This window comes from Bombina bombina, chromosome 7 (genome assembly GCF_027579735.1).
Source record: "Bombina bombina isolate aBomBom1 chromosome 7, aBomBom1.pri, whole genome shotgun sequence".
Lineage (NCBI taxonomy): Eukaryota > Metazoa > Chordata > Amphibia > Anura > Bombinatoridae > Bombina > Bombina bombina.
The window spans coordinates 207,038,389-207,182,567 of record NC_069505.1 but is presented as its reverse complement, the minus strand read 5'-3'; the positions used below and the strand labels follow the sequence as shown (position 1 = coordinate 207,182,567).

Here is a 144,179-nt window from a genome sequence, read left to right as displayed (position 1 = left end):
GTAGTTTTTGGTATATAATGGAATATTGTTAGGTCCTCTCTATTTAGAGTTGATTTTAATATGCAGCAATTCATGTCATTTATGACATTTGTATTTGTGTATTTGATTTGTTCATTTAATTTGAAATATATGTCTTTATATGATTATATGGATACCATTGATTAATTTATCTTGCAAACTTAATATGATGTTTTGCAAACATGTTAAAGTGTTCAATGGTGTTCTATATTTCATATACACATGTATATATATATATGTTTCTTGAAGGTGCATACATTTATAAGTATATTTATATTATTTATATTGTTTGTGTATGTACCAGATTTTGCTACCCCTTCACAAGTATTTTGAATTTTGTTTTTATCTGATCTGCTTCATTGACTGTGGACACACACCTCACAAATCAAATGCACAAGCTGATAACCAATGATTGCATTATTTAACTAAATGAATGTTCTCATTGGTGTGCTGCCCCTTTAAATGAAGCAGCTGTTTATACTTGTCCCCAGCATCTATGATTAAGCGCAAGTATGCGTGAAACATGTTAGACTGCTGTCTCCTTCCCTGTTTGTTTGTGACTTTGTTCACCTTCATGTGTATTTTTTAACATTGGAAATAAATATACCGTTTTACTGATGCTCAGTAGCCTTCCACCTCTTTTTTTTGTGCATTTTTTGCGGTAGTCCGCCGCTATCCTTTGGTTGGCTCCACACCATTCCCCTTGTTCATACATGGTTTGACCCGCACTGCTTCCTGTACCCGGCGGATCATCACTGCAGCAGCACCTTCCTCCTCACTAGTGACCTCAGACAATCTACCTCCCTTACAAAGTTCAGAAAGGACCTCAAAACCTGGCTCTTCGACTGAATGCCCATCTCCTCCCCCCCCCTTTCTCCTATCCCCTATCCCCTTTCCCTTAGCGCCTTGAGAACCTCACGGGGGATTCGTTTGCACTCTATAAGTACCTGATAGATAGATAGATAGATAGATAGAGAATACATGCACTTTTTTATTTCACTTGATTATTTCGGTTGGTGGGGTTTAATTTATTATATAGAGGTTGTTTCCTCATTTTTACCTTTAATTATTAAGTTATTTTTTAATTCCTTACTACTTAGACTAGGAAAGAGTGCTTAACCCCTTAATGATCCCTCTCTGCATATCTCAAAACAGAATGCACCTGTCATGGTTGATTATATATTTCCTACCTGTTCTATGTTAAATTTTGCAAATATTATGTATAAATATTGTTTTTGTATTTTATTGTACCCAATCGTATAAATGCAATGTTTTATGGACCCAGGACATAATTGAAAATGAGAGAAATCTCAATGTATCCTTCCTGGTAAAATATTTTATAAATAAATAAATAATGACCACAGCACTTTTCCATTTTCTCTCCGTTTGGGACCAAGGCTATTTTTACATTTTTGCTGTGTTTGTGTTTAGCTGTAATTTTTCTCTTACTCATTTACTGTACCCACACATATTATATACCGTTTTTCTCGCCATTAAATGGACTTTCAAAAAATACCATTATTTTCATCATATCTTATAATTTACTATAAAAAAAATATGAAATATGAGGAAAAATTGGAATAAAACACACTTTTTCTAACTTTGACCCCCAAAATCTGTTACACATCTACAACCACCAAAAAACACCCATGCTAAATAGTTTCTAAATTTTGTCCTGAGTTTAGAAATACCCAATGTGTACATGTTCTTTGCTTGTTTTGCAAGTTATAGGGCCATAAATACAAGTAGCACTTTGCTATTTCCAAACCACTTTTTTTCAAAATTAGCGCTAGTTACATTGGAACACTAATATCTTTCAGTAATCCCTGAATATCCATTGACATGTATATATTTTTTTTTAGAAGACATCCCAAAGTATTGATCTAGGCCCATTTTGGTATTTTTCATGCCACCATTTCACCTCCAAATGCGATCAAATTTAAAAAAACGCTACATTTTTCACAATTTTAGGTTTCTCATTGAAATTATTTACAAACAGCTTGTGCAATTATGGCACAAATGGTTGTAAATGCTTCTCTGGGATCCCCTTTGTTCAGAAATAGCAGAGATATATGACTTTGGCGTTGCTTTTTGGTAATTAGAAGGCCGCTAAATGCTGCTGTGCATCACACGTGTATTATGGCTAGCAGTGAAGGGGTTAATTAGGTAGTTTGTAGGGAGCTTGCAGGGTTAATTTTAGCTTTAGTGTAGAGATCAGCCTTCCACCTGACACATCCCACCCCCTGATCACAAACAGCTCCCTTCCCTCCCCCACCCCACAATTGTCCCCGCCATCTTAAGTACTGGCAGAAAGTCTGCCAGTACTAAAAACATAATTTATGTAAGAACTTACCTGATAAATTCATTTCTTTCATATTAGCAAGAGTCCATGAGCTAGTGACGTATGGGATATACATTCCTACCAGGAGGGGCAAAGTTTCCCAAACCTCAAAATGTCTACAAATACACCCCTCACCACACCCACAAATCAGTTTAACGAATAGCCAAGAAGTGGGGTGATAAGAAAAAGTGCGAAAGCATAAAAAATAAGGAATTGGAATAATTGTGCTTTATACAAAAAAATCATAACCACCACAAAAAGGGTGGGCCTCATGGACTCTTGCTAATATGAAAGAAATGAATTTATCAGGTAAGTTCTTACATAAATTATGTTTTCTTTCATGTAATTAGCAAGAGTCCATGAGCTAGTGACGTATGGGATAATGACTACCCAAGATGTGGATCTTTCCACGCAAGAGTCACTAGAGAGGGAGGGATAAAATAAAGACAGCCAATTCCGCTGAAAAATAATCCACACCCAAAATAATTTAAATTTTATAATGAAAAAAAAACTGAAAATATAAGCAGAAGATTCAAACTGAAACAGCTGCCTGAAGAACTTTTCTACCAAAAACAGCTTCAGAAGAAGAAAACACATCAAAATGGTAGAATTTAGTAAAAGTATGCAAAGAAGACCAAGTTGCTACTTTGCAAATCTGATCAACCGAAGCTTCATTCCTAAACGCCCAGGAAGTAGAAACTGACCTAGTAGAATGAGCTGTAATCCTTTGAGGCGGAGTTTTACCCGACTCGACATAAGCATGATGAATTAAAGATTTCAACCAAGATGCCAAAGAAATGGCAGAGGCCTTCTGACCTTTCCTAGAACCGGAAAAGATAACAAATAGACTAGAAGTCTTTCGGAAAGTCTTAGTAGCTTCAACATAATATTTCAAAGCTCTAACTACATCCAAAGAATGCAAAGATTTCTCCTTAGAATTCTTAGGATTAGGACATAATGAAGGAACCACAATTTCTCTACTAATGTTGTTGGAATTCACAACCTTAGGTAAAAATTCAAAAGAAGTTCGCAACACCGCCTTATCCTGGTGAAAAATCAGAAAAGGAGATTCACAAGAAAGAGACGATAATTCAGAAACTCTTCTGGCAGAAGAGATGGCCAAAAGGAACAAAACTTTCCAAGAAAGTAATTTAATGTCCAATGAATGCATAGGTTCAAACGGAGGAGCTTGAAGAGCCCCCAGAACCAAATTCAAACTCCAAGGAGGAGAAATTGACTTAATGACAGGTTTTATATGAACCAAAGCTTGTACAAAACAATGAATATCAGGAAGATTAGCAATCTTTCTGTGAAAAAGAACAGAAAGAGCAGAGATTTGTCCTTTCAAGGAGCTTGCTGACAAACCTTTATCCAAACCATCCTGAAGAAACTGTAAAATTCTCGGAATTCTAAAAGAATGCCAGGAAAAATGATGAGAAAGACACCAAGAAATATAAGTCTTCCAGACTCTATAATATATCTCTCTAGATACAGATTTACGAGCCTGTAACATAGTATTAATCACAGAGTCAGAGAAACCTCTTTGACTAAGAATCAAGCGTTCAATCTCCATACCTTTAAATTTAAGGATTTGAGATCCTGATGGAAAAAAGGACCTTGCGACAGAAGGTCTGGTCTTAATGGAAGAGTCCACGGTTGGCAAGAAGCCATCCAGACAAGATCCGCATACCAAAACCTGTGAGGCCATGCTGGAGCTACCAGCAGAACAAACGAGCATTCCTTCAGAATCTTGGAGATCACTCTTGGAAGAAGAACTAGAGGCGGAAAGATATAGGCAGGATGATACTTCCAAGGAAGTGACAATGCATCCACTGCTTCCGCTTGAGGATCCCTGGATCTGGACAGATACCTGGGAAGTTTCTTGTTTAGATGAGAGGCCATCAGATCTATTTCTGGAAGTCCCCACATTTGAACAATCTGAAGAAATACCTCAGGGTGAAGAGACCATTCGCCCGGATGCAACGTTTGGCGACTGAGATAATCCGCTTCCCAATTGTCTATACCTGGGATATGAACCGCAGAGACTAGACAGGAGCTGGATTCCGCCCAAACCAGAATTCGAGATACTTCTTTCATAGCTAGAGGACTGTGAGTCCCTCCTTGATGATTGATGTATGCCACAGATGTGACATTGTCTGTCTGAAAACAAATGAACGATTCTCTCTTTAGAAGACTAAAGAGCTCTGAAAATTGCACGGAGTTCCAAAATATTGATCGGTAATCTCACCTCCTGAGATTCCCAAACCCCTTGTGCCGTCAGAGACCCCCACACAGCTCCCCAACCTGTAAGACTTGCATCTGTTGAAATTACAGTCCAGGTCGGAAGAACAAAAGAAGCCCCCTGAACTAAACGATGGTGATCTGTCCACCACGTTAGAGAGCGTCGTACAATCGGTTTTAAAGATATTAATTGAGATATCTTCTTGTAATCCCTGCACCATTGGTTCAGCATACAGAGCTGAAGAGGTCGCATGTGAAAACGAGCAAAGGGGATCGCGTCCGATGCAGCAGTCATAAGACCTAGAATTTCCATGCATAAGGCTACCGAAGGGAATGATTGTGACTGAAGGTTTCGACAAGCTGATATCAATTTTAGACGTCTCTTGTCTGTCAAAGATAGAGTCATGGACACTGAATCTATCTGGAAACCCAAAAAGGTTACCCTTGTCTGAGGAATCAATGAACTTTTTAGTAAATTGATCCTCCAACCATGATCTTGCAGAAACAACACAAGTCGATTCGTATGAATCGGAATATGCAGATATGCATCCTGTAAATCTATTGTAGACATATAATGCCCTTGCTGAACAAAAGGCAGGATAGTCCTTACAGTTACCATTTTGAATGTTGGTATCCTTACATAACGATTCAATATTTTTAGATCCAGAACTGGTCTGAAGGAATTCTCCTTCTTTGGTACAATGAAGAGATTTGAATAAAACCCCAGCCCCTGTTCCAGAACTGGAACTGGCATAATTACTCCAGCCAACTCTAGATCTGAAACACATTTCAGAAATGCTTGAGCCTTCGCTGGATTTACTGGGACACGGGAAAGAAAAAATCTCTTTGCAGGCGGTCTTATCTTGAAACCAATTCTGTACCCTTCTGAAACAATGTTCTGAATCCAAAGATTGTGAACGGAATTGATCCAAATTTCTTTGAAAAAAACGTAATCTACCCCCTACCAGCTGAGCTGGAATGAGGGCCGCACCTTCATGTGGACTTAGGAGCTGGCTTTGATTTTCTAAAAGGCTTGGATTTATTCCAGACTGGAGATGGTTTCCAAACTGATACCGCTCCTGAGGATGAAGGATCAGGCTTTTGTTCCTTGTTGTGACGAAAGGAACGAAAACGATTATTTGACCTGAATTTACCTTTAGACTTTTTATCCTGAGGTAAAAAAGTTCCTTTCCCTCCAGTAACAGTTGAGATAATAGAATCCAACTGAGAACCAAATAATTTATTACCCTGGAAAGAAAGGGAAAGCAAAGTAGACTTAGAAGACATATAAGCATTCCAAGTTTTAAGTCATAAAGCTCTTCTAGCTAAAATAGCTAGAGACATATACCTGACATCAACTCTAATGATATCAAAGATGGCATCACAAATAAAATTATTAGCATGTTGAAGCAGAATAATAATGCTATGAGAATTATGATCTGTAACTTGTTGCGCTAAAGCTTCCAACCAAAAAGTTGAAGCTGCAGCAACATCCGCTAAAGATATAGCAGGTCTAAGAAGATTACCTGAACACAAATAAGCTTTTCTTAGAAAGGATTCAATTTTCCTATCTAAAGGATCCTTAAAGGAAGTACCATCTGCCGTAGGAATAGTAGTACGCTTAGCAAGAGTAGAGACAGCCCCATCAACCTTAGGGATTTTGTCCCAAAACTCTAATCTGTCAGATGGCACAGGATATAATTGCTTAAAACGTTTAGAAGAAGTAAATGAATTACCCAAATTATTCCATTCCCTGGAAATTACTTCAGAAATAGCACCAGGAACAGGAAAAACTTCTGGAATAACTACAGGAGATTTAAAAACCTTATCTAAACGTTTAGATTTAGTATCAAGAGGACCAGAATCCTCAATTTCTAATGCAATTAGAACTTCTTTAAGTAAAGAACGAATAAATTCCATTTTAAATAAATATGAAGATTTATCAGCATCAACCTCTGAGACAGAATCCTCTGAACCAGAAGAACCACTATCAGAATCAGAATGATGATGTTCATTTAAAAATTCATCTGAACAATGAGAAGTTTTAAAAGACTTTTTATGTTTACTAGAAGGAGGAATAACAGACATAGCCTTCTTAATGGATTTAGAAACAAAATCTCTTATGTTATCAGGAACACTCTGAGTATTAGATGTTGACGGAACAGCAACAGGTAATGGAACTTTACTAAAGGAAATATTATCTGCATTAACAAGTTTGTCATGACATTCAATACAAACAACAGCTGGAGGAACAGCTACCAAAAGTTTACAGCAGATACACTTAGCTTTGGTAGCTCCAGCACCAGGCAGCGATTTTCCAGAAGTATCTTCTGACTCAGTTGCAACGTGGGACATCTTGCAATATGTAATAGAAAAAACAACATATAAAGCAAAATTAATCAAATTCCTTAAATGACAGTTTCAGGAATGGGAAAAAATGCCAGTGAACAAGCTTCTAGCAACCAGAAGCAATAAATAATGAGACTTAAATAATGTGGAGACAAAAGTGACGCCCATATTTTTTTAGTGCCAAATAAGAAGGCCACATTATTTGGCGCCTAAATGCTTTTGGCGCCAAAAATGACGCCACATCCGGAACGCCGACACTTTTGGCGCAAAAGAACGTCAAAAATGACGCAACTTCCGGCGACACGTATGACGCCGGAAACAGAAAAAAAAATTTGCGCCAAAAAAGTCCGCGCCAAGAATGACGCAATAAAATGAAGCATTTTCAGCCCCCGCGAGCCTAACAGCCCACAGGGAAAAAGTCAAATTTTAAGGTAAGAAAAAAATGATTGATTCAAATGCATTATCCCAAATATGAAACTGACTGCCTGAAAAAAAGGAATGTTGAACATCCTGAGTCAAGGCAAATAAATGTTTGAATACATATATTTAGAACTTTATAAAAAAGTGCCCAACCATAGCTTAGAGTGTCAAAGAAAATAAGACTTACTTACCCCAGGACACTCATCTACATGTTGTAGAAAGCCAAACCAGTACTGAAACGAAAATCAGCAGAGGTAATGGTATATATATAAGAGTATATTGTCGATCTGAAAAGGGAGGTAAGAGATGAATCTCTACGACCGATAACAGAGAACCTATGAAATAGACCCCGTAGAAGGAGATCATTGAATTCAAATAGGCAATACTCTCCTCACATCCCTCTGACATTCACTGCACGCTGAGAGGAAAACCGGGCTCCAACCTGCTGCGGAGCGCATATCAACGTAGAATCTAGCACAAACTTACTTCACCACCTCTATAGGAGGCAAAGTTTGTAAAACTGATTTGTGGGTGTGGTGAGGGGTGTATTTGTAGGCATTTTGAGGTTTGGGAAACTTTGCCCCTCCTGGTAGGAATGTATATCCCATACGTCACTAGCTCATGGACTTTTGCTAATTACATGAAAGAAATAAAAGGTTTTGTTTTTTTTTTTTGTTTTTTTAAATGAGCATATTTACATATGCTACTGTGTAGGATCCCCCCTTAGCCCCCAACCTCCCTGATCTCCTCAAAACAGCTCTCTAACCCTCCCCCTCTGCCTTATTGGGGTCCATCTTGGGTACTGGCAGCTGTCTGCCAGTACCCAGTTTGCAAAAATAAATGTTTTTTTTTAGTTTTTTTTGCGTTTTTTCTGTAGTGTAGCTTCCCCCCCCCCACAGAACAACCCCCACCCCCTGTCTGATGTATATTTTTATACATATATCCCCCCACTATTTCAACCTTTCACAAATATTTTTCTGTAGTGTAGCGGTTCCCACCCGCTCCCTCCCCGTGCACATGCGCGCGTCTGGCCATCCCTGCCCATGATCCCGCCCCCCTCCAGATCACCGGGGCCATCGATGGCCGTCACCCGCCTCCCATACCGGCTCCCACCCACCAACGAATATAGCCACCGATCTCCGGTGCAGAGAGGGCCACAGAGTGGCTCTCTCTGCACCGGATGAAAAGGTTATTGCAGGATGCCTCGATATCGAGGCATCACTGCAATAACCAGAAAGCAGCTGGAAGCGAGCAGGATTGCTTCCAGCTGCTTTCCAGACCGAGGACGTGCAGGGTACGTCCTTGGTCGTTAACGGACTTTTTTTTGAGGATGTACCCTGCACGTCCTTGGTCGTTAAGGGGTTAATAAACCCTTAACCTTTATTCTTAACTTTTATTGACTAAAAGAACGATATCATTATTATAAGGTAATATTTTAAGCGGTTCGTGAATGAACATCCATATATTTTTAAACAAACTTTTAGATTACGTTAATAAAGAGCGATTACTTTACTATCACTTTAATATTTCATGTTGCATTAGCGCACTTAATAAAATATGATCAGGTTTGCGAAACTTGTTGGGTGTACTTTTTTTCCCACTTTTCGCGATCCATTTAAAGGGATAGTAAAGTACAAATTAAACTTTCATGATTCAGATAGGGCATGTAATTTTCAACTTTCTAATTTACTTTTACCATGAAATTTGCTTTGTTCCTCTTGTTATTCTTAGTTGAAAGCTAAACCTAGGTAAGCTCATATGCTAATTTATAAGCCCTTGAAGGCTCATCTGAATGCATTTGACAGTTTTTCACAGCTAGAGGGTGTTAGTTCATGTGTTTCATATAGATAACACTGTGCTCATGCACGTAAAGTTATTTAAGATTCAGCACTAATTGCCTGAAATGCAAGTCTGTTAAAAGATCTGAGATATGGAGGCAGTCAGCAGAAGCTTAGATACAAGGTAATTACAGAGGTAAAAAGTATATTTCTATAACTGTTGGTTTTGCAAAACTGGGGAATGGTAAATAAAGGGATTATCTATCTTTTTAAACAATAACATTTTGGTGTTTACTATCACTTTAAGTCTATGGGGAATACATTAACACAGTTGCAATAATCAGACTTCAGTTCTTTGCACACTTCAGGTTAGAGCGTGAGCCAATACTAGTGGTGTTAATGCGTGAGCAGAAGCACAAACTACCGCTCCACTCGTCATCTAGTCTTTGATCTGCTTTGCTCTTCAAGTTTAAGGGTGATGATGCCCAGTTTGTTTCTAGGTTCCCACTGTTATCTTTATACTTTATGTACAATAACAGAATACTGTCTGTGTGAGATTTTTTTCCCCCTTGAACTTTGTATTGTATATGTACAGGTATATTTGCAAATAAAGCTTGTTAAAGAAAACCTAGTAAAGCTACTGGTTTGAATGTTTCTAGCCCTATGGGGCTGATTTATCATTTGTCTGGCGGACATGATCCGCTGTAGCGATCATGTCCGCCAGACATCGATAAATGCCAACAGCATACGCTGTCTGCATTTATCATTGCAGATTCGCGGCCAATCAACCACTAGCAGGGGGTGTCAATCAACCCGATCGTATCCAATCGGGCGGATTGCTGTCTTAAGACCGCTGCTTCTTAACTCCTGTTTCTGGCGAGCATGAAGGGTATTTGGCCCCATTGAGTCAATGACAAGACAATGACATATATGTGCAACTACTAATTACCAGCTAGCTCCTGGCAGTGCATTGCTGCCCCTAAGCCTACCTATGCATGATCTTTAATAAAGGATACAAAGAACTAAGAAAATGTGATTAAGTAAAAGTTGTTTAAAATTCCATGTTCTATCTGAATCATACATGTTTAAGACTTTATTGTCCCTTTTAACTCCTCTCCCTTTTGTTTAAAAACTGTATTGTCCCACACTCCCAGGAGAGGCAAACAATGTACTTAACATAGGTTTTCTTCAAAGTACTGCAGATCAATAGCTGGTTTAGGCAGTTCGCAGCAATCAGAGGAAAAGCAGAGTTTTAAAATTAGCTTTTTGGTCTCTTAAGGGAACATGTGACGAGCACAGCATTTTAAAAAAGGTAAAGGAGTTTATTTGGCCTAAAAGTATTATTATTAACATGATGTGCAGTAAATGGTATATTTGGTGTTTTTAATTCCATACTGCCCCCTAGAGGTTTATTGCTTGCAATTACAAATTAATATTTTTAAACATAAAATGTAAAAATAGTAAACAAGAATTAATTCAAGGAAGCAATATTATTAAAAATATAACAAAAAAAATTAAAAAGTGCTTAAAATGTTAGAACATAACATAGACAGATGATAGCACGGCAAATCTCCCAGTGAATATACAAGCTCAAGTGTTACAGTACTGTGTCTGCTGTCCATGTTCCCTGATGTTGGACATTCTTTACCTGCATGTCTCTGTCATCTAGCACCATTATCAATGGAAGAAATTAATGGAGATTCGATATGCTGCAGAGGGTTGATGGTCTAATGATCTCAGTGATTTTATAAATTAAAGGGATATGAAATTCATGATTCAGACAGAGCAAGCAATTGTAAGCAACTTTCTAATTTACTCCTATTATCAATCGGCTAGATTATGAGCTGTGCGCTAAGGTAAAAAAAGCAGCTTTAACAGGTCCTAACGCTGCTTTTTTATGCCCACTGCTATTACGAGTCTTGCAGTTATAGGTGTACCACACACTTTTTTGGCCTTACCGCAAACCTACTAACGCAAATTTCGTAAAGCCTTTTTTCTATGGGACTTCCATAGTGCTGGTATTATGAGTTTGTCCTGGGAGGCCAAAAAGTGAGCGTTACAGCCTCTACCGACAAGATTCCTAACCAATTTTAAAGTCAGTAGTTATGGGTTTTACGCTACAAAGCTGTAGCATAAAACTCATAACTAAAGTGCTAAAAAGTACACTAACACCCATAAACTACCTATTAACCCCTAAACCGAGGCCCTCCCGCATCGCAAACACTATAATAAAATTTTGAACCCCTAATCTGCCGCTCCGGACATCGCCGCCACTATAATAACCATATTAACCCCTAAACCGCCGCACTCCCCCCTCGCAAACACTAGTTAAATATTATTAACCCCTAATCTGCTGCCCCCAACATCGCGGCCACCTACATTATACTTATTAACCCCTAATCTTCCGCTCCGGACATCGCCGCCACCTACATTATATTTATTAACCCCTAATCTTCTGCTCCGGACATCGCCACCACCTACATTATATTTATTAACCCCTAATCTGCTGTCCCAACATAGCCGCCACCTACCTACATTTATTAACCCCTAATCTGCCGTCCCCAACATCGCCGCCACTATTTATAAATTTATTAACCCCTTAACCTAAGTCTCACCCTAACCCTAACATCCCCTAACTTAAATATAATTTAAATAAATCTAAATACAAATTACTCTTATTACCTAAATTATTCCTATTTAAAACTAAATACTTACCTATAAAATAAACCCTAAGCTAGCTACAATATAACTAATAAAATGAGAAAAAAGGAGGTCGATCCCAATATCCATAAAGTAAAAATTAGCCTTTATTTTCCAAATTAAAATGCAAACATGATACACACACAGAAAGTATCAGGTTTTACGCGTTTCGGCTAGTGCCGTACTCATAAACCTGATTAGGCACAGGTGAGTGCCCGCTTAAAAAGGTTACAAAAAAGATGGTTATTGGTTGGTGTTCAACACACCCCTATTAACCATTGAAGTACTGAAAGCACACAATGAATTAGTCACTTTAGAAAAAAGTAAGGAGATGGAAATATGCAAAAAAATATAATATTATAATATATGCAATACTATACAATACAATACTGTATGCAGGGGTCTGAGAATAACAGATAAGATAGACAGGTGATAGAAGACCAGTGCATTCAATATTAATACACATATATATAAGAGCTGTGGAATACACGTTGATTATGAGTAAAAGACTAACTTGTTTGTTGCTATGGTTACAAAACAGAGCAAAAAGATTGTTTAGATAATGTGATGGTAATACAAGTATAGTAAAGCATAATAAAGCAACCTTCTGGTGCATATATATATATCTTAAGCTAGACACATTATTGGTTAAAAATAATAAATGCTTTCTAATCTAACATTGTTCTGAACATAAGCAACTGTGTAATAAGAACATAGGAAAAAGTCAAAGTTTACTTATTAAACCTTTCATTTAAACTTATACTAATTATTAGTAAATGAGCATGCCCAAACAATAGAAGGTAGTACTTGACTCTTCTAATATCCCTATGAAGTTATAAACCTATTGTTAAGATTACGGCATATTATTTAGAAGAAATATATAAGTGTAATACTAGTGTATTTATTCTAAGCTAGTCTTTTCGTGAAAGTTTAGACTCACAACATGTGCTTTCCATGGAGATAGACTTGTAAGAGGTGCACTGGACCATGAAGCCAATTATTATTTCCAATGGTTGATGATGTCAAACTCAGAATTAAATCCACGTGGTATCTGAGTGTTCAACTTCATGATCCAGTACACCTCCTGCCTGGCCAAAATTTCATCCTTATTCCCTCCTCTGGGGGGCAATTTGATGGTTTCAATTCCTCGCCATCTGAAAGATCTAGTGTCCTTGTCGTGTACCTCAATAAAGTGTCGTGAGAGTGCCGAGCACGGTTTATCATTTTTGATGTAACCGAGATGCTCTCTAATCCTTGTCCGGACCTCCCTACTTGTCATTCCAACGTACTGTTTCGAATGTTCCTCGCACTCTATGAGGTACACGACATAGACACTGGAGCATTTAATGCATCCCTTTGAAAGATACTTTTCTCCTGTTGAGCATGAGAAAAAGTCTCTGCTCTCAACAACGGTGTCACAAGCCTTACACCTATGGTCACCACATTTGTATGTGCCATTGACTTGTAACCAGGAACTTCTGTTCCCTTTTTCCGATGGTAAGAGACTCGGGGACAGGAGGTTGCCCAAAGACAAATTCTTCGAGTAAACACATCTGAACCCCTTTTCTACTGTTGTTTTTAAGTGTACATCACCCAATAGGATAGGAAAATATTTCCTAATGATGTTACATACAGCAGAATAGTCTGAGGAATATTGGGTGATAAAGGTAAGCGGTCTATCTTGCTCTTTCACTTGATACTGTTGGTTGTTTGAGTTTCTTTCTACTGTGGCTACTTTTTTGGCTACACTGTCCAATAGTTTTGAGGGATAACCCCTATTCTTTAGTCTCTGTTTTATATCTTTGGTTTCTGCCTGAAAGTCTTTCTCATTGCTGCAAACTCTTCTAGCCCTCAGGAACTGACTTTTGGCGATACCACTGAATACATGTGGTGGATGTCCACTTTTATGGTGGAGAATTGTGTTCCCTGATATGGGCTTCCTGTATAATTTGGACTCAATCTTATGTGTCACAGAGTTTCCAATTAGTGTGACATCCAGGAAATTCACCATAGAGTGATGCCACTCATATGTAAACTTTAAGCCGTGACTGGCTTCATTTAGAAACCCAAAGAATGATTTAGCCTTTTCTTCACCCGACGACCAGATAAAGATCAGGTCGTCTATGAAGCGACGATAAAAAACTACCTCTGCTCCGAGGGGGCTATCCCCTCCATAGATGAAAAACCGTTCAAGCCAGCCCATATACAGGTTCGCATATGAGGGGGCAAACTTGGCCCCCATGGCTGTGCCTTGTTTTTGGAGATAAAAAACCCCCTCGAAGCAGAAGTAGTTATGCTCTAGTAAGTACTGGGTAATTCGTAAGATGTATCTTATGTTTTCTGATGACATATCAGCACTAGACTGTAGAAAAAATTCAATGGCCCTCAGGCCCATGTCATGGGGTATGGTGGAGTATAGAGAAACCACGTCAATGGTCAACCAGCTGTAATGTGCATGCCACTCAATGCACTCCAGCATACCCAACACATGTGAGGTGTCACGAATGTAACTTGGCAAGGCCAAAACATATGGCTGCAATACCCCATCCAACCAGTCACACAAGGGTTCTAAAAGAGAACCAATTCCTGATACGATGGGGCGACCCTTTACATTAGACACACTCTTGTGGACCTTGGGCAGGTGGTGGAAGATGGGGATGATCGGGTGCGTAACATATAAGGAATCCGCTGTTTGTTGGTCAAAGATTCCTAGATCAACCCCATCATCCAACATCTGCCCAAGCTCATATTGGAAACGTTTTGTTGGATTTTGATCCACAATAGAATATGTATTGTGGTCATTTAATTGGCGCAATGCCTCATTAACGTAATCCAATCGGTTGAGTACCACCACACTGCCTCCTTTGTCTGATTGCCTAATCACGATGTTGGCATTATTTTGTATTGAGAGGATGGCTTCTTTCTCCATTTTGGAAAGATTGTGTGTGACAGGAGCAGTGGATGCACTGAGTTTCTTCAGGTCATCCACTACTCGTGTATGGAATACCTCAAGTGATTTTCCTCTATTATGTATTGGGTAAAAATTGGAAGCAACTTTCCTCTGTGGGAATTTTTTGTCAATTATTGTGCTAGGTGCTGCAGATTCCCTCTCTAAACTTTCCAATGATGTTAAACTAACCGCTTCTTGAAAAGTAAGAGATGGCAAATTTGTGGGATTAGTGCTATTGCATATACTGGGTCTGGTGTCATCAGTTTTGGCTGTCATCTCAAAATGTTTGTTTAAAGTGATTTTTCTTATAAATCGATTCAGATCGATTATGGTTTGGAAAAGATTAAATTTCCTGTTTGGGCAAAAGCCCAAACCCAATTCTAGAATCTTGAATTCAGCTTTGTTAAGTGTATGTGAGGACAAGTTTATGACACTACTGGAGGTCGCTATTTTATTTGTTTGGGGTCCCTCAGAGTGTACCTGTGTTTGGGTGCATATGCCTGTTTCCCCCCACCTCCCTTGTGTTTTTTGGCCACACGAAAAACCTGTGATGTTGTGGCAACTTGATGTGATGTGCCCAATTCTGTTGGCTGATTCAAATGTGTAGTGTCTTGTTGCTTTGTCTGTGTGATCTTAGGTTTTGCACCTGTAGTGAGTTGGTTATGCTGAACCAGGTGGGTGACCTGTGGTCCAGATTCTACCTCCTCGCCACTCATTTCTAAATTGTCAGTGTACTCTGTGCCAGATCCCTCATCACCAGAAGTGGAAGCCCCCTGTGATGACAAATCATCATCTGTTGTTTCGGGATCAGAGAAAGTTACTCTTTTCTTTGATTTATTATTCTTTCTCTTTTTTTGATGAGGGATATAGGGCTGTATATCACTGTTCACAGTAGTGCATGTATTACTATCTGCTGTGTTGGGGTGGCTATTGTTGGTTTTATTGTTGTTTTTTATTTGGGCATTTTGTTTGTTGTTGTACTTCCTTCTATTACGTTTATTTGTTCTTTGCCAAATGAACACCTGGTTATCAGAGTAATCTTTTTGGTCACGTAAGAATTTAGTGTGTTTTATGGAAATCAAATCCTGTCTTGAAGATTCAACAACATCCCTAAGCATCACATCAAAACATACATATTCATCACTGACTTTAAAATTATTCAATTCAGCTTGTAATTTTGCAATTTCATTGCGCACCATAATCAATTGATCACTTTTGTATTTAATAAGCATACCCATGAGTCTTAAAGAGCATTCTGAGAGTATATTGTTCCACTCTCTAATAAAGTCCTGATCAGTCACTTCAAAATTTGGAAACTTTTTAACTCTTAGACCCCTGGGAATCATGTGTAATGCTAGATATTTGTTAAGGATCCATGTATCTAGTTTGAGTCTTATTTCCTTGAGTCTCAAGATTTCCAAATTGTTGAACAGGTCTCCTAGTTTAACATCCACAGATACAGTTGAAAAGAACTCTTCCAATTCCAGACCCTCCAAGTCCTGATCATTTAAACTAATAAGTGAGTAATACTGTGTGCTATCAATAGTGGTATTCATGTTGTTTTGGCTTTAAGCAAATCGAAGGCAACCATAAACAGCTAAGCTTGGGTAAACACAGTGTCAAGGAAATAACAATAAAAGAAGGATAATACTGTGTTTTAACCCAGGTAAGCTGATTAATTAGTAATGAGCGTGTTCACAGCCTTGTGTATAACAATCTTCAGTGATAATCAGGATATAACCCCTTGTCAAGCTTGTGACAGACGAAATCCTTAGTTAATGCAATGTAAGGACTCACCCGCTGCGACCAAGTAAAACTCCGTCAGACGAGTATCCACTGTGTGCGGAAATGGAGCCGTCCAGGCGCTCCAACTACTCGTCACCTCCCAAAGAACGGTCACTCGATACCGCCACTACTCGTCAGGTGCTGCGTCTGCAAGCACCTCAGCTGCGCGGCTCCTCGTTGAACCGGTTCCGGTCTGCCTCCAGGTGCAGACATCCAATGGGAATCCGTGTGTTGGGTCGAGTGCTGGGTGGTCAGCCAATCATATGCAAGGAAACGACTTGTTTGAGAAAGGTATCACCAAAGCTGCTTTGTTTTCTCCAAAAATAAAAAGAGCACTTTGTCCGCCCTTGGTTGCCTCTAAGATGCTGAAGGATAGAGGGTATCAGAAAAGGATTCCTTGTAATCCTTGGAGGGTAATCAAATGAGAAAAAAGGAGGTCGATCCCAATATCCATAAAGTAAAAATTATTTTCCAAATTAAAATGCAAACATGATACACACACAGAAAGTATCAGGTTTTACTCTTTTCTAAAGTGACTAATTCATTGTGTGCTTTCAGTACTTCAATGGTTAATAGGGGTGTGTTGAACACCAACCAATAACCATCTTTTTTGTAACCTTTTTAAGCGGGCACTCACCTGTGCCTAATCAGGTTTATGAGTACGGCACTAGCCGAAACGCGTAAAACCTGATACTTTCTGTGTGTGTATCATGTTTGCATTTTAATTTGGAAAATAAAGGCTAATTTTTACTTTATGGATATTGGGATCGACCTCCTTTTTTCTCATTTGATTACCCTCCAAGGATTACAAGGAATCCTTTTCTGATACCCTCTATCCTTCAGCATCTTAGAGGCAACCAAGGGCGGACAAAGTGCTCTTTTTATTTTTGGAGAAAACACAGCAGCTTTGGTGATACCTTTCTCAAACAAGTCGTTTCCTTGCATATGATTGGCTGACCACCCAGCACTCGACCCAACACACGGATTCCCATTGGATGTCTGCACCTGGAGGCAGACCGGAACCGGTTCAACGAGGAGCCGCGCAGCTGAGGTGCTTGCAGACGCAGCACCTGACGAGTAGCGGCGGTATCGAGTGACCGTTCTTTGGGAGGTGACGAGTAGTTGGAGCGCCTGGACGGCTCCATTTCCGCACACAGTGGATACTCGTCTGACGGAGTTTTACTTGGTCGCAGCGGGTGAGTCCTTACATTGCATTAACTAAGGATTTCGTCTGTCACAAGCTTGACAAGGGGTTATATCCTGATTATCACTGAAGATTGTTATACACAAGGCTGTGAACACGCTCATTACAAATTAATCAGCTTACCTGGGTTAAAACACAGTATTATCCTTCTTTTAATATAACTAATAGTTACATTGTATCTAGCTTAAGGTTTATGTTTATTTTACAGGCAAGTTTGTATTTATTTTATCTAGGTAGAATAGTTACTAAATAGTTATTAACTATTTAATAACTACCTAGCTAAAATAAATACAAATTGACCTGTAAAATAAAACCTAACCTAAGTTACAATAACACCTAACACTACACTACAATTAAATAAATTCCCCACATTAAATACAATTAAATAAAATTAGCTAAATTACCACACAAAAAAAACACTAAATTGCAGAAAATAAAAAACAAATTACAAGATATTTAAACTAATTACACCTAATCTAAGAGCCCTATAAAAATAAAAAAAGCCCACCAAAAATAAAAAACCTTAGCCTAAACTAAACTACCAATAGCCCTTAAAAGGGCCTTTGGCGGGGCATTGCCCCAATGAAATCAGCTCTTTTACCTGTAAATAAAAAATACAAATACCCCCCAACAGTAAAACCCACCACCCACACAACCAACCTTACAAATAAAAGCCTAACTAAAAAACCTAAGCTCCCCATTGCCCTGAAAAGGGCATTTGGATGGGCATTGCCCTTAAAAGGGCATTTAGCTCTATTGCTGCCCAAAGCCCTAACCTAAAAAATAAACCCACCCAATACACCCTTAAAAAATCCTAACACTAACCCCCGAAGATTCACATCCAAGCGGCAAGATGTCCTCAACGAAGCCGGCAGAAGTGGTCCTCCAGACGGGCAGAAGTCTTCATCCAGACGGCATCTTCTATCTTCATCCATGCGTCGCGGAGCATCCTCTTCCAACGAAGTCTTCTTGCTGAATGAATATCTCTTTAAGTGACGTCATCCAAGATGGCGTCCCTTAGATTCTGATTGGCTGATAGAATTCTATCAGCCAATCGGAATTAAGGTAGAAAAAATCCTATTGGCTGATGCAATCAGCCAATAGGATTAAAGTTCAATCCTATTGGCTGATCCAATCAGCCAATAGGATTGAGCTTGCATTCTATTGGCTGATTGGAACAGCCAATAGAATGCCAGCTCAATCCTATTGGCTGATTGCATCAGCCAATAGGATTTTTTCTACCTTAATTCCAATTGGCTGATAGAATTCTATCAGCCAATCGGAATCTAAGGGATGCCATCTTGGATGACTTCACTTAAAGGTACATTCATTCCGAATAAGCCGTCGTTGGAAGAGGATGTTCCGTGTCGGATGTCTTGAAGATGGAGATAGAAGATGCCGTCTGGATGAAGACTTCTGCCCATCTGGAGGACCATTTCTGCCCGTCTGGAGGACCACTTCTGCCAGCTTCGTTGAGGACATCTTCCCGCTTGGATGAAGACTTCTCCCGGTAAGTGAATCTTCGGGGGTTAGTGTTAGGATTTTTTAAGGGTGTATTGGGTGGGTTTATTTTTTAGGTTAGGGCTTTGGGCTGCAATAGAGATAAATGCCCTTTTAAGGGCAATGCCAATCCAAATATCCTTTTCAGGGCAATGGGGAGCTTAGGTTTTTTTAGTTAGGCTTTTATTTGGGGGGTTGGTTGTGTGGGTGGTGGGTTTTACTGTTGGGGGGGTTGTTTGTATTTTTTCTTACAGGTAAAAGAGCTGATTTCTTTGGGGCAATGCCCCGCAAAAGGCCCTTTTAAGGGCTATTGGTAGTTTAGTTTAGGCTAGGGTTTTTTTTTATTTTGGGGGGGCTTTTTTATTTTGATAGGGCTATTAGATTAGGTGTAATTAGTTTAAAGATCTTGTCATTTGTTTTTTATTTTCTGTAATTTAGTGTAATTTAGCTAATTTTATTTAATTTATTTAATTGTATTTAATGTAGGGAATTTATTTAAGTGTAGTGTAGTGTTAGGTGTTAGTGTAACTTAGGTTAGGTTTTATTTTACAGGTAAATTTGTATTTATTTTAGCTAGGTAGTTAGTAAATAGTTAATAGCTTTTTAGTAACTATTCTACTTAGTTAAAATAAATACAAACTTGCCTGTAAAATAAAAAAAAAACCTAAGCTAGCTATAATGTAACTATTAGTTATATTGTAGCTATCTTACGGCTAGATTTAGAGTTGGGCGGTAGCCGTCAAAACCAGCGTTAGAGGCTCCTAACGCTGGTTTTTACCGCCCTCTGGTATTTGGAGTCAGTCAGGAAAGGGTCTTTACAGCTGCGACTTTTCCATACCGCAGATCCCCCTATGCCATTTGCGTATCCTATCTTTTCAATGGGATCTTTCTAACGCCGGTATTTGGCTGAAGTGAGCGTTAGAAATCTAACGATAAAACTCCAGCCGCAGAAAAAAGTCAGTAGTTAAGAGCTTTCTGGGCTAACGCCGGTTTATAAAGCTCTTAACTACTGTGCTCTAAAGTACACTAACACCCATAAACTACCTATGTACCCCTAACCCGAGGTCCCCCCACATCGCCGCCACTCTATTAAATTTTTTTAACCCCTAATCTGCCACTCCGTACACCGCTGCCAGCTACATTATCCCTATGTACCCCTAATCTGCTGCCCCTAATACCGCCGACACCTATATTATATTTATTAACCCCTAATCTGCCCCCCCAACGTCGCCGCCACCTACCTACACTTATTAACCCCTAATCTGCCCCCCCCCAATGTCGCCGCCACCTACCTACACTTATTAACCCCTAATCTGCCGAGCGGACCGCACCACTACTATAATAAAGTTATTAACCCCTAATCCGCCTCACTCCCACCTCAATAACCCTATAATAAATAGTATTAACCCTTAATCTGCCCTCCCTAACATCGCCGACACCTAACTTCAAGCATTAACCCCTAATCTGCCAACCGGAGCTCACCGCTACTATAATACATTTTTTAACCCCTAAAGCTAAGTCTAACCCTAACACTAACACCCCCCTAAGTTAAATATAATTTAAATCTAACGAAATAAATTAACTCTTATTACATAAATTATTTCTATTTAAAGCTAAATACTTACCTGTAAAATAAACCCTAATATAGCTACAATATAAATTATAATTATATTGTAGCTATTTCAGGATTAATATTTATTTTACAGGCAACTTTGTAATTATTTTAACCAGGTACAATAGCTATTAAATAGTTCATAACTATTTAATAGTTACCTAGTTAAAATAATTACAAAATTACCTGTAAAATAAATCCTAACCTAAGTTACAATTAAACCTAACACTACACTATCAATAAATTAATTAAATAAAATACCTACAATTATCTACAATTAAACCTAACACTACACTATCAATAAATTAATTAAATACAATACCTACAAATAACTACAATGAAATAAACTAACTAAAGTACAAAAAATAAAAAAGAACTAAGTTACAAAAAATAAAAAAATATTTACAAACATTAGAAAAATATTACAACAATTTTAAACTAATTACACCTACTCTAAGCCCCCTAATAAAATAACAAAGCCCCCCAAAATAAAAAAATGCCCTACCCTATTCTAAATTAAAAAAGTTCAAAGCTCTTTTACCTTACCAGCCACTGAAAAGGGCCCTTTGTGGGGCTTGCCCCAAAGAATTCAGCTCTTTTGCCTGTAAAAAAAAAACGTACAATATCCCCCCCCCAACATTACAACCCACCACCCACATACCCCTAATCTAACCCAAACCCCCCCTTAAATAAACCTTACACTAAGCCCCTGAAGATCTCCCTACCTTGTCTTCACCTCACCGGGTTCAGCGATCGGTCCAGAAGAGGGTCCGAAGTCTTGATCCAAGCGGCGGCTGAAGAACTCCATCATCGGGCTGAAGTCGGAAGTCCATCATCGGGATGAAGTCTTCTATCAAGCCGCATCTTCAATCTTCTTTCTTCCGGAGCGGAGCCATCTTCTTCCCAGCCGACGCGGATCCAACCTCTTCAAGCAACGCCTACTCGCCGAATTACGGTTCCTTTAAATGACGTCATCCAAGATGGCGTCCCTCGAATTCCGATTGGCTGATAGGATTTTATCAGCCAATCGGAATTAAGGTAGGAATATTCTGATTGGCTGATGGAATCAGCCAATCAGATTCAAGTTCAATCCGATGGCTGATCCAATCAGCCAATCAGATTGAGCTTGCATTCTATTGGCGAGCTCAATCCTATTGGCTGATTGGATCAGCCAATAGGATGAAAGCTCAATCCTATTGGCTGATTGCAACAGTCAATAGGATTTTTTCCCCTTTAATTCAGATTGGCTGATAGAATTCTATTAGCCAATCGGAATGTAAGAGACGCCATCTTGGATGACGTCATTTAAAGGAAACTTCCTTCTGCAAGAGACGTCGGAAGTAGAGGATGCTCCGCGCCGGATGTCTTGAAGATGGAGCCGCTCCGCGCCGGATGGGTGAAGTTAGAAGATGCCGTCTGGATGAAGACTTCTGCCCGCTTGGATGAAGACTTCTGTTGGCTTCGCTGAGAACTTCTGCCGCTTGGATGAGGATGGATGTCCGGTCTTCGAAAACTGTAAGTGGATCTTCGGGGTTAGTGTTAGGTTTTTTTAAGGGTTTATTGGGTGGATTTTAATTTTAGGTTAGGGACTTTGGGCTGAAAAAGAGCTAAATGCCCTTTTAAGGGCAATGCCCATCCAAATGCCCTTTTCAGGGCAATGGGGAGCTTAGGTTTATTAGATAGGTTTTCATTTGGGGGGTTTGGTTGTGTGGATGGTGGGTTTTACTGTTAGGGGGGTGTTTGTATTTTATTTTACAGGTAAAAGAGCTAATTTCTTTGGGGCAATGCCCAGCAAAAGGCCCTTTTAAGGGCCATTGGTAGTTTATTGTAGGCTAGGGTTTTTTTTATTTTGTGTAACTTAGTGTTTTTTATTTTGTGTAACTTTGTGTTTTTTATTTTGTGTAACTTAGTTATTTTTTTGTAACTTAGTAAGTCTTTATAGTAGATTTAAATAACTTGAGAAGGGTTAGGTTTTTAAAAATGTAATATAGTTAATTTAATTGTTAGTTTAATGTAATTTTAGTATAATAGGGTAGGTTAATTAATTAATAGTTTAATATAGTTTAATGTAATTGCAGGATAATAGTTAGTGTAGGTTAATTAGTAGTTTAACATAGTTTATTTTAATTTTAAAGGTAAGTTTAAATTTATTATAAGATAGGGATGAGTTAATATTTAATGTAAAGTTAGCGGGTTGTTAGGTTTAGGGGTTAATAGCTTAATTTAGTTTATGGCGATGTGGGGGGCTAGCGGTTTAGGGGTTAATAGGTTTAGTAAGTGGTAGTGATGTGGGAGGCCAGGGGTTTAGGGGTTAATACATTTATTTAGTTGCGGAGGGGTCCGGGAGTGGAGGGATAGGGGTTAATACATTTATTTAGTTGCGATGGGCTCAGGGAGCGGCGAGATAGGGGTTAATACATTTATTTAGATGCGGTGGGCTCCGGGAGCAGCGGGATAGGGGTTAATACATGTATTTAGGTGCGGTGGTGTCGGGGAGCGGCGGGATAGGGGTTAATATATTTATTTAGTTAAGGCGGTGTCGGGGAGCAGCAGGATAGGGGTTAATAACATTATGTAGATGGCAGCGATGTCGGGCGGCAGATTAGGGGGGTTTAGACTCAGGGTTTATGTTAGGGTGTTAGGTGTAAACGTAATTTGTTTTCTACCATAGAAATCAATGGGATATCTGGCAGCATTGAACATAAGTTTTCGCTGCTTTCCGACTCCCATTGATTCCTATGGCATCCGGGGCCTCCAGGGTGGCGGATTGAAAACCAGGTACGCTGGGCCGGAATAGTGGCAAGCGTACCTGTTAGAAATTTGATAACTTGCAAAAGTTGTCAGATAGTGCCGAATTTGTATTCAGAACATCTGTAATGACGTAAGCATCGATCTGTGTCTAATTGAGACCGGCGGATCGTATGTTACGTCACAAATTTCAACTTTTGGCGGTCTGTAGGCTTTGATAAATGGGTCGAATCAAGCTCGCCACAATTACGTTGCGGAATTCCAGCATATTTGCGGTTGACGGCTTGATAAATATCCCTCATAGGGTGGAAAACACTTGACTTGTCACTCTATGGAGTTTCGTCTGCCCCTCACTGTCACAGCAGAACCTGCCCGATGTTAAAGAAATAACAATATTGTATGTTGCTCAATAGTGATTTGATTGTTTGAATACCCCTTATACATCTCCCTTAAGCTCCCTACAGCTGCCCATCACCTTTCGGGTTTGCGGGGCTTGGTTATGTCAGTGGCATCCCCAGACCCCACATTCCTGTAGATGTCAAAACCATTGGCCACCTAATAGCAGGCCTTAAAGGGGCATGAAACCCAATTTTTTTTGTGTTACATATGATAAATGTTAATATGTTTCAGATTTTTTTTAAAGCCAGGGTTTATACCACAAGTAGAATTTGCAAAATTAAAAGGAGCATGAAACCCAACATTTTTCTTTCGTCGTTTGGATAGAGCATAAAATGTTAAACAACTTTCCAATTTACTTCTATTCTCAAATGTGCTTTTTACTCTTTGTATATTTTGTTGAAAAAGCAGCAATGTACAACTGGGAGCTAGCTGAATTATCAAATGGGCCAATGACAAGAGGCATATAAGTGCAGCCACCAATCAGCGGCTAGCTCTCAGTAGGGCATTGTTGCACCTGAACCTACCTAAATAGGGCATCAATAGAACAAAGCAATTTAGATAACAGAAGTGAATTAGAAAAGTTGTTTTGTATGCTCTGTCTAAATCATTAGTTGAATTTGACTTTACTGTCCTTTTTTGTTTTACAGTGTAATTTTACTTATCGGCCTCCATGTACTAACAGGCGGGCGGACAGCTTCTCAACTCACGAAGCTGTTCTCCCGCCTTCGTTACACACGGGCATTGGATCTGTTGATCCACTGGCCTGTATGTATCATTACACACTCATCGCAGTGTGTAATGCCCGCCTCTTCATTCGCGCGACTGAAGGGGCTGTCAATCACTGAGAGCTCTCTCTCTCTGTGATTTTCCCTCTGAGGTGGTGTAGGGTGCAAGAAGCCGCGGTCTAATGACCGTGGCTTCTTACATTGCGGGAAGACGGCTTGCCTATGCGAACCTGCCCCGCGAGGGCTCCGGAGCAGCTTTTGCTGCTTTACATGGAGCCCATTGTGGTGTGATCTACAGAACAGACCTCCAAATAGAGTAGCACACTGTCAGTTATGCATGCACTTTTCTTGTGTGCATGTAAAATGACAGTAAAGTGCATACAGAATGCAATTAAAACAAAACAATAAGCTTGTTATTCAATTTGCTTCATTCTCTTGGTATTCTTTATTGAAGAATGTACCTAGATTGTGTCAGGAGGTTGCCCATGTCCTTAGCACTCTATGGCAGCAATGTTTTGCAACATGCTTGAGCTCCAATTAGACTATTTTGTATACTAAAAAAAATACCAAGATAAAGAAGTAACTTGGAATTTTTATTGTAATTGAATGAGCTTTCTAAATCAGGAAAAATAAAGTTTAATTTTGATTTTACTGTCCCTTTTAGACATTGCAGAAAAAAGCACTGAACAGACAACCAGCTGAATCTTGTAAACACAGCCCGAGAGAAGAGATTTTACGGGTTCAGCGTCGGTGAATAATGAAAACATTCGTGTGTTCAGTTATTCACAGAGAAAAGAGGAAGAACGACAGTGACATATGTGACTATAGAGCGGAGCACAAACCGAGTCTGCGCCGTAAATGTGACGTCACAAGGAACTTCCGCGAGCTTTACGTATTGTCCTAAGCAGGCAGCCGTAGTCTCCAGCTGGAGGCCTCTGTGGTGGAAACATGTCGCGCGGCTCCATAGAAATCCCCCTTCGTGACACCGATGAGGTCTGATGGGAACGAGGGAGTAATCTGTGTATTGTTTGTGATCGGCTGTGTGTGTGATCTGTATATAATGAGCAAGTGATATGAAAGCCCGACCGTTCCGTGAGCGAACCCCGATGATCTGACTTGTAAACAGTTTCCCACTGTTGTTTGAACGTGATGATATACTCTTATATTGCCTGACTTGTGAACAGCCCCCTTCTCACCGCTCTATTGCGCCCCCCCATACTAGTAAACATATGTACAGACCCCCCTCCCCTCCATAGTAGTAAACCTATGTACAGATCCCCTTCCCCTCCATAGTAGTAAACCTATGTACAGTTTCCCCTGTACTGCCTGGCATGTGTATAACCCCCCCCCCCCCCATATTAGTAAACCTATGTACAGATTCCCTGTACTGCTGCGCCTGAACTCTGAGCAAATCCCAAAGTGACTAATTTGTGAGCCTAACCACCTATTAAATTGTGACACCATATTATTATATGTATATATAGAGAGAGAGATTTATGTATAAACAGTTAAGCATTGCATTGAAAATAAAAGTTTTAAAAGCAAAAGAAAAATCTGTTTGCAATTTAGGGCTAAATAAAATCATACTACTACGTTGGTCAAGCAATCACTGTGTAGAATGTAGCAGAGTTGGCCTTTTAAAGTTTGGGTTCTGCACTTCATTGTGTAAATTACATAGGTGGGGGGGATACAGAAAAAGGGGCAAACAATAATAAAAATACATTACAGAGTAATTCACTACATGTAACATTTTACAGGGCATGTAATTTGGACTTTTATGCTCTTTTTTTTTTTTTTTTTTTTTTTTAAATGTTTAGAAGTAACTTACTCTCTGAATTTTAAATGACCAGTAGATTTTTTATTTATTTATTTTTTTACAAATTTCAAAATGTTCTTCAATTTGACAGCCCTCTGCTTATACTACAGTTATGTGAATGTTTATTGTAACATTTAAAATAGCATGGAAATTATACAAAGTTTTTTATAAGGTATGAAAATAAAAAAAAACAATAGGCATAAGTAAAACAAATCTAGAAAAATAAATAAAAATAACTAGTTTAATGTGATGTTCTGGATACTGTTGCTTTGGCTGAGTTTGAGACATTTGCAAATCTTTTTCTATAGGTCATTGAGCTTGACTTTGACCAGCTACCAGAAGGGGATGAAGTTATAAGTATCTTGAAACAGGAACATACCCAGCTGCACATATGGATTGCTTTGGCGGTGAGTAGACCTGTTAAAGGGACATATTAGTCAATATTTACTATAAAATAGCTTTCACTTAAATGGCAATTTAATACTGTAAAGGCTCATAATCAATAAATACTGTGAATTTAAAATTAGCAGTAGATTTTTCTTTCTGACAAATTAAAAAAAGTTCCTATTATTTACCCACCCCTGTATCATGTGACAGCCATCTGCGAATAACAGATGTATACGCAGCATATACACTATATAATTGCACATACTCAGTAGGAGCATATAAAAAGACTGCACAGTTTGATATTGGAAGTAAATAGGACATTTTTCTCCTGTGTGTATGTGTGTGTTTTTTTGTTGTTTTGTTTTTTTTCTATGTCCTATCTGAAATCATGAGTCTCTTTAAAGGGACACTGAACCCAAATTTTTTTGTTCGCAATTCAGATAGAGCAGGCGATTTTAAGCAACTTTCTAATTGATTCCTATTGTCAAATTTTCTTCATTCTCTTGCTATCTTTATTTGAAATGCAAGAATGTAAGTTTAGATGCCGGCCCATTTTTGGTGAACAACCTGGGTTGTCCTTGCTGATTGGTGGATAAATTCATCCACCAATAAAAAAGTGCTGTCCAGAGTCCTCAACCAAACAAAAAGCTTAGAGGCCTTCTTTTTCAAATAAAGATAGCAAGAGAACGAAGAAAAATTGATAAAAGGAGTAAATTAGAAAGTTACTTAAAATTACATGCTCTATCTGAATCAAGAAAGAGAAAACATTTGGGCTCAGTGTCCCTTTAAACAAATAACAAAAGGAAGTGCATGTTTATGTGAAGCAGACTCCTACTGCTCACTGGCTGAAAAAAATGCACACAGAAAAAATAAATGGGTTTATTCAGCACAGGAACTTTTTTTATTATTATTTTTATTTAAAGCAATGCTTTATAACATATTTTAACATGTTCACTTTTAGGTAGTACATTTGAGTATTATATCCCTTTTTGAATCAAAATAATGCATTTGCAACACTAGAAAGGTCTTTGCTGCATCTTTAATTTTCTAGTCCGGAGCCTGTAGTTTGTGACTAGTGATTTAGAAGCACAAGCTATCATACTGAAACAATAAGAAGTGGTGTTTTTTTCCATATTACCCAATATTTCTAGTGTTCATTACTTTTTTTTTATTGCTTTAATCTTGTTTGTGCATCTCCTACATTTTTACATTTTCTTTTCACTGGCTGATAGGGACAGCTCAGAGAGAAAAACATGTTGTTTTTTTCAGCACATTTACATTCTATTTTTATTATTATTATTATTATTATTATTATTATTATTAAACAAAAAAAAAGTTCTCAAACATTCAATTTTAAACAGAACAGAGAAGATCTTTTAATAATAAACAATAGTATTATTGTATGAAATATTTCTGTGAAGCTTAAAGGGATACTAACCCCACATTTTTTTCTTTCATGATTCAGATAGAGCAGGCAATTTTAAGCAACTTTCTAATTTACTCCTATTATCAATTTTTCTTTGTTCTCATGTTATCTTGATTTGAAAAAGCAGTAATAAAAGGTTAGGAGCCGGCCCATTTTTTAGTTCAGCACCTTGGTAGAGCTGCTGATTGGTTTGCTACATTTAGGGCTAGATTTATGAAGCCCCTACGGCAGCAAGTTCTCACTAGAACTTGCTCGCCGTGATTTATCAAGCAGCAGTCACAAGACCGCTGCTTCCCTAAGCTGTTCGCCACCTCTAAACTGGCGAAATTCAATCTCCTCGCTCGTGTGCAATGCCAAATACCTGCGGGTAATTTCGCCCCGCCACAGGCGAGCTGAGGCGTACGGGGGCGCGTATACGCGCCCCAGTACGCCTCAGCTATAATAAATCTAGCCCTTAGCCACAAATTAGCAAGTGCTACCCATGTGCTGAACATAAAATGGTCAAGTTTAATGGTCTTTTAAATCTGTGAGTGCAGGTGTTCTCCATTATCATGGCATCCTGCTTACTTCTTTTGCATAGCTCCTCTGACTCATTGAGCTCTTTCCTTGTTCTGTCACTATAATCCATTACAACCTTAGACATGAAGGTCTCTAAAGTGTCAGGGGAGCTATGAACACAGAGTTGGTGGGTTGCCATAGTTACAGTGAATGCAGGTGCTTGCTGATAACCATTGCACAACTTTTCTTTGAATGCAGCACTATATCTAGAATTTGTTTAGTGTTTAATGTCCCTTTTTAATAAAGTGTAAAATTGTTCATCACTACTTTTTATAGTAGAAGTAAATACAAATCATCCTGTTTCCTTATGTTATCTTTCTAGTTGGAGTATTACAAGCAGGGGAAAACGGAAGATTTTGTGAAGCTTCTAGAGGCTGCACGTATCGATGGAAATTTAGATTACCGGGACCACGAAAAAGACCAGATGACATGTCTGGATACGCTGGCTGCATATTATGTGCAGCAAGCACGCAAAGAGAAAAACAAAGACAACAAGAAAGAGCTTATTACGCAAGCTACTCTCCTGTACACCATGGCCGACAAAATCATTATGTACGATCAGGTAAGCTGTGCTGTGTATCCTTATACCAGGGCTTGACAAACCCAGGAGCCATTGGTTCCTATAATTTTACCCCTGGCTCCTAACTTTTTGGATTATTCTCTCAATTTATAGGTATATACAAATCCAACTGTCTGACTCCTAAATATTCTTACTGGCTCCTAATTTTTAATCAGATTTTTCAAGCACTGCCTTATACTTTGTTTTCCTACCAGCAATATTTGCTTTTATATTGTCTGGATTTTTTTTTTTAGGCAAGAAACTAAAACATTTATGCTTTATTTCTTCATTCAATACGAGTGTGAGAGATTAATTGCAGTATTCAGTAAAAGATGCTTTGCCAAGTGTCTCTCGATAGATCATTGTATAGCCCATCTGTACGTATCGCCACAGAAAAACCTGAACTATCAGTGATTTTCTCTAGAGTAGAGGATTCTGGGTAAAGATATGCAAATGAGCAACACAATACCCAACCTTTTTTGCTTCAAGTATTTCTTCAAATGTGCCATTATCAGTAGTTAAAAGCATAGTGTACCATTTTTGTCTTTACCGTAATGTGTTCTTGACTTGTTGCACCCACTGCATTATGTTAAATATATTGAGAATTGCCCCTTTGTTTATTATTGCATTTTAAATAACTGGTTTTGCTCATTGAAGCTACCACCCATAATGAAAATTTCAGTGGTCATGTATTGGCTTTGTGTATATTCACATACAGTGTTCTCCACAGAAAATTTTGCCAGCCGGGTGGCATTGGGAAGTTGCCGGGTGGAGGCAGTGTAATATTTTCTGCTATGCAAAGCACAAATTGCATAATTTAACGTAAATGTATTTAATGATTTGTGCAATACAAATTGAACATTTTTAATATTGGCTCATTTTAGCTGGGTGGTCAGTAAAATCAGCCAGGTGGTGTACCCGCTAAAAATGGTCCTGTGGAGAACACTGTACATAGATAATATATGTATGTCTGTTTTTGCTGTGGGCTCAGCCAAATTTATGGTCTAAATTACAAGTGGAGCACTAAGTTATCATTATAAGTGGCTGGTTAATGCTACCACAAGCTTGTGGTAGCAATTAGCGTTTATAAAATTAACTAGAGATCATATCTCTGGATCATTTTACAAATCTGCCCCAAAAAGCAAGAGTTAGGTTTTTCCTTTTTTTTTTTTTTTTTTTTTTTTTACAAAAAGTAGCATTTTTAATTATTTTTTTACAAAAAGAAAACTGCACTTAAAATGGCACTGAAAAGTGCCTTTACATTGCTGTCGCATATTAACACACAAATCTATATGTATATAATCTGTGTTTGTACTCTTAAATTCAGATTTGGTTAGTTTGTGTCTGATCTCCCTCTGTATGTTCTCCTGTCATTAAACAGCTAGTTTGTTTCTCTGTGTTTAGAACCACTTGCTAGGAAGAGCCTGCTTCTGTCTGCTGGAAGGTGACAAGATGGACCAGGCAGATGCACAGTTCCACTTTGTGCTCAACCAGTCTCCAAATAATATACCTGCTCTGCTTGGTAAGATTTCAGTTTTTATAATGGGAATGGGGACGGGGTTTGGCTCTGCATTGCTGGTGTCTTGTTGTTTTTTTATTATTATAACTGTGCAATAATTATTTGTGATTCCCATCATTACTGTTTGTGTTTCCTTAGGTAAAGCTTGCATCTCTTTTAACAAGAAGGACTACAGAGGTGCTCTGGCGTACTATAAGAAAGCACTTCGTACAAACCCAGGCTGTCCTGGTAGGTCACTTGATCAGGTGGCAATTTCATAACTGTTTAAAATCTATTTAGGTTAAAGTATGAATTAAATAACTCAGATTGCTCTATACTTTAAAAGCTTGTGTTTAGCAAGTTTCATATTGAAACCTGATACAGCACTGTTACTGCACAATATGCTATAAGAGCACTGTTACTGCACAATATGCCATAAGAGCACTGTTACTGCACAATAGGCTATTGGAGCCCTGCTACTGCACAATAGGCTATTGGAGCCCTGCTACTGCACAATAGGCTATTGGAGCCCTGCTACTGCACAATAGGCTATTGGAGCCCTGCTGCTGCACAATAGGCTATTGGAGCCCTGCTGCTGCACAATAGGCTATTGGATCACTCCTGCTTCTCCAGATATGCCTCTATTTTGGGTAACTTTCTGCCTTGCTGCCCAAGACTCTCACCCCTATTTTTTGAAAGTTTCAAGCTCTCTTTAAAGAATCTACTGTTCAGCGATGTATACAATATACACTAACATTTTCTTACCTCACTTCCTCTCCTCCATTTGTCATCCCCTTGAACCCCCTTAGCTTATAAGCCTACAAGCCCAGCTGTTTTGTAGTTCACTTCATAAGAACTGATTTACAACAGTGCATCTCTTAGCAGGGCTCTCTGCCTATTTGTCTTCTATAAATGCTACTTTGCATATCATACCTATGTTTATAGAATTTGTTGGCGCTCTACGAATAACTGATAATAGGCTGTTACTGCCCCTTTCTCATTGAGGAAAGTGAATTTTACTTTATTTAGTGTCTTATCTATCTTTTTAATCTTTAGTGTTTTTAAGACTACAGTTTGTCATATATTCTAAACTGCTATACAAGCCCAGAGGCAAAACTTATTTTCACTGTCTGCGATGAGATTTTTTTTTTTTAAATTAGGCAATTACTCTTAAGCACCAGCTTAATTGCAATGTGTTGGTTAACTGGAGAATAAAGCAATTTGTAAAGTTTTATAATATAGTGTAGTAGTTGAAACTTGTATTGCAAATTAGCTGTAGACAAAAAAAGAAATTGTAAAATGAATCTCCGATAATTTAACATTTTTAATGTTAAGACATACCCCAGTGTTATATAAATATTATTTTCCCTTCCTTACTCTGATTTTAACGGTTGGTCTCCTACTGTCTTGTAGCTGGTGTCAGGTTAGGCATGGGGCACTGCTTTGTAAAACTAAACAAGCTGGACAAAGCTCGCGTGGCCTTTGGACGGGCACTAGATCTGAATCCACAGTGTGTAGGTGCCTTGGTTGGTTTGGCTGTTCTGGAACTGAATAACAAAGAGGTCAGTAATCACATCTCTGTAGCTCGTGAATGTCTGTGCTTTTCACAATTTTACAAGATTGTATTTATATTTATTTTTTTTTGTTCTCTCCCGCAGGCTGACTCCATAAAAAAAGGTGTCCAGTTACTCTCTAAAGCCTACACAATAGATCCTAGTAACCCTATGGTTCTGAATCACTTGGCCAACCACTTTTTCTTCAAGAAGGTGAGCTGTCCATAAACATGTTTTGTTGTATTATTCTTTATAAGTAAAACCATTCTACACTGTATTGAAAGGCCCCCAAAATAAGCACCCCCCAAATGATTTTGTTTTCATTAACACAAAACCGTATTGTATAGGCTCTTCTTTATTACTGACATATTTCATGACTTTTCCAATACATGTTAACACCTCTACCAGTCCCTTCACTGGCTTTCTCTAACCTCTAGAATAAAACACACAAAATCCTGACTCTAACTTTTAAAACTCTCAATAACACTTCACCCCCCCTATATCTCAGACCTTGTCTCCAGATACTCGCCCTCCCTTCTCTCTGCTCACGACCTCCTTCTCTCCTCCACTCTTGTTACCTCCTCACATTCCTGTCTACAAGACTTCTCCAGACTGGCTCCTATTATGTGGAACTCTGACTTGTTCCACAAGGACTCTCCCAAGTTTTCAAACTTTCAAGCGCTCCTTAAAGACTCTACTGTTCAGGGATACATATAATATACACTAACATTTTCTTATCTTTGTTCCTCTTCTCCTTTAGTAATTCCCTTGAACCCCCCCTTAGCATGTAAGCCTAAGAGCTTTGCTGCTTTGTAGATCACCTTCATAAGAGATGATTTACACCAGTAAAAATCATGACAGGGCCCTTTGTCTCCCATAATTGTTACATTGCATATTAGACCCATCTTTTAAGTGCTGCAGAATCTGGCGCTCTACAAATAACTGGTACTAATAATAATAATTAAATTAAATAATTTATGCAAATCTTTTTTTAATATTTTTAAACAATATTTTAAAATATTGCATTTAGTGTCCCTTTTAAAGGGATTTGTACTTAATGCAGACACTTTTGTAAACTTTAGTGGCACTGGCCAATATACAATGTATTTTGGATACAGAGTGAGATGATGTAGAGGCATTGTTTTAATCCCCCACTAGTCCTGAATTAGTAAAAAGATTGAATTTTTTCCTATCTTTAACATTGAGTAGACTAGTAAGTTTTCTCTTTGGGCTAGTCACTTTAACCTCTGACTAGTAAATTCTAGTGATATTTTTAGGGCTGCAACTAACGATTATTTTCATAATCGATTAATCGGACGATTATTTTTTTGATTAATCGACTAATCGGATAAAAAGAGAATCAATAATAGTTTTCTATGTTTTAAATAAAATCCACATAATGAGTGTTACAAATATAAACTACAGAGTAAAACTTCACATTAACACAACTGTTCCTTCAATTTTTAAGCAGTAGAGCACAGTTTTATAATTAAACAAACAAAACCACAAACTGTTTGAAAAGAGGTAGAACTAGAAAGAGTTAGACTATCACTGTTAATAACATTCTGTTATTCACTCTTTTAGAAACTTTGCATTGAAATGCAAAAATCTCAACATGTCCACATGCTCCTGGCTAAGGCTGGTTCTCTGTTTGCAGCTATATTTCCTGCAGCAGAGAACAGGCTGTTGAGGTGTATAAATAGGGTTTTGCCAATTTCACCAAAGTGGGATATTTATCTTTGTTAGCTCTTCACCAATGCTAAGCGTTTTCTACCTTGGCAAAGGGCCTCTCAATAAAGTAACCATTGATTTAATTCTAACATAAAAATATCTTGAATATCTATATTCAATGGTAAATAACCAGCTATAAGGTTAGGGGAAATATTTAGTCCGCTCTAAAAATAACGAATATATACTTATAAAGGTTGAAAAACCAACTAATCGATTATGAGATTCGTTGACAACTATTTTCATAATCGATTATGACGAATAGTTGTTGCAGCTCTAGATATTTTCCATCTCTTTTATATAAACCTATTCTGTGTATGTATGTATATGTGTGTATGTGTGTGTGTATATATATATATATGTGTATATATGTGTGTATATATATATATATATATATATATGTGTGTGTGTGTGTGTGTGTGTATATATATATATATATATATATATATATATATATATATATATATATATTTTATTTTTTTTTTCTTTCAAGATTCAGAGCATACAATTTTAAACAACTTTACTTTTATTATGAATTGTGCTTTGTTCTTTTGGTATCCTTTGTTAAAAGAGCAGCATAATACTACTGGGAGGTAGTTGAACACATCGAGTAAGCCAAAGACATGACACACATGTGAAGCCCCGAGTCAACAGCTAGCTCCCAATAGTGCTCTGGTGCTCCTGAACCTATCTAGGTATGCTTTTCAACAATGGATACCATAAGAATGAAGCAATTGGATAATAGAAGTAAACTAGAAAGTTGTTTTAAAATGACATGCTTTACTTTGACTGATCGTTACTAACTGTTACATATAGTGCTGCTATAAAGGTAGTGATAACTGTATGCATATACTACACTCTCTTGCAGGATTACAGTAAAGTACAGCACTTGGCCCTGCACGCATTCCACAATACAGAAGTAGAAGCCATGCAGGCAGAAAGCTGCTACCAGCTTGCCAGATCGTTCCATGTGCAGGTAAGTAAGCCGTGCACAGTGCTGGTATATATGTTCCATAAAGAAATATGTCAACAAAAGGAATTGAGCTAGTATTTCCTGTTTTAGGTCTTTGCTCCAAATCTGAAAAAAATCACAAATTCCAACTGATCCCAATTTATGATCAGCTCTGTAATTGTCCCTGCAGATGTGAAATGAGCAGTGATTTTCTTTTTAAACTTATTTCTTGTTTTGACAAATTCAATTCTACATCCAAAAAATAGAAAAAGGGTCAGAAAAGGAGATTGTCTCTTGCCCATTTTCCTCTCTCGTCATAGGATGGATCCCTTTAATTCCACAGACTTCTCATGATCTTACAGAATTGCTTAAAGCTATTTTAGCCCACACGGTTTATAATTTAATAACTAAAAAGCACTTTATATTAATTTCTACTATATTTGGGGCAAAAGCCTCCAGATAGATGCTCTTAACTCTATCAGTGGCTTATTTTGTAAAAGGAAAAATCATTTCCTTCAAACCTGTTGGAAGTCATTATTAGGTAAGGAAATTTCCGAGTGACCCTCTCTCATGGGAACACTTTTCATAGCCGTTTTCAAATTCCATCATCTAATAAATGCTACTCTGTTCTTGTGCAGTAATAGCATACTATGTAACGGTATATAGCAGTAATAGCATACTATGTAACGGTATATAGCAGTAATAGCATACTATGTAACGGTATATAGCAGTTAGACATGTGCAGTAATAGCATACAATGTAACGGTATATAGCAGTTAGACATGTGCAGTAATAGCATACTATGTAACGGTATATAGCAGTTAGACATGTGCAGTAATAGCATACTATGTAACGGTATATAGCAGTTAGACATGTGCAGTAATAGCATACTATGTAACGTATATAGCAGTTAGACATGTGCAGTAATAGTTCAGTTGGACATGTGCAGTGATAGCATACAATGTAACGGTATATAGCAGTTAGACGTGCAGTAATAGCATACAATGTAACGGTATATAGAAGTTAGACATGTGCAGTAATGGCATACTATGTAACGGTATATAGCAGTTAGACATGCAGAACTTTTATTTATTTTGCAAATAAATAACAAAGTTGTCTGTTTTTTTTCCTCTCAACAAATCAAATTAACAAATACAACATTTATTAATTTGCTTATTTCTTTTATCTTTTACATAGAAAAACTAAATGAACCAATTTATTCATCTGGTAACCAGCAATTAGTAAATGCTGGAAAGAATTGTATCCTTGTTATTCATTTGCAAGACAATTAAAGTTTTGCACATCTAATAGAAGTATAGCAGCATTGCCAAGTTTGAACAAACTTTTTGTTTAACTTAAAATTTTATTTTTAGTGATAGTAAATTCTAGTTTTTTTTAAACAATTGGATTTTCTAATCACTTTAAAGGGACAGTCTAGGCCAAAATAAACTTTCATGATTCAGATAGAGCATGTAATTTTAAACAATTTTCCAATTTACTTTTATCACCAATTTTGCTTGGTTCTCTTGGTATTCTTAGTTGAAAGCTTAACCTAGGAGGTTCATATGCTAATTTCTTAGACCTTGAAGCCCACCTCTTTCAGATTGCATTTTAACAGTTTTTCACCACTAGAGGGTGTTAGTTCACGTATTTCATATAGATAACACTGTGCTCGTGCACGAGAAATTATCTGGGAGCAGGCACTGATTGGCTAGACTGCAAGACTGTCAAAAGAACTGAAAAAAGGGGCAGTTTGCAGAGGCTTAGATACAAGATAATCACAGAGGTTAAAAGTATATTATTATAATTGTTGGTTATGCAAAACTGAGAAATGGGTAATAAAGGGATTATCTATCTTTTAAAACAATAAAAATTCTGGTGTAGACTGTCCCTTTAAGTGTATTTTAAACTTTTGTTAGTTGTGAGAGCTTCAGACATATTACTAGGGAACTCCCCACTTTCTGAAACTGTCAGACATGTTTCACATAGAATTTTTTTTGTTGTTAAATTTGTGCTTTTAATTTTTGTCTAATCAGAATCTTTAAAATCACAATTCTAAATACACTGTTATATACAAAGTATCAAACACAAAATAGAAAGTGTGAAGCTTAAATATAATACAACTTTAAAGGGACACTGAACCCAGATTTTTTCTATCATGATTCAGATAGAGCATGCAATTTTAATCAACTTTCTAATTTACTCCTATTATCAAATTCGTTTCATTCTCTTGGTATCTTTATTTGAAATGCAAGAATGTAAGTTTAGATGCAGGCCCATTTTTGGTGAACACACTGTTGTTCTTGCTGATTGGTGGGTAAATTCACCTACCAATAAACAAGTGCTTTCCATGGTGCTGAACCAAAAAAATAGCTTAGATGCCTTCTTTTTCAAATAAAGAAAGCAAGAGAACGAAGAAAAATGGATAATAGAAGTAAATTAGAAAGTTGTTTAAAATTGCATGCTCTATCTAAATCACGAAATACATTTTTTGGGTTCAGTGTCCCTTTAAGTATAAGAAATTAAAGTGAATGTAAATTTTGATGCTAAAGTGCCAGGTTTTTAAAAGTTCGATTAAAAACAGGGGCACTTTAATTAATCAAAATTTACATTTCACTCCTGTTGTGAAAAAAAAACTTGCCTTTTAAACTTGACAGCAGCTCCAGCTTCCTCTGGTCGTCACAAGCCATTTCTGATGTCAGAAATGATGGATAGGTCATCCTCCAATCACGGCTTCCCCCCCGGGGGAATCGGTGTCTGATTCAATGCCGTGATTGGAGCAAGCCGTATTCCTCATTTTAGACCCAGGAAGAGGCTTTGCGACGGATGGAACACAGCTCTGAGTGGTGTCTTTATCAAGACAGTAAGCAATTTGTCTATGTAAAAGCACCAACTTGAATTTCCTATTAATTACAATATACTTTTACAAGCTTCAACAAACATTTTTTACCACAAATATTTATTTTTAAATGTTCAAATCGCTGTTTCCCACCCATTATAGAAATGCCTGAGACTAATATGCATGTTCTAATGTATAAACTGACATAACTTGAGCAATAGTTTTTATCATTAGAAAATATTTAATTGCTGGGAAGAAAGAATTGGACAATGGTGTTCAAAAGGGGCGAGTTACTGGTAAACATAAGAAACTGACCTACTGAGAATTTATCTATATAATATATATATTTTTTTATATAAGTTTATAGTGGATAGATATATGCTACACTGATGGTTACTCTGCATTGCTGCTGTATTGTCACTGTATCGTTCACATTGTCACATCATCAAAACTGGCATCAGTGTCAGCAACTATACATTTATCAGTTTTGAGTGCTGATAAAATTGCCCTTTATTAAACTTTTCAAGTTACTTCTATTTAATTTGCTTCATTCTCTTTTTATCCTTTGCTGAAAGATTTATCTAGGTAATCTCAGGAGCAGCAAACACCGATTGTCATTGGCTCAGCCATTTGTTCAGTTAGAAACTAGTAGTGCATTGCTGCTCCTTCATAAAAAGATACCAAGAAAATGAAACAAATTTGATACTAGAAGTAAACTGGAAAGTCGTTTAAAATTGCATGTTCTAATCGTGAAAGACAAGTTTTGGGTTTCATGTTCCTTTAACACACTGACATTATGCACTGTATTGTAAAAGGAGCCCACAATACACACTATGAACATTTCAGTGAGAATAGGGAAAAATGAGACTGGTTAACCTGGCAACAAGGCAAAAATATTGCTGGTATATAGGTCAATGGAAAACTACGTCCCTTTAATTTTCAAGCATGTACACCTTCACTGAAATACATTTTTTTTTCCAACCTGAAAGTCAATTAAATATTTTTCTAATGAACTAAAATGATAGTTAGGTTTTCTGCTTTCTTTTTTAGCTGTCACTTGAATGTCTTGTTTAAAATGCATCATTGATGCTGAATAACAGTTTGAAGCTAATCAATTATTTCCAGTTAAAAAAAAACTCTGTGTACACAAATATCTTTTCTTTATCTCCAGTCAACGTTTACACTACACTGAAAAATGGGCAGGAATTTACTTACTGCTGACTGAAGCATAAAAACAAATTTAAATAAACCATTACTAGAGAGAGTAGAGATTTACAAATGAAATAATGGATTACGTTTAAAAGAAACCTGCTAAAAATGATAAGGAAAGCGCATTATCTGGCTTCAGTCGGACGGAGACTGTGGAGCCATGTTGGTATTAATAAATGTATTTTGCTAAGACATCCTGCACTGTGTATTTATACCTAAATATATCTAGATTAATTGATGCAATATGGGATGCACCAAAGGGTCTCTGTCACTCATTGAAGCTTGGCCCCATGAACAAACACCCGTTGGTCGTATTCACTATAACAGCCAGGCACCATGGATTCTGGATCCTGTAAAAATAATCTCCAGGTAGCTAAATGTTAGGGATTGTGACTGACGCATTCCTGCAACACCCCTACCTGCATAAACCCCCACCTAATGAGCCTTGTATATATATATACACGTCGCTAATAAATGTGCATTATATACCCCACTAGCCAGGTTGTGTCCTTGCACATGGGAAACATGGAGTAAGACTTAGGCTTTCATACTGGCAGCCATAGCTCTTCTAGCAAGTGTTCTCTGACCTCAACCCGAAGGCTCCCATACACCACGTGCGACACAGTTGCCTGTCGCAGAGACCTTCTACCTAAACCTTCTACCTAAGTGACAGTGAAGTGACACAGAGTTCAACAAATATACATTTTTTGAAAAAGGGTATTCATAATAATTTTCATAAAATGTGATATTATATATATATATATATATATATATATGTGTGTGTGTGTGTGTTGTGTAGGTGCAAACCAGGGAGCATGCGACTTACAATCCACATAGTTGGGATGCTCTCTCAGAATGTTCTTGTAGAGCCTCTCAGATTCATGGTATTCACAGAGAGACTCATAGAGCCGTGCAAGGTTATAAGTGGTAGTAACTGAGATGGCGTTGTAGTAATGCTCGTCATGTTCACCTTCAGCCTTGGCTCGGTCTAATGAGGCCAAGAAATATTTCTGTGGTAAAAAATAAATATATATTAATTTTTTTAGCAATCTCACTTATATCATAACAGACATCACATTTTTATAAGCTACAGTGTATCTTTTCACTGTTGATAGCAACTATATATTTTAAGTAAACTGTTTATTCCTCTATCGTTAACAACTAATGCTTATCGCTGGGGCTAGTTTTGCAGCTTCTGAAGCCTGCAAACTGTGTATAAGATAACAAATGATCTGGTAAGCTTCTCTCTTTATACGTTTCATATGAAAACACTGAGTTGGGGGTTAATTCTATATTACATACAGGTCAACTCAAATACTTAGCCACTGCATGGGCAGAAGCTTTTCTTACCCAGAGCTGGCATTCAAGGGGAACATGTTATGTTTATACAATGGACAATATTACATATAAAACACATTCTTTGCTATAATTAAGGTGTAAATAAATAGGAAGATTTCTTTACGTTTCAGTTCAAGATGGTGGTTGTTAAAATGCAGAATAGCCTAAATTGTGTACGTTAAAGGAACATTAAACACTAAATACATTTAATGCACGTCCTTTTATTATGGGCGCACATGTGCAGACACATCAGCAAGGAATGCAGTGAAAGATAGTTTTCAACATGGCGGCATCCATGACTACCAGAAGCAGGGGAATAACACTTTCTTATAAAATGCATTTGCTTTATTGTTCATTGAAACACTTTGGGATTGTAATATGTTGTAAAAACTAAATTTGCAATATACTTTCATTGCTTCTTTTGCACTCTTTAAATATTGAAAAAAAATCTCATATAGGCATATAAATCTCAGGCTAATGTGTGCTGTGAATAGATCATTCAATTGCACCTTTGCCTCTCCAAGATTTCCCAAGCGAAAATGAAGTGATCCAACATTATTAAGGATCTCGGGAGGGACATCTGCCTGGACTTTCTCCTGAAGGATACGCGTGGCTGTGCCATAGGCAGAGAGGGCATTCTGCAACAAAGAAAAGAAACCATGAAAAAAAACTAATGCTGACCAAATACCTATTACCATTATTGTTAGAAAATGTGTTTAACCTAAACATATATATAAAAAATTGAACAGCTAAATCACTTTTTTTTACCAAAAGAGCAGCACCAGAACACTGTCATTATGGATGGTAGTAAATTGTAGAATCATTTCTGGTTGATTTATGGAATAATCCTCTAATAAAACTGGCAAGAACAAGACTGTAAGAGAATGTATGATATGCATAAAGATATACTAAGAATTAAACTTACACCTCGGGAGGACATACTGACAAGACTTGATGAGCCTTTTGGTTCTTATTTGCTGCTAAAGTCAACATTTATAACAGGCACAAATCCGGAATTCAAAAATCCAAATTTTATATTCATATTTTAAAGAAAAACTAAATGTATGCTTACCTGATAAATGTATTTCTTTCCAGATATGACGAGTCCACGGCTTGAGTAATTACTGTTGGGAATATCACTCCTGGCCAGCAGGAGGAGGCAAAGAGCACCACAGTTAAACTGCTAAGTATCACTCCCTTACCCACAACCCCCAGTCATTCGACCAAAGTGAGATGGAGAAAAAGGAGCAACACAAGGTGAAGAGGTGCCTGAGGTTATAGTCAAAAGAACAACGGTCTTAAAATAAAGGGTGGGGTCGTGGACTCCATATCTGAAAAGTAATACATTTATCAGGTAAGCATAAATTTTGTTTTTCTTTCCTAAGATATAGTGAGTCACGGCTTGAGTAATTACTGTTGTTGAGAACCAATACCCAAGCTAGAGGACACGGACAAATAGGGAGGGACAAGACAGGCAGTCCTAAACAGAAGGCACCACCGCTTGAAGAACCTTTCTCCCAAAAGAAGCGTCAGCCGAGGCAAAAGTATCAAATTTGTAAAATTTTGAAAAAATATGTAGAGAAGACCAAGTTGCAGCCTTGCAAATTTGTTCCACAGAAAGTTCATTTTTGAAAGCCCAAGAAGAGGAAACAGTTATTGTGGAATGAGACGTAATTCTCTCAGAAGGCTGCTGTCCAGCAGTCTCATAAGCCAAACAAATTATACTTTGTAACCAAAAAGAAAGTAGTAGCAGTAGCTTTCTGACCTTTACGTTTCCCAGAGAAACAGACAGACAAAGAGGGCAGAGGACTGGCGAAAATCCTTAGTCGTCTGTAAGTAGAATTTAAGAGCACGTACAAGATTCAAATTGGGTAACAAACGTTCTTTGGAAGAAGGAAACAGCCAGTTGGGCTGAGAAACGCGTTGCGATCTATCTCAACATTTGTTTTTATATTTTGGGTGAAGTCTATACACCCATCTGTTTTTATTATTCATTTTAATAAATACGCTGTAGTTTATGGAAGCCTGAGCCTATCCTTTCCACCTCATTGCTTGGATATCCTGGATCCCATCATCCTGTTGCAGGATCATTGTAGCTGGGTCACTGTGATTCCCCAGCCTGTGTTAATTAGCACATTGGTGCTGCTTCGTTTGTGAGTATTATTTTATCACAAGATTTGCTATTTTATCAATCTCGCAGTGTTGCACTAAGAGGCGCCCTCTTTCTTTGTGATCCTTTCACAGATTCCGTTTTTTTTGCTGTTTATCTATGACAGGAGCTGCTCACCATTGTTCAACTGATTTCCATTAGCCACATTTGGATTGCCATATACAGATGAGTCACCTTAACTACTGAAAGTACAAGGACAATCCTGATAATTGGACTTTGTCTTACAACACCTTATAAAGACTCAGCTAAGTTCTTTATACACTTTGGAGTGATCTATGACTGATGATCTTAGTCGCCTGTTTGACCTGTAATCAATATACATAAACATACAATACACTCTGTGACCACCGGTTATTCAACTGTATTGTACCACACTTACAGATTGTTATACTTGATAGATCCACACATCCTGTACTCTATATATGCCTAACACACAAATCGCCATATTATAGCGCCCCCTACAGTTGGACACCTAGGTGTTAACAGTTATTGCAAGATAACAACTTAATGTCTATGGAATGCAATGGCTCAAACAGAGCCAGCTGTAAAACTTTAGGAACAAGGTTAAGGCTCCGAGGAGGAACAACAGACTTAAAGGGACAGTCCACACCAGAATTGCTATTGTTTTAAAAGATAGATAATCCCTTTATTACCCATTTCCCGGTTTTGCATAACCAACAGTTATAATAATATACTTTTAACCTCTGTGATTATCTTGTATCTAAGCCTCTGCAAACTGCCCCTTTTTTCAGTTCTTTTGACAGACTTGCAGTCTAGCCAATCAGTGCCTGCTCCCAGATTACTTCACGTGCACGAGCACAGTGTTATCTATATGAAATATGTAAACTAACACCCTCTAGTGGTGAAAAACTTAAAATGCAATCTGAAAGAGGTGGGCTTCAAGGTCTAAGAAATTAGCATATGAACCTCCTAGGTTAAGCTTTCAACTAAGAATACCAAGAGAACAAAGCAAAATTGGTGATAAAAGTAAATTGGAAAACTGTTTAAAATTACATGCTTTATCTGAATCATGAAAGTTTATTTTGGCCTAGACTGTCCCTTTAAAGACAGGCCTGATTTTGACAAAAAATTGCACATCTGGCACATGCGCCAAACGTTTATGTAGTAAAACTGATAAAGCAGAAATTTGACCCTTAAGGATACTGACTGACAATCCCTTTTCCAGGCCTTCCTGAAGAAAAGATAAAATTCTATGAATTTTAATTCTACTCCAATAGTAGCCCTTGGATTCACACCAATAAAGATATTTACGCCAAATCTTATGGTAAATCTTTCTAGTAACAGGCTTGCAAGCCTGAATCATGGTCTCAATGACCGACTCCGAAAAACCACACAGACGGAATTAAGCGTTCAATCTCCAAGCAGTCAGCTTCAGAGAAATGAGATTTGGATGAAGGAAGGGACCCTGAATCAGGAGGTCCTTCATCAGAGGTAGTGTCTAAGATGGGAGAGATGAAATCTCCACTAGGTCTGCAAACCAGATCCTGCAAGGCCATGCAGGGGCTATTAGAATCACAGACGCCCTCTCCTGTTTGATACGAGCAATGACTCGTGGAAGGAGAGCAAACGGAGGAAACAGGTATTTCAACCTGAAAACCCAAGGAACCGACAGAGCATCTATCAGAACGGACTGCGGATCTCGACCTTGAACCGTACCTTGGAAGCTTGGCGTTCTGACGGAACGCCATCAGATCTAACTCCGGCATTCCCGATTTGAGGACTAAGCTGGAAAACACCTCCGGATGGAGTTCCCACTCCCCGGGATGAAAAGTCTGTCTGCTCAGAAAATCCGCTTCCCAGTTGTCTACTCCTGGAATGTAGATGGCAGATAGACAGCAATTGTGGGTCTCTGCCCACTGAAGAATCCAAGTAACCTCCTTCATGGTGATTGATGTAAGCCACAGAGGTTAGTTGTCTGACTGGAACCTGATAAACTGGGCTGAGGACAACTGAAGCCAAGCCAATAGAGCATTGTAAAACGCCCTCCATTCCAAGATGTTGATGGAAGAGCAGACTCCTCCCGAGTCCAAAGGCCCTGAGCTTTTAGCGAGTTCCAGACTGCTCCCCAGCCCAGCAGGCTGACGTCCGTGGACACAATCACCCAGGAAGGTCTCAGAAAGCATGTGCCCTGAGAAAGATGTTCCTGAGAAATCCACCACGGAGAGAGTCCCTTGACAACTGACCTAACTATTCTCTGAGATAGATCCACATGGTCGCCATTCCATTGTCTGAGCATGCACAAATGGACAGCTCTCAAATGAAATCAAGCAAAAGGAATGATGTCCTTGGAAGCCACCATCAGACCGATAATAATAAAAAAACTGTGTGAGATTTTGCTTGTTGAAAAGATGGCGCCTGAACCAATATGTCGTCCAGGTAGGGTGCCACAGCAATTCCACGAGAATGGATCACTGCCAAAAGAGCCCCAGAACCTTTGAAAAAATTCTGGGAGTCGTGGCTAGACCAAATAGAAGGGCCACTTACTGGAAATGTTTGTCCAGAAAGGCAAATCTCAGGAATCTGTGATGGTCCCTGTAAATAGGAACATGAAGATACGCATCCTTTAGATCTATGGTTGTCATGAATGACCCTCTTGAACTAAAGGAAGAATGGAGCGTATAGTCTCCATCTTGAAAGATGGAACTTTGAGAAACTTGTTTAGACACTTCAAGTCTAAAATGGGACGGAACGTTCCCTCTTTTTTGGGAACCACAAATAGGTTGGAGTAGAAACCGAGACCCTGTTAATGCACTGGAACTATCACTCCCAGGGAGGAAAGATGTTGTATACATTTCAAGAACACCTCTCTTTATCTGGTCTGCAGATAATCTTGAGAGATGAAATCTGCATTGGGAGGAAAAAAGTGTTGAATTCTAATTTGTAACCCTGGGATACTATGTCCACAGTTCAGGGATCTGGGACATCTCGTATCCAGGTTTGAGAGAACTGAGAAAGTCTGCCCCCCACCTGATTCGATCCCGGATTGGGGGGAAACCCTTCATGCTGATTTGGAATCAACTGCAGGTTTCTTTGATTGTTTCCCCTGGTTACAAGACTGATTGGGTTTCCAAGAAGCATTGGATTGTTACTGCTTGGAAGAAGAAGGGGAAGGCTTTCCTCTGAAGTTACGAAAGGACCGAAAATTACTCCGACGTCCTTTAGGCCTATTCTTCTTATCTTGAGGTAGAAGAGACCCTTTTCCACCCGTAAAATCAGATATCATTTCTGCCAAACCGTGTCCAAACAAGGTTTTGCCCTTGTAAGGAATAGCCAGAAGCTTGACTTTAGAGGAAACGTCCACAGACCAGGATTTCAACCATAACGCCCTGCGGGCTAGGACAGCAAAACTAGAAGTTTTAGCTCCTAGTCTAACAACTGTAAAATGGCATCTGCAATAAAGGAATTGGCCAATTTAAGAGCTTTAATCCTATCTTGAATTTCATCCAAGGAAGTCTACTTGAAGAGAATCAGACAAGGCGTCAAACCAATAAGATTCAAGGAATAGAAGGAGATGTGAGAAGCACACGAGCAGCAGCAGATTAAAACTTTTATTGGCAATTCCAAAAAAAAGGACAAAAAACAACAAAGTAAGGGGTATATTCCCCAGGTAAAAAGCAGAGACAAAAGAAAACTTAGCTGGAGCTGATAACGGCTTACCGCGTTTCGCTTAGGCCGAAACGCGTAAGCCGTTTGTTATCAGCTTCCAGCTAAGTTTTCTTTTTTTTGGAATTGCCAATAAAAGTTTTAATCTGCTGCTGCTCGTGTGCTTCTCACATCTCCTTCTATTCCTTGAATCTTATTGGTTTGACGCCTTGTCTGATTCTCTTCAAGTAGACTTCCTTGGATGAAATTCAAGATAGGATTAAAGCTCTTAAATTGGCCAATTCCTTTATTGCAGATGCCATTTTACAGGTTGTTAGACTAGGAGCTAAAACTTCTAGTTTTGCTGTCCTAGCCCGCAGGGCGTTATGGTTGAAATCCTGGTCTGTGGACGTTTCCTCTAAAGTCAAGCTTCTGGCTATTCCTTACAAGGGCAAAACCTTGTTTGGACACGGTTTGGCAGAAATGATATCTGATTTTACGGGTGGAAAAGGGTCTCTTCTACCTCAAGATAAGAAGAATAGGCCTAAAGGACGTCGGAGTAATTTTCTTTCCTTTCGTAACTTCAGAGGAAAGCCTTCCCCTTCTTCCAAGCAGGAACAATCCAAGTCTTCTTGGAAACCCAATCAGTCTTGGAACAAGGGGGAAACAATCAAAGAAACCTGCAGTTGATTCCAAATCAGCATGAAGGGTTTGCCCCCGATCCGGGATCGAATCAGGTGGGGGGCAGACTTTCTCAGTTCTCTCAAACCTGGATACGAGATGTCCCAGATCCCTGAACTGTGGACATAGTATCCCAGGGTTACAAATTAGAATTCAACACTTTTTTCCTCCCAGATGCAGATTTCATCTCTCAAGATTATCTGCAGACCAGATAAAGAGAGAGGTGTTCTTGAAATGTATACAACATCTTTCCTCCCTGGGAGTGATAGTTCCAGTGCATTAACAGGGTCTCGGTTTCTACTCCAACCTATTTGTGGTTCCCAAAAAAGAGGGAACGTTCCGTCCCATTTTAGACTTGAAGTGTCTAAACAAGTTTCTCAAAGTTCCATCTTTCAAGATGGAGACTATACGCTCCATTCTTCCTTTAGTTCAAGAGGGTCAGTTCATGACAACCATAGACCTAAAGGATGCGTATCTTCATGTTCCTATTTACAGGGACCATCACAGATTCCTGAGATTTGCCTTTCTGGACAAACATTTCCAGTAAGTGGCCCTTCTATTTGGTCTAGCCACGACTCCCAGAATTTTTTCAAAGGTTCTGGGGGCTCTTTTGGCAGTGATCCATTCTCGTGGAATTGCTGTGGCACCCTACCTGGACGACATATTGGTTCAGGCCGCCATCTTTTCAACAAGCAAAATCTCACACAGTTTTTTTATTATTATCGGTCTGATGGTGGCTTCCAAGGACATCATTCCTTTTGCTTGATTTCATTTGAGAGCTGTCCATTTGTGCATGCTCAGACAATGGAATGGCGACCATGTGGATCTATCTCAGAGAATAGTTAGGTCAGTTGTCAAGGGGACTCTCTCCCGTGGTGGATTTCTCAGGAACATCTTTCTCAGGGCACATGCTTTCTGAGACCTTCCTGGGTGATTGTGTCCACGGACGTCAGCCTGCTGGGCTGGGGAGCAGTCTGGAACTCGCTAAAAGCTCAGGGCCTTTGGACTCGGGAGGAGTCTGCTCTTCCATCAACATCTTGGAATGGAGGGCGTTTTACAATGCTCTATTGGCTTGGCTTCAGTTGTCCTCAGCCCAGTTTATCAGGTTCCAGTCAGACAACATAACCTCTGTGGCTTACATCAATCACCATGAAGGAGGTTACTTGGATTCTTCAGTGGGCAGAGACCCACAATTGCTGTCTATCTGCCATCTACATTCCAGGAGTAGACAACTGGGAAGCGGATTTTCTGAGCAGACAGACTTTTCATCCCGGGGAGTGGGAACTCCATCCGGAGGTGTTTTCCAGCTTAGTCCTCAAATCGGGAATGCCGGAGTTAGATCTGATGGCGTTCCGTCAGAACGCCAAGCTTCCAAGGTACGGTTCAAGGTCGAGATCCGCAGTCCGTTCTGATAGATGCTCTGTCGGTTCCTTGGGTTTTCAGGTTGAAATACCTGTTTCCTCCGTTTGCTCTCCTTCCACGAGTCATTGCTCGTATCAAACAGGAGAGGGCGTCTGTGATTCTAATAGCCCCTGCATGGCCTTGCAGGATCTGGTTTGCAGACCTAGTGGAGATTTCATCTCTCCCATCTTAGACACTACCTCTGATGAAGGACCTCCTGATTCAGGGTCCCTTCCTTCATCCAAATCTCATTTCTCTGAAGCTGACTGCTTGGAGATTGAACGCTTAATTCCGTCTGTGTGGTTTTTCGGAGTCGGTCATTGAGACCATGATTCAGGCTTGCAAGCCTGTTACTAGAAAGATTTACCATAAGATTTGGCGTAAATATCTTTATTGGTGTGAATCCAAGGGCTACTATTGGAGTAGAATTAAAATTCATAGAATTTTATCTTTTCTTCAGGAAGGCCTGGAAAAGGGATTGTCAGTCAGTATCCTTAAGGGTCAAATTTCTGCTTTATCAGTTTTACTACATAAACGTTTGGCGCATGTGCCAGATGTGCAATTTTTTGTCAAAATCAGGCCTGTCTTTAAAGGGACAGTCTAGGCCAAAATAACTTTCATGATTCAGATAAAGCATGTAATTTTAAACAGTTTTCCAATTTACTTTTATCACCAATTTTGCTTTGTTCTCTTGGTATTCTTAGTTGAAAGCTTAACCTAGGAGGTTCATATGCTAATTTCTTAGACCTTGAAGCCCACCTCTTTCAGATTGCATTTTAAGTTTTTCACCACTAGAGGGTGTTAGTTTACATATTTCATATAGATAACACTGTGCTCGTGCACGTGAAGTAATCTGGGAGCAGGCACTGATTGGCTAGACTGCAAGTCTGTCAAAAGAACTGAAAAAAGGGGCAGTTTGCAGAGGCTTAGATACAAGATAATCACAGAGGTTAAAAGTATATTATTATAACTGTTGGTTATGCAAAACCGGGAAATGGGTAATAAAGGGATTATCTATCTTTTAAAAACAATAGCAATTCTGGTGTGGACTGTCCCTTTAAGTCTGTTGTTCCTCCTCGGAGCCTAAACCCTTGTTCCTAAAGTTTTACAGCTGGCTCTGTTTGAGCCATTGCATTCCATAGACATTAAGTTGTTATCTTGCAATAACTGTTAACACCTAGGTGTCCAACTGTAGGGGGCGCTATAATATGGCGATTTGTGTGTTAGGCATATATAGAGTACAGGATGTGTGGATCTATCAAGTATAAACAATCTGTAAGTGTGGTACAATACAGTTGAATACCCGGTGTGGTCACAGAGTGTATTGTATGTTTATGTATATTGATTATACAGGTCAAACAGGCGACTATGATCATCAGTCATAGATCACTCCCAAAGTGTATAAAGAACTTAGCTGAGTCTTTATAAGGTGTTGTAAGACAAAGTCCAATTATCCAGGAATGTCCTTGTACTTTCAGTAGTTAAGGTGACTCATCTGTATATGGCAATCCAAATGTGGCTCTAATGGAAATCAGTTGAACAATGGTGAGCAGCTCCTGTCATAGATAAACAGCAAAAAAAACGGAATCTGTGAAAGGATCACAAAGAAAGAGGGCGCCTCTTAGTGCAACACTGCGAGATTGATAAAATAGCAAATCTTGTGATAAAATAATACTCACAAACGAAGCAGCACCAATGTGCTAATTAACACAGGCTGGGGGAATCACAGTGACCCAGCTACAATGATCCTGCAACAGGATGATGGGATCCAGGATATCCAAGCAATGAGGTGGAAAGGATAGGCTCAGGGCTTCCATAAACTACAGCGTATTTATTAAAATGAATAATAAAAACAGATGGGTGTATAGACTTCACCCAAAATATAAAAACAAATGTTGAGATAGATCGCAAACGCGTTTCTCAGCCCAACTGGCTGTTTTCCTTCTTCCAAAGAAACGTTTGTTACCCCAATTTGAATCTTGTACGTGCTCTTAAATTCTACTTACAGACGACTAAGGATTTTCGCCAGTCCTCTGCCCTCTTTGTCTGTCTGTTTTCTCTGGGAAACGTAAAGGTACAGAAAGCTACTGCTACTACTTTCTTTTTGGTTACAAAGTATAATTTGTTTGGCTTATGAGAATGCTGGACAGCTGCTTCCTGAGTGAATTACGGCTCATATCCCCAAGAATGTTTCCTCTTCTTGGGCTTTCAAAAATGAAGTTCTGTGGAACAATTTGCAAGGCTGCAAGCTTGGTCTTCTCTACATAATTTTTTCAAAATTTTACAAATTTGATACTTTTGCCTCGGCTGACGCTTCTTTTGGGGAGAAAGGTTCTTCAAGCGGTGGTGCCTTTGTTTTGGACTGCCTGTCTTGTCCCTCCCCTATTTGTCCGTGTCCTCTAGCTTGGGTATTGGTTCTCAACAACAGTAATTACTCAAGCCGTGGACTCACTATATCTTAGGAAAGAAAAAACAAAATTTATGCTTACCTGATAAATGTAATACCTTTTAAGATATGGAGTCCACGACCCCACCCTTTATTTTAAGACCGTTGTTCTTTTGACTATAACCTCAGGCACCTCTTCACCTTGTGTTGCTCCTTTTTCTCCATCTCACTTTGGTCGAATGACTGGGGGTTGTGGGTAGGGTGTGATACTTAGCAGTTTAACTGTGGTGCTCTTTGCCTCCTCCTGCTGGGCCAGGAGTGATATTCCCAACAGTAATTACTCAAGCCGTGGACTCGTCATATCTGGAAAGAAATACATTTATCAGGTAAGCATACATTTAGTTTTTCTTTAAAATATGAATATAAATTTGGATTTTTGAATTCCGGATTTGTGCCTGTTATAAATGTTGACTTTAGCAGCAAATAAGAACCAAAAGGCTCATCAAGTCTTGTCAGTATGTCCTCCCGAGGTGTAAGTTTAATTCTTAGTATATCTTTATGCATATCATACATTCTCTTACAGTCTTGTTCTTGCCAGTTTTATTAGAGGATTATTCCATAAATCAACCAGAAAATGATTCTACAATTTACTACCATCCATAATGACAGTGTTCTGGTGCTGACTCTCTTTGGTAAAAAAAAGTGATTTAGCTGTTCAATTTTTTTTATATATGTTTAGGTTAAACACATTTTCTAACAATAATGGTAATAGGTATTTGGTCAGCATTAGTTTTTTTTTCATGGTTTCTTTTCTTTGTTGCAGAATGCCCCCTCTCTGCCTATGGCAAGCCCACGCGTATCCTTCAGGAGAAAGTCCAGGCAGATTCCCCTCCCGAGATCCCTTAATAATGTTGGATCACTTCATTTTTCGCTTGGGAAATCTTTGGAGAGGCAAAGGTGCAATTGAATGATCTATTCACAGCACACATTAGCTGAGATTTATATGCCTATATGAGATTTTTTTTCAATATTTAAAGAGTGCAAAAGAAGCAATGAAAGTATATTGCAAATTTTAGTTTTTACAAATATTACAATCCCAAAGTGTTTCAATGAACAATAAAGCAAATGCATTTTATAAGAAAGTGTTATTCCCCTGCTTCTGGTAGTCATGGATGCCGCCATGTTGAAAACTATCTTCACTGCATTCCTTGCTGATGTGTCTGCACATGTGCGCCCATAATAAAAGGGACGTGCATTAAATGTATTTAGATGTTTACTGTTCCTTTAACGTACACAATTTTAGGCTATTCTGCATTTTAACAACCACCATCTTGACTGAAACGTAAAGAAATCTTCCTATTTTTTACACCCTTAATTATAGCAAAGAATGTGTTTTATATGTAATATTGTCCATTGTATAAAACATAACATGTTCCCCTTGAATGCCAGCATCTGGGTAAGAAAAGCTTCTGCCCATGCAGTGGCTAAGTATTTGAGTTGACCTGTATGTAATATAGAATTAACACCCCAACTCAGTGTTTTCATATGAAACGTATAAAGAGAGAAGCTTACCAGATCATTTGTTATCTAATACAAGTTTGCAGGCTTCAGAAGCTGCAAAACTAGCCCCAGCGAATAAGCATTAGTTGTTAACGATAGAGGACATAAAACAGTTTACTTAAAATATATAGTTGCTATCACAGTGAAAAGATACACTGTAGCTTATAAAAATGTGATGTCTGTTATGATATAAGTGAGATTGCTAAAAAAAATTAATATATATTTATTTTTTAACCACAGAAATATTTCTTGGCCTCATTAGACCGAGCAAGGCTGAAGGTGAACATGACGAGCATTACTACAACGCCATCTCAGTTACTACCACTTATAACCTTGCACGGCTCTATGAGTCTCTCTGTGAATACCATGAATCTGAGAGGCTCTACAAGAAAATTCTGAGAGAGCATCCCAACTATGTGGATTGTAAGTCGCTTATGCTCCCTGGTTTGCTCTACACAACACACACACCACACACATATATATATATATATATATATATATATATATCACCATTTTATGAAATATTATTATGAATACCCTTTTTCAAAAATGTATATTTGTTGAACTCTGTGTCACTTCACTGTCACTTAGGTAGAAGGTTTAGGTAGAAGGTCTCTGCGACAGGCAAACTGTGTCGCACGTGGTGTATGGAGCCTTCGGGTTGAGGTCAGAGAACACTTGCTAGAAGAGCTATGGCTGCCAGTATGAAAGCCTAAGTCTTACTCATGTTTCCCATGTTTGCAAGGACACAACTGGCTAGTGGGGTATATAATGCACATTTATTAGCGAGTGTATATATATATACAAGGCTCATTAGGGTGGGGGTTTATGCAGGTAGGGGTGTTGCAGGAATGCGTCAGTCACAATCCCTAACATTTAGCTACCTGGAGATTATTTTTACAGGATCCAGAATCCATGGTGCCTGGCTGTTATAGTGAATACGACCAACGGGTGTTTGTTCATGGGGCCAAGCTTCAATGAAGTGACAGAGACCCTTTGGTGCATCCCATATTGCATCAAATTTAATCTAGATATATTTAGGTATATTACACAGTGCAGGATGTCTTAGCAAAATACATTTATTAATACCAACATGGCTCCACAGTCTCCGGTCCGACTGAAGCCAGATAATTGCGCTTTCCTTATCATTTTTAGCAGGTTTCTTTTAAACGTAATCCATTATTTCATTTGTAAATCTCTACTCTCTCTAGTAATGGTTTATTTAAATTTGTTTATATGCTTCAGTCCAGCAGTAAATTCCTGCCATTTTTCAGTGTAGTGTAAACGTTGACTGGAGATAAAGAAAAGATATTTGTGTACACAGAGTTTTTTTTAACTGGAAATAATTGATTAGCTTCAAACTGTTATTCAGCATCAATGATGCATTTTAAACAAGACATTCAAGTGACAGCTAAAAAAGAAAGCAGAAAACCTAACTATCTTTTTAGGTTCATTAGAAAAATATTTAATTGACTTTCAGGTTGGAAAAAAAAAATGTATTTCAGTGAAGGTGTACATGCTTGAAAAATTAAAGGGACGTAGTTTTCCCATTGACCTATATACCAGCAATATTTTTGCCTTGTTGCCAGGTTAACCAGTCTCATTTTTCCATATTCTCACTGAAATGTTCATAGGTGTGTATTGTGGGCTCCTTTTACAATACAGTGCAATAATGTCAGTGTGTTAAAGGAACATGAAACCCAAAACTTGTCTTTCACGATTAGAACATGCAATTTTTAAACGACTTTCCAGTTTACTTCTAGTATCAAATTTGTTTCATTTTCTTGGTATCTTTTTATGAAGGAGCAGCAATGCACTACTAGTTTCTAACTGAACAAATGGCTGAGCCAATGACAATCGGTGTTTGCTGCTCCTGAGATTACCTAGATAAATCTTTCAGCAAAGGATAAAAAGAGAATGAAGCAAATTAAATAGAAGTAACTTGAAAAGTTTAATAAAGGGCAATTTTATCAGCACTCAAACTGATAAATGTATAGTTGCTGACACTGATGCCAGTTTTGATGATGTGACAATGTGAACGATACAGTGACAATACAGCAGCAATGCAGAGTAACATCAGTGTAGCATATATCTATCCACTATAAACTTATATAAAATAAATATATATATTTATATAGATAAATTCTCAGTAGGTCAGTTTCTTATGTTTACCAGTAACTCGCCCCTTTTGAACACCATTGTCCAATTCTTTCTTCCCAGCAATTAAATATTTTCTAATGATAAAATACTATTGCTCAAGTTATGTCAGTTTATACATTAGAACATGCATATTAGTCTCAGGCATTTCTATAATGGGTGGGAAACAGCGATTTGAACATTTAAAAATAAATATTTGTGGTAAAAAATGTTTGTTGAAGTTGTAAAAGTATATTGTAATTAATAGGAAAATTCAAGTTGGTGCTTTTACATAGACAAATTGCTTACTGTCTTGATAAAGGACACCACTCAGAGCTGTGTTGTTGGAAATATCTTCACTAAAACTAAATAAATGTAAAATATATTTCTCTTTTTTTTTTTTTTTTTTAAATACCGTCTAACATGCAACAAAGAAAAAAATGTTCTTTTAAGTGAGTTCTTGGCAAAGATGCCCCTTATTCACCCAAGTGTATTTGTTACAAGAATATTTATTCTTTTTAGGTTATTTGCGTCTAGGAGCCATGGCAAGAGACAAAGGAAATTTCTATGAAGCCTACTGATTGGTTTAAGGAAGCTCTACAGATTAATCAGGTAAAAGATTATCGCTGTCTTTTAATAATAAATATAATATTTTTTTTTCTTTCATGATTCAGATAATAAAGCATGCAGTTTTTAGCAACTTTCTCATTTACTCCTATCCATTTTTCTTCATTCTCTTGCTATCTTTAAAGGAATTTAAAGTTTAGGAGCCAGCCCATTTTATGTTCAGCACCCTGGATAGCACTTGCTTATTGGTGGCTACATTTAGCAAACTAATAAGTAAGCATAACCCAGGTTCTCTTTTTAAATAAGGATAGCAAGAGAACGAAGAAAAATTAATAGGAGTAAATTAGGAAAGTTGCTTAAAATTGCATGCTCTACCTGACTCATTAAGGCCACCTTATCTGAATGCATTTTGACAGTTTTTCACAGCTAGAGGGCATTGGTTCATGTGTGCCACAGATAACATTGTGCTAACACACAAGGAGTTACCTAGGTGCCAACACTGATTGGCTAAAATACAAGTCTTTCAAATTAACTAAAATAAGGGGGCAGTCTGCAGAGGATTAGATACAAGGTAATCACAGAGGTAAAAAGTATATTAATATAACAGTGTTGGTTATGCAAAACTGGGGAATAGCTGATTAAGGGATTATCTATCTTTGTAAACAATGCAAATTCTGGAGTGGACTGTCCCTTCAAGTAAAGTTCCCAGACAGAGGATTTATAATTTGCTGGTTAGAAGCTACACAAATTGTCATTAGTGTAGGTGCAGATACTTATTTCCACATGTAGGAAAATGTTTTTTTTTGGGGGGGGGGGGTTGGGTTACAGTCCCTACCCATATTCCGTTAAATTCTCTCTCTATTCTTCAGGGAGTTGCCATCCAATGCCAAAAAGTAGGGCATAGTATCTCTGAAAGTGTATTCCGTTAAACTTATCTCTCTACCCTTCGGTAGTAATGTTATCAGGGATGACGGGAGTGACTGGCGATGGTAAAGGGTTGTGGGGATTAAAGAATGAGACTCAAAGCTTGATAGACCTCATCAATAATAGGATATGCGTCAACCAGTGCAGGTCCCCTAGCTGTCTCTCTTGAAGTATATAGTGTTCCAATTGTACCCATTACTTTTCTGATACATTTCTACACCAGTCTACCACTCTCTGGAGAACCACCACCATTTCTATACTTCAGTATACAGCGGACCCCCAGGTGTCCGCTCAGTTTGGGGTTATATAGAGTAGGTTTAGCCACTCTAGGATGTGTCCCATTCCATATATATTTATTTAATAGGTTTTGGATATTGGGGTTATAGTAGGGAAATGTGTTTGCTTAGAACAATAAATGCAATTTATTATTTATTTATTTTTTAAATATCAATTTGGTATTGTGCTTAGGGTTGCATACACCTGCATATTTGCTTAAAAGTAAAGAACTTCACACTATGGGGGCATCTTCATGGAAGAATGGGAAATTACAGCTGTCTGTAATTGACACAACTTAGGTATCTGATGCCACCCACTTAGTGACTGCACTATTTGTCTTTTGCAACGAAGCAGTCACCAAACCTATTTCAATTTTTTTTTATTTTTTTTTTAACTTGTTAAAGAATCCTTTGCAGAAGTATTCTCTTGTTTCCAAGTCCCAGGAAAAGGAGGGAGAGATTCCATTAGATGTTATGTCCTTATTTGTAATAGGAAATCATTCTCATTTGTAAAAGAGAATGATCACTTAAACACATTGCAGAATAAAATATGTGAAAAGGTTAAAACATAACTATTATTAAATACTAAAAATGGGACAAAAACTTAAAATTAAAGGGAATTATAATTTGAAGCATTTAACTTCTTGTGCGTGGTTAAATCATACTATTATGCCTTTGAATTAGATATGCACAAGAATATAGATGATACTCGCAAGTTAAATCTCAATATGTGAGAAGGGATAAGATGTACCCTATTATTTGTGACAAAATACCCCTAGTTCCACTATTATGTGATTATCCATGCAGTACAAGAAATGACTCATCAAGGTAAAGGCATAAATGGGCAACTGAAATACATCCCCAGGGTGAAACGCGTAAGAGGGGTAGCAGAGCTTGTGGGAGCTCTTTTAAATCAAGGGGAATTATCATCATTGAGTACCTCATCTTGCTATATTTACTAGCTTTATTAATATAATTTTTGGAAGTTGCAATCAGCGGCTGCCTCAGTATGAATATAAACTTGTGATTAGCCTATTTGGGTTAACAAATAAAAGTTAACATAACTGCCACAAACTGTATTTATTATCACCTAGTATAATCACACCCTATCTGCTTCACACAGCTTAATATTAGTGTATCACTCTCTGTAACGATCAGTGGTCTGGCTTCATATTGTAAGAGAGCACGATCAGTACTCCCTTATGTGACGGCAGATGCCTTCTGCCAGCACTGACCGCAACAGTCGCCTCTATGTTAGTTGTACGTACTACGTCAACACAGTGCATTGAGCAAAGTACTGTGTGACAGTACCTACGTCCAAATGGAGCAAGGAGATAAAATTGTATGTCCCTGAACTACAAATCCAATGCAAATTTTGCTAAGAAAAAGACACAATGTTTTTTAAAAATATATAATTTTTAAATATTTTGCAATGTTGTAATTAATTTCTGATTATACTAATAACTACTCAAAAAATGTTTTGTGCCCTTTGGGCAGTGATTGTGATTATGCAGGAGCAATGCCTATATTAATCTAAAATGTTATAATCTGGTCTTTTTTCATTGCTGAGTTATAGGATCATCCTGATGCCTGGTCCTTGATTGGGAACCTGCACTTGGCAAAACAGGAATGGGGACCAGGGCAAAAGAAATTTGAGCGCATTTTTAAAGCAGCCATCCACGCAGAATGACACCTACTCCATGTTGGCACTTGGCAATGTGTGGCTGCAGACTCTGCACCAGCCCACCAGGGACAGGGAGAAGGTAAACACCTTGTGAAAACAATTACATCTTTTTATGTATCTGTTTTTGTTCCACTTGTTCATAAAATACAAAGTGTGTGTGTATATGTATATATGTATGTGTGTGTGTGTGTGTGTATATATATATATATATATATATATATATATATATGTGTGTGTGTATATATATATATATATATATATGTGTGTGTGTATATATATATATATATATATATATATATACACACACACACACACACACACACATATATATATATATATATATATATATATATATATATATATATATATATAATGTGTGTGTGTATATATATATATATATATATATATATATATATATATATATATATATATATATATATATATATATATAATGTGTGTGTGTATATTAAGGACTATGTAGGTCCGAAACGTCGCTTTTTTAAGGTTGTGTTATCCAAATAAAGAGAATTTTTCACCTTTAAAGAAAAAGTTTGTCTGTGGTGCTGTCACACTTTGTGCATGGACTGTATACACTGGGGTTTTTGCTTTATTTATTTATATATATATATATATATATATATATATATATATATATTTATATATATATATATATATATATATATATATATATATATATATATATATATATATATATATATATATATATATATATATTAATTTGCATGAAGAGAGAGGCACTCTACCAGCTCATCAGCTAGTTCTCTGGCAATTTACCACCCTGAAGCAGCCTTTAGACCAGTGTGCTTTTCACAGAGGAAGACTTTCCTGAAGTATATTAGTCTGGTCCAGCCCCGAAATACCAAGCAATTCTCCTCTGAACAAGGAACATATGACAACCCCTAGACGATCGTTTAAGCCTTCTATGGGCCTCGTCAGTGAGGTGCAGCCACATTCCTCTAAACCACGTCTGGTTTCCCCCATCACCCTTAGGGAGACCTCCTCAAAGTCGTATTAATTTCCATACGAAAAGAGAAGCGCTCTACCAGGAATGAACAACAGCTCATCAGCTAGATCTATGGCGATTTGCCACCCAGGAGCAGCCTCTTTAAAAGAGAGAGACACACTCTGACTCTACATTTATCTTTTGGTACTTTAGGAGTTGGTATTTAAAATACGACACTTTTTTTTTCCCACCAATAGAACTGTGGAAGGTGAACATATCGCCCCGTGTACACAACTCACCCCTTAAGGACAGATTGCCTAAACAATCATTTCCTATTAGTATCAATATGCTAAAAATCTTTTTTAATTTCTGTTGTTTCAGAAGTATTAAATAGCAAATGTTTTTTGTTACCAGATTTCTGGAAGGTTGTAATTCCCATTGTTTGTTTTTTCCTACAGGAAAAGCGTCACCAGGACAGAGCACTGGCGATTTATAAGCAGGTCCTGAGAAATGACGCAAAGAATCTCTTTGCAGCAAATGGCATAGGTAATTATTTCACAAAACTCTTGTGAGCCAAATGCAGCTGTAAGCTCTTGAAAATTATTAAGTATGTGAGAAATAAATACGTGTTCTGCTTATTAGTTAAAGGGACACTCAAGTCAAAAATAAACTCTCATGATTCAGATAGAGCAGCAATTTTAAACAACTTTCCAATTTACTTCCATTAACAAAATGTGCACCGTCTTTTTATATTTACATTTATTTTAGGTACCAGCTCCTACTGAGCATGTGCAAGAATACACAGAATATACGTTTGCTATTGCATTGTCTTTTTAGCATGCATTCTTTTATTATGCAAATCTATTGTATTTACTGGTCTTTTAATGCATCTCTCTTTACTAGAGAGCTCAGATTTGTGTGAGAATCTAAAATGAGATGCATCGCTGCGCTGTTAGCATTGCATGACTGCAGGGTTTTTTTTTCTTCTATGAGGTACGACGAGTCCACGGATTCATCCTTTACTTGTGGGATATTATCCTCCTGCTAACAGGAAGTGGCAAAGAGCACCACAGCAGAGCTGTCTATATAGCTCCTCCCTTAGCTCCACCCCCCAGTCATTCTCTTTGCCTACTCTAAGTACTAGGAAGGGTAAAGTGAAAGAGGTGATAAAATATTCGTTTTTAATTTCTTCAAGCAAGAGTTTTTTGTTTTAAATGGTACCGGTGTGTACTATTTACTCTCAGGCAGCAGATGGATTAAGACTTCTGCCTGGAGGATGATGATCTTAGCATTTGTAACTAAGATCCAGTGCTGTTCAGGAAAACTTCAGTGTGAGGAACGTTTTCATGCTATATAGCAGTGAGGTATGTTCAGTCATTTTTTCTGGAGAGACACTGTATTTCAGAAAGGCTGACAGTATCCCCATGAGGGTTAAGGGTAAGCAGTTAATCCTAAGAGCTATAGAAAGGCATTACTAAGCTTGCATAAGGGGCTAATTACAAAAATGGTTGACACAGAGTTTTGAATGTTTGTGGGCAAACATTTTATGAACTGGGAGTGCTGTTAACGTTTTGTGGGCAACTTTGTTGAGGGTACACTTGGCTTATTTTTTTAGGTCTCAGAACCCACATGGCTAGTTTAAAACCGCTCTGGTGCGGTTCTTTGAGGCTGTAGAGACATCGAGTGAGATGGGCGAGGCCTATTTTCGCGCCTCAGATGCGCAGTTGTTTTCACTCAGCAAGCTCCAACTCCTGAGGGCCCTTGTGAATGTTTTGGGCCAAATCGAAGCTTTAACCCCATATGTACTATCCCTGAGGGCAGGTAGGCGCCACAGCAGGGCTGTGGCAAGGTGCTGAGGGTGTTTTTTTCCGGATTTAGGCCTGATTTCAATCCGGTTTGTACATTAAGGGGCTAAATGTTAAATTTCCTTGTGGGGCAAACTTAACTACACATATTGAGTCTGCTTGCAAAAATTTGAAAAATTTGGTGCATTTTAAAGCAGTTTTGCAGAACGTGTATGCTTTTTTTCTCTTAAAGGCGCAGTACCATTTTTTTAAGATTGTTATTTTTTTTTCACTAAATAAAGTGTTTCCATGCTTGTTTGTAGTCATTACTAGCCTGTTCAACATGTCTGACATTGAATAAAGTCATTGTTCAATATGTTTAGAAGCCATTGTGGAACCCCCACTTAGAATGTGTCCCTCATGCACTGAAAGGTCAATAAATTGCAAAGAACATATTTTGGCTACTAAAAGTATGTCGCAGGATGATTCTCAGTCAGAAGGGAATCGGGTTATGCCATCTAATTCTCCCCAAGTGTCACAACCATTAATGCCCGCACAAGTGATGCCAAGTACTTCTAGTGCGTCTAATTCTTTCACCCTGCAATATATGGCCGCAGTTATGAATACTACCCTCACAGAGGTTTTATCTAAGCTGCCTGGGTTGCAGGGAAAGCGCAGTAGGTCTCGTGTGAGAACAAATGCTGAGCCCTCTGATGCTTTATTAGCCATGTCCGAGGTACCCTCACAATGTTCTGAGTTGGGGGTGAGGGATTTGCTGTCTGAGGGAGAGATTTCTGATTCAGGAAAGATGTTCCCTCAGACAGACTCGGATATGACGGCTAATACATTTAAACTAGAACACCTCCGTTTATTGCTCAGGGAGGTTTTAGCGACTCTGGATGATTGTGACCCTATTGTAGTTCCAGAGAAATTGTGTAAAATGGACAGATTTCTAGAGGTTCCTACCTACACTGATGTTTTTCCGGTCCCTAAGAGGATTTCGGACATTGTTACTAAGGAGTAGGATAGACCAGGTATTCCGTTCGCTCCCCCTCCTACTTTTAAGAAAATGTTTCCCATATCAGACACCATGCGGGACTCGTGGCAGACGGTCCCTAAGGTGGAGGGAGCTATTTCTACCCTGGCTAAGCGTAAAACTATACCTATTGAGGACCTATTTGTGCTTTCAAAGATCCTATGGATAAAAAATTAGAGGGTCTCCTAAAGAAAATATTTGTTCATCAAAATCTAAGCTTTTAGCCATCCCTTTCAAGGGTAAGACCCTATTCGGGCCTGAACTGAAAGAGATCATTTCAGACATCACTGGAGGGAAAGGCCATGCCCTTCCTCAGGATAAGATGAATAAGATGAGGACCAAACAAAATGATTTTCGTTCCTTTCGAAACTTCAAAGGTGGTCCCTCTACCTCTTCCCCTGCTGCAAATCAAGAGGGGAATTTTGCTCAATCCAAGTCAGTCTGGAGACCTAACCAGACGTGGAACAAGGGTAAACAGGCCAAGGAGCCTGCTGCTGCCATCAAGACAGCATGAAGGGGGTAGCCCCCGATCCGGGACCGGATCTAGTAGGGGGCAGACTTTCTCTCTTTGCTCAGACTTGGGCAAGAGATGGAAATCGTAACCCAGGGGTATCTTCTAGATTTCAAAGATTATCCTCCAAGGGGGTGATTCCATCTTTCTCAATTGTCTGTAAACCAGACAAAAAGAGAGGCGTTCTTACGCTGTGTAGAAGACCTATATACCATGGGAGTGATCTGCCCAGTTCCGAAAACAGAACAGGGGCAGGGGTTTTACTCCAATCTGTTTGTGGTTCCCAAAAAAGAGGGAACCTTCAGACCAATTTTAGATCTCACGATCCTAAACAAATTCCAAAGTCCCATCTTTCAAGATGGAGACCATTCAGACTATTTTACCAATGATCCAGGAGGGTCAATATATGACCGCCGTGGACTTAAAGGATACGTATCTACACATCCCTATCCACAAAGATCATCACCAGTTCCTCAGGTTCGCCTTTCTGGACAAGCATTACCAGTTTGTGGCTCTTCCCTTCGGGTTGGCCACAGCTCCCAGAATTTTCACAAGAGTTCCATTCCTGGGAACTCTGATAGATTCAGTGGACATGAAAATTTTTCTGACGGAGGTCAGGAAATCAAAGATTTTAACCATCTGCCGAGCTCTTCATTCCATTCCTCGGCCGTCAGTGGCTCAGTGTATGGAGGTAATCGGACTAATGGTAGCGGCAATGGACATAGTTCCGTTTGCTCGCTTGCATCTCAGACCACTGCAACTATGCATGCTCAAACAGTGGAATGGGGATTATCCAGATTTATCTGAGGAGATAAATCTGCATCAAGAGACCAGAGACTCTCTTCTTTGGTGGTTGTCACAGGATCATCTGTCCCAGGGAATGTGTTTCCGTAGGCCAGCATGGGTCATAGTGACGACGGACGCCAGCCTATTGGGCTGGGGTGCAGTCTGGAATTTCCTGAAAGCACAGGGTTTGTGGACTCAGGAGGAGGCTCTCCTCCCGATAAATAAATATTCTAAAACTGAGAGCGATATTCAACGTGCTTCTGGCGTGGCCTCAGCTGGCTTCAGCCAGATTCATAAGATTCTAGTCGGACAATATCGCGACTGTAGCATATATCAATCATCAGGGGGGAACAAAGAGTTCTCTAGCGATGATAGAGGTTACCAAAATAATTTGATGGGCAGACACTCACTCTTGCCATCTATCCGCAATCTATATCCCAGGAGTGAAGAACTGGGAAGCGGATTTTCTAAGTCGCCAGACTTTTCATCCGGGGGAGTGGGAACTCCATCCGGTGGTGTTTGCACAATTGATTCAGCAATGGGGCACACCAGAATTGGATCTGATAACGTCTCGTCAGAACGCCAAACTTCCTTGTTACGGGTCCAGGTCAAGGGATCCTCAGGCAGTACTGATGGATGCTTTAGCAGTACCCTGGTCGTTCAACCTGGCTTATGTGTTTCCACCATTTCCTCTCCTTCCTCGTTTGATTGCCAGAATCAAACGGGAGAGAGCTTCAGTGATTTTGATAGCACCTGCGTGGCCAGGCAGGACTTGGTATGCAGACCTGGTGGACATGTCATCTCTTCCACCATGGACTCTGCCACTGAGACAGGACCTTCTGATTCAAGGTCCGTTCCAGCATCCAAATCTAGTTTCTCTGCGACTGACTGACTGCTTGGAGATTGAACGCTTGATCTTATCCAAGCGGGGGTTCTCTGAGTCGGTCATAGATACCTTGATTCAGGCTCGAAAGCCTATCACTAGGAAAATTTATCATAAGATATGGCGTAAATATCTTTATTGGTGCGAATCCAAAGGCTACTCGTGGAGTAAGATCAGGATTCCTAGGATTTTGTCCTTTCTCCAAGAAGGATTGGAGAAGGGGCTATCAGCTAGTTCCTTTAAAGGGACAGATATCTGCCTTATCAATTCTACTGCACAAGCGTCTGGCAGATGTTCCAGACGTCCAGTCGTTCTGTCAGGCTTTAGTTAGAATCAAGCCTGTGTTTAAACTTGTTGCTCCGCCATGGAGTTTGAATTTAGTTCTTAAAATTCTTCAAGGGGTTCCGTTTGAACCTATGCATTCCATAGATATTAAGCTTCTATCTTGGAAAGTTCTGTTTTTAGTTGCTATATCTTCGGCTCGAAGAGTTTCTGAATTATCTGCATTGCAATGCGACTCGCCTTATCTTGTTTTCCATGCTGATAAGGTGGTTTTGCGTACCAAACCTTCCTAAGGTTGTTACTAATAGGAATATCAATCAGGAAATTGTTGTTCCTTCTCTGTGTCCTAATCCTTCCTCTAAGAAGGAGCGTCTGTTGCACAACTTGGATGTGGTTCGTGCTTTGAAGTTTTACTTGCAAGCAACCAAAGATTTCTGTCAAACATCTTCTTTGTTTGTTGTCTATTCTGGAAAACGTAGAGGTCAAAAGGCTACGGCTACCTCTTTCTTTTTGGCTGAAAAGCATCATCCGTTTGGCATACGAGACTACTGGACAGCAGCCTCCTGAAAGGATTACAGCTCACTCTACTAGAGCGGTGGCTTCCACATGGGCTTTTAAAAATGATGCTTCTGTTGAACAGATTTGTAAGGCTGCGACTTTGTCTTCGCTTCATACCTTTTCCAAATTTTCCAAATTTGATACTTTTGCTTCTTCGGAGGCTATTTTTGGGAGATAAGTTCTTCAAGCAGTGGTGCCTTCTGTTTAACCATCTGTCTTGTTCCTCCCGTTCATCCGTGTCCTGTAGCTTTGGTATTGTATCCCACAAGTAAAAGATGAATCCGTGGACTCGTTGTACCTTATAGAAGAAAAGTAAATTTATGCTTAGCTGATAAATTAATTTCTTCTATGGTACGAGTCCACGGCCCGCCCTGTCATTTTAAGATAGATTATATTTTTTGATTTTGAACTTCAGTCACCTCTGCACCTTGTAGTTTCTCCTTTTTCTTCCTGTACCTTCGGTCGAATGACTGGGGGGTGGAGCTAAGGGAGGAGCTATATAGACAGCTCTGCTGTGGTGCTCATTGCCACTTCCTGTTAGCAGGAGGATAATATCCCACAAGTAAAGGATGAATCCGTGGACTCGTCATACCATAGAAGAAATTAATTTATCAGGTAAGCATAAATTTACTTTTTACATGGGTTAGAGTGCGTTAGTTGTGCTTTTAAACAACAGGCAAATGTTTTCTTTTGTCCTGTTACTAGCTAAATCTATAGATCAAATCCAAAGTGAGGATATGATAGTTTAAGTAAATACCAGATGAGCTTAAAAGGGACGGTCTACTCCAGAATTTTTATTATTTAATAAGATAGATAATCCCTTTATTACCCATTCCCCAGTTTTGCATAAGCAACACATTTATATTAATACACTTATTACCTCTGTGATTACCTTGTATCTAAGCCTCTGCAGACTGCCCCCTAATATAAAGTCTTTTGACAGACTTACATTTTAGCCAGTCTCAGTGCCCTCTCATACGTAACTCCACAGGAAAGAGCACAGTTATTTATATGACACAGATGAACGAATGCCCTATAGCTGTGAAAAACTTTTAAATGCATTCAGATAAGAGACGGCCTTCAAGGGCTAAGAAATTAGCATATGAGCCTACCTATTTTGAGCTTTCAACTAAGAATACCAAGAGATCAAAGCAAATTTAATAATAAAATGAAATTGGAAAGTTGTTTAAAATCACATGTCCTTTCTGAATCATGCTAGTTTAATTTTAACTAGACTCTCTTTAATATTACATTTTCTTTTAAATCTAATTTTAAAGGGACATACAATTCACTGCATCATAGACTATAGTTTGTAAATAATTTAAAATCATATACCTTATATTCTGGCATTGATCTTTAGGGAAAAACAAAACTGAAAGCATCACTTTCTCTGGGGTTTTGCCGGCTCTCAGGCATTACTTGGGTACATGCCTCAGTTTGTCTCAAATTGTGCCTAGTACAGAAATGATATGTGAATAATACACAGGATTATTCATGCAGAGGGCAGTGGAAAATGCTGTAGGCAAGTGTATATCTTTAGCACTTTACAGCGGACACTGTGACATGAGATGACTTGGCTTTGTGTAATATAGACAGGGGGGCACTGTGACGTGATGCTGTCAGTGTGCAGGTTGATCAGTGGAATGGCATTGAAATCCTTTGTCACCAGAATAATAACTTTGTGTAGCTACATAAGTAGAGGGAGGATGTGACAGACTGTTTACTGGTCCCACCCGCTCGCACCCCCCAAGGTATGTTTGTCTCACGCTGCAGTCTCTACTGCGCATGACTGCATCGGACAAACATACCTGGCCTTTTATAATATAGGATTTGTAAATGTGAGAAGACAAATATAAGTGAGAAGTGATAGAATTATTTGAGGACAATTAGAGCTGACTTGGTAGTGTAAGCTGTAATACTTACTGTCACTTTTCTGTTGGTGACCAGTTGGTTTGGCATTCTCAGCAAAGCTGTAAATAAACGTGTGGGTGACACAGCTTTAATATTGTGTTGTGACGTGTGTGGGAGCATCTATGGCCGTGTGGTAAAATTATAAAAATATGCAGCAATCTCCCGTGTTGTGTGTTTTATGTAGGATATATATATATATATATATATATATATATATATATATATATATATATATATATATATATATATATATATATATATATATATATATATATATATATATATATATATATATATATATTCATCATAAAGTTTAGTTTGTGAGGAGGAGTTGGTGTTTTGCTTATTTCTAGAATGGACAATGGAACAGATATAGCACCTTGTTGATATAGTTAGTGAACAAATGAGAAGAAAGCGTCCGTGTGTATGCTTAAATCATTGGCTGTATTTTTATCTAGAGAAGTCCTGGAGTGCAATTTTTATTTAAGCCTTTTGAATTAATAATCTTGTAGTAAAGTGCATAAAGCATTGTATTTTCTAAACCAGATTATTCTTTATATTTTTTTTTTTTATCAATTGCTCAGCTCACGCTGTTTTGCTTTTTTTTGTTTGTTTCCTTTTCATCTTTGCAGTTGTCATTATTAAAAACTTGAATTTGTTTTGTTCATGTAAGGGGCCGTTTTGGCACACAAGGGTTATGTGCGGGAAGCACGTGACGTATTTGCCCAAGTCAGGGAGGCAACAGCAGACATCAGCGACGTATGGCTGAACCTGGCCCATATCTACGTGGAACAGAAGCAGTACATCAGCGCAGTTCAGATGGTAATGACATTTTCTTCTAGAATTTAATTAGAACAGAAGCTTTTCATAAAATTGTAATAGTACATGTGACATTTATTGTGCAGTGATTACATTTACAGATCACGTAACTACTTTTTGTAACTGCTTTCATGGCTGCAAGGCTATCATATTTTACAAAGCAATATTGAGACACTATCTTTCTTCTTTACAGTATGAAAATTGTCTGCGGAAGTTTTACAAACACCAAAACACTGAAGTCCTGCTGTACTTGGCCCGTGCTCTCTTTAAATGTGGCAAATTGCTTGAGTGTAAACAGATCTTACTCAAGGTAACGTTGCAGGTGTAACCATCGTAATTTAGAATTTCTTCCAAAATCTGTGAAAGGTTTTTAAAACCATTTTTTCCTTCAGACATCCTCACCCCCCCCCCCCCCTCCACTTAATACAAATAATGTTTTAGGTGTAACAAATGTATTTGATAATTTTAAGGTAATATAATAAGACACTAAATGCTACTTTAAGAATTGGACTAATTTGAGATCAACACACATCATACATTTCCAGAACCATATGAATATTCATGGTATGTTAAAGGGACACTAAACACAAATTGTAAACTACATATTATAAACCTTCATATATAACAATTTTGCCTTCAAAACTGCAGCTTCATTTTGTTAAAAATGTATTTCTTTCCTAAGACATGGAGAGTCCACAACATCATCCAAATTACTAGTGGGATATTTAAGTCCTGGCCAGCAGGAGGAGGCAAAGAGCACCCCAGCAAAGCTGTTAAGTGTAACTTCCCTTACCCATAATCCCCAGTCATTCTCTTTGCCTCTGTCAATGGAGGCGTGCAAGATATTTAATCCTTTGATGGGTACTTTTCCCTGCAAGCAAGGATTGCGGTCTAGCCGAGTCTGTTAATCTCTTTAGTAAGAGTAGTGGTGGCTTTTAGCAGTTAAAAGGCGGCAAGGTAGTCTTTGCTTTACTTTTAACACTTGCTACCCCTTTGCAGAAAGCCAAGGTTGGTTACTCTGATCTTTCTTTTACTACAGGTCCATGACAGGCAGTGAAGTACCGGTCACACCTTAGTAGCTGTCATTTGCCCTGCAGCTGGATCCAAAGATAAGTGCTTTTGCCTTCTAGGTACTAAAGGACAGCACTTTTGAGATTATCTCTTTAAGTGGACATAATTTGGGATTTAGATATCCTTTTAAGTCTAGGATACATTTTGGGCAACTTTATTGACTCTAGGGGAGCTAGTGGCTTCTTATTCAGTATATTTTCAGGCACTGTGGAGTGAGACTCTGAGAGACTTAAGGGAGCGTTTTCTTACTAACGCTTCCCTTAATACTTGGCCAATTGTCCTTTTTTTTCTTTATTTGTAAGAAGCATTACTAATTATTGATGTGCAAGTGTGTCATTAGTGCATACATTATGCGGCCGTTTAAGTTTAACTTTGCGCTCTTTCTATCTGTGGCACAGTTACTTTCCGACCGATCACGTGACTTACGGTTTCTCCTGTATATACGGAGCGGAGCGTCGTGCTGTGAGTATCCAACATCAATCTTGCTCATCGGAGTATTGTAGAAGTGCTAATCTCTGCTGGAGAGGTTTCTCAGCTTTCTATATCCTATTACTAGTGGGATACTCATTCCGGTAACGGTAGAGGTCTCAGACAGATGCTTTGCTTCTTGTTTGAAGGGGGGGTTGAAAGTTTTACCTTAAGTTCTAAACCTATTGTTTTTGCTAATTTAAGCAAATTTTATTTGCATTCTCCTTATTTGTTGTTTTTTTATTTTTTTTGTGTGCGAGTTAATTTCCATAGCTATGGACCCAGAACAGGATCTGCCCATGTCTATAGACCAATCTTTACTCTATTTAGGGAACCAAATTATTTTGACCATGCACTTTTGTTCTTCATGTTTAGCTAAGACTTTAAAATTTAAGGACAAATTACTCCCTTCTGAGCAAAGTGTCTCTCAGGAAACTGCTGCGTGTGATATGCCTCAGCTTTCTCCTCAGACATCCCAAGCTTTAGTAGTTTATTTTGTGCCTTCTGTTTATCAATAACCCCCTGGTGGTATTTATTTACCTGGAGATTTTGCCGCTTAAATTCTGCAGTTTATGCGGCTTTGTGTGCTTTAACTTCTGCGGTTAAGTGTAAGAGGAAATCTAGACATTTGTCTGCTAGTAAAGCTTCTGACTCCTCTAGGTCTGCTTTAGCCATTTTTAATTTGTCTGATGAGGAAAATACTTCAGTAGCTTCTGAAGGTGAAAGCTCAGACTGACACTTTAGCAGAAAAATTAATTAAGTTAATTTTAGATTTAAGCTCTTACACTTCCGGTTACTACTAAAGGAGGTTCTAGCTACTTTAGATGACTCTGAACCTTCGGTTTCTGTCACAAAGTCTCCTAAACTGGATAGAGTTTATGATTCTCCATCTTCTGAGGAGGTTTTTCCTGTTCCAAGGAAGATGTCTGAAATTATAGCTCAGGAATGAGATAAGCCAGGGGTTCCCTTTTCCCCTTCGCCTGTATTTAAAAAGATGTTTCCTATTGCTGACTCTATTCGTAATTCATGGCGCACTGTGCCTAAAGTAGAAGGAGCCATTTCTACTCTTGCTAAGAGAACTACCATTCCTATAGAGGATAGTTGCTCTTTTAAGGATCCAATGGATAAGAAGCTAGAGGCTTACTTAAAAAAAGATGTACATAAATCAAGGATTACAGTGGCAACCTGTGGCGAGTATTGCCACAGTTGCAGGTGCAGCATCTTATTGGTGTGATGCCTTGTCCGATCTTGGGAATTGTTGTCCCGGTGCCTATCGAAGAATGAGGTTTGGGGTTTTATTCAAACCTTTTCGTGGTCCCAAAGAAGGAGGGAACTTTCCACCCAATTCTGGACCTAAAGTGCTTAAATTTCTCAGTGTCCCTTCCTTCAAGATGGAGATAAGGTCCATCCTTCCTTAAGTCAGGAAGGCTAGTTTATGACCACTATAGATCTGAAGGATGCTTACCTTCATGTTCCAATCCACAGGGAACACTTTCAGTTCCTGAAGTTTGCATTCCTGGACCAGAACTTCCAGTTCATTGCACTACTGTTTGGCCTAGCTACTGCTCCAAGAATCTTTACGAAGGATCAGATCAGAGTACTTGGCCTGGGACGTAATTTTTCTTCTACTAATCAATTTAATATGTTTCACACTCTTATGGACCTAAATAGATTTGTTAGAAATTTGACACACAGGAAATTTTATTCTGATAAGTCAACACTAGTTTCCAATATTCACAAATGGTTTTTAGAGTCCACCTTTTCCCCTTCAGAGTCCACATTTATTGATACTTGTGATGTTGTCACATTGCAACAACTGCAGATGGCATCTAGTAATGTTGACAATAAAGACAGGAATAAAGGTCCGATGTTTAAGAAAAAAATCCACATTTTATCCTATAAATAATCAAGGTAATATCATTGAGACATTCTATAGCAGAGTTGAAAGAGATCTGATATCCCTTAAGGATCAAAATACACCACAAAAATATTATCTTAAAATGAAATTTAAAAGGGCCATTAAAGAACTTAAAGAGAATACCAATATTACTATACGTAAGGCTGACAAAAGTGGCATGACTGTAGTTATGAATCGGGAAGATTACGTAGCTGAAACCTAAGACAGCTAAGCAATATTAAAGAATACTCTGTGTTGAAAGGGGACCCCACTCACGTATTTACACTTGAATTCGGGGAGATCTTGGATGAAGGAGTGGAACAGGGGTTCCTGGATGTAGCTACCTCACAATATTTGCTACCTGACAATCCCAGGATTCCCCTGTTCCACCACTTCCCCAAAGTACACAAGTCTCTGGCTAATGTGAAAGGACGTCCTATTGTGAGTGGGGTAGATTCCCTTCTTTGCAATTTATCGGAATGGACAGACTGTATTTTACAGCCACTGGTCACATCCTTGCCTTCTTATCTAAGGGACACCAAACATGTACTGGGCATAGCCAATGAGGTTAAGTGGACAGAGGAAAGCAAATGGCTTACTGTAGATGCAGTGTCATTATATTCTTGCTTCCCTCACAATAAGGGACTTGAAGCCATTTGCTTTTTTCTAGAGCACTTCACCGATTACTCAGAGGAGTTTAAGGTCTACCTGGTTAAGGTAGTTGGTTTTCTGCTAACTCATAAAAAAAAATTATTTTGAGGGCTCTTACTATCTCTAAATATATGGAACAACGATGGGGGCTAAGTTTGCCCCCTCGTATGCTAATCTTTTCCTGGGTTTCTGGGATTTGTCCCGCATTTTTGGAGATAGTAATCCCTATCGGAGCCATATATCTCTTTATAAGAGATATATAGACGACTTGCTATTTATTCGGACTGGTTCTCAGTCTCAAGCCTCAGAGTTTGTAAATCACCTTAACATCAATGATATGGGTCTTGAATTCACCTATGAGTACAATATTAAGAGCACAAACTATCTAGATCTCACTTTAGAAGGACAACTTGATGGCAATATTAAAACTAAGGAATTTAGAAAACCTATTTCAGGTAATTCAGTTTTACATGGTTACCAGCTGCCATCCTAAACATGTTCCCCAAGCTATAGCAAAGGGTGAATTTATTAGGCTCAAACATAATTGTTCTGATTCCAGCAATTACAATAGACTTACCATGGATTTGGAACACAGACTTAAAGGGACAGTATACTGTAAAATATTTTTTCCCTTAATGTGTTTACAATTGCTTTTTTTTACCAACTGCAGAGTAAAAAATGTATGAAAATTTGCTTTTTAAGGCTTATTTGTGTATATTAAAGCTCTGATTTTGTGTTTTGAAGCCACAACCTAATAAAATGGGTTGAGCTTGTAGGTATAATCCGATCTCATTACTGTATCACATTGTGCAAATATACCTGCTTCTTTATCTTATATCTGTCCTTAAAACATTCACCAGTACTTTGAGAGAACAATGGAAAATCAACATTTTATTACCTTATCTCTACTATATTGCACTGGGAGTGTAATTTCTTCTGCTGGCTGTGTTTACAAAGCTTATCTATAGCTGGTACGCGCGGCCACAAACTTTCAGAATAGGTGGGGATACCACATGCTAAATAAACAATTTCAAATTCCAATAAAAGGGTAAAGGAACTACTTGTAAACGATTTAATACACTCCAGCAGGTAAAGTGGATCATTGGGAACAAATTAAAGGGGAGAAAAATTTTGAGTAAACTGTCCCTTTAAACAGAGGAAATATCCCTGTAAGGCAGTATGGAAAGCCAAACAAGCTGTTTCAGTTAGATCCAGGGAGAATCTATTAGAGAAAATCTTCTAATAAAACTACTAATAAGTTTGAAGTTGTCACTTTTGTGACAAATCACAGTAGTCAATTTCCAACAGTGTGTTTGATTATTCGGAAACAATTTGATATTCTAAAGGCTGATGATAAATTGGTGACAACTGTAGACAAAGGTCTGAGATGCTCTTATAAGAAGAGTCCCACATTGGGATCTATCTCATCCCCTACGATGTTACCTACCATACAAACATCAGCGAGTTCATGGATGAAACATTTAGGCATGTTCAAATGTGGTCATTCCAAGTGTAAACCCTGCGATTTTGTCAAAATCACCACTACATTTTCTAGTTTTGCAACAGGAAAGGTGTACAATCTCAAATCGTATCAATTGTACATCAAAATATGTGGTATATCTCATCGAATGTGCCCAGTGCAGGGTCCAATATGTTGGACTCACTTCGAGAGATGTAAACACGAGGATAAGGGAACATCTATCCTCTAAGACTACAAGGTCCTCTACACCCATAGTGCAACACTTTTCATGGAGGTGATCTTGCCTTTTTCTCGTGGTGTGCAATTGAAAAGATTAGTAAACCTAAAAGAGGGGGTAATATGGATCTTATCCTGGAGAAGAGAGAGGCATACTGGATTTTTGTACTGGGGACTAGAATCCCTATAGGCCTTAACTCTAAATATGACATTATGAATATATGGGTATAGGGATCCTGTGACATCTAGCAAGAATATTAAGATTAATATCAATATACCTACTATAACACATTGAAGGGCTTGTATATTGCAGATGTACATAGTTATTGCAAGACTTAGTGTATTTATATTCCGGGTGTGGACAACTGGGAGGTGGATTTTCTCAGCAGGCAATCCTTCCATCCAGGGGAATGGTCTCTCTATCCCGAGGTGTTTGCAGAGATATGCAGCAAGTGAGGGATGCCCGAGATAGATCTCATGGCGTCCAGTCTCAATACCAAGCTACCCAGGTACGGGTCGAGGGATCCCCAAGCGGATCTAATATATGCACTAGCAGTGCCCTGGAGGTTCAAACTCACATCTTTTTCCTCCATTACCACTTCTTTCTCGAGTGGTGGCCCGCATCAAGCAGGAGCGGGTATCAGTAATCCTGATTGTTCAATCGTGGCCGTTAAGGACGTGGTTTGCGGATCTAGTGGGGATGTCCTCATCTCCTCCGTGGAAGTTACCTTGTCACAGAGACCTGCTTATACAAGGTCCATTTGTTCATCAAAATCTAGATTCCTAAGTGTCTTTTCTTACTGCGTGGAGATTGAACACTTAGTCTTAGCCAAGAGAGGTTTCTGCTAGTTCCCTTAGGGGACAGATTTGGGCCCTATTGGTTTTATTGCACAAGAGACTGGCTGAGCTTCCAGACGTGCAGTCCTTTTTTAAGGCTCTAATTAGGATCAGACCTGTGTTTAGATCTGGGGCTCCTTCTTGGAGCCTAAATCTTGTTCTTCGGGTTTTGCAACAGGTTCCGTTTGAGTCTCTGCATTCCGTTGACATTAAATTGTTATCTTGGAAGGTTCTCTTTTTATTGGCTATTGCCTCTGCGCACAGTTTCTGAGATCTCTGCTTTGCAATGTGACCCCCCTTATCTGATTTTTCATCCAGATAAGGCAGTTTTACGTAGTAAATTAGGTTTTCTTCCAAAGGTTGTGTCAGATCGCAACATCAATCAGGAGATTGTGGTTCCTTCCTTGTGTCCTAATCCTTCTTCATCGAAAGAAACGCTTACTTCACAATTTGGATGTGTTTTGCGCCTTGAAGTTATATCTTCAGGCTACTATGGAGTTTAGACAATCTTCCTCTTTGTTTGTTTATTCGGGGAAGCATAAGGGGCAGAAGGCTACTTAGATTTCTCTATCTTTTTGGTTGAGGAGTGTTATCCACTTAGCTTACGAAACAGCGGGACATCGTCCTCCAGAGAGGATAACAGCTCATTCCACTAGAGCAGTGGCTTCCTCTATGGATCAGATTTGTAAGGTGGCTACCTGGTCCTCCTTGCACACTTTTTAAACATTTTACAAGTTTGATGTTTTTGCTTCGGCTGAAGCAGTTTCGGGAGAAAAGTTTTGCAGGCTGTGGTGCCCTCAGAATAGGATCCGCCTCTTCCTTTTTGTTCCCTCCTGTTATTCATTCAGTGTCCTCTGGAGCTTGGGTATAGTTTTCACAACAGTAAGGAATGAAGCCGTGGACTCTTCCTATCTTAGGAAGGAAAACATAATTTATGCTTACCAGATAAATTTCTTTCCTTCCGGATAGGGAGAGTCCATGGCCCCCGCACGTTTTTACTTGTAAGGAATGAACCCGTGGACTCTCCCTATTCGGAAGGAAAGGAATTTATCTTGTAAGCACAAATTATGTAAGAAGAATAGAGCTAGGGGTCAACAGTCTTCTAATTTTTGTTCCATTCCCAACTTTAAGGGACAGAAGTCCTCACCTTCCTCTTCCAAACCTAACCAATCCAGGTCCACTTGGAAATCCAGTCAGCCCTGGAATAAGGGAAAACAAAACAAGAAGCCTTCTGCTGACTCTAAATCAGCATGAAGGGTCTGAGCTTGGATCAGGTGGGGGGCAGGCTTTCTCTTTTTCGACAGGCTTGGATACGTGATGTCCCAGATCCAATTGGCTGTGGACATTAGTATCCCAGGGTTATAGGATAGGATTCAAGTCTTGCGCTCCAAGGGGCAGATTTCTCCTGTCAAGATTATCCTCAAACTAGGTAAAGAAGAAGGCCTTCTTAAATTTCGTAAAGGACCTATCCTCCCTGGGTGTCATTGTACCAGTCCCTCTAAAGGAACAAGGTCTAGGATTCTATTCAAATCTATTTGTGGTTCCCAAAAAGGGCAGAATTTTCGTCCCATCCTAGATCTCAAGTGTCTCAACAAATTCAAGATGGAAACTATTCGCGCCATTCTTCCATTGGTCCAGGAGGGTCAGTTCATGACGACCATAGACATGAAGGACGCGTATCTACATGTTTCCATTCACAGGGATCATCACCAGTTTCTCAGATTTGCTTTTCTGGACAAGCATTTCCAGTTTGTTGCCCTTCCATTTGGTCTGACCACGGCTCCCATAATATTCACAAAGGTTCTAGGAGCGCTATTGTCAATAATCAGATCCCAGGGAATTGTTGTGGCGCCTTATCTAGACGACATTCTGGTTCAGGCGTCATCTTTTCAACTAGCACAATCTCATACAGAGATATTGTTGTCTTTCCTACGTTCCCACGGGTGGAAGGTGAATCTGGAAAATAGTTCTCTTGTTCCATCTACAACAGTGTGTTTCCTACGGACAATAGATTCCCTGTCCATGAATATTTTCCTGACGGAGGTCAGAAAATCTAAGCTTTGCTCGGTTCCATCTGCGTCCGCTGCAACTTTGCATGCTTCGTCAATGGAACGGAGACATTCCAATTTATCGCAGAGGATAAATCTGTACACCCTGACAAGAGAATCTCTCTTGTGGTGGATGTCTCTGGATCATCTGTCTCAGGGCATTTGCTTCTTGAGACCTTCCTGGGTTATTGTGACAACAGACACCAGCCTGTCAGGCTGGGGAGCTGTTTGGGGCTCTATGAAGGCTCAGGGCCTGTGGTCTTGGGAAGAGTCTTCTCTTCCCATAAACATCTTGGAGTTGAGAGCCTTGATGGCTTGGTCTCAATTATCTTTATCAGATTCCAGTTGGACAACATCACCTCGGTGGCTTACATCAACCAGCAGGGAGGAACTCTGAGTTCCTTGGCCATGAAGGAGGTGACTTGCATTCTGCAGTGGACAGAAGCTCACGATTGTCTTCTATCTGCCATCCACATTCCAGGAGTGGACAATTTGGGAGGCAGATTTTCTGAGCAGACAGACCTTTCATCCCGGGCAGTGGGCTCTCCATCCGGAAGTGTTCTCTCAGATAACCCTCAGGTGGGAGGTTCCAGAGTTGGATCTGATGGCATCCTGCCAAAAGGCCAAGGTTCCAAAGTATGGTTCAAGGTCAAGAGATCCTCAGGCCGTTCTGACAGATGCTCTTGCGGTTCCATGGATGTTTCTCTGGCTTACCTGTTTTCTCTGTTTGCTCTCCTTCCACAAGTCATTGCTCGTATCAAACAGGAGAGCATTGGTAATCCTAATAGCTCCTGCATGGCCTTGCAGGATCTTGTTTCTGGATCTGGTACGGATGTGATCTCTACCTCCCTGGAGGTTAACTCTGAAGAAGGACCTTCTAATTCAGGGTCCTTTCCTCCATCCAAACCTAGATTTTCTGAAGTTTACTGCTTGGAGATTAAACGCCTAGTTCTGTCTAGACGTGGTTTTTCTGACGCGGTCATTGAAACTATGCTCGAGGCTCGCAAACCTGTTACTCGCAAGATTTACCATAAGGTATGGCGTAAATATCTTTATTGGTGCGAACCTAAAGGGTTTTCCTGGAGCCGGGTGAGGATTCCCCGGATTTTGTCTTTTCTTCAGGATGGCCTGGAGAAGGGTTTATCGGTCAGTACTCCTAAAGGGTCAGATTTCTGCCCTATCTATCCTTTTGCACAAACGTCTGGCCGACTTATCAGATGTTCAAGCCTTTGTTCAGGCTCTGGTTAGAATCAAGCCTGTGTTTTAAACCTGTTGTTCCCCCGTGGAGCCTTAATCTAGTTCTTAAAGTTTTGCAGCAGGCTCCGTTTGAGCCGATGCATGTTTATATAAAGATGTTATCTTGGAAGGTTTTGTTTCTTGCTATTTCTTCTGCTCGCAAAGTGTCTGAGCTTTCAGCTCTGCAGTGTGATTTCCCTGTACCTTATTTTTCATGCCGATAAGGCGGTCCTTCATACCAAATTGGGTTTTCTCCCTAAGGTGGTGTTGGATCGATTAATTAATCAGGAAATTGTTGTTCCTTTTTTTTCCATAAGGAACGTCTTTTGCATAACTTGGATGTTGTGCGAGCTGTAAAATTTTACTTACAAGCTACTAAAGATTTTCGGCAATCATCTGCCCTGTTTGTTGTTTTCTCTGGAAAACGTAAGGGTCAGAAGACCACTTCAACTACTCTCTCTTTGGTTGAGAAGTTTGATTCGTTTGGCTTATGAGACTGCTGGATAGCAGCCTCCTGAGAGAATTACGGCTTATTCCACTAAGGCTGTCTCCTCTTCTTGGGCTTTAAAAAAATGAAGCTTCTGTGGAACAAATTTGCAAGGAGGCTTACATGATCCTCTCTGCATACTTTTTCCAAATTCTACAAATTCTCTTTTGGGAGAAGGTTTCTTCAAGCGGTGGTGCCTTCTGTTTAGGTCTTCCTGCCTTTTTCTCCCTCCCTGTTCAGTCCGTCTCCTCTAGCTTGGGTTTTGGTTCCCACTAGTAATTGGAATGACATTGTGGACTCTCCATGTCTTAGGAAAGAAAACAAAATTTATGCTTACCTGATAAATTTCTTTCTTTCCGGACATGGAGAGTCCACGACCCCGCCCTCTTAATTATAATTCGGCAGTTTTTTAGAGTAAACTTCAGGCAGCTTTTTCACCTGTGTTTTCTTCTTTTTCCATTTTCCTTCTGCCAAATGAATGAAGATTATGGGTAAGGGAAGTTGCACTTAACCCCTTTGCTGGGGTGCTCTTTGCCTCCTCCTGCTGGCCAGGAGTTATATATCCCAATAAGTAATTGGAATGACGTTGTGGACTCCATGTCCAGAAAGAAAAAAATTTATCAGGTAAGCATAAATTTTGTTTTTATGTTTATTCTTTTCACTGATTTCCCTGTCCCCCAGAACAAAAGAACCCCTGCTAACCAATCACAAACTAATATTCTGATATAGTATAAGCTCTGTTTGCACATTTGCAGACTGAGGTATCCTTTCCTCTTGTATTCCCTTAAAGTGAATGTAAATTTTGATGCTAAAGTGCCTGTTTTTTAAAAAAAAATGTATTCATAAAAATTTACATTTCATTCGTGTTGTGAAAAAATACTTACCTTTTAATCTTGACAGCCGCTCAAGCTTGCTTCCGCCCATCTCAAAGCCTCTTCCTGGGTCTAAACTGAGGACTCCGGCTTCCTCCAATCATGGCGTTGAATCAGACACTGATTCCCCCAGGGGGGGGCGTGATTGGAGGATGACCAATCCATCATTTCTGACGTCAGAAATGGCTTGCGACGGCCGGGGGAAGCTGGAGCGGCTGTCAAGTTTAAAAGGTAAGTATTTTTTAACAGCACAAGTGAAATGTAAAGTTTGATTAATTAAAGTGCCCCTGTTTTTAATCGAATTTTTAAAAGCCGGGCACTTTAGCATAAAAAATTTACATTCACTTTAAGGTGTTTTAGCATGATTTGCCTATCATGATTGTTGATGCAAATCTGATAATCCGCCTTTTAAAAGCATGTGACACCATAGAATCTTCAGAAGGGAGGGAAAAGTAAACAAAAACTTACATAAATTGCCTAAAGTATTAACCCAAGCCTCCCTTGGAGGACGTGAAACAAATAAAAAATTTTGGATGTATTTTACAGCAAAATGCTGCAAAAAATTGTTTCACTTGCAATAATGAAGCATTTTATGTGTTGTTGAAATGTCAAGTTTAATGGTCCTTTTTAAAGTAACTAATGGTTTACTGCTTTTTCTCACAGGCCAGACATGTGGCACCCAATGATACAGTCCTGATGTTTAATGTGGCTTTAGTGCTTCAGAGACTAGCAACCTCTGTCTTGAAAGAGGAAAAGAGTAACCTAAAGGAAGTATTAAATGCTGTGAAGGAGCTAGAACTGGCTCACAGGTAATAACTGTTCAGTAACTCTGTTTATAATGTGCTGTATAGTAGGAGTGTAAATAAAATCTGGCATCAAGGAGAAACCAGCAATGTTGGTTCTTTGCACTCTACATTATTTAAAGGGACATTCAAGTCTGCTTTTCATTTATGCATTAGAAACCATTTACTACACTCCAACAGATCTGAATACAAAACAGTTGTTTCAAAATGATTTAAAGCTTTTCATATAGTTAGAAAAATATGCATTGTTTTGCATTCCTGGTGCACACCCATTGAAAAGCCTCTTGAATGCTGTTACTTTACTTTGTTAAGTTAGAGACAGATAAAAAGGAGTTCCTGCACAAAGCATCCAATTGCAGCTTGTAGGGTTCTGCATTCCAAGTAATTTACTCCCAACTTACAGGAAGAAAATGCAAATTTAAAGGGACAGTCTATACTAAAATTGTTATTGTATAAAAAGATAGCTAACGCCTTTACTACCCATTCCCCAGCTCTGCACAACCAACATTGTTAGATTAATATACTTTATAACATTTAAACCTCTAAATTTCTGTCTGTTTCAAAGCCACTACTGACAGCCTCTTAATCACATGCGCTTTTGTATTTGCTTTTCACAACAGGAGACTGATCATTCATGTGCGCCATTTAGATAACATTGTGTTCACGCCAGAGAAGTTATTTAAGATTTAGCACAACACAGTACTAAAATACAAGTCAATAGATAAGTCAGTCATGTGATCAGGGGGCTGTCAGAAGATGTTTAGATACTAGGTAATCACAGAGGTAAAAAATATATTAATATAACTGTGTTGGTTATGCAAAACTGGGGAATAGGTAATAAAGGGATTATCTATCTTTTAAAACAATAATAATTCTATTGTAGACTGTCCCTTTAAATAATAAAATTGCATTGCCAAAATTAATTATGCTTAAACATTGTATGGGGAATGAAATATTGAGTTAAATGTTCGTTTTAAATATCATTCTCTGGGAAAAAACTTTAAATGAGTTGTAAGCACCATGTCAGAGGGCATATTTAAAAGGGAGGCTCTTGGGACATTTGAATGTGCCTATTTGCTGCTATATATTTCCGTCTCTATTTGTTATGTTTTTCTTTGTAGGTATTTCAGTTATTTGACCAAAGTAGGAGACAAAATGAGGTTTGACTTGGCATTGGCGGCTACAGAAGCACGGTAAGTAAGGCCACATGAGTTTGCTCACTTCTATTCTTCTTTCCTTTGCATTTATTTCTCTTCCCCCCCCCCCTTGTTTTTCTTTTTCCATAATTTTTTGTCTTATCTTTCCAGGCAGTGCTCAGATCTGCTGAGTCAAGCTCAGTACCATGTGGCTCGTGCCCGCAAGCAAGATGAAGAGGAGAGAGAGCTACGGGCCAAACAGGAACATGAGAAGGAACTCTTGCGTCAGAAACTAATGAAGGAACAGGTCTGTGCTTGGTTTCCAGATATTAATTTACAGAACTATTAAATGGACGTATTGCTCCCTAAAATACTGCCTATACTACAATGCACCCTAGACGGCGGCCATCTTTATTTTCTTTCTATAACTGTGAAGCTGTCTGTCTTCCTATACCAGCATTAACTTGACTCTGTTATCATATGCGGCATAGTGGCAGGGCTTTGTATATAAAATGTATATATTTATATCGGTGTATATTGGCATTTATTGGACTTCTAATGAAAAGTATGACATTTGTTGCTTAATTTGTTTCCTCTTCAAATTGGAAAAACATTTTTACTTGGAGACTGTAGTATCCTAAGTCCAGTGAAGAGAAGGGATATGTAGACTGGTCACACAGAGTAAAGTCCTGCTCTCTAAGTACTTGATAATTCCAGGACCTTTTTGCTCGTTAACCAAGGATACCAAGAGAATAAAGTAAACTATAATTTAACAGTTGTGGGTTTTTGTTTTATTAGAGGCTCTATCGGAATCAAGGAAGTTTAATGTTGATTTTTATGTCCCTTTATATTTAAAATACATATTTATTTTTGTTAACCATTCAAACAAGTTTGGCATAGATATGTAGTAACTACAGTTTCCAATACAATGTGTATTGTGCTACCATTTTATCTTTTATTTCAGAACGCAAAAGCTTTCCTAAACCTACCACTGTAAAATAGCAAGCCTGTTTAATATAGATATTGACTTTTTCCTTTTTATTTATTTTTTTCCAGGAAGAGAAGAGACTCAAAGAAATCGAGGAGCAGAAGAAACTTCTGGAACAAAGAGCTCAGTATGTGGAGAAAACAAAGAATATCCTTCAGTTCACCGGGGAGAGTGAAGGACCAAAAGAGAAGAAGCGAGGCGGTGGTGGCGGAAGGGTATTTAAAATAGTCATAATATATTTTGGATTATAAAAATGATTTGCTATGTGCATAATTCACGTTTTACAATTTTCTAAGTAATCAAAGTATCAAAATGTAGTATCTTTCAGGGGGTTCTTGTATCTTTCAGTATGGAAATTAATCACGTTATAAAAGTAATCAATATATCAGTTTCACATAGAGCTGGATCAATGCTGATACAGGGTTTAGGAGTTAAAGAATATTTGGGGAAGATTTAATACAAAAGTTATGAGGGGTGCGTAGCCCCTCTCTCACCTTCCCACAATGCACAGAGACAGGTGAGATCCTGTATTTTAAAGGCAATCTTCCATTTTCTAATGATCTTACTTGTGTCTGTCCAGCTGCAAGGTGATAATCAATCATAACCAAAAGTGAAGTCGGCAGGCAATACTCCAAACCCAGATAGGTCAAATCAAACATACTTTTATTGGAGCATTATTAATACAGGCAGACAGACATGGCAGGTATGGTGGACAGACAATGTGACGTGTTTCGCGCCCTCTAGTATTTTTGATTTTACCTATCTGGGTTTGGAGTAGTGCCTGCCGACTTCACTTTTGCTTATATCTTTTTGCGGACTAATCCACCTCAAAGGAACTTGCTACCCCTGCTGGGATCTGTTTCCGGTTTGTCGTGCTACACTCCAAGGCTGCGGTCTCTTTTACCTAGTGATAATCATAACCATGACCATTATCTCACATCATTGGTTCTATATTAGATAGCTTTTTAAAAATTATCACCCCCCCATTATAGAAATATATCATAAGACCCCTCATATGAAGATGGATGCCACTGTTCATACAAGTGATTTCATAGAATTATTGCTTTCATGTTAAGTGACCTTGTAATAATTACCAGTTGTGGATCATCCATCTGTAATTTGTCTATTATTTTTTTTTGATTACATGTATTTCTATTTTCCACATAAGGATTTCATTTAAAAGGACGTTGTAGTGTAAAATGTGCATACTGTAATTTGTTGTGAGAGTAATTTTAGCACTACCCTGCATAGTTAAAATACTGCTTGTGAGCCGCAGAGAATTGCTGGTCCTGAGCAGACACGGCCAGTAAGCCAATCAGCAGCATCAGACACATAACCCTGCTAATCACCAGCAGTTCTCTGCCGCTCCTGACTGATACTTTAATTATATGTTTAACCTCTTTGGCGGGGGTTAAACAGACTGACTTGCAGGGTCGGTAATGCTAAAATGATGCACTCTAATGAATTAGAGCGTTTAAGCTTTGCGCTAGTGTCCCTTTAAGTTGGATGTAGTCTGGCAAAATGCATGACTAATTGTCCTACAGATTAATTCAATTACTGTTTTGGTGTTTTTTTGGTTTTTTTTAATAAACAGAGAAGCAAAAAAACAGGGGAGTTTGATGAATTTGTTAACGATGGCTCTGATGAAGATTTGCCTGCCAAGAAGAGAAAGCGAAAGAAGGGCCATAGTAGCAGTGAGCAAGAGGGAGGAGAAACGCAAGACGGAGAGAAGAAGAAGAAAAAGAGGAGGCGGTAATGTCTATATTCACTACCATTTTCTTGTATTTTAGAATGTTGGAACTTTTTAGCTAAAATATCATCCATAGAGCTTAAGGGGACATTAAAATATTGTTTGTCTTTGTTGCATCTAAAAGAGGTTGTTTTAAAATGTGAGAGTCGTAATTTAAAAAAAAAAAAAATTGTAAGTTTTTGTGAGACGTTTCACTGGCCACCATTAAATTAGTGTCCGTTATGCTTATCAGCTAGTGAGCAATCGGCCTTTATATGCTAGTTTTGTTCACCTGTTATATATTTCACAGAATTCGTTTAAAGGGGCATTGTACTGTAAAATTAGTTTCCCCGGCTTTTAGTTGTTCGGCCCTTATTGCATTTCCACATAAATTTGATTTTTCTTTCCTATGGCATGGAGAGTCCACAAATTCATTTTAATTACTAGTGGGAATTCAACTCCTGGCCAGCAGGAGGAGGCAAAGAGCACCCCAGCAGAGATGTTAAGTGTCGCTTCCCTTACCCATAATCCCCAGTCATTCACTTTGCCTCTGTCAAGGGAGGATGTGCGAAGATGGTGTCTGAAGTACTTTTCCCTGCAAGCAAGGATTGAGGCTATGCTGTGTCTATGTCAATCTCTTTAGTAAGAGTAATGGTGGCTTTTAGGAGTTGGAAGACGGCGAGGTAGTCTTTAATTAACTTCTAACATCAGTGCTACCCCTTTATAGAAAACCAGGGTTGGTTACTCTGCTTTTTCTTTTTCTACAGGTCCCTGTCAGAGGTCAGCTGAGTCTGACAAACCTGGAATTGATGAGAAGAAAGAAGACTTCTAAATATGAGTCCCTGTATCCTCTGCCCCCAAATAGGGGTGAGGTATTTATTATATTTGCTGAGTAACCCTCCAGTGAGGGTGAGCAATGAGGGAAGGGGATACATCAGCCACCGAAGATATGATTTCTAGTGAAGTTTTTTTTTTATTATTATTATAGTGGGCTTAGATTCTACCTCCCTGGGACGGCCGTTTCTCACTACTAAAATTATTCAGAAGTAACTGCAAGCTATTGTCAAGTAGGCTGGCATTTAATACCTTTTTTTTTTTTTGTAATGCAGCCTTTTCCATTCCTTGTTATGGGGAACTGGAGTCTGTGGCTAAGCTGATATCCCTGGAGGGGATTTTATACTGTACTCCTTGTATGGGGTTAAGCGTATATACCTTACTTACAGAGCATTTATCGCGTGACTAGCCGATGCTCTTTACTTTACGTAGGTGAGGTATTTCATAGATTTAGCGTACTCCTTGTATGGGGTTAGACGTATATATACCTTTTTATAGAGCATTTATCGGTGTGTGACTAGCCGGTGCTCTTTACTTAATTTATGTGGGTGAGGTATTTCATAGACTTAGCGTACTTCTTGTATGGGGTTAGACGTATATACCTTACTTATAGAGCATTTATCTGCGTGTGTCTAGCCGATGCTCTTTAATCAATTCAATAGAGGTGTCTTGTAACGTTTTTCTGCAAACGTAGTTTTAATTAAAACGGCAGACAGTTACGCATCTAAGTATACTTCGGCGCTATTCGTCTCTCCACTGAAGGACGAGCCCAGCTTTCCTTAATTTAACTGTTCAATAGGACGGCAGCGCGATCAGACATAAATATACTCGTTATGTGAGTGTTTTTCTGTAAATACTATCGCTTGGTTAATGAGGCGCCTTTTTGTTTAAGCTGACGGCGCCATCCTTTCCTTATGACTATAGTCATGGCGGCGGTGTGTTTAACGCTTTTTAGCGCCTTTTGCCGCAGCTCCCTGCAGCATTTCCCCTCTCTTGACCGGTCTCTTAGTTGAGACTTAAAAATTTTTTTATTTTTTTTTTACAATATATGAAAAAATCTAATTAGGGGGAAAATGTTTTATCACTGTGAGGGTGTTCTATCCGCACATGCAAGAGTGCAGGGAGAAATAGTTTATAGGTCGGTTAGACTTGGCGATCTTTTTCCTGCACTTTCGTGGTGTTTGCTGCTATCTGCTGGCAGTTCATTGTAAATGTTCAATCACATTTTTAAAGTCTTGTGTCTCATTCTGCATTCAATCTTTCGTATTAGGAGATTATCATGCTCTGTCAGTGAATTGTAAAATACTTAGCTATCTAAGTGCCCTCATCACGTTATTTTTAATTCATCATAACATACATAATATACATATTGATAATTTTCTCTATGTTTTTTAATAAGCCATATCATATATAGATTTCTGTTTCATGTATGGGTTTAGTCTCTAATATATTTATTCTATGTTTTATTTATACACATAAAATTCTATAATCTCCCTCATTTTTGAAGGCGATACTTGTTTGGTCTGTGATATGTATGGTTTCATGTCTCATACTTAGTTTTTAGTGTTTTTTAAGAAAATAATATTTTTATTTCTTGATTTTATTTATAAAAATACAATATTATAATCTCCTTTTTGCTTACGACTCATAGGAGCCTGCGGTAGTAGCCTGCTGGTTAGCTTAGCTGCCTTGCAAGCAGAAGATTTGCCGTTTGAATTCAACTACTTGCACTTTAAAGCGTGTTCGCAAGCTGTTTAAATTAATTTTGTTAACCTATTGTTAATGGATTTTACTTTTATTGGGTCCTGGTCTGGCTGAATCTTTTCCAGGTTTTTCTGCCTCAGGATTAAAGGGTTAGCCCTAGAGGTCTTTTGACTTTTCTTTTTCGTTCCTTTAGCAACTTCAAGGTACAGAAATACTCCCCTTCTTCCAAGCCGGAGCAAGCCAAGACCTCACAGAGGATTAACAATCCTTGGAATAAGGGTATTCAATCCAAGAAGACTTCCTCTTAATCCAAATCAGCAAGGGTACGCCCCAGATCCAGTCTTGGATCAGGTGGGGGCTGGCTTTCTATCTTTCAGAAGGCTTAGATCTCAATGTCACAAATCCTTGGGCAGGGGAGTAGTCTCCCAGGGATACGAAGTAGGAGTCTTCCAAGGCAGATTTCTCCTGTTAAGTGTGTGCACGATCTCTCCTCTCAAGGAGCATTTGCTGCCAGTTCCTCTAACAGAACAAGTACCTCAACAGATCTCTCAAGGTTCCGTCCTTCATAATGGAGACTATCTGTTCTATTCTCCCTTGGGTTCAGGAGGGTCTACGCATTACTAACATTGACCCGAAGGACGCGTACATTAATGTTCTTATTCTCAAGAAACATTTTAAATTCCTGCGGTTTGCCTTTCTGGGCAAATGCTTCCAATATGTATCCTTTCTTTTCGGTCTTGCCACTGCTCCTCAAATCTTTTTAAAGGTTCTAGGGGCTCTTTTGCACTGATCAGATCTCTGGGATTTGCAATGGCTCTTTTCCTGGATGATGATTTGGTTCTGGCACCACCTTTTTCATTTAGCAAGACCCCATTCGGATTCCCTGTTGATTTTCCACTCTCAGGTGGAAGGTGAATCTGGAAACGAATTCCTTGGTACCAGACCAGGGTATGTTTCCTAGGGAACTCCAAGCTTTTGTTACTTGTCTTTCACTTCAGTCCTCTATGTCCATCAGTGGCTCAGTGTTTAAAGGTAATTGGTGTAATAGTGGCTTCCTCAGGCTTTATTACTTTTGCTCACTTCCATCTAAGACCTCTACAGTTATGTGTGCTCAGTCAATAGTTTGGAGACCTCTCAGAGGATAGTTCCAGACTCCCAAACGAGAGACTCTCTGTCCTGGTGGATCTCACAGGACCAGCTTTCCCAGGACACATGCTTCCTGGGACCATCCTGGTAGATTGTGACTGTAGATGTCAACCTTTCGGGCTGGGGAGCAGTTTAGAGCTCAGGAACTTTGGTCTCACAAGGAGAGCCATCTACAATGTTCTGATAGCTTGGCCTCAATTAAGTTTGGTCCGATTGATCACATTCCAGTCTGGCAACATCTCTTTGGTTAAAGCCCTCTGGTGGCTTAGTGGAAGATCGTTGGGATTCAACAAGAAAGCAGAGTTCAATACCCCATTTATTTATGCGTTCATCTACCTCTAGGGAGGATCTTGGAGCTCCTTAGCCATGAAGGAAATGTCTCGCATTCTTCAGTAGGTGGAGTTTCTTAATTGCTTCTTCTCTGCTTTCCACTTCCCAGGGGTGAACGTCTGGGAAGCGGATTTTCTGAGTTGGTAGTCTTTTTTTTTTTTTTTTTTTTATCCAGGGGAGTGGGCCCGCTGTCCGAAAGTATTCCCAATAATAAGTCTCTCGGGTGGGGAGTTCCGGAGTTGGATCTGATGGCGTTTTCCTTTAAACTACAAGCTTCCATGATACGGATCAGATCTAGGGATCCGCAGCAGCACGACGCTCTGGCGATTTTATGGGACTTCGGTCTAATTTACCGGTTTCCCTCGTCTGCCCTTCTTCCTAGGGTGATAGCCTGTATCATACTGGGACAGGCTTTATTGATTCTATTCGCTCCCACTTGGACTCGCAATATTTGTTGTGCAAATCTGGTAAGGATGTCGTCATCTCCCCCGTGGAGATTGCCCTGAGGAAGGACCTTCTACTCCTGGTCTTTCCTCCATCAAAACCTAGATTCTCTGCAACTGACTGCTTGGAGATTGTTCACGTAGCCTTGGTTTCGGACAAGGTTATTGATTACATGCTTCAAGCTCGTAGCCGGTACTCGCAAGTTTTCTATAAGGTATAGCGTAAATATCTTTTTTTTTTTTTTTTTTTTTTTATTGGTGCGATTCAAATGGTTTTATCGAAGTCGGGTGATGGTTCCCTTCATTTTGTCCTTTCTTGGATGACCTGGAGAAGGGCATGTCAGTCAGTACTCTGAAGAGTCAGAGCTCTGCACAGAACTGCCAGATTTCTTTTGTTCAGGCCTTGGTCAGAATCAGGCCTATGTTTAAACCTGTTGCTCTGCCATGGATCCTTAATTTTGTTATTAAAGTTCTGCATAAGACACTGTTTGAGCCTATGCACTCTGTTGACGTGAAGTTGTTATCTGGAAACTTTTAGTTTCTCCTCGCTTTTTCTTCTACTCAGAGTTTCTGAGTTTTCGGCTCTGCAGTAGGATTACCCTTACTTTTTTGTCATAGATAAGGCGGTCTTTTGTACTAAGTTTGGATTTCTTCCCAAGGTTGTTTCAGATTGTAACACCAACCAGAAAATTATTGTTCCTTCGTTTTGTCCTAATCCTCCTCCTCAGACGTAACGCCTGTTGCACAACCTGGAAGTTTTGCATACTCCAACATATCTACAGGCAACAAAGGTTTTTTTTCTACATACTTTTGCCCTGTTCATTGTTTTCTCTGGTAAGCTTAAGGGTCAGAAGGCAACTTCTACTTCTCCCTGGTTGAGAAGTGTTATCCGGTTAGTGAGTCAGCTTGACAACAGCCTCCTGAGAGAATTAAGACTCATTCCTCTGGGGCTGTCTCTTCTTCTTGGGTTTTCCAAAATGAAGCATTTGTGGAGCAAATCTGCAAGGCGACCACTTGGTCCTCCTTGCATACTTTTTTCAAATTCTTTAAATTTAATACTTTTGCCTCGTCTGAGGCTTCCTTTGGGGGAAAGGTTCTTCAAGCGGTGGTGCCTTCTGTTTAGGTCCGTCTGTCTTGTTCTCCCTCCCTTTCATTCTATGTCCTCTAGTTTGGGTATTGGTTCCTGCTAGTAATTAGAAAGAATCTGTGGACTCTCCATGTCATAGGAAGGAAAACAAAATGTATGCTTACCTGATAAATTTCTTTCTTTTCCTTTATATTTAAGACAGCTCATTTTTTTGGTACAAACCTCGGGCATCTCGAGTTATCATCTTTTTCCATTTTCTTTCGGCTGTATGAGTAAGGGAAGTGACACTTAACAGCTCTGCTGGGTGCTCTTTGCCTCCTCCTCCTGGCCAGGAGTTGAATTCCCAATTAGAATGAATTTGTGGACTCTGCATGCCCGGAAAGAAAGACATTTATCAGGTAAGCATAAATTTTCTTTTCTTTCATGTAATTAGCAAGAGTCCATGAGCTAGTGACGTATGGGATATACATTCCTACCAGGAGGGGCAAAGTTTCCCAAACCTCAAAATGCCTATAAATACACCCCTCACCACACCCACAATTCAGTTTTACAAACTTTGCCTCCGATGGAGGTGGTGAAGTAAGTTTGTGCTAGATTCTACGTTGATATGCGCTCCGCAGCAAGTTGGAGCCCGGTTTTCCTCTCAGCGTGCAGTGAATGTCAGAGGGATGTGAGGAGAGTATTGCCTATTTGAATGCAGTGATCTCCTTCTACGGGGTCTATTTCATAGGTTCTCTGTTATCGGTCGTAGAGATTCATCTCTTACCTCCCTTTTCAGATCGACAATATACTCTTATATATACCATTACCTCTGCTGATTCTCGTTTCAGTACTGGTTTGGCTTTCTACAAACATGTAGATGAGTGTCCTGGGGTAAGTAAATCTTATTTTCTGTGACACTCTAAGCTATGGTTGGGCACTTTGTTTATAAAGTTCTAAATATATGTATTCAAACATTTATTTGCCTTGACTCAGAATGTTCAACTTTCCTTATTTTCAGACAGTCAGTTTCATATTTGGGATAATGCATTTGATTTAATCATTTTTTCTTACCTTCAAAAATTTGACTTTTTTCCCTGTGGGCTGTTAGGCTCGCGGGGGCTGAAAATGCTTCATTTTATTGCGTCATTCTTGGCGCGGATTTTTTTGGCGCAAAAATTCTTTTCCGTTTCCGGCGTCATACGTGTCGCCGGAAGTTGCGTCATTTTTTGACGTTATTTTGCGCCAAAAATGTCGGCGTTCCGGATGTGGCGTCATTTTGGCGCCAAAAAGCATTTAGGCGCCAAATAATGTGGGCGTCTTATTGGCGCTAAAAAATATGGGCGTCGCTTTTTGTCTCCACATTATTTAAGTCTCATTTTTCATTGCTTCTGGTTGCTAGAAGCTTGTTTTTTGGCATTTTTTCCCATTCCTGAAACTGTCATTTAAGGAATTTGATCAATTTTGCTTTATATGATGTTGTTTTTTCTCTTACATATTGCAAGATGTCTCACGTTGCATCTGAGTCAGAAGATACTACAGGAAAATCGCTGTCTAGTGCTGGATCTACCAAAGTGTATCTGCTGTAAACTTTTGGTAGCTATTCCTCCAGCTGTTGTTTGTATTGATTGTCATGACAAACTTGTTAAAGCAGATAATATTTCCTTTAGTAAAGTACCATTGCCTGTTGCAGTTCCTTCAACATCTAAGGTGCAGAATGTTCCTGATAACATAAGAGATTTTGTTTCTGAATCCATAAAGAAGGCTATGTCTGTTATTTCTCCTTCTAGTAAACGTAAAAAATCTTTTAAAACTTCTCTCCCTACAGATGAATTTTTAAATGAACATCATCATTCTGATTCTGATAACTCTTCTGGTTCAGAGGATTCTGTCTCAGAGGTTGATGCTGATAAATCTTCATATTTATTTAAAATGGAATTTATTCGTTCTTTACTTAAAGAAGTTCTAATTGCTTTAGAAATAGAGGATTCTGGTCCTCTTGATACTAATTCTAAACGTTTGGATAAGGTATTTAAATCTCCTGTGGTTATTCCAGAAGTTTTTCCTGTTCCTAATGCTATTTCTGCAGTAATTTCCAAAGAATGGGATAAATTGGGTAATTCATTTACTCCCTCTAAACGTTTTAAGCAATTATATCCTGTGCCGTCTGACAGATTAGAATTTTGGGACAAAATCCCTAAAGTTGATGGGGCTATTTCTACCCTTGCTAAACGTACTACTATTCCTACGTCAGATGGTACTTCGTTTAAGGATCCTTTAGATAGGAAAATTGAGTCCTTTCTAAGAAAAGCTTATCTGTGTTCAGGTAATCTTCTTAGACCTGCTATATCTTTGGCTGATGTTGCTGCAGCTTCAACTTTTTGGTTGGAAACCTTAGCGCAACAAGTAACGCATCATGATTCTCATGATATTATTATTATTCTTCAGCATGCTAATAATTTTATCTGTGATGCCATCTTTGATATTATCAGAGTTGATGTCAGGTTTATGTCTCTAGCTATTTTAGCTAGAAGAGCTTTATGGCTTAAGACTTGGAATGCTGATATGGCTTCTAAATCAACTCTACTTTCCATTTCTTTCCAGGGTAACAAATTATTTGGTTCTCAGTTGGATTCTATTATTTCAACTGTTACTGGTGGGAAAGGAACTTTTTTACCACAGGATAAAAAATCTAAGGGTAAAAACAGAGCTAATAATCGTTTTCGTTCCTTTCGTTTCAACAAAGAACAAAAACCTGATCCTTCATCCTCAGGAGCAGTTTCAGTTTGGAAACCATCTCCAATCTAGAATAAATCCAAGCCAGCCAGAAAGGCAAAGCCTGCTTCTAAGTCCACATGAAGGTGCGGCCCTCATTCCAGCTCAGCTGGTAGGGGGCAGGTTACGTTTTTTCAAAGAAATTTGGATCAATTCTGTTCACAATCTTTGGATTCAGAACATTGTTTCAGAAGGGTACAGAATTGGTTTCAAGATGAGACCTCCTGCAAAGAGATTTTTTTCTTTCCCGTGTCCCAGTAAATCCAGTAAAAGCTCAAGCATTTCTGAATTGTGTTTCAGATCTAGAGTTAACTGGAGTAATTATGCCAGTTCCAGTTCAGGAACAGGGGATGGGGTTTTATTCAAATCTCTTCATTGTACCAAAGAAGGAGAATTCCTTCAGACCAGTTCTGGATCTAAAAATATTGAATCGTTATGTAAGGATACCAACGTTCAAGATGGTAACTGTAAGGACTATCTTGCCTTTTGTTCAGCAAGGGAATTATATGTCCACAATAGATTTACAGGATGCATATCTGCATATTCGATTCATCCAGATCATTATCAGTTCCTGAGATTCTCTTTTCTGGACAAGCATTACCAGTTTGTGGCTCTGCCGTTTGGCCTAGCTACAGCTCCAAGAATTTTTACAAAGGTTCTCGGTGCCCTTCTGTCTGTAATCAGAGAACAGGGTATTGTGGTATTTCCTTATTTGGACGATATCTTGGTACTTGCTCAGTCTTTACATTTAGCAGAATCTCATACAAATCGACTTGTGTTGTTTCTTCAAGATCATGGTTGGAGGATCAATTTACCAAAAAGTTCATTGATTCCTCAGACAAGGGTAACCTTTCTGGGTTTCCAGATGGATTCAGTGTCCATGACTCTGTCTTTAACAGACAAGAGACGTCTAAAATTGATTACAGCTTGTCGAAACCTTCAGTCACAATCATTCCCTTCGGTAGCTTTATGCATGGAAATTCTAGGTCTTATGACTGCTGCATCGGACGCGATCCCCTTTGCTCGTTTTCACATGCGACCTCTTCAGCTCTGTATGCTGAATCAATGGTGCAAGGATTACACAAAGATATCTCAATTAATATCTTTAAAACCGATTGTTCGACACTCTCTAACATGTTGGACAGATCACCATCGTTTAATTCAGGGGGCTTCTTTTGTGCTTCCGACCTGGACTGTAATTTCAACAGATGCAAGTCTCACAGGTTGGGGAGCTGTGTGGGGATCTCTGACGGCACAAGGAGTTTGGGAATCTCAGGAGGTGAGATTACCGATCAATATTTTGGAACTCCGTGTAATTTTCAGAGCTCTTCAGTTTTGGCCTCTTCTGAAGAGAGAATCGTTCATTTGTTTTCAGACAGACAATGTCACAACTGTGGCATACATCAATCATCAAGGAGGGACTCACAGTCCTCTGGCTATGAAAGAAGTATCTCGAATTTAGATTTGGGCGGAATCCAGCTCCTGTCTAATCTCTGCGGTTCATATCCCAGGTATAGACAATTGGGAAGCGGATTATCTCAGTCGCCAAACGTTGCATCCGGGCGAATGGTCTCTTCACCCAGAGGTATTTCTTCAGATTGTTCAAATGTGGGAACTGCCAGAAATAGATCTGATGGCGTCCCATCTAAACAAGAAACTTCCCAGGTATCTGTCCAGATCCCGGGATCCTCAGGCGGAGGCAGTGGATGCATTATCACTTCCTTGGAAGTATCATCCTGTCTATATCTTTCCGCCTCTAGTTCTTCTTCCAAGAGTAATCTCCAAGATTCTGAAGGAATGCTCGTTTGTTCTGCTGGTAGCTCCGGCATGGCCTCACAGGTTTTGGTATGCGGATCTTGTCCGGATGGCCTCTTGCCAACCGTGGACTCTTCCGTTAAGACCAGACCTTCTGTCACAAGGTCCTTTTTTCCATCAGGATCTGAAATCCTTAAATTTAAAGGTATGGAGATTGAACGCTTGATTCTTGGTCAAAGAGGTTTCTCTGACTCTGTGATTAATACTATGTTACAGGCTCGTAAATCTGTATCTAGAGAGATATATTATAGAGTCTGGAAGACTTATATTTCTTGGTGTCTTTCTCATCATTTTTCTTGGCATTCTTTTAGAATACCGAGAGTATTACAGTTTCTTCAGGATGGTTTAGATAAGGGTTTGTCTGCAAGTTCCTTGAAAGGACAAATCTCTGCTCTTTCTGTTCTTTTTCACAGAAAGATTGCTATTCTTCCTGATATTCATTGTTTTGTACAAGCTTTGGTTCGTATAAAGCCTGTCATTAAGTCAATTTCTCCTCCTTGGAGTTTGAATTTGGTTCTGGGGGCGCTTCAAGCTCCTCCATTTGAACCTATGCATTCATTGGACATTAAATTACTTTCTTGGAAAGTTTTGTTCCTTTTGGCCATCTCTTCTGCCAGAAGAGGTTCTGAATTATCTGCTCTTTCTTGTGAGTCTCCTTTTCTGATTTTTCATCAGGATAAGGCGGTGTTGCAAACTTCTTTTGAATTTTTACCTAAAGTTGTGAATTCCAACAACATTAGTAGAGAAATTGTGGTTCCTTCATTATGTCCTTATCCTAAGAATTCTAAGGAGAAATCGTTGCATTCTTTGGATGTTGTTAGAGCTTTGAAATATTATGTTGAAGCTACTAAATCTTTCCGAAAGACTTCTAGTCTATTTGTTATCTTTTCCGGTTCTAGAAAAGGCCAGAAAGCTTCTGCCATTTCTTTGGCATCTTGGTTGAAATCTTTAATTCATCTTGCCTATGTTGAGTCGGGTAAAACTCCGCCTCAGAAAATTACAGCTCATTCTACTAGGTCAGTTTCTACTTCCTGGGCGTTTAGGAATGATGCTTCGGTTGATCAGATTTGCAAAGCAGCAACTTGGTCCTCTTTGCATACTTTTACTAAATTCTACCATTTTGATGTATTTTCTTCTTCTGAAGCAGTTTTTGGTAGAAAAGTACTTCAGGCAGCGGTTTCAGTTTGAATCTTCTGCTTATGTTTTTCATTAAACTTTATTTTGGGTGTGGATTATTTTCAGCAGGAATTGGCTGTCTTTATTTTGTCCCTCCCTCTCTAGTGACTCTTGTGTGGAAAGATCCACATCTTGGGTAGTCATTATCCCATACGTCACTAGCTCATGGACTCTTGCTAATTACATGAAAGAAAACATAATTTATGTAAGAACTTACCTGATAAATTCATTTCTTTCATATTAGCAAGAGTCCATGAGGCCCGCCCTTTTTTTGTGGTGGTTATGATTTTGTATAAAGCACAATTATTCCAATTCCTTATTTTATATGCTTTCGCACTTTTTTATCACCCCACTTCTTGGCTATTCGTTAAACTGAATTGTGGGTGTGGTGAGGGGTGTATTTATAGGCATTTTGAGGTTTGGGAAACTTTGCCCCTCCTGGTAGGAATGTATATCCCATACGTCACTAGCTCATGGACTCTTGCTAATATGAAAGAAATGAATTTATCAGGTAAGTTCTTACATAAATTATGTTTTTTCTCTGAGGTTCCCACACAAATTATACCCCCTTATTTTTAGAAGACAATTTCCTAAGTATTTTAATTTCAAACCTACGTTTTATTTTCCCACATTTAGCATTGGTTTACCTTCCCATTAGACCAAGATTTTAGGAATTTATACCTATATTGTTCAATTAAATGTAATAGTTAGACAATTAAATGTATTATTTTATTAGTTCAGAGTAACAAAAGGAACTAGAGGTTACTGCCAGGTTTTTATTATTACCATGAAGATCACTTGATAGCTTTAAGGACACAAAGCCCCAGTATCTCACTATCTCTGCTAAGACCAATTAGGTACATATATGTGGCAGTGTTAGACTATTTCTTATAGTTTGAAAATGTAATTTAAATACTAATTAATTGCATTTTCTTTCATGTAATTGGCAAGAGTCCATGAGTTAGTGACGTATGGGATATACAATCCTACCAGGAGGGGCAAAGTTTCCCAAACCTCAAAATGCCTATAAATACACCCCTCACCACACCCACAATTCAGTTTTACAAACTTTGCCTCCTATGGAGGTGGTGAAGTAAGTTTGTGCTAAGATTTCTACGTTAATATGTGCTTCTCAGCATTTTGAAGCCCGATTCCTCTCAGAGTACAGTGAATGTCAGAGGGATGTGAAGGGAGTATCACCTTTTGAATGCAATGGTTTTCCTCACGGGAGTTCTATTTCTTAGGTTCTCTGTTATCGTTCGTAGAGATTCATTTCCTACCTTCCTTTTCAGATCGACGATATACTCTCATATACCATTACCTCTACTGATAACTGTTTCAGTACTGGTTTGGCTATCTGCTATATGTGGATGGTTGTCTTTGTTAAGCATGTTTTCATTACTTAAGACACACTCAGCTATGGTTTGGCACTTTATGTATTTTATAAAGTTCTAAATATATGTATTGTACTTATATTTCAAGAGAGAGAGAGTGTGGAGTGATATGTAGATTAAACTCAGCTAGCTTCCCCAAATCTGATATGCTCCCAATATCAGATGTGTAGAAAAGTGCAAGGTGGGTGTGGGGAGCGCTCTAAAAGAGCTGTGAGTTAGACTGTGATTAAAAATTATATAAAATTATTCCAAAATTATATTCGCAAATCTTTTTGTTATATTTCAATTTTTCATTAAAAGTTGGTGAAGGCGTGTTCGTTCAAGTGGAACTATTGTGACGTTTCCTATATGTTGTGTTTCCGTGTGTTGAAAGTTATAATTTAAAAGAAATTGTGTGATGTGCGTGACTTTTAAAGCAAATAATGCCTGACTTGCAGTTCTCTTCTATTTCTTAAAGATGAGTGTTGTATGCACTGGTAACAAATGTGATTCCAATGTAAATTCACAACTTTACTTCTAAATGAATGAATAAACACAATCTTTATATATATTAAAAGTAATTTACTAGGAGTTAAAAAAAACAGACAATGTTTAAAAGTCGTATCTGCTGACATATATAATATATACCATGCATGCATATGTGTCTCATTTAGAGCATATGGGGGTACATCCTTGTCTTAAGAATAAGTGCTGAGAGTTCGGATATTATAATCCTATGTGATTCCCTTAAATTGTGGCCACAACTAATTCTGAAGCGGTTAAAATCCAAATTCGGTATAAAGCTGGTTAAAAGTTTGTTCTCCCCCTAACCGGACTTCTGATATTCCTTACCTCCGACTCGACCTGTTTATACAGCACTCTTCCCATAACCCAAGGTAATACAAAGAAAAAGAAACACGGAGGTAAGGAATATCAGAGGTCCGGTTAGGGGGAGAACAAACTTTTAACCAGCTTTATACCGAATTTGGATTTTAACCGCTTCAGAATTAGTTGTGGCCACAACTTAAGGGAATCACATAGGATTATAATATCCGAACTCTCAGCACTTATTCTTAAGACAAGGATGTACCCCCATATGCTCTAAATGAGACACATATGCATGCATGGTATATATTATATATGTCAGCAGATACGACTTTTAAACATTGTCTGTTTTTTTAACTCCTAGTAAATTACTTTTAATATATATAAAGATTGTGTTTATTCATTCATTTAGAAGTAAAGTTGTGAATATACATTGGAATCACATTTGTTACCAGTGCATACAACACTCATCTTTAAGAAATAGAAGAGAACTGCAAGTCAGGCATTATTTGCTTTAAAAGTCACGCACATCACACAATTTCTTTTAAATTATAACTTTCAACACACGGAAACACAACATATAGGAAACGTCACAATAGTTCCACTTGAACGAACACGCCTTCACCAACTTTTAATGAAAAATTGAAATATAATAAAAAGATTTGCGAATATAATTTTGGAATAATTTTATATAATTTTTAATCACAGTCTAACTCACAGCTCTTTTAGAGCGCTCCCCACACCCACCTTGCACTTGTACTTATATTTGCCATGATTCAGGTTTTCAGTATATTTCCTTTTTGCAGACTGTCAGTTTCATACCTGGGAAATGTTTTTTTAGGAAAAATGTATCTTACCTAGGGTCTAGTCTTTTTCAAATTGACTATCTTTTAAATTCGCGGGCAGAATTAGGCTTGCAAGGATGCAAAATGCTAAAGTTTATTGCGTCATTCTTGGCGCAAGTTTTTTTTGGCGCAAAGTTATGTTCGTTGATGCAATTTTGTCATTTCCAGCATCTTAGTTGACACAGAGTCCTTCACTAGGTTGAGTCTTCTGTGACGCGATTGTGTCATTTCCGGACGTTTTTGGCACCAAAAAATATTTTTCTGTTTGTGCCGTGCGTCATACTTGGGCGCCAAATATTTTCATTATTTAAGACCGCATTCCTATATGCCTCTTGCCTTTTCTCTATGTCAGAGGGCTATGCTGTTTGATTTTTTTTCCAAATCCTGAAACTGCCATATAAGGAAATTGATCATTTTGCTTTATATGTTGTTTTTTTCTCTTACATTTGCAAGATGTCTCAATCTGATTCTGTCTCAGAAGTCACTGTTGGAACTCTGCTGCCGGATAACGGTTCTACCAAAGCTAAGTGCATTTGTAGTAAATTTGTGGAGGTTATATCTCCAGCTGTGGTTTGTAATAGCTGTCATGGTAAACTTTTACATGCGGAAAATGTATCCATCAGTAGTAGTTCATTACCTGTTGCTGTTCCCTCAACATCTAATGCACAAGATATACCTGTAAATTTAAAAGAATTTATTTATAATTCTATACAGAAGGCTTTGTCTGCTATTCCGCCTTCTAATAAACGTAAAAGGACTTTTAAAACTTCTTATAAGTTGATGAATTTTCAAATGACCGACATCATACTGAATTATCCTTCTCTGATGAGATCTATCTGGTTCAGAAAATCCTGCCTCAGATATTGACACTGACAAATCTTATTTGTTTAAAATGGAGTATATTCGTTCTTTGTTAAAAGAAGTGTTGATTACATTGGATATGGAGGAAACTAGTCCACTTGATATTAAAACTAGTAAATGTTTAAATTCTGTTTATAAACCTCCTGTGGTTATTCCAGAGGTTTTTCCAGTTACTGCTGCTATTTCTGATATGATTTCTAAGGAATGGAATAGGCCTGGTACTTTTTTTATTCCTTCTTCAAGGTTTAAAAAATTGTACCCTTTGCCAGCAGTTTCTTTAGCGTTTTGGGAAAAGATCCCTAAAGTTGATGGGGCTATCTCTACTCTTGCTAAACGTACTACTATTCCTACGGAAGATAGTACTTTTAAAGATCCTTTAGATAGAAAACTTGAATCTTATCTAAGGAAAGCCCATTTATATGCTGGTCATCTTCTCAGGCCTGCAATTTCTTTGGCTGATGTTGCAGCTGCATCATCTTTTTTTAGTTGGAACATTTAGCGCAACAAGAATTGGATTCTGATTTGTCTAGCATTGTTTGTTTACTCCAACATGCTAATCATTTTATCTGTGATGCTATTTTTTATATAATCAAAATTGATGTTAAATCTATGTCTTTAGCTATTTTAGCTAGAAGAGCTTTGTGGCTTAAATCTTGGAATGCTGACATGACTAAGTCCAGATTGCTGTCTCTTTATTTCCAAGGTGATAAGTTATTTGGTTCTCAGTTTGATTCAATAATTTCAACTGTCACTGTTGGGAAAGTAGTTTTTTGCCTCAGAAGCTTTAGATTTACCCTTAGATCTTTTATCCTAAACGTTTTCGTTCCTTTCGACAAAATAAGGAACAGAAATCTAATCCCTTACCCCAAGGAATCTGTTTCCAATTGGAAGCCTTCCTCAAATTGGAATAAGTTCAAGCCATTTAGGAGATCAAAGCCAGCCCCCAAGTCCGCATGAAGGTGCGACCCTCATTCCAGCTCAGCTGGTGGGGGCTAGATTCAGATTTTTCAAAGAGGTTTGGTTCAATTCGGTCCAAAATCAATGGATTCATAGTATTGTCTCTCAGGGGTACAGAATAGGATTCAGAGTAAGACTGCCTGTGAGAAGATTTTTTTTTTTCTCTCACGCATTCCAGCAAACCCAGTAAAAGCTCATGCTTTCCTGAAGTGTGTTTCAGACCAGGAGTTCTCAGGGGTAATAATGCCAGTATCGTTCAGGAACAGGGTCTGGGGTTTTATTCAAATCTATTTATTGTCCCAAAGAAAGAAAATGCATTCAGACCAGTTTTGGATCTAAAGATTTTGAATTGATATGTAAGAGTACCAACTTTCAAAATGGTGACTATAAGGACTATTCTGCCTTTTGTTTAGCAAGGGCATTATATGTCCACAATAGACTTACAGGATACATATCTTCATATTCCGATTCATCCAGATATCAGTTCCTGAGATTCTCTTTTCTAGACAAGCATTACAATTTGTTGCTCTTCCTTTTGGCCTAACGACAGCTCCAAGAATCTTTTCAAAGGTTCTCGGTGCCCTACTCTCTGTAATCATATTTTGGTACTTGCTCAGTCTTTATGTTCTGCAGAATCTCACACAAATCAACTAGTGTTGTTTCTTCAAAGACATGGTTGGAGGATCAGTTTACCAAAAAGTTTTTTGATTCCTCAGACAAGGGTAACCTTTTTAGGTTTCCAGATAGATTCAGTTTCCATGACTCTGTCCCTAACAGACAAGAGACGATTAAAATTAAAGTTTTAGGTCTCATGACTGCAGCATCGGACGCGATCCCCTTTGCTCGTTTTCATATGAGACCTCTCCAGCTTTGCTTAATCAATGGTGCAGGGAGTATACAAGGTTATCACAATTAATATCCTTAAATCCCAATGTTCGACTCTCTCTGACTTGGTGGTTAGATCACCATCGTATGATTCTAGGGGCCTCTTTTGTTTGTCCAACTTGGACTGTAATCACAACAGATGCAAGTCTTTCAGGTTGGGGGGCTGTTTGGGGATCTCTGACAGCAAAAGGGGTTTGGAAATCTCAAGAGGCGAGATTACCAATAAATATTCTGGAACGTGTGATTCTCAGGGCTCTTCAGTTTTGGCCTCTGTTGAAGAGAGAACCGTTCATTTGTTTTCAGACAGACAGAGCGCTTATGTCAATCATCAGGGTGTGACTCACAGTCCTCAAGCTATGAAAGAAGTATCTTGGATACTTGTTTCGGCGGAATCCAGCTCCTGTCTAATTTTTGCGGTTCATATCCCAGGTATAGACAATTGGGAAGCGGATTACCTCAGTCGTCCAGGGGAGTGGTCTTTCCTCCCAGAGGTGTTTTCTCAAGTTGTTCCGATGTGGGGTCTTCCAGAAATAGTTTTGATGGCATCTCATCTAAACAAGAATCTTCCCAGATACCTGTCCAGTTCCAGGGATCCTCAGGCGGAAGCAGTGGATGCGTTGACACTTCCTTGGTATTATCATCCTGCTTATATTTTGCAGCCTCTAGTTCTTCTGCCAAGAGTTATCTTATTATCGAGTTTGGAAGACTTACATTTAATGGTGTTCTCATAAATTTTCTTGGCATTCTTTTATTTATTTCACAGAAAAAATTGCTAAGCTTCCTGATATGCATTGTTTTGTACAGGCTTTGGTTCGTATCAAGCCTGTCATTAAATCAATCTCTCCTCCTTGGAGTCTTAATTTGGTTTTGAAGGCTTTACAGGCTCCTCTATTTGAGCCTATGCATTCCTTGGACATTAAACTACTTTCTTGGAAAGTGTTTTTCCTTTTGGCCATCTCTTCTGGTAGAAGAGTTTCTGAATTATCTGCTCTCCCTTGTGAGTCTCCTTTCTTTCATGTAATTGGCAAGAGTCCATGAACTAGTGACGTATGGGATATACATTCCTACCAGGAGGGGCAAAATGCCTATAAATACACGCCTCACCACACCCACAATTCAGTTTTACAAACTTTGCCTCCCATGGAGGTGGTGAAGTAAGTTTGTGCTAGATTCTACATTGATATGCACTTCGCAGCAGGCTGAAGCCCGGTTTTCATCTCAGAGTGCAGTGAATGTCAGAGGGATGTGAAGAGAGTATTTTCCTGTAGGGTATCTATTTCATAGGTTCTCTGTTATTGGTCGTAGAGATTTCTTCTCCTACCTCCCTTTTCAGCTCGACGATATACTCTTATATACCATTACCTCTACTGATTCTCGTTTCAGTACTGGTTTGGCTATCTACTATATGTAGATGAGTGTCTTAGGGTAAGTAAGTCTTATTTTATTCATGACACTCTAAGCTATGGTTGGGCACTTTATATGTAAAGTTCTAAATATATGTTTTAAAACGTATCATTGCCATGATTCAGGATAATCAGTGTTCCTTCTTTCAGACTGTCGGTTTCATTTTTTGGGAAAATGCATATGAATAAAATATTTTTGTTACCTTAAAATTTTCAATTGACTTTTTTCTTCTAAATTGCGGACTCTTAGGCTCACGGGTGCAGAAAATGCTACAATTTATTGCGTCTTTTTTGGCACGAGAATATCGTCATTGCCGGCATCATAGTTTACGCCGGAAGTTTTCACGTGGTTGCGTCATTTTTGACGCATGTTTGTTGCAGACGTTTTTTGGTGCCAAAAAATGTGGGCGTCATGCTTGGCGCGAGTTTTTTTTTCACATTATTTCAGTCTCACTTGTTAGTTGCTTCTGGTTGCTAGAGGCTTGTTTTGTTTTGCATTTTTTCCCATTCCTGAAACTGTCATTTAAGGAATTTGATAATTTTGCTTTATATGTTGTTTTTTTCTATTACATATTGCAAGATGTCACTACCTGACCCTGGATCAGAATCTACTTCTGGAAAAATGCTGCCTGATGTTGGTTCTACCAAAGCTAAGTGCATTTGTTATAAACTTTTGGTAACTGTTCCTCCGGCTGTAGTTTGTGTTAGTTGTCATGATAAACTATCTAACGCGGATAATATTTCCATTAGTAATAATCCATTTCCTGTTGTTGTTCCTTCAACATCTAATGTTCAGGATGTTCCTATTAATGTAAGAGAATTTGTTTCTAATTCTATTCGGAAGGCTCTGTCTGTTATTGCTCCTTCTAGTAAACGTAAAAGGTCTTTTAAAACTTCTCATATTTCAGATTCAGCCATCATTCTGACTTATCTATCTCTGATGAGGATCTATCTGGTTCAGAAGATTCTGCCTCAGATATTGACACTGATAAATCTTCATATTTGTTTAAGATGGAGTTTATTCGTTCTTTACTTAAAGAAGTGTTGATTGCATTAGATATGGAGGAGTCTAGTCCTCTTGATATTAAAACTAATAAACGTTTAAATTCAGTTTTTAAACCTTATGTAGTTATTCCAGAAGTTTTTCCAGTTCCTGATGCTATTTCAGAAGTAATTTCTAGGGAATGGAATAGTCTGGGTACTTAATTTACTCCTTCTCCAAGGTTTAAGAAATTGTACCCTTTGCCATCTGATAGATTAGAGTTTTGGGAGAAAATCCCCAAAGTTGATGGGGCTAAATATTTTGAATTGATATGTAAGAGTACCAACTTTCAAAATGGTGACTATAAGGACTATTCTGCCTTTTGTTCAGCAAGGGCATTATATGTCTACAATAGACTTACAGGATGCATATCTTCATATTCCAATTCATCCAGATCACTATCAGTTCCTGAGATTCTCTTTTCTAGACAAGCATTACCAGTTTGTTGCTCTTCCTAGCAACCGCTCCAAGGATCTTTTCAAAGGTTCTCGGTGCCCTTCTCTCTGTAATCGGAGAACAGGGTATTGCGGTATTTCCTTATTTGGACGATATCTTGGTACTTGCTCAGTCTTTACATTCTGCAGAATCTCATACGAATCAACTTGTGTTGTTTCTTCAAAGACATGGTTGGAGGATCAATTTAACAAAGAGTTCCTTGATTCCTCAGACAAGGGTAACCTTTTTGGGTTTCAAAATAGATTCAGTGTCCATGACTTTGTCTCTAACAGAAAAGAGACGTCTGAGACTGAAGGTTTCGACAAGCTGAAACCAATTTCAATCATTCCCTTCGGTAGCTTTGTGCATGGAAATTCTAGGTCTCATGACTGCTGCATCGGACGCGATCCCTTTTGCTCGTTTTCACATGAGACCTCTCCAGCTTTGTATGCTGAACCAATGGTGCAGGGATTATACAAAGATATCACAATTAATATCCTTAAATCCCAATGTTCGATCTTCTCTGACTTGGTGGTTGGATCACCATCGTTTAATTCAAGGGGCCTCTTTTTTTCGTCCAACCTGGACTGTGATCTCAACAGATGCGAGTCTTTCAGGTTGGGGAGCTGTATGGGGATCTCTGACAGCGCAGGGGGTTTGGGAATCTCGGGAGGCGAGATTACCAATCAACATTTTGGAACTCCGTGCGATTTTCAGAGCTCTTCAGTTCTGGCCTCTTCTGAAGAGAGAATCGTTTATTTGTTTTCAGACAGACAATGTCACAACCGTGGCGTATGTCAATCATCAAGGTGGGACTCAGTCCTCAGGCTATGAAAGAAGTATCTCGGATACTTGTATGGGCGGAATCCAGCTCCTGTCTAATCTCTGCGGTTCACATCCCAGGTATAGACAATTGGGAAGCGGATTATCTCAGTCGCCAGACGTTACATCCGGGCGAATGGTCTCTTCACCCAGAGGTATTTCTTCAGATTGTTCAAATCTGGGGACTTCCAGAAATAGATCTGATGGCTTCTCATCTAGACAAGAAACTTCCCAGGTATCTGTCCAGATCCAGGGATCCTCAGACGGAAGCGGTGGACGCGTTGTCACTTCCTTGGAATTATCAGCCTGCTTATATCTTTCCGCCTCTAGTTCTTTTTCCAAAAGTGATTTCCAAAATCCTAATGGAGCGTTCATTTGTACTGCTGGTGGCTCCAGCATGGTCACACAGGTTTTGGTATGCAGATCTCGTTCGGATGGCCAGTTGCCAACCTTGGACACTTCCGTTAAGGCCAGACCTTCTATCTCTTGGCATTCTTTTAGAATTCCTAGAATTTTACAGTTTCTTCAGGATGGTTTGGAAAAAGGTTTGTCTGCAAGTTCCTTGAAAGGACAAATCTCTGCTCTTTCTGTTCTTTTTCACAGAAAGATTGCTAATCATCCTGATATTCATTGTTTTGTACAGGCTTTGGTTCGTATTAAGCCTGTCATTAAGTCAATCTCTCCTCCTTGGAGTCTTAATTTGGTTCTGAGGGCTTTACAGGCTCCTCCGTTTCAACCTATGCATTCTCTGGATATTAAATTACTTTCTTGGAAAGTTTTGTTCCTTTTGGCCATCTCTTCTGCTAGACTAGTTTCTGAGTTATCTGCTCTTTCTTTTTTTTTTTTTACATTTTATTTATAACCAATGAAAGGCACAGTGTTACAAAATATATTCCATCACCCACCTCGCAGGGCGGTATTTTAGACAAGAATTACATTACAGTATATTTCAACATTACAGCATGCAAATTTGCGTATTCTCCAATTAATCTTTAAATATTTGATAAATGAGTACTTGTACCACCTCATTGGGGTTTTTTAATATTATTTAACTAAACAACAACTACTAATACACACATCACACACACACAAACCAATCAACCAACCAAAATATAACAAGCAACCAGTCTCATCCACAGGGCAGTCTAAAGTTCCAGTATTTGTAGACGTTCAGCCAAGTCGTCCACAGGGTAATATTAGTAACAGATTCTCTTAAAGCAAGGGGAATCACAGTAAGATGCTGGGGGGCTTACCATATACCTAGACTATGTGTTTTCAACCTGAGTAACAAACCTGCTCAGAAGTAATAGTGTTCCCAACCCTGGTACAAGAAGCAGTTGGGCTCATGTAATAGCCTCATTCAAACATGCGCACAAGATAGAATGTGAATAGTGCAAGAGCAGGAAAGTTAGAGTATAATATGTTTCCCTTATTCACTCCGTTTAGCAGGGGGGTCATGCCGATTATTGTAAGCATTATGAGTTAAAATGGTTTGTAAGGGCAATCTTATATATATCAACCAAGCTTAAGCCAGCTGCGGTGATGCAGAAGGGTTACATTACTTATTGTTGGATATGATATTAGGGCTCTTAATTATATAGGCGATGTAAGAGAACATTTAAAGCTGGGGTCAATGCAGCTGGTGTATTTACAGGAGTTTAAGGTGTCCTGTGGAGCCCACCTACACTTGCCAGTCAATTCTAATCCAAATACAATTTTGCAGACATTACCCATCATTGATTAAAATAATAGGATGCTTAACTATATAGCTGCTGTAAGAAAACTCTCTGGGGGGTTACAGAGCACGATCTGACTTCACCATTAAAGGGCTGCTCTAGCTTTTTGTACTTCTGATCACAATACTTTTTTGGTAAATAGGATCGGGCTCTAGCAAATAAATTCTATGCTGGGGTACTGAAGGAAACATATACGTTGCGTGGATCAAACAGGCTGCATAAAGGACAAACAACCAAAAAAAAAAAAAAAAAAGAAAACAAAGAAATCAAACTGCACACAGAGCTCTTCTGCATGAACAGGGGGATGGGGAAGGGAAAGTACAGGCTCAGACACAGGAAATGTAGAAATACTATAAGAAAATAAGCAGAGTGATATATAAATAGCCAACAGGGCCAGAGTTGAGAACCGCTATAAAACGTTAGCAATGTGCTGCGGCAAGTTTACAGGCTGATTTCCAAACAGGTATTATAACATGAGTCCACAGCGTGCAAAGTCGAATTTAGCCAGTCCAATGTTATCGTATTGTTCCAACTCATTATTTATTTACACAGGAGTTAGTCCCGGGTGCTACAATTTAATTTGGAGCGGTTCTCTCCTGCTGAACCCCATCGTGTGAGCAAAACTAAAAGAGCAAAAGTCAACCAATACCCGTAGCTAAGAGGATCCTATATTGTCTCTCCCATTTTGCAGATCTCTTACCCATGGTGTTAGGCACACTATCTCTCAGGCTGATACTTAGATATGTAGCGATCTTTATTTTTAGTCCGTGTTTGCGGCCATCAAATCTGACCTCATATGCAGTGGTGGGGGTGAGCGAAGCGGCAGTGGGCTCAACAGGCGTCGCGGCAGAGTATGCGGGGTTATAGGCAGCCTCTTTTCCAAAGCCTGGGCCAAGGTCTGCGACTGGAGCCGAGGTGGCCGTCCAACAAGCCATACGGGAGAGCGGTAAGCTGTGCTCTAGGTATTTAGCCGGTTCTTTGGCGCCAATCTCCCAGATCGCCTGGATGTCAGATTCTGGGGGCACAAACCACCGTGCGCGGGACAAGGGAGGTGGCAGCAGGCTCTCCTCTGGTCCGGATCTTAGTTCTAAGATGGCCTCCACTGGATATATAGCTGGAAGGGCTGTTCTGCTCACCGGTGGGTGTGGGGCTCTGAAGCTGTCATGAACATCCATGAAGGAGTCGGCTCTTGTGATGGGCGCAATGGCTAGCTTCTTCTGTGAACCAGGTTGTTTCTCATTCGATAGTAATGCGCATAGGTCAGTACAGGCATGCACAAGTCTTTCCAGCCTTGGCAGAAATATGATTTGTAGTTCCGTTAAGATGTAAGAGCCAGCATAGCCTTCTTTGACGCTGGAGGACTCCATTGTAACTGGACAAGAACTTTATTAAGAAACGGGAACTTTGTTAGATATATGTACAGTGTGGTGGTATTATTCCCGCCATGCAGCCCAGTGGCTTTATTCTTTGAAATTACGTTCCGGGGTAGAAGAGTTGTTGATCCTTCTATCTGCTAGGTGTTCCCGGACAGCTTGCCTGTCAAGGGATATGCAGATGGCGTAAATAGGTAGCAGCAATATTAGAGTTAGGAGCAGAATTCCTCAGAGCTGATGAAGCCTGCAGCCATCTTGTAGGGCCGCCCACCGGAAGTCCCCGAGTTATCTGCTCTTTCTTGTGAATCTCCTTTTCTGGTTTTTCATCAGGATAAGGCGGTGTTGCGGACTTCATTTAATTTTTTACCTAAAGTTATGAATTCTAACAACATTAGTAGAGAAATTGTTGTCCCTTCATTGTGTCCTAATCCTAAGAATTCTCTGAAGAGATCTTTACATTCTTTGGATGTGGTAAGAGCTTTGAAATATTATGTTGAAGCTACTAAAGATTTCAGAAAGACTTCTAGTCTATTTGTTATCTTTTCTGGTTCTAGGAAAGGTCAGAAGGCTTCTGCCATTTCTTTGGCGTCTTGGTTAAATGTGGAGTCTGGTAAATCCCCGCCTCAAAGGATTACGGCTCATTCTACTAGGTCAGTTTCTACTTCCTAGGCTTTTAGGAATGAAGCTTCTGTTGATCAGATTTGCAAAGCAGCAACTTGGTCTTCTTTGCATACTTTTACTAAATTCTACCATTTTGATGTTTTTTCTTCTTCTGAAGCAGTTTTTGGTAGAAAAGTACTTCAGGCAGCTGTTTCAGTTTGATTCTTCTGCTTATAATTTCAGTTTTTTTCATTATAAGATTAAAACTTTTTTGATCTGGGTTGTGGATTATTTTTTCAGCGGAATTGGCTGTCTTTATTTTATCCCTCCCTCTCTAGTGACTCTTGCATGGAAGTTCCACATCTTGGGTATCTGCTGTCCCATATGTCACTAGCTCATGGACTCTTGCCAATTACATGAAAGAAAACATAATTTATGTAAGAACTTACCTGATAAATTAATTTCTTTCATATTGGCAAGAGTCCATGAGGCCCACCCTTTTTATGGTGGTTATGATTTTTTGTATAAAGCACAATTATTCCAATTCCTTTGTTGATGCTTTTTACTCCTTTCTTTATCACCCCACTTCTTGGCTATTCGTTAAACTGAATTGTGGGTGTGGTGAGGGGTGTATTTATAGGCATTTTGAGGTTTGGGAAACTTTGCCCCTCCTGATAGGAATGTATATCCCATACGTCACTAGCTCATGGACTCATGCCAATATGAAAGAAATGAATTTATCAGGTAAGTTCTTACATAAATTATGTTTTTTTTTCCCTATTCGGCACAATTAAACATTTACACTTCATGTCTCATTTGTTGATTATATTGTGATTTATATTTTACAAATTGAAATTCACCTGAGATATAAAATATATAAATTCAATAATGTGATATACTGAACCAATTGTTTTCTTTTAATTAGACCACAGAGAACTACAGAGGGATCAGATGATGATGATCAGCCTTCACAACCTAGAAAACGCCAGCCGAAAAAGAAAGAGAAGGTATTTTATTTCATTCTCTACTTTATTTTACTATTTATAGATACTGCAGCTATTTTTATCTCTACTTTTTGTACAGAACCTAGAAAGACTTCTTTCTGATTTCTAGTATTTGGGAATAATGCTCATCATATGAAGTATTTAATTGCAGGGAGTAGATGATTCCTATTAAATAATATAATTTTATTTACAAGGTTTGGATTTCGTAATGTTTTTATATTTGCATCTGTATAATGGGCCCAACAGCAATATCTTATGTCATTGGGGCAATATTTACATGTCCTAATACAGCTTATACGTGTAACTAAATGTAGTTTTTATATCGTTTTAAAAAATTTGTATACAAGAACCATCAATACTGTACTGTAACCAGAAAGGGAATAATTTAAATAAGATGCAGGCAGAGAAGATAGTCACTTGCTGGTGAAGTAAAACCTGTGCATTTTAATTTAACCTTTGTGTGTATGTCTGTATATATGTATGTCTGGTGTGTGTGTGTGTGTGTGTGTGTGTGTGTCTGTATATATGTATGTCTGGTGTGTGTGTGTGTGTGTGTGTGTGTCTGTATATATGCATGTCTGGTGTGTGTGTGTGTGTCTGTATATATGTATGTCTGGTGTGTCTGTGTGTGTCTGTATATATGTATGTCTGGTGTGGGTGTGTGTATGTCTGTATATATGTATGTCTGTATATATGTATGTCTGGTGTGGGTGTGTGTATGTCTGTATATATGTATGTCTGTATATATGTATGTCTGGTGTGGGTGTGTGTATGTCTGTATATATGTATGTCTGGTGTGGGTGTGTGTATGTCTGTTTATATGTATGTCTGGTGTGGGTGTGTGTATGTCTGTTTATATGTATGTCTGGTGTGGGTGTGTATATGTCTGTTTATATGTATGTCTGGTGTGGGTGTGTATATGTCTGTTTATATGTATGTCTGGTGTGGGTGTGTGTATGTCTGTATATATGTATGTCTGGTGTGGGTGTGTGTATGTCTGTATATATATGTATGTCTGGTGTGTGTGTGTGTATGTCTGTATATATGTATGTCTGGTGTGTGTGTGTGTGTGTGTGTGTGTGTATGTCTGTATATATGTATGTCTGGTGTGTGTGTGTGTGTGTGTGTGTGTGTGTATGTCTGTATATATGTATGTCTGGTGTGTGTGTGTGTGTGTGTCTGTATATATGTATGTCTGGTGTGTGTGTGTGTGTATGTATATATATGTATATATATATATATATATATAGAGAGAGAGAGAGAGAGAGAGAGAGAGAGAGAGAGAGAGAGAGAGAGAGAGAGAGAGAGAGAGAGAGAGAGAGAGAGAGAGAGAGAGAGAGAGAGAGAGAGAGAGAGATTCTGTAAAGCATCACCATATTCATGTATCTATACATTTTAAGATAACATTATTTTAAAGCAAACATTTTATTTATTTTATTTTTAGCCAGTTAAAGTTGTTGATCGTACTCCTCCTTCAATGAAAGGTAAAATCAAATCTAAAGCCATCATCTCATCTAGCGAAGATTCCTCTGATGAAGATAAACTTAAAATTGCAGTTGATGGGTAAGGCTTCATTTACCTTAAAATGGTTAATAAAACTTATTTTCTTTATTTGATTCAGTTTAATTCAATATATTTCTACCTAGCTGAACAGCATTCATCTCCTCCCAAAGCAAATAACCTGTTCCACTTTGTTTTTACATGTTTTTTTAAAAAAAAAGTTATTTATAAATTGTCTCCTGCTGTTAATACCTGGAATGCCTTTTGTTAAATTTTGCATCAGTAAAAGATTACTAATGAATCAAGAACCTCTATACAAAAGAAATCAGCCTTCTGCTAGCTCTGCCCACAGAATATTGAAGTCACGCATTTTGCATGACCATCCTTTTTTTTTTTTTTTTTTTTCCTTCTACCCTTTAACAAAATGTAATGTTTTATACAATTTCACATTTTAGGATTACTTTTGTATTTTCTCAGTCCTTTGTTTGGATGCTGTATGTCAGAACTGCAATATTATAATTTATCACAATTTTTTTTCTATTTGTCATATGTGTCGAAGTTTTAAAAATAAATGTGAATTTTTGTTTCTTATAAATCTTGTTTTTTCCTTACAGAAACGCCAGGAACAGCAACAGTGATTCAGACGACCAAGTCAGAAATTCAAGGAAGAAAATTATGTCAGATAGTGATTCTGACAACCAGAATAAATCAGGCAGTGAGGGAGGGAGCCCGCAAAGATCCCAACAGTCTGACGAGGATTCTGATAACGCATGGGCAAGGAAGAGACAAAGATCCGTTTCTGGTTCTGACGAGGGTTCAGTGCAGTCCAAGCGAAGCCGCAGTGGTGGATCAGATGTGGATTCTGTCAAAGACTCAGACAGGGGGTCCGACAATGAGGGCTCAGCCAGACACTCTGAAAATGAATCCGACCAAGGAGGGTATAATAATGAGAAATCAGATCGTGGCTCTGATGATAGTGACTAAATGTTTTCATTTCTTCGACCTTACTGTAAATATTTTTCCCTTGTTTAAAAGAAAAGAGAGAGAGATTTTTAACATTCAATGATTGTCCACGTGAATTTGTTACAATATTTTTTTATTTTCAGAGGTACTTATTTTATGCAAATAAATTAACTCTCTTGTTACAGCTTTAATTACCGTACACTAAATACATTGTGTGTATAAAATGTGATGCATTTAAAATAATGCAAGTGACTGCATCAGGAAAAAAATGGATTGGATTGAATTATTGCTCAATGTGAATAAGTCAAAAGTATGATCCTCCCTTTCTTTTCTTTTTTCTTTCTTTTGAGATATATATATATATATATATATATATATATATATATACTCTTGATCAAACTGTACATTTTAATTAATTTAGGAATGTGTAGTTGTACGTTCTGTTTGTTATATGAACAGTTAACTATAATTTGCTTGAAGCTGCGCTTTGTATTGATTGATGAAGACAAGGAATTTGTTCGTTTGTGATATAATTTTTTTTCCCCTTTAAATATCTGTCATTTAGTAAATGATGTATTTCTCTGAACTGGATTGTCAGTAATGAAAATTTAGAAAATGTGTAGTAGTTAAATCAAGCCATGTTTATAAGCTCCAGCCATTGTCAAAGCCTTAGATAGACCTATTTAAAGGGACACTAAACCCCAATTTTTTCTTTAATAATTCAGATAGAGCAGCAATTTTAAGAAACGTTCTAATTTACTCCATTATCATTTTTTTTTCTCCGTTCTCTTGCTATCTTTATTTAAAAAGCAGGAATGTAAAGCTTAGCAGCCGGTCCATTTTTGGTTCAGGACCTGGGTTACGCTTGCTTATTGGTGGCTATGCAGGGTGCTAAACCTAAAATGGGTCGGCTCCTAAACTTTACACCCTTGCTTTTTAAATAAAGATAGCAAGAGAATGGAGAAAAATTGATAATAGGAATAAATTAGAGAGTTGCTTAAAATTGCATGCTCTATCCATTCATTAAAGAAATAAAAAAATGGGTGCAGTATCCCTTTTTAATGAGCATACCAGCCAGCTGATTTTACTGACCACCCAGTTAAAATTTAAGCTAATAAAAAAACTAAAATGACAAATATATTTTTCTTTTATTTCATTTGATGTTAAATTATGTAATTCATGTGTGCTAGTTTGAAATATTATAACTTCCTGTTATTTATAAATATTAAAGTATTACACTGACCCCACCAAGCTTCTTCAGAATGCCACCTGGCTGGCAGAATGTTCTGTGATAAAAACGGTATTGTGCATATGAAAGAGCAATATCATTGTTATATATGTTTTGTTTTATTGATTTAAAAACGTACAGGAAGGGCCTGTTTGTTTGAGAGCTCTGTTTAGTAGTCAGTGAGCAACAAATTTCACGTTTGAGGCTTTTGATGTCAACCAACTGAACATAATTATGTATTTTTCTGCATAGATCTACATATAAATGATAAAATATCTGAACTGCAACAAAAAATGTTCCCTGAGGCTTGAATAAGTTAGTGTCTTAGGTTGAAACTTCTCAAGTCAAACATCATCTTCCTCTGTTTTATATCCTTCCTATTAAATTTCTATCAGGTGCAACAGTAATGTATTAAACGATTTAATAGTAAAATACTGTTGTGTTTTTTTGTTTGTATTTAAGCACTCCAGTAATACTAGTGTATCAGCTACTAATAAATGGATTATGGAATCTCTTTACTTTAAAGGGACATTAAACGCTAATTAAAAGGGAGAATGGTTTAATTAAACCAAGGATATGTCTGATTAATAATCGCCTCCTGGTCAGCAGGAGGAGGCAAAGAGCACCACAGCAGAGATATATATATATATATATATATATATATATATATATATATATATATATATATATATATATATATATATATATCCTCCCTTCCCTCCCACTCCAGTCATTCTCTTTGCCTGTGTTAGTGATAGGAAGAGGTAAAGTGAGGTGTTAGTTTAGATTCTTCATTTAAAAGTTTATTATTTTTGAATGGTACCAGTGTGTGCTATTTTTCTCAGGGCTAGAGCTTCTGGCTTTTCAGCAATGGACTGGGGAGATTTTTATTCTGCTACGCTCCCATATATTTTTGCTGCCCTGCTGGTGGTCTTAGCAGATATTATCTAAGACCCTGTTTGTCCCCACAGATGTGCTGGAGGTGAGGAAAAGGAACATCTTCATTGTGTGGGACAGCTTCATACTGCGTTCAGCATGGAGGTATGTACAGTCATTTATTTCTGTGGAGACTGAAGTATCTCAGAACAGGCTGGCACTTATTCCCTGTACAGGGAAGGGGTAATCGTTTTGCACAGGGTCAACTTATGTGCTTAAGTATTCCCTTTTTTATTTGGATAATCAGTGGCCTAATAAAGGGTTAACCGGTGGCTATGTTTATTATGGGCTTGACGCTGGGAGATTGTGGCATGCGCAGCAAAGTGTTCTATCTTTAACTTTGGCAATGATGGTGTGTTTTTCTTGTGAGGGGGCACATTGATGGTTCAAGGTACTTTTTATAAGATACCGACATGTTTATTTCCCATGCGGTTCTTACTGTAGCCAGGGACTTTAGTTGCACCCACGATGAGAGTTTTGCACGCTCAGACGCGCATTTACTATCCGGATCCTGTCTTGGAGCAGCATGTATCTAGGCTCCGGTGTGGCCTAAGTCACTTGTGTTTACAATCATCACAAGCGGCCTTAGGAGCGCCGTCCACGACTAGTCAGTGTTAGATTGGGACAGGTAGGCGCCACAGCAGAGCTGTGGCGAGGTGCAAGGGGTTAATTTAGGCCTAAATTGATTTAATCGGTCATACACTTACAGTAAAAGCTTTTCAAAGTGTTAGGATGCTTCCAAATTACTGCAGGTTTATTGCAAAGCAGCAAATGCATATACGGTTTTAATTTTTAAAGAGACAGTACACCCGTTTTTCAGCAACTTTTCTAAAAGTGTTTGCTTTTTAAATTTATTTGAAATTTCCACAAAAAAAACGACCAATATTGCTATTGCTGGTTTCTTTGTCATGGCTGGACTTCAGGAAAGTACATGTTCTATGTATTTAGATGCCAATGTGGAACCCCCTATTCCTTTTTGTCCCTCATGTACTGAGAGGGCTTTACAGTTTAAAGAACAAATTTTCTTTAATGCAAGTATATCTAAGGATGCTTCTCAGACTGATGAGACTCTGGTATGCCGCAACTTTCTCCCCAAGCATCACAACCTTTAACGTCCGCCCAAGCGACGCCGTGTTCTTCAACTGCGTCTGCTTCATTCACTCTGCAGGATATGGCTGCAGTTGTCATCCACTCTTACAGAAGTTTTATCTAAGTGGCCAGTGTTACAAGGCAAACGCAGCAGGACAGAGGCGACTTCTGATGCTTTAATGGCTATCTCCGATATACCTTCCCAGGGCTCTGAGTTGGGGGGTAGGGAGGCTCTGTCTAAGGGGGAACTGTCTGACTCGGGAAGTGCATTGCCCCCGACAGATTCCGATGTCATGTCCTTCAGATTTAAACTTGAACACCTCCGCCTCTTGCTGCGAGAGGTCTTGGTGACTCTGGACGACTGTGACTCTATTGTGGTCCCACCAGAGAAATTGAGTAAGATGGACAAATACTTAGAGGTCCCTTCTTATTCCAATGTTTTTCCGGTTGCTAAGAGAATTTCGGAAATTATTGCAAGGGAATGGGAAAGACCGGGTATCCCGTTCTGTCAGGGTGCCAGGAATCGGACTGAGACGAGAATTTCAAAAATAATCACACCTTTATTAATAACACAAAATAATAAAAAGTCCACAAGTCAAATAACAAGCCAGGAGTCAAAACCAGAGCTGGTAGTCAGACGAGCCGAGTCAGGAGCCAAAGCGAATAGTCAGACGAGCCGGAATCAGGAACAAGGAAAAAAGCAGAGTCCGGAACAAGCCAGGGATCAGGAACCAGGAAGGACGTCAGGCAGCCAGGTAATACACAGGAACTCTCACAAACAGGACTGAGACAAGGCAAAGCATACTGAACAGAGGCCCTTTAAATAATAAGGGATGACATCACAATTCTGAGACTGCATCCTGTCTCACATGGATGATGCACACCAGTCTGGCCATAAAAGGAAGTGCAGGAAGGGAGCAGCATCCCCCACAATGCACCATAGTCAGGAAGAGAGGTGAGTAAAATGGCTGCCAGCAGCACATGGCAAACACAACAGGGAAAAAAACCCTGACACGTTCTCCCCTTCCCCTATTTTTAAGAAAATGTACCCTATAGCTTACACCGTTTGGGACTCTTGGCAGACGGTCCCTAAAGTGGAGGCAGCTATTTCTACCCTGGCGAAGCGTACGACTATTCATATTGAGGACAGTTGTGCTTTCAAAGACCCCAAGGATAAGAAGTTGGAGGGTCTTCTCAAAAAAATCTATGTTCATCAAGGGTTTTTATGGCAAACGGCGGCCTGCATTGTAACAGTCACTACTGCGGCTGCTTTTTGGTTTGACGCTCTAGAAGAGTCTCTTAGAACTGAGACCTCTTTAGAGGGAATACAGGACAGAATTAAGACCCTTAAGCTGGCTAATTCTTTTATTACGGATGCTTCCTTCCAGATCACCAAATTAGCGACTAAGAGTTCGGGATTTTCCATTTTAGCACAAAGAGCTTTATGGTCAAAATCTTGGTCTGCGGATGTGTCCTCTAAATCCAAGCTTTTGGCTATTCCTTTCAAGGGAAAGACCCTATTCGGGCCTGATTTGCAAGAAATCATTTCTGATATTACGGGAGGTAAGGGTCATCTCCTCCCTCAAGACAAGACATCTAAGCAAAGGAGACGACAGAGTAATTTTCATTCCTTTGTAATTTCAAAGGAGTCCCCCCCCCTTTCCTCTTCCACTAAACAGGAAGGGAATTATTCTCAAGCCAAGCTCACCTGGAGACCCAACCAGGCTTGGAACAAGGGTAAACAACCCAAGAAGCCCGCTGCTGCTCCAAAGACAGCATGAAGGGGCGGCCCCCAATCCGGATTTGGTAGGGGGCAGACTTTCTCTCTTTGTCCAGGCTTAGATAAGAGACGTTCAGGATCCCTGGGCACTAGACATCGTGTCTCAAGGGTATCAGTTGGAGTTCAAAGATTCCCAAGGGGAAGGTTTCTTCTTTCACGATTATCTGTAGACCAGATAAAGAGAGGCGTTCTTACGTTGTGTAAAAGACCTCTCCACTATAGGAGTAATTTGTCCCGTTCCAATACAGGAACAGGGGCAGGGGTTTTACTCAAATTTTTGTGGTTCCCAAAAAAGAGGGGACGTTCCAACCCATTTTAGATCTCAAGAGTCTAAACAAGTTTATCAGAGTTCCATCCTTCAAGGTGGAGACTATTCGGACAATTCTTCCATTGATCCACGAGGGTCAATATATGACTACCGTGGACTTAAAAGATGCATATCTTCATATTCCTATCCACAGAGATCATCACCAGTTCCTGAGGTTTGCCTTTCTGGACAAACATTTTCAGTTCGTGGCCCTTTCTTTTTGGGCTTGCCACGGCACCCAGGATCTTCACAAAGGTTCTAGGTTCTCTGCTGGCGTTTCTCAGGCCGCGGGGCATTGCAGTGGCGCCTTTTCTGGACTATATTCTGATCCAGGCTTCGTCTTATCAGCTGACAAAGTCCCATACCGACATTGTTCTTTCCTTTCTAAAGACTCACGGGTGGAAGGTGAATCTATAAAAGAGTTCACTAATTCCACAGACAAGGGTTCCTTTCCTGGGAACTCTGATAGACTCTATATCTATGAAAATCTTTTTGACGGAAGTCAGAAAGTTAAAGATTCTGAATACATGCCGAGCCCTTCAGTCCAATCCTCGGCTATCAGTGGCTCAGTGCAATGGAGGTAATTGGATTGAGCATACTCAGATAGTGGAATGGAGATAATGCAAATTTGTCTCCTCAGATAGATCTGGATCAGGAGACAAGGGACTCTCTTCTTTGGTGGTTGTCGCCGGATCATCTGTCCCAAGGGACGTGCTTCTGCAGACCCTCATGTGTGATAGTGACAACGGACGCCAGTCTACTAGGATGGGGTGCAGTCTGGAATTCCCTGAAAGCTCAGGGTGTGTGGACTCGGTTGGAGTCTCTACTTCCAATCAATATTCTGGAGTTGAGAGCAATATTCAATGCGCTTCAGGCTTGTCCTCAGTTGGCTATGGCCAAATTCATCCGATTTCAGTCGGACAACATCACGACTGTGGCTTACATTAATCATCAGGGAGGAACAAGGAGTTCCTTAGCGATGACATAAGTATCCAAGATAATTTGGTGGGCGGAAGCTCACTCTTGTTATCTGTCAGCAATCTACATCCCAGGAGTGGACAACTGGGAAGCGGATTTTTTGAGCAGACAGACATTTCATCCGGGGGAATGGGAACTCCATTCGGAGGTCCTTGCCAACCTGATTCTCAGATGGGGCAGACCGGAGCTGGATCTTATGGCATCTCGTCAGAATGCCAAGCTCCCGAGATGCGGATCCAGGTCCAGGGATCCTCAGGCCGAGCTGATGCCTTGGCAGTGCCTTGGTCGTTCAACCTAGCTTATGTGTTTCCGCCGTTTGCTCTCTTTCCCCGGGTGATTGTTCGAGTCAAACAGGAGAGGGCTTTGGTGATTCTCATCGCTCCTGCGTGGCCTTGCAGGACTTGGTATGCCGATCTGGTGGACATGCCCTCTCTGCCGCCGTGGAAGCTTCCATTGAGGCAGGACCTTCTCATTCAGGGACCCTTCCATCATCTGAATCTAATTTCTCTGCAGCTGACTGCTTGGAGATTGAACGCTTGATTTTATCTAAGCGAGGGTTCTCTGATTCGGTCATTGATACCTTGATCCATGAACGCAAGCCTGTTACCAGAAAGATTTACCATAAGATATGGCGTAAATATCTTTATTGGTACGAATCCAAGGGCTACTCATGGAGTAAGATTAGGATTCCTAGGATTTTATCTTTTCTCCAAGAAGGATTGGAGAAAGGGTTATCAGCAAGTTCCTTAAAGGGACAGATTTCTGCTTTATCTATTTCTCTTGTTAAGTGTATCCCGTCCACGGATCATCCATTACTTGTGGGATATTCTCCTTCCCAATAGGAAGTTGCAAGAGGATCACCCACAACAGAGCTGCTATATAGCTCCTCCCCTCACTGCCATATCCAGTCATTCTCTTGCAACTCTCAACAAAGATGGACGTAGTAAGAGGAGAGTGGTGTATTATAGTTAGTTTTTTAACTTCAATCAAAAGTTTATTTTTAAATGGTACCGGAGTGTACTGTTTCATCTCAGGCAGCATTAGAAGAAGAATCTGCCTGTGATTTCTATGATCTTAGCAGAAGTAACTAAGATCCACTGCCGTTCTCACATATTCTGAGGAGTGAGGTAACTTCAGAGGGGGAATGGCGTGCAGGTTTTCCTGCAATAAGGTATGTGCAGTTAACATATTTCTAGGGATGGAATTTGCTAGAAAAATGCTGCTGATACCGGATTAATGTAAGTTGAGCCTTAAATGCAGTGATAGCGACTGGTATCAGGCTTATTAACAGAGATACATACTCTTATAAAAGTGTAATATAAAACATTTGCTGGCATGTTAATCGTTTTTATATATGTTTGGTGACAAAACTTATTGGGGCCTAGTTTTTTTCCACATGGCTGGCTTGATTTTTGCCTAGTAACAGGCTTTCCACTGTTGCAATATGAGTGGGAAGGGCCTATTTTAGTGCTTTTCTGTGTAGCTAAAAATACTGACAGAGACATTCAGCTTCCCTCTGCATGATACAGGACATCTCTGAAGGGCTCAAAAGGCTTCAAAGTCGTGTTTGAGGAGGGTAACAATCACAGTAGACTGTGACAGTTGTTGTGACAGTGTTTAAAAAACGTTTTTGTCATTTATTATTCTGTTTTTGTTATTAAGGGGTTAATCATCCATTTGCAAGTGGGTGCAATGCTCTGCTGACTTGTTACATACACTGTAAAAATTTTGTTAGTGTAACTGCCTTTTTTCACTGTTATTTCAAATTTTGTCAATTTGTTTCTCTTAAAGGCACAGTAACGGTTTTTTTTATATTGCTTGTTAACTTGCTTTAAAGTGTTTTCCAAGCTTGCTAGCCTCATTGCTAGTCTGTACAAACATGTCTGAAACAGAGGATACTTGTTCATTATGTTTAAAAGCCATGGCGGAGCCCCATAGGAGAATGTGTACTAAATGTATTGATTTCACCTTAAACAGTAAAGATCAGTCTTTATCTATAAAAGAATTGTCACCAGAGGGGTCTGTCGAGGGGGAAGTTATGCCGACTAACTCTCCCCACGTGTCGGACCCTTCGCCTCCCGCTCAAGGGACGCACGCTAATATGGCGCCAAGTACATCAGGGAAGCCCATAGCGATTACTTTGCAGGACATGGCTGCAATCATGAATAATACCCTGTCAGAGGTATGATCCAGATTGCCTGAATTGAGAGGCAAGCGCGATAGCTCTGGGGTTAGATGAGATACAGAGCGCGTAGATGCTGTAAGAGCCATGTCTGATACTGCGTCACAATATGCAGAACCTGAGGACGGAGAGCTTCAGTCTGTGGGTGACGTCTCTGAATCGGGGAAACCTGATTCAGAGATTTCTAATTTTAAATTTAAGCTTGAGAACCTCCGTGTATTGCTTGGGGAGGTATTAGCTGCTCTGAATGACTGTGACACAATTGCAGTGCCAGAGAAATTGTGTAGGCTGGATAAATACTATGCAGTGCCGGTGAGTACTGATGTTTTTCCAATACCTAAAAGGCTTACAGAAATTATTAGTAAGGAGGGGGATAGGCCCGGTGTGCCCTTTTCCCCACCTCCTATATTTAGAAAAATGTTTCCAATAGATGCCACTACACGGGACTTATGGCAGACTGTCCCTAAGGTGGAGGGAGCAGTTTCTACTTTAGCAAAGCGTACCACTATCCCAGTTGAGGACAGTTGTGCTTTTTCAGATCCAATGGATAAAAAATTAGAGGGTTACCTTAAGAAAATGTTTATTCAACAAGGTTTTATTTTACAGCCCCTTGCATGCATTGCGCCTGTCACTGCTGCGGCGGCATTCTGGTTTGAGGCCCTGGAAGAGGCCATCCATACAGCTCCATTGACTGAAATTGTTGACAAGCTTAGAACTCTTAAGCTAGCTAATTCATTTGTTTCTGATGCCATTGTTCATTTGTCTAAACTAACGGCTGAGAATTACGGATTCGCCATCCAGGCGCGTAGGGCGCTATGGCTCATATCCTGGTCAGCTGATGTGACTTCAAAGTCTAAATTACTCAACATTCCTTTCAAGGGGCAGACCTTATTCAGGTCTGGTTTGAAAGAAATTATTGCAGACATTACTGGAGGTAAGGGTCATACCCTTCCTCAGGACAGGGCCAAATCAAAGGCCAAACATTCTAATTTTCGTGCCTTTCGAAATTTCAAGGCAGGTGCAGCATCAACTTCCTCTGCTTCAAAACAAGAGGGAACTTTTGCTCAATCCAAGCAGGCCTGGAAACCTAACCAGTCCTGGAACAAGGGCAAGCAGGCCAGAAAGCCTGCTGCTGCCTCTAAGACAGCATGAAGGAGCGGCCCCCTATCTGACAACGGATCTAGTAGGGGGCAGACTCTCTCTCTTCGCCCAGGCATGGGCAAGAGATGTTCAGGATCCCTGGGCGTTGGAGATCATATCTCAGGGATATCTTCTGGACTTCAAAGCTTCTCCTCCACAAGGGAGATTTCACCTTTCAAGATTATCTGCAAACCAGATAAAGAAAGAGGCATTCCTAAGCTGCGTACAAGATCTCCTTGATCTCCAGTTCCGCGGACGGAACAAGGACATGGGTTTTATTCAAATATGTTTGTGGTTCCCAAAAAAGAGGGAACCTTCAGACCAATTTTGGATTTAAAGATCCTAAACAAATTCCTCAGAGTTCCGTCATTCAAGATGGAAACTATTCGAACCATTTTACCCATGATCCAAGAGGGTCAGTACATGACCACAGTGGACTTAAAGGATGCCTACCTTCACATTCCGATTCACAAGAATCATCATCAGTTCCTGAGGTTTGCCTTTCTAGACAGGCATTACCAATTTGTAGCTCTTCCATTCGGGTTGGCTACAGACCCAAGAATTTTTACAAAGGTTCTGGGCTCACTTCTCGCGGTCCTAAGACCGTGAGGCATAGCGGTGGCTCCTTACCTGGACGATATCCTGATACAGGCGTCAAGCTTTCAAATTGCCAAATCTCATACAGAGATGGTTCTGGCATTCCTGAGGTCGCATGGGTGGAAAGTGAACAAAGAAAAGAGTTCTCGATCTCCTCTCACGAGGGTTTCCTTCCTAGGGACTCTAATAGATTCTGTAGAAATGAAAATTTACCTGACAGAGTCCAGGTTATCAAAACTTCTAAATGCTTGCCGTGTTCCTCACTCCATTCCGTGCCCCACGGTGGCTCAGTGCATGGAAGTAATCGGCTTAATGGTAGCGGCAATGGACATAGTGCCATTCGCGCGCCTGCATCTCAGACCGCTGCAATTTTGCATGCTCAGTCAGTGGAATGGGGATTACACAGATTTGTCCCCTCTACTAAATCTGGATCAGGAAACCAGAGATTCTCTTCTCTGGTGGTTATCTCGGGCCCATCTGTCCAAGGGTATGACCTTTCGCAGACCAGATTGGACAATTGTAACAACAGATGCCAGCCTTCTAGGTTGGGGTGCAGTCTGGAACTCCCTGAAGGCTCAGGGTTCATGGACTCAGGAGGAGAAACTCCTCCCAATAAATGTTCTGGAGTTAAGAGCAATATTCAATGCTCTTCTGGCTTGGCCTCAGCTAGCAACACTGAGGTTCATCAGATTTCAGTCGGACAACATCACGACTGTGGCTTACATCAACCATCAAGGGGGAACCAGGAGTTCCCTAGTGATGTCAGAAGTCTCCAAGATAATTCACTGGGCAGAGACTCACTCTTGCCACCTGTCAGCGATCCATATCACAGGTGTAGAGAACTGGGAGGCGGATTTTCTAAGTCGTCAGACTTTTCATCCGGGGGAATGGAAACTCCATCCGGAGGTGTTTGCTTAATTGGTTCTCCATTGGGGCAAACCAGAATTGGATCTCATGGCATCTCGCCAGAACGCCAAGCTTCCTTGTTACGGATCCAGGTCCAGGGACCCAGAAGCGGCACTGATAGATGCTCTAGCAGCGCCTTGGTTCTTCAACCTGGCTTATGTGTTTCCACCGTTTCCTTTGCTCCCTCGTCTGATTGCCAAAATCAAACAGGAAAGAGCATCGGTGATATTGATAGCGCCTGCGTGGCCACGCAGGACCTGGTATGCAGACCTAGTGGACATGTCATCCTTTCCACCATGGACTCTGCCTCTGAGACAAGACCTTCTAATACAAGGTCCTTTCAATCATCCGAATCTACTTTCTCTGAGACTGACTGCATGGAGATTGAACGCTTGATCCTATCAAAGCGTGGCTTCTCCGAGTTAGTAATTGATACCTTAATACAGGCACAAAAGCCTGTCACCAGGAAAATTTACCACAAGATATGGCGTAAATATCTTCATTGGTGTGAATCCAAGAATTACTCATGGAGTAGGGTTAGGATTCCTAGGATATTGTCCTTCCTCCAAGAGGTTTTGGACAAAGGATTATCAGCTAATTCTTTAAAGGGACAGATTTCTGCTCTGTCTATTCTTTTACACAAGCGTCTGGCAGAAGTTCCAGACGTTCAGGCATTTTGTCAGGCTTTAGTTAGAATTAAGCCTGTGTTTAAACCTGTTGCTCCTCCATGGAGCTTAAACTTGGTTCTTAAAGTTCTTCAAGGGGTTCTGTTTGAACCCCTTCATTCTATTGATATCAAACTTCTTTCATGGAAAGTTCTTTTTCTGATGGCTATTTCCTCGGCTCGAAGAGTCTCGGAGTTATCTGCCTTACATTGTGATTCTCCTTATCTGATCTTTCATTCAGATAAAGTTGTTCTGCGTACAAAACCTGGGTTTTTACCTAAGGTGGTTTCTAACAAGAATATCAATCAAGAGATTGTTGTTCCATCATTATGTCCTAATCCTTCTTCAAAGAAGGAACGTCTTTTGCATAATCTAGACGTAGTCCGTGCCTTGAAGTTTTACTTACAGGCTACTAAAGATTTTCGCCAAACATCTAACCTGTTTGTTGTTTACTCTGGACAGAGGAGAGGTCAGAAGGCCTCTGCAACCTCTCTTTCTTTTTGGCTTCGGAGTATAATCCGTTTAGCCTATGAGACTGCTGGACAGCAGCCTCCTGAAAGGATTACAGCTCATTCTACTAGAGCTGTGGCTTCCACCTGGGCCTTTAAAAATGAGGCCTCTGTTGAACAGATTTGCAAGGCTGCAACTTGGTCTTCCCTTCATACTTTTTACAAATTTGATACTTTTGCTTCTTCGGAGGCTGTTTTTGGGAGAAAGGTTCTACAGGCAGTGGTTCCTTCCGTTTAAGTTCCTGCCTTGTCCCTCCCCTCATCCGTGTACTTTAGCTTTGGTATTGGTATCCCACAAGTAATGGATGATCCGTGGACTGGATACACTTAACAAGAGAAAACATAATTTATGCTTACCTGATAAATTTATTTCTCTTGTAGTGTATCCAGTCCACGGCCCGCCCTGTCCTTTTCAGGCAGGTCTAAATTTTAATTAAACTACAGTCACCACTGCACCCTATGGTTTCTCCTTTCTCGGCTTGTTTCGGTCGAATGACTGGATATGGCAGTGAGGGGAGGAGCTATATAGCAGCTCTGCTGTGGGTTATCCTCTTGCAACTTCCTATTGGGAAGGAGAATATCCCACAAGTAATGGATGATCCGTGGACTGGATACACTACAAGAGAAATAAATTTATCAGGTAAGCATAAATTATGTTTTTGCTACACAAACGTCTGGCAGATATTGCGGATGTTCAATCTTTTTGTCAGGCTCTGACTAGAATCAGGCCTTTGTTTAGACCTATTGCTCCTCCTTGGCGTTTGAATTTAGTTCTTAAGATTCTTCAAGGGGTTCCGTTTGAACCTATGCATTCCATAGATATTAAAGTGTTATCTTGGAAACTTTTATTTTTGGTTGCTATTTCTTCTGCTCGCAGAGTTTCTGAGCTTTCGACATTACAATGTGATTCACCTTACCTTATTTTTCATTCTGATAAGGTGGTGTTGCGTACCAAACCTGGTTTTCTTCCTAAGGTTGTTTCCAACAAAAATATTAATCGGTAAATTATTGTTCCTTCATTGTGTCCTAATCCTTCTAAGAATGAGCGTCTGTTACATAACTTGGGCGTGGTCCGTGCCCTGAAGTTTTACTTGCACGCGACTAAAGAGCTTCGTCAATCATCTTTATTTCTCTTACATGGTGTATCCAGTCCACGGATTCATCCTTACTTGTGGGATATTCTCAATCCCTACAGGAAGTGGCAAAGAGAGCACACAGCAAAGCTGTCCATATAGCTCCCCTCAGGCTCCGCCCCCCCCAGTCATTCTCTTTGCCGCTCTAACAAGTAGCATCTCCACGGGAGGGTAAAGAGTATGTGGTGTTAGATTTGTAGTTTTTTATTTCTTCAATCAAGAGTTTGTTATTTTAAAATAGTGCCGGTTTGTACTATTTACTCTGAGGCAGAAAGTGATGAAGATTTCTGCTGAGAGGAAAAAGATTTTAGCATGTTGTAACTAAAATCCATCGCTGTTCCCACGCAGGACTGTTGAGTACCGGAGAACTTCAGTTGGGGGGAACAGTTTGCAGGCTTAAACTGCTTAAGGTATGCTCAGTCATTTTTTTCTAACAAGACCTGGTAATGCTAAAAGACTGATAGAAATCCCCATGTGGGAAGGTAAGCCATTTTCTGAGACGCAGTATAGAAGGATGGCTTCTGTTAAGGGCTTAAATACTGGTAGACACTGTGATGGGCTAAATCGATTACTTTATTAGTGTAATCTTACATTTATCAAGTGTTTTTAGACGTTGGAACACTTTTGGGGGTTTTTATTACGCCTGGCATATTGTAGGACACCTAATCTGACTCAGGAAGGCCCCATAACTCTGGAATGAAGAGGGAGGGGGCCTCATTTTCGCGCCTCAGTTGCGCAGTTGTTTTGCAAGGCAGCTTCACGTGTAAAGTCCTGAGAGTACAGGAGGACTTCAGGGAGGCTTATTTTCTTCTGCAAATAACCCAAAAGGAAGGTAGGGCCACAGCAAAGACTGTGGCACCGTGCTGTAGTGTGTTAAACTGGTAGTTTACTTAAATTTGCTCCGGTTTGGGCAATAAGGGGTTAATTGATTTGAAAATTAGTGTGCAATCATTTCAAAGCATTGGGATCATGTGGTGAAAATTTCATAAAGATTGGATGTTTTTTGGTGATTTGGTAAATGAGTGTGTGCTTTTTATTATTTAAAGACACAGTAAAGTTTTTTCAAAAAGTGACTTTTACTGTATTGTAGTGCTGTCTAAGTCTGTCAAACATGTCTGAGCCTTCAGATAGACCTTGTTCTTTATATTTAAAAGCCATGGCGGTACCCCCATTGCATTTGTGTTTTAAAGTGTGCTAAAACATCTAAGCATTTTAAAGACCATGCAGTGACACTTAAAAATGTAGCCCAAGATGATTCTTTAACGGAAGGTAATGAGGATAGTCCTTCCTCTCCCCATGTGTCGACACCAGTTACGCCCGCGCAAGCGATGCCTAGTACCTCTAGCGCATTGGCCCCTATTACTTTACAACAATTAGCAGCAGTAATGGATAATTCCCTTGCAGCATTTTTATCCAAACTGCCAGTTTTTCCAAGAAAGCGCGATAGCTCAGTTTTAAATATAGAGGATGAGCAATCAGAAACTTTGGATGATTTATCTGTAGTACCCTCACAACACTCAGAGGTAGCAGTGAGGGACGGTCTGCCTGAGGGAGAAATTTCTGACACAGGAAAAGTTTCTCAGCGGGCAGTCAGATTCCTTAGCGTTTAAATTTAAGCTGGAACACCTCCGCGTCCTGCTTAAGGAGGTTTTAGCTACGCTGGATGATTGTGACCCCATGGTGGTCCCAGAAAAACTGTAAAATGGACAGGTTTTTAGAGGTCCCTGTATACACTGAGGCATTTCCGATCCCAAAGAGGGTGGCGGATATTGTGACTAGGGAGTGGGAGAGACCAGGTGTACCCTTTGTTCCCCCCCCCTATCTTTAAGAAAATGTTCCCCATAAACGACCCCAGGCGGGACGCGTGGCAGACGGTCCCTAAGGTAGAGGGAGCTGTTTCAACACTTGCTAAGCGTACAACTATACCAATAGAGGACAGTTGTGCTTTCAAAGATCCTATGGATAAAAAATTGGAAGGATTGCTGAAGAAAGGATGCATATCTACATATCCCTATCCACAAAGATCACCATCAGTTCCTAAGGTTCACCTTTCTGGACAAACATTACCAGTTCGTGGCTCTTCCGTTCAGGTTGGCCACCGCTCCCAGAATTTTCACAAAGGTGCTAGGGTCCCTTCTAGCGGTACTAAGACCGCGGGGCATTGCAGTAGCACCTTACCTAGACGACATCTTAATACAGGCGTCTTTTCACAGAGCCAAGGCTCATACGGACATTGTTCTGGCCTTTCTAAGGTCTCACGGGTGGAAGGTGAACGTAGAAAAAAGTTCTGTCCCCGCTCACAAGGGTTCCCTTCCTGGGAACACTAATAGACTTGGTAGAAATGAAAATCTTTCTGACAGAGGTCAGGAAGTCAAAACTTTTGAATACTTGCCGAGTTCTTCATTCCATTCTTCGGCCTTCTGTGGCTCAGTGCATGGAAGTAATCGGTCTAATGGTTGCGGCAATGGACGTAGTCCCTTTTGCCCGAATTCATCTCAGACCACTGCAACTGTGCATGCTCAAGCAGTGGAATGGGGATTATGCAGATTTGTCTCCTCAAATACAAATGGACCAGAAAACCAGAGACTCTCTTCTCTGGTGGTTGTCTCAGGATCACCTGTCTCAGGTAATGAGTTTCTGCAGGCCCGAGTGGATCATTGTTACGACCGATGCCAGTCTGTTAGGCTGGGGTGCGGTTTGGGACTCCCTGAAAGCTCAGGGTCTATGGTCTCGGGAAGAATCTCTTCTCCCGATAAACATTTTGGAGCTGAGAGCGATATTCAATACGCTCCAGGCGTGGCCTCAACTAGCGGAGGCCAAATTCATCAGAATTCAGTCGGACAACATCACGACTGTAGCGTACATCAATCATCAGGGAGTAACAAAGAGTTCCCTAGCGATGAAGGAAGTATCCAAGATCATCGAATGGGCGGAGGATCACTCCTGCCATCTATCTGCAATCCACATCCCAGGGATAGACAACTGGGAGGCGGATTTTCTAAGTCGTCAAACTAAACCTCCGGGTGGAGTGGGAACTCCACCCGGAGGTTTTTGCTCAGTTGACCCAGCTATGGGGCACTCCAGAATTGGATTTGATGGTGTCCCGTCAGAACGCCAAACTTCCCCTTTACGGATCCAGATCCAGGGATCCCAAGGCGGCATTGATAGATGCATTAATAGCGCCTTGGTCATTCAGTCTAGCTTATGTCTTTCCACCGTTTCCTCTTCTTCCTCGGCTAGTAGCCAGAATCAAACAGGAGAAGGCTTCTGTAATTTTGATAGCACCTGCGTGGCCACGCAGGACTTGGTATGCAGACCTAGTGGACATGTCATCGGTCCCACCATGGAAACTGCCATCGAGGCAGGATCTTCTAATTCAAGGTCCTTTCAAGCATCCAAATCTAGTTTCTCTGCAACTGACTGCTTGGAGATTGAACGCTTAATCCTAGCTAAGTGGGGTTTCTCTGAATCAGTTCTAGATACTCTGATACAGGCCAGAAAGCCTGTCACCAGGAAAATTTACCATAAGATATGGCGGAAATATCTTTGTTGGTGTGAATCCAAGGGTTACTCGTGGAGTAAGGTTAGGATTCCAAGGATATTGTCTTTTCTCCAAGAAGGTTTGGAGAAAGGTCTGTCAGCTACTTCCTTAAAGGGACAGATATCTGCTCTGTCTATCCTGTTACACAAGCGTCTGGCAGCTGTACCAGACGTTCAGGCGTTTGCACAAGCCCTAGTAAGAATCAAGCCTGTTTACAGACCTGTGGCTCCTCCATGGAGTCTAAATTTAGTTCTTTCAGTTCTTCAAGGGGTTCCGTTTGAACCTTTGCATTCCATATATATTAAGTTATTATCTTGGAAAGTTTTGTTTTTAGTAGCTATTTCTTCTGCTCGAAGAGTTTCTGAATTGTCTGCTTTGCAGTGTAATTCACCCTATCTGGTGTTCCATGCAGATAAGGTTGTTTTGCGTACCAAACCTGTTTTCCTTCCAAAGGTGGTTTCTAATAAGAATTTTAACCAGGAAATCATTGTTCCTTCTCTGTGCCCTAATCCAGTTTCTAAGACGGGACGACTGTTGCACAATCTTGATGTGGTTCGTGCTTTAAAATTCTATTTAAAAGCAACTAAAGATTTCAGACAAACATCATCCTTGTTTGTTGTGTATTCTGGTAAGAGGAGAGGTCAGAAAGCGACTGCTACCTCTCTTTCCTTCTGGCTGAAAAGCATCATCCGGTTGGCTTATGAGACTGCTGGAAAGCAGCCTCCTGAACGAATTACAGCTCATTCCACCAGAGCTGTGGCTTCCACATGGGCTTTCAAGAATGAGGCTTCTGTTGAACAGATTTGTAAGGCAGTGACTTGGTCTTCACTGCATACATTTGCCAAATTTTACAAATTCGATTCTTTTGCTTCTTCGGAGGCTATTTTTGGGAGAGAGGTTTTGCAAGCAGTGGTGCCTTCCGTTTAGGTTACCTGACTTGTTCCCTCCCTTCATCCGTGTCCTAAAGCTTTGGTATTGGTATCCCACAAGTAAGGATGAATCCGTGGACTGGATACACCATGTAAGAGAAAACAGAATTTATGCTTACCTGATAAATTACTTTCTCTTACGGTGTATCCAGTCCACGGCCCGCCCTGGCAATTAAGTCAGGTTCAAATTTATTTTAGTAAACTACAGTCACCACTGCACCCTATAGTTTCTCCTTTTTCTCCTAACCATCGGTCGAATGACGGGGGGCGGAGCCTGAGGGGAGCTATATGGACAGCTTTGCTGTGTGCTCTCTTTGCCACTTCCTGTAGGGATTGAGAATATCCCACAAGTAAGGATGAATCCTTGGACTGGATACACCGTAAGAAAAAGTAATTTATCAGGTAAGCATAAATTCTGTTTTTTTGTTGTCTTTTCCGGGAAACGTTGGGGTCAGAAAGCTACGGCTACCTCTCTTTCTTTCTGGTTGAAGAGTATCATCTGTTTTGCAGATGAGACTGCTGGACAGCAGCCTCCTGAACGAATTACGGCGCATTCTACTAGGACTGTGGCTTTCTCATGGGCATTTAAAAATGATGCTTCTGTTGAACAGATTTGCAAGGCTGCAACTTGGTCGTTTCTTCACACTTTTTACAAATTTTACAAATTTGATACTTTTGCCTCATCCAATGCTGTTTTTGGGAGAAAGGTTCTTCAAGCAGTGGTGCCTTCCGGTTAGGTTCCTGTCTTGTCCCTCCCTTTCATCCGTGTCCTATAGCTTTGGTATTGTATCCCATAAGTAAGGATGAAATCCTTAAATTTATTTCTTTTACGATATGACAAGTCAACGGCCCACCCTGTCATTTTCTAAGACAGGTCTTTATTTTTGTTAAACTTCAGTTACCTCTGCACCTTGGCTTTTCCTTTCTCTTCCTAACTTCGGTCGAATGACTGGAGTGGGAGGGAAGGGAGGAGCTATATATACAGCTCTGCTGTGGTGCTCTTTGCCTCCTCCTGCTGACCAGGAGGCGATATCCCATAAGTAAGGATGAAATCCGTGGACTCGTCATATCGTAAAATAAATAAATTTATCAGGTAAGCATAAATTTCCTTTTTTTTTAAATTTCAGTTGTTTAAAAATTAAAGTCTAAACTTTTAGTGCCCAAAAGCAATGGGTGCCGCCATTTTGTAACCTAGTGTGCCTTGCTTGCTGAGGCCGATTAAGGACAGTTCATTATTGTGTGCAACCAATGACTTGTGGGCTATAGCAGCAGTAAAGGGACAGTAAGCACTGTGCAATTCAAAATAAATTTTTGTTTTGCTATAGAATAACATATCAGCCAAGTCTAAACACTTTTAAAACACGTTAACCACTTTTTTTTACTGCAATTGTTTTTTTTTAATAGCCAAACTCCACACCATTTGCCTTATTTGGAGGAGCCAATCTGGGCTTTTGTCTGCAAACAACAAGGCTAACCACTGTTATATAGTTAGTATAAAGCTCATTGTTTTACAGTTATCTGATAAAGCCAATTATGGATATATATATATATGTAGCAGGGTTAGCCATTAGATGTCAGCAGGGTACAAGTCAAAATGACACTTTCATGATTCAGATAGTGCAGCAATTTTAAACAACATTACAATTTACTTCCAGCAACAAAATGTGCACAGTCTTTTTATATTTACACTTTTTGAGTCATCAGCTCCTCCTACTGAGCATGTGCAATAACTCACAGAATTTTTGTATATGCATTTGTGATTGGCTAATGGCTGTCACATGATGCAGTGGCAATGGAAATCAATAATAGTTTCCTATATTTTAAATAAAATCCACATACTGAGTGTTACAAATATTAACTTCAGACTAAAACTTTACATTAACACATCTGTTTGTCCAATTTTTAAGCAGCAGAGCACATTTTTATAATTAAGCAAAACAAAACGACAAACTGTTTGAAAAGAGGTAGAACTAGAGTCTATCACTGTTTATATCATTCTGTTATTTACTCTTTCAGAAACTGCAACATGACCATATGCTCCTCGCTGAGGCTGGCTCTCTTTTTTGAAAGCTATTATGCCTGCAGCAGAGAAGAGGCGCTCAGATGGTGTTGAGGTGCCTGAGATGCATAATTAGGGTTTAACCAATTTCACCAAAGTGGGATATTTTAGCTTTGTTAGCTCTCCACCAGTGCTAAATGTTTTCCTCCTTGGCAAGGGGCCTCTCAACAAAGTAAGCATGGACTTCATTCTAACAAAAAAAATCTTGAATATCTATATGCAATGGTAAATAACCAGCTATAAGGTTAGGGAAAAATATCTAGTTTGCTCTTAAAAATAAGATATATACTTATAGAGGTTGAATCTGGTACATATCATAATTTATTTTAAAAAAAAAAAAAGGAAATTTATGCTTACCTGATAAATTTATTTCTTTTACGATATGACGAGTCCACGGATTTCATCCTTACTTATGGGATTACGCCTCCAGGTCGGCAAGAAGTAGCAAAGAGCACCACAGCAGAGCTGTATATATATAGCTCCTCCCACTCCAGTCATTCGACCGAAGTTAGGAAGAGAAAGGAAAAGCCAAAGGTGCAGAGGTGACTGAAGTTTAACAAAAAGAAATACCTGTCTTAGAAATGACAGGGTAGGCCGTGGACTCGTCATATCGTAAAAGAAATAAATTTATCAGGTAAGCATAAATTTCCTTTTCTTCTACAAGATATGACGAGTCCTCGGATTTCATCCTTACTTATGGGATTCAATACCAAAGCTATAGGACACGGATGAAAGGGAGGGACAAGACATGAACCTAAACGGAAGGCACCACTGCTTGCAGAAACTTTCTCCCAAAAACAGCCTCAGATGAAGCAAAAGTATCAAATTTGGAAAAAGTATGAAGAGACGACCAAGTTGCAGCCTTGCAAATCTGTTCAACAGAAGCATCATTTTTAAATTCCCATGAGGAAGCCACAGCCCTAGTAGAATGAGCCGTAATTCTTTCAGGAGGCTGCTGTCCAGCATTCTCATATGCCAGACGGATGATACTCTTCAGCCAAAAAGAAAGAGAGGTAGCCGTAGCTTTCTGGCCCCTACGCTTTCCAGAAAAAACAACAAATAATGAAGATGATTGACGAAGCTCTTTAGTCGCCTGCAAGTAAAACTTCAGGGCACGGTCCACGTCCAAGTTATGCAACAGACGCTCCTTCTTAGAAGAAGGATTAGGACATAATGAAGGAACAACAATTTCCTGATTAATATTCTTATTAGAAACAACCTTGGGAAGGAAACCAGGTTTGGTACGTAAAACCACCTTATCAGAATGGAAAATAAGGTAAGGCGAGTCACATTGTAACGCTGAAAGCTCGGAAACTCGCAGAGCAGAAGAAAAAGCAACCAAAAATAAAACCTTCCAAGATAACAACTTAATATCTATGGAATGCATGGGTTCAAACGGAACCCCTTGAAGAACATTAAGAACTAAATTCAAACTCCAGGGTGGAGCAATTGGTCTAAACACAGGCTTGATTCTGGTCAGAGCCTGACAAAAAGACTGAACGTCTGGAACATCTTCCAAACGCTTGTGTAGTAAAATCGACAAAGCAGAAATTTGTCCCTTTAAGGAACTTGCTGATAACCCCTTCTCCAATCTTTCTTGGAGAACGGATAAAATCCTTGGAATCCTAACTCTACTCCATGAGTAACCCTTGGATTCGCACCAATAAAGATATTTATGCCTGAATCAAAGTATCAATGACCGAATCAGAGAACCCCTGCTTAGATAAAATCAAGCGTTCAATCTCCAAGCAGTTAGCTGCAGAGAAACTAGATTCGGATGTTGGAAGGGTCCCTAAATGAGAAGACCCTGCCTCAATGGAAGCTTCCACGGTGGCAGAGAGGACATGTCCACTAGATCGGCACACCAAGTCCTGCGAGGCCACGCTGACGCGATTAGAATTACCAAAGCCCTCTCCTGTTTGATCCGTGCCATCACCCGGGGAAGGAGAGGAAACGGTGGAAACACATAACCTAGGTTGAAAGACCTAGGCATCTATCAGTTCGGCCTGAGGATCCCTTGACCTGGATCCGTATCTTGGGAGCTTGGCATTCTGACGAGACACCATCAGATCCAAATCCGGTCTGCCCCATCTGAGAATCAGAGTGGCAAAGACCTCCGGATGGAGTTCCCACTCCCCCAGATGAAACGTCTGTCTGCTTAAAAAGTCCGCTTCCCAGTTGTCCACTCCTGGGATGTAGATTGCTGACAGATAACAAGAGTGGGCCTCTGCCCATCGAATTATCTTGGATACCTCTGTCATCGCTAAGGAACTCCTTGTTCCTCCCTGATGATTGATGTAAGCCACAGTCATGATGTTGTCCGACTGAAAACGGATGAATTTGGCCGAAGCCAACTGAAGCCAAGCCTGAAGCGCATTGAAAATTGCTCTCAATTCCAGAATATTGATTGGAAGTAGAGACTTCGACTGAGTCCACACACCCTGAGCCTTCAGGGAATTCCAGACTGCACCCCAACCTAGTAGACTGGCGTCCGTTGTCACTATCACCCATGAGGGTCTGTGGAAGCACGTCCCTTGGGACAGATGATCCAGCGACAACCACCAAAGAAGAGAGAGTCTCTTGTCTCCTGATCCAGATCTATCTGAGGAGACAAATTTGCATAATCTCCATTCCACTGCCTGAGCATGCTCAGTTGTAGCGGTCTGAGATGAAAACGAGCAAACGGAATGATGTCCATTGCCGCCACCATCAAGCCAATTACCTCCATGCACTGAGCCACTGATGGCCGAGGATTGGACTGAAGGGCTCGGCATGTATTCAGAATCTTTAACTTTCTGACCTCCGTCAAGAAATTTTTCATGGATATGGAATCTATTAGAGTTCCCAAGAAGGGAACCCTTGTCTGTGGAATTAGTTAACTCTGTTCTAGATTCACCTTCCACCCGTGAGTCCTCAGAAAGGACAGAACCATGTCTGTATGAGATTTTGTCAGATGGTAGGACGACGCCTGGATCAGAATATTGTCCAGATAAGGCGCCACTGCAATACCCCGCGGTTTGAGAACCACCAGAAGGGACCATAGAACCTTCGTAAAGATCCTAGGTGCAGTGGCCAACCAGAAGGGAAGAGCCACGAACTGAAAATGTTTGTCCAGGAAGGCAAACCTTAGGAACTGATGATGATCCTTGTGGATAGAAATATGAAGATATGCATCCTTCAAGTCTACGGTAGTCATATATTGACCCTCCTGGATCAATGGTAGAATTGTTCGAATAGTCTCCATCTTGAAGGATGGGACTCTGAGAAACTTGTTTAGACTCTTGAGATCTAAAATGGGTCTGAACGTTCCCTCATTTTTGGGAACCACGAAAAGATTTGAGTAAAACCCCTGCCCCTTTTCCAGAATTGGAACGGGACGGATTACTCCCATAGTGGAGAGGTCTTTTACACCACGTAAGAATGCCTCTCTTTCTTCTACAAGATATGACGAGTCCACAGATTTCATCCTTACTTGTGGGATTTATCCTGCTAACAGGAAGTGGCAAAGAGCACGACAGCTGAGCTGTATATATAGCTCCTCCCTTCCCTCCACCTCCAGTCATTCTCTTTGCCTGTGTTCGTAATAGGAAGAGGTAAAGTGAGGTGTTAGTTTTAGATTCTTCAATAAAGATATGTAAAGAAAGGATGATTCTCAGTCTGAAGAGAATCAGGATATGCCGCCTAATTCTCCCCAAGTGTCACAACCTTTTAATGCCCACCCAAGTGACGCCGGGTTGGTCAGAAAGTAAAAAATCCTAAATACTTTTCGAGCCCTTCAGTCCAATCCTCGGCCGTCAGTGGCTCAGTGTATGGAGGTAATTGGATTGATGGTGGCGGCAATGGACATCATTCCTTTTGCTCGGTTTCATCTCAGACCACTGCAACTGTGCATGCTCGAATAGTGGAATGGGGACTATACAGATTTATCTCCTCCGAAAAACCTGGATCAAGAGACCAGAAACTCTCTTCTTTGGTGGTTGTCGCCAGATCATCTGTCCCAGGGGGCGTGTTTCCGCAGACCCTCGTGGGTGATAGTGACAACGGGCGCCAGTCTACTGGGCTGGGGTGCAGCCTGGAATTCCCTGAAGGCTCAGGGTGTATGGACTCAGTTGGAGTCTCTGCTTCCAATCAATATTCTGGAATTGAGAGCAATATTCAATGTGCTTCAGGCATGGCCTCAGTTGGCTTCGGCTAAATTCATCAGATTCCAGTCGGAACAACATCACGACTGTGGCTTACATCAATCATCAGGGAGTAACGAGGAGTTCCTTAGCAATGACAGAAGTATCCAAGATAATTCGATGGGCGGAGACCCACTCTTGTTATCTGTCAGTAATCTACATCCAAGGAGTGGACAACTGGGAAGCGGACTATTTAAGTCGCCAGGCTTTTCATCTGTGGGAGTGGGAACTCCATTCGGAGGTTTTTGCCTCACTGATTCTCTGATGGGGCAGACCGGAATTGGATCTGATGGCATCTCGACAGAATGCCAAGCTCCGAAGATACGGATCCAGGTCGAGGGATCCTCAGGCCGAACTTGTAGATGCCTTGGTCGTTCAACCTAGCTTATGTGTTTCCACCGTTTCCTCTCCTTCCCCGGATGATTGCTCGGATCAAACAGGAGAGCTTCGTAATTCTGTTCGCGCCTGTGTGGCCACACAGGACTTGGTATGCAGATCTAGTGGACATGTCCTTTCTGCCTCCGTGGAAACTCCCAGTGAGACAGGACCTTCTCATTCAAGGTCCATTCCAACTTTCAAATCTAATTTCTCTGCAGCTGACTGCTTGGAGATTGAACGCTTGATTTTATCTAAGCGGGGATTCTCTGATGCAGTCATTGATACTTTGATTCAGGCACGTAAGCCTGTCACTAGAAAGATCTATCATAAGATATGGCGTAAATATCTTTTTTGGTATGAATCCAAGGGCTACTCATGGAGTAAGGTTAGGATTCCCAAGATTCTGTCTTTTCTCCAAGAAGGATTAAAGAAAGGGTTATCAGCTAGTTCCTTAAAGGGACAGATCTCTGCTTTGTCAATGTTACTACACAAACGTTTAGCAGAGGTTCCAGACGTTCAGTCTTTTTGTCAGGCTTTAACCAGAATTAAGCCTGTGTTTAAACCAATTGCTCCACCCTGGAGTCTGAATTTAGTTCTTAATGTTCTTCAAGGGGTTCCGTTTGAACCTATGCATTCCATAGATATTAAGCTGTTATCTTGGAAAGTTTTGTTTTTGGTTGCTATTTCTTCTGCTCGTAGAGATTCTGAGCTTTCAGCATTACAATGTGATTCGCCTTATCTTATCTTCCATTCTGATAAGGTGGTTTTACGTACCAAACCTGGTTTCCTTCCTAAAGTTGTTTCTAATAAGAATATTAATCAGGAAATCATTGTTCCTTCATATGTCCTAATCCTTCTTCTAAGTATAAATTGCATAATCTGGACGTGGTCCGTGCCTTGAAGTTTTACTTGCAGGCAACTAAGGATTTCCGTCAATCATCTTCATTATTCATTGTTTATTCTGGAAAGCGTAGGGGTCAGAAAGCTACGGCTACCTCTCTTTCTTTTTGGCTAAAAAGTATCATCCGTCTGGTGTATGAGACTGCTGGACAGCAGCCTCCTGAAAGAATTACGGCTCATTCTACTAGGGCTGTGGCTTCCTCATGGGCATTTAAAATCGATGCTTCTGTTGAACAGATTTGCAAGGCTGCAACTTGGTCGTCTCTTCATACTTTTTCCAAATTTTCCAAATGTGATACTTTTGCTTCTTCTGAGGCTGGTTTTGGGAGAAAGGTTCTTCAAGCAGTGGTGCCTTCCGTTTAGGTTCCTGTCTTGTCCCTCCCTTTCATCCGTGTACTGTAGCTTTGGTATTGTATCCCACAAGTATGGATGAAATCCGTGGACTCGTCATATCTTGTAGAAGAAAAGTAAATTTATGATTACCTGATAAATTAATTTCTTCTACGATATGACGGGTCCACGGCCCACCCTGTCATTTTTCAAAGACAGATTTAAATTAGATATATTTTTTGTAAACTTCAGTCACCTCTGCACCTTTGGCTTTTCCTTTCTCTTCCTAACTTCGGTCGAATGACTGGAGGTGGTGGGAAGGGAGGAGCTATATATACAGCTCTGCTGTGGTGCTCTTTGCCACTTCCTGTTAGCAGGAGGATAAATCCCACAAGTAAGGATGAAATCCGTGGACTCGTCATATCGTAGAAGAAATTAATTTATCAGGTAAGCATAAATTTACTTTTTTATCTGGTCTACAGACAATCGTGAAAGAAGAAACCTCCCCCTTGGGAGAGAATTTTTGAACTCCAGTTGATACCCTTGAGACACGATTTCTAGTGTCCAGGGGTCCTGAACGTCTCTTATCCAAGCCTGGGTAAAGAGAGAAAGTCTGCCCCCTACTAGATCCGGTCCTGGATCGGGGGCCGCCCCTTCATGCTGTCTTGGGAGCAGCAGTGGGCTTCTTGGGTTGTTTACCCTTGTTCCAAGCCTGGTTGGGTCTCCAGACGGATTTGGCTTGAGCAAAATTTCCTTCCTGTTTAGCGGAAGAAGAAGCGGGGACTCCTTTGAAATTTCGAAAAGAACGAAAATTATTTTGTTTCCCCTCAGTTTAGCCGCTTTATCCTGAGGTAGGAGATGACCCTTACCTCCCGTAATGTCAGAAATTATTTCTTTCAAGTGTGGCCCGAATAGGGTTTTCCCTTTGAAAGGAATAGCCAAAAGCTGTGACTTAGATGACACATCAGCAGACCAAGATTTTAACCATAACGCTCTATGCGCTAAAATGGCAAATCCGGCATTCTTAGCCACCAATTTGGCAATCTGAAAGGCGATATCCGTAATAAAAGAATTAGCCAGCTTAAGAGCCTTATTTCTATCCAAAATTTCCTCTAAAGGAGTCTCAGTCTTAAGAGACTCTTCTAAGGCATCAAACCAGAAGGCCGCTGCAGTGGTAACTGGTACAATGCAGGCCGTCGGTTGTAAAAGGAAACCCTGATGAATAAATAATTTTTTAGAAGACCCTCTAATTTCTTATCCATAGGGTATTTGAAAGCACAACTGTCTTCAATAGGAATAGTTGTACGCTTAGCCAGGGTAGATATAGCTCCCTCCACCTTAGGGACTGTTTGCCTAGAGTCCCGAACAGTGTCAGATATGGGATACATTTTCTTAAAATTAGGCGAAGGTGAGAACGGGATACCCGGTCTTTCCCATTCCCGCGTAATTATTTCCAAGATTCTTTTAGGAATCAGAGTAAGCAGGCACCTCTAGGTATTTGTCCATCTTACACAATTTCTCTGGTGGTACCACAATAGAGTCACAGTCATCCAGAGTCGTTAAAACCTTCCGCAGTAACAGGTGGAGGTGTTCAAGCTTAAATCTAAAGGATATGACGTCCAAATCCGTCTGAGGTAACATACTTCCCGAATCGGAAAGTTCCCCCTCAGACAGAAGTTCCCTGACCCCCAATTCAGATCCCTGTGAGGGTACATCGGAAATAGCCAACAAAGCATCAGAGGTCGCAGTATTCAAATTGACTTCTGTCCTGCTGCGTTTGCCCTGTAATACTGGCACTTGTTTGGTAATGTTATATCTCAATTTTATCAGTTTTATCAAGTTTAATCAATTTTTATAACTCCAGGCCCCTGCACCTCGCCACAGCTCTGCTGCGGCGCCTACCTGCCCCCAGATCACACTGATTGTGAATAAGAAGCGCTCCTAAGACTCTTCCTTTGTGAACAAAGACAACTTAGGCCCCACCTGAGCCCAGGACCTCACTGCCGATACGGATGAGAACTGCGCGACTGAGCGTGTGAAATTAGGCCCCGCCCACAGTGGGTGTAACTCGAGCCGCCCAGAGACCTGCATGGGAAGTAAAAACATGTTGGTGTCCCAACATAAAACGTTAAAAGCCATGTGCCCCTTTGTACATATACTTGAATAATAAAATTGCAACCTATTAAAAACTGCACTCTCTCATGCCAGCTATAGTGAATTAACAATAGCCCCTAGGCAGCAAACCGCATCTCCCAGCGTCGGCCCACACTAAATACACATAAGTGAAGCATACTGATAAGTCATCAATATAAAAGGGAAAGCCAAGTACACCATTTCTATATATATATATATATATATATATATATATATTTTGCATACTGATTACCCCTCCCCAGATAGGGAATAATGTCAGCCTGTTCTGATGCATCAAGTCTCCCCAGAAACAAATGACTGAACATACATCAATGCTGCTTGTAGCATGACACGGTTCTCCACACTGAAGATGTTTCTTTACACTACCTTCAACTGCTCTGTGGGAACCAGGATCTTAGATAATGTTTGCTAAGATCATCAACATCAGGGCAGAAAATAAAATGTCTCCACTCCTCTTGGGAAGTTATTGACTGACGATTTCTCCCTGAGAAAAATAGTACTCACTGGCACCATTGTAAAATAAAAAAACTTCTTGCTTGAAGAATCTAAACTAACACCTCACTTTACCTCTTCCTATCACTAACACAGGCAAAGACAATGACTGGGGTGGGAGGGAAGGGAGGAGCTATATATACAGCTCTGCTGTGGTGCTCTTTGCCACTTCCTGCTGACCAGGAGGTGTAATCCCATAAGTAAGGATGAAATCCGTGGACTCGTCATATCTTGTAAAAGAAATATAAAAAACAAGAAAAGTCAAAAGTGCTAAGGACTTTATATTAATAACAGGACACATTTATGTATACAGTACATATAATCAGCAATAATAAGTGATGCGCTAATAATTGTGCAAACGGATAATAGTGCACATAAATTCAAATAACAACTCCCATCAATCTAGGACTAGGTGTAAATAACAAGCTCGGCACTATATCATGCAAAGCATAGTCCCAAATCATCTGATTTAATATAAATAATCGAAATGATGACTCTTATTTTATTTCTGAGTTGCACATTAGCCAGGAGTAGTTGTAAACTTGTACTGTCCTTAAAAAGTAAATGTCTGTAGACTTCCTTTAGGCTAAGGACATAACCATAAAACACAATAGCATGTGCATAAGCACATTGGAGTGAAGCAGCTGGTGTCGTGCACAGACCAACTAATTGCAAACCAACTAATCGATTATGAGATTAGTTGACAACTATTTTCATAATCGATTATAACGATTAGTTGTTGCAGCTCTGATTGCAGCTCATCACTGCTGTAAGATTCTGGCAGTGGACTTTTCTAATTTTAAAAAGCAAAAAAAAAAAAACTTAAGCTGACTTTAGGCAGATGCCATTTTTTATCTGTCATAATCATACAGGATTTGTTTTTAGATAATCCTTTTAGTTATCATTAAGAATTACTACTACTTCTTTTTTTTGCTCTCTCTTAGGCCTAGATTTAGAGTTTGGCGGTAGCCGTCAAAACCAGCGTTAGAGGCTCCTAACGCTGGTTTTAGGCTACCGCCGGTATTTGGAGTCAGTCAGGAAAGGGTCTAACGCTCACTTTCCAGCCGCGACTTTTCCATACCGCAGATCCCCTTACGTCAATTGCGTATCCTATCTTTTCAATGGGATCTTTCTAACTCCGGTATTTAGAGTCGTGGCTGAAGTGAGCGTTAGAATTCTAACGACAAAACTCCAGCCGCAGAAAAAAGTCAGTAGTTAAGAGCTTTCTGGGCTAACGCCGGTTTATAAAGCTCTTAACTACTGTGCTCTAAAGTACACTAACACCCATAAACTACCTATGTACCCCTAAACCGAGGTCCCCCCACATCGCCGCCACTCGATTAATTTTTTTTAACCCCTAATCTGCCGACCGCCACCTACGTTATACTTATGTACCCCTAATCTGCTGCCCCTAACACCGCCGACCCCTATATTATATTTATTAACCCCTAACCTGCCCCCCACAACGTCACCGCCAGCTACCTACAATAATTAACCCCTAATCTGCCGACCACAAAGCGCCGCCAGCTACATTATAGCTATGTACCCCTAATCTGCTGCCCCTAACACCGCCGACCCCTATATTATATTTATTAACCCCTAATCTGCCCCCCTCAACGTCGCCTCCACCTGCCTACACTTATTAACCCCCTAATCTGCTGAGCGGATCTCACCGCTACTATAATAAAGTTATTAACCCCTAATCCGCCTCACTCCTGCCTCAATAACCCTATAATAAATAGTATTAACCCCTAATCTGCCCTCCCTAACATCGCCAACACCTAACTTCAAGTATTAACCCCTAATCTGCCGATCGGAGCTCACCGCTACTCTAATAAATTTTTTAACCCCTAAAGCTAATTTTAACCCTAACACCCCCCTAAGTTAAATATAATTTTATTCTAACGAAATAAATTAACTCTTATTAAATAAATTATTCCTATTTAAATCTAAATACTTACCTGTAAAATAAATCCTAATATAGCTACAATATAAATTATAATTATATTATAGCTATTTTAGGATTAATATTTATTTTACAGGCAACTTTGTATTTATTTTAACCAGGTACAATAGCTATTAAATAGTTAAGAACTATTTAATAGCTAAAATAGTTAAAATAATTACAAAATTACCTGTAAAATAAATCCTAACTTAAGTTACAATTAAATCTAACACTACACTATCAATAAATAAATTAAATAAAATACCTACAATTACCTACAATTAAACCTAACACTACACTATCAATAAATGAATTAAATACAATACCTACAAAAATCTACAATTAAATTAACTAAAGTACAAAAAATAAAAAAGAACTAAGTTACAAAAAATAAAAAAATATTTACAAACATTAGAAAAATATTACAACAATTTTAAACTAATTACACCTACTCTAAGCCCCCTAATAAAATAACAAAGCCCCCCAAAATAAAAAATGCCCTACCCTATTCTAAATTAAAAAAGTTCAAAGCTCTTTTACCTTACCAGCCCTGAACAGGGCCCTTTGCGGGGCATGCCCCAAAGAATTCAGCTCTTTTGCCTGTAAAAAAAAACACATACAATACCCCCCCCAACATTACAACCCACCACCCATTTACCCCTAATCTAACGATTAATGGGAGATGGAACTAGCGCCTACTCTAAGCCCCTTGCTCGGGGGAGGGGTGCACCTAGTGACCACCAATAAAGTCAAGTGAGAAAGGGGACCCCCCAAGCGCCTACCAAACCGGAGGCAAAAGGGGAAAGCAAAATGGGAAAGCACTGTAAGTTTACTACAGTTGAAATTTAATAACAGTTTAAAAACATACAATATATATCATGGATCCATGAGATAAAATAACAGATAAAAACAGTTCAAATTATACAAAAAAATGTGTAAAATGTCGACAACAAATAATCAGCAACAGATATTCAACGGTCCTAGACTGAGATTGCACGGGACTGGGTAATGGGTGTTAAACCATATAAAATCAAATAACTAGTGTCCAAAAGTGTTCAATAGTGCGAAAAATCCAAAATCCAAAATCCAGAATGTTAAAAATAAAAATAATATAAATATAAAAATCCAGAGTCAATGTGATGAAAACAAGTGTGTCTTTAAAAATAGTGAGTTGTAATTCTGTGGCGAACAAGACAAAAAATGAAAAGAAAAAATATGCAGTGTAGGCAAAGTGAAAAAATATCAAATAGTAAAAATAGTCACCCAAACCTAAATGGATATTCCTTGTAGTGATCCCACAGTGTAGATAATCCTTGAGGGTGGGAGAGGAGGAGAAGTAGTGTCCACAGGAGTGAAAAAACGTACTAAAAGACTGAACCAGTTTGGCCCAAAAAACGATATCCACCTAAAATACAAAGACAAATAAGGTGCAGGTAACTTCACACAATTGTACATAAAAGGGAATAGGCTTACCAATACTCAGTCGACGCGTTTCAGCCCCTGTCAGGCCTTTATCAAGACTGAGTTTATTTAGGAGAATGTGTCCTTATAAAGGGTATTGTAGCCAATAATCAGATTGAATTTTTGCGCCAAAACTTTAAGCTCCGCCCACTTCCTGTTAACTGCATTGTGGGTATGAGCATTGTATTCATAGTAAGGGCATTTTCTCCAATACTATTCCTATATTGGTCCTGTATTCTGCATTGTGGGTATGGGCATTGTATTCATAGTAAGGGCATTTTCTCCAATACTATTCCTATATTGGTCCTGTATTAGTCCTAACCAACTAATCTGTGTTAGCTTAGAGAAGGGAAGTGGTCTACCTGATATCTGTTACATGTGTATAGTTACTTAATACCAAGGTTAAGTATAGCAGATTTTAGCAAAATTCTAAAATACCCAACTTATTGTGCCAGGATATGGCTATAGTGATTCATCTGTCATAATAAGATTGGATAATTATTTTAGAGAGTAATTATGCTATATGAAGTGTTGACAATTGCCCACGGAGTGTTATTTCCGATAACGGCAAAATGTGACGTCATTTCCGGTTCCGGAATGTCCCCGGAGTTGTACTTCCGGTTTCGCTAAATTTTAGAGTTGTTTCCGGTCCGTTCTTAAGAATAGACGTGACAGGCTAAAATGATACAGGGTAGTAGTATGGGACAAACATATCAGTTCCGGACTACATAGGAGAGGACATAATCATCTTGTATCTATTAGAAACAGACAGACCTTACTTTAGGATAAACGTGACAGGCTAAGATGATACATGTATGGGACAAACATGTCAGTTCCGGACTATACAGAAAAGGACATAATCATCTTGTGTCTATTAGAAAGACATAACATGTATCTAATAAAAAATTATATAATAATTTTTAAAATTCACTTGTGTGTATCAATTGTAGCTCGCTTGCAAGCTGTATATACA

At 39.5% G+C, this 144,179-nt stretch overlaps 1 protein-coding gene across 1 annotated transcript; it reads left to right on the top strand.

Moving 5' to 3' along the window:
• The first annotated feature begins 25,657 nt into the window (after positions 1–25,657).
• Positions 25,658–113,046, top strand: CTR9 (CTR9 homolog, Paf1/RNA polymerase II complex component). Its single transcript, XM_053689335.1, is given in 25 exon segments — positions 25,658–25,763; positions 26,895–26,993; positions 29,280–29,519; positions 30,921–31,038; positions 31,174–31,263; positions 32,428–32,576; positions 32,673–32,780; positions 35,164–35,271; positions 52,675–52,699; positions 52,702–52,857; positions 55,093–55,145; positions 55,147–55,182; positions 57,913–57,999; positions 58,001–58,099; positions 59,443–59,530; positions 67,409–67,557; positions 67,748–67,864; positions 79,481–79,626; positions 80,742–80,813; positions 80,928–81,063; positions 81,813–81,959; positions 83,339–83,496; positions 108,845–108,926; positions 110,368–110,486; positions 111,038–113,046. Coding segments are annotated over 25 exon segments (2,997 nt in total). The 5' UTR covers positions 25,658–25,718; the 3' UTR covers positions 111,408–113,046.
• The last annotated feature ends 31,133 nt before the right edge of the window (positions 113,047–144,179 follow it).